The following is a 144179-nucleotide window of genomic DNA, read 5'->3' as shown; positions in this document are numbered from 1 at the left end:
CCCCGGCCTGGTGCTCGGCTCTTTGGGGTGAAATACTAGGTTCCAAATCATAGGTTACAAATAGTTGCACAGATGGGGCAATGATCCGTTCCGCCATCGGACCACAATAAGATCGCCTCGGGCGGCAGAAGCCCATTATGTGGCCCCCTTTTTTTTTAGATGTATTTGTTCCATGGTCCCTTTTTTTTCAAGCATTTCACCCCAAAAGAACCGTGCACCAGGCCGGGAGAAATTTTGTACCGATTCTAAACCAGTGGGTACCTGGCGGCACCGAGGATTCGAGCCTGGTACCTCCCTAATGCGAGTTAGACGCGTTCTATTACGGGAGCGTGTAGACGTCTACGAAGCCGTCTTGCTAGACGTCTAAGGAATTGGAACTCGCCCTAAACAGACAAGTGGCACCCCCTCGGGCTCCCAGCTTCAACGATCTCTGCGGCTCCGGAAGCCTGTGAACTCCTACAGACTTTAGAAACGGAAGCAAGACATTACTGTGCCCTTCTACCGTTCTGCAGGCTTCATAAGGGAGGAAGGAGTGTAGAGATTCTTCAAAGCAGCATCCCGCGTGTTTCCCGTTACCACGAGCGTATTCTCTACGGCACCCGAACCGGTATGCGTGGGGAAGTAGCGGGAAGAGAAAGAGCGAAATAAACCCTCTCCCCGCGAACAGCGAGGAGGGCCAGTTTGTCTCCCGCTGGCGGTGTGTGCAGTCTGCTTTCTTGGGGCCTCTTCTCAGGGCACATTATGTGAGCCGCCTATAGGCGTCTTGAGTATCGGCTCTTCACCGTCTATAACATGCAGTGTTGCCTGTATTTGCTAGGCTTACAGAATAGCGAACTATATGCATTTTAAAAGCAGAGTATTATTTCCAAGAGCAAAGATCCTGCCTTTAAAGGCTACAACTCCATACGTCCCATAGGATAAGTTGCTTACGATTGCATTTCATGTGGCTACTCAACAATGAAACTACAAGACTCTCGAAAGTATGTCTGTGCGTGAAAGTAACAGAATGTAATGTTCTATTTTTATAGTATCACTTTCATTATATAATTAGCTAGGAATCTGATTAGATGTTTCTCGCGTGGCGCGGGGAAGAAATAAAAGACGTAAACAACTTTCCGTAGAAAATAAGTCAAGCTTTTAAGCTTCGTTCAATCTTGGTAAGCATGTATGATGCTTTAAACATACGAGGGTCAGAAGCTTAAACATACTCTTCCTTTGGTCTTGCTAACTGCGCAGCTTGTACCATATTATAGCACTCTGTAGAAGACTAGGTGGGGAATGCTACGGAAGGGAAAGGGGGTCACGAACCTATCGCGGTCTTCGCAACCTATGCCGACGAAGAAGATACGAAGGAGCAGCATCATGGGCGCCGAGGATAGTGCTGTTGAGCCGATTCATTAGCCATACTTATCTAACCTGAGTCAGGAAAAATAAGCCGAGATTGTGACAAAAAAAAAAAAAAGAAAAGAGGGTGCAGTTCTGACTACGGCGATTTAGAATAAAAGCTCATCTAACACATAACTGCAGCTTTACAGAAAATCGGCTGAGATAGATAGGGAGGCTAAAGGAATCAAAATCAGATGCACGCACCTAATGATAGGCTGTCGGCCTTGCTTGGACCCAACAAGCAATCGTGTCGTGCTCCTAGAAGCATCCAGAAACGCCAGAATGTAAGGAGATGACGAAACAAGGCCATGTTATTTCTGTCCACGCTGATCACGCTACTCGACCTGCGATCCATACACTACGCACAGGATCCTCTAACACGTCCAGAGAGGAAAAAAAGAACATTCGATACGCATTCGATTAATATACCTATCACGGGCGGCTATTTATACAATGAAAATTTGTTTATTCGGTGCAGGCGTACGTGACATCATCAATAGTATAGCGGCTGGCAGTCTTCAAGGCCGCTGCCAGAGTAATATCCCGGATAAGTTGCACAGGTTTGTGCGACTCGCCGTGCACGAAACGACCGTCTAAAGAGCTCAATAATAATATTAATATTAATATTAATAATAATAATAATAATAATAATAATAATAATAATAATAATAATAATAATAATAATAATAATAATAATAATAATAATAATATTAATAATAATAATAATAATAATAATAATAATAATAATAATAATAATAATAATAATAATAATAATAATAATAATAATAATAATGATAATAATAATAATAATAATAATAATAATAATAATAATAATAATCAATCTTTATTTAATGTGCGAAGGAACAACCATGTGGTCTTCGTGCTGCAGCACAAATAAAAAAAAAGAAACAAAATATAAATTGCACAAACATGTTTACACACACAGAGAGAACACAAAAAATTAAATAAATAATACATGAAATGAAACTGAGACGAAAAGTATCACGGAAAGTAAGCAATCAATGAGTAGCATCACTTATATACACAGTGAGAGAATTTTTGAGCACACCAGAAAAGAAAAAAAAAGAACGGTAGATAGAAGAGAAAAAAAACAACAAATAACTGACATTGATTATAGTAATATAGAAATATACATAAAATAAACAACCATTCCAGGCGCAACAAGTGCGTGGTACTTAAATCACAGGCTAGAAATACAGGAAAATACAATAAAGAAATAGATTTGAACGCGGGGCAGTAAGATTCGATTATAAAGTTTAAAGTTGAAATATAAGTAAGAAACGGATAAAAAGTAGTTCAAGATACAGACAGCATTGAACAGGTGAAAAAGCAAAAAGTGCAGTAAATACAATATTAAGGCTAGAAAGTGGGAGTTATATGTGATAAAGCACTATTTAGAATACAACGCTACGAATATCCAATGTAAATGAACAGAGCGAGTTTTGGAAGATGTCAAGGTGAGGACAAAAAGAGTTAAATAACCACTGCATCCTGTCCAGAGGGGAGTGGGAATAAAGAGGAGAAACCTGAAATGGTCTGAATTCCCTCATGCTCTTTCGCGGAACGCGCAGTAGGATATACTCTCAGAGCCGAGGGCACATAATGTGGCCATGAAGGAGTTTGTACAGAAATATGATATTAAGTCTGATACGACGGCAGTGAAGAGAAGGAAGATTCAGTTTGGCGCTCCTGGTGGAGGAGCGAGAGGGGGAAGTTGCGCAAGGAAAGCGATAATGAAATATCCGTAAAAAATATTTGTACTTTGTCAACCTTGTCCAAGTTCGATTTGCAAGGGCCACTCCAAACAACCGACGCATACTCCAAGAGCGGCAAGCATATGGACAGGTACAGTTTTAGGAACGGAAGTGGAGTATAGAACTCTAATAAGGGAGTAATTACTCATTGCATCCACCCAAGCGCAGCCATACGGCTACAAAGGAAAGCTACACAGCTTTCTCAGAAACTTCGTAGTTAAAGAAAAATTCGTCCTTATCCGGGAATCCAACCCGGCACCACCGCCTTTCCGGGGCAGTCGCTCTACCGACTGAGCTAACCAGGACGGCCAGCAGAGCAGACGGTAGGGCGAGAGCGAATTGATCTATAACTCGAAGTGGGAATGGTGTTGGTCAAATATTTAGGGGAATCCCCCAAAGTGGAGTAGATTTGTAATAAGGGAGTAATTACTCATTGCATCCACCCAAGCGCAGCCATACGGCTACAAAGGAAAGCTACACAGCTTTCTCAGAAACTTCGTAGTTAAAGAAAAATTCGTCCTGGTCCGGGAATCAGGACGAATTTTTCTTTAACTACGAAGTTTCTGAGAAAGCTGTGTAGCTTTCCTTTGGAGCCGTATGGCTGCGCTTGGGTGGATGCAATGAGTAATTACTCCCTTATTACAAATATACTCCACCTTGGGGGATTCCCCTAAATATTTGACCAGTATAGAACTCTCTCGAAAGTCTGCAAACGAATCCGAGTGTGCGCATAGCCCGCTGAGCAATGCGTTTAGTGTGAGAGGAGAAGCTGAGGGTGCGGTCAAAAAGTACACCAAGGTCATTAATTTTATCAGCCCTGTCCAACAGCACAGAATTCACAGAATAATGGTAGAGAAAGCTATGTGTTTTACTAGTAAAGGACACAACTTTATTTTTGGAAGAATTGAGGGTAAGTCGATTCTTCGTACACCAATCAGAAAAAGGAGATATGTCCGATTGCAACAACAAGCAATCTTTAAAAGAATGTATTAATTCGAATATTTTTATATCATCAGCATAAAGAAGAAACGAGGAGTTCTTTATCGCCGAGGAAACATCATTAATAAAAACGGAGAAGAGAAGCGGGTCTAGTACTGAACCTTGAGGAACTCCACTCGTTGCAGGGTAAACGAAAGAAGTCTGTCCATTGACACTGACAAAGCAGAAGCGATCAAGGAGATAGTTGCGTAGGAGGGCTACGAGTGAGACTTCAACGCCAGAGAGTCGAAGTTTTTCAAGAAGTAGTGAGTGAGTAACAACGTCGAAAGCTTTGCTCATATTACAGTACACAGTGTCAACTTGACCCCTCTGAAGGACTGCTGCAGAGGCATATGTCATAAACGTGACTAGGTTGGTAGAAGTAGAGCGACCCGACATGAAGCCATGTTGATGCGGTACTATGATATGTTTGAGATGGAAGGAAAGTACGTTGTGCAAAGCTAATTTGAAAAGCTTAGAGGTTGCACATAGAAGAGAAATCGGACGATAATTGGAAACATCAGATTTGTTTCCAGACTTGAAGACAGGAAACACGCGTGCCATTTTCCACACGCGAGGAAAGGCAGCATTTTAAACAGTTATTAAATATGGCAGTCAGTACTGGTACAAAGATATAACTGAAGGCTTTTATTATGGCGACTGGAATGCCATCAGGTCCAGGAGACAAATATGGTTTCAGACGCTTAAGACTCTCAGTTATCAACTCCTCGTCAAAGAGAATGGAATTAGATAGTGCACCAGATGGGAGGCAAACGGAATCACAATGTGGATGTTTGTAAACGGAGGAAAAATGTTGGGCAAAACTGTCGGCAACATCCCGAATATCCGAACCATGAGAGTCAACTAAACTGATACTTAAATCTGATTTAATGGAACGCTTGAAAACGTAACGCCAGAACTGACTAGGACAATTTGAGGCACTCCTCTCTAAAGACTCAAGATAGGAGTCGTAGTCCCGCTTCTATAAGCGTTTGCAAAGAGAACGCACACGACGAAACTCATCTGCCCAATGGTGAAACCCAGGGCGTTTCGCTTTACGATGGGCCCGTTCCTTGAGTTTTAACGCCGTTATTAGTTCCCTTGACAACCAGGAAGGGAACTTCCTACGCATAGGAGTATGCAAAGGTATGTACCGACGCATACCATCAAGAACTATTTCTGTAAAGCGACTGACTTGTCCATCTGAATCATTAATGTCATTTAAAAGGGACCAGACGACGGAAGAGAAGAAATTGAAAAGACCGACATAATCACCACGTGCATACGCGAAACGGGGCGAATTCCTCACCCGATCTGAATTAGTAGAAGGTGAGGCAGAGACAGCAGTAGTAACTAGAAGCGAAGGGTGAAATTTGTCACAGCGAGTCAGCGGTATGTCTGAACTCGAGACTCGAACACTTTCAAAATTCGATAGACAGATGTCAAGAATATTACCAGAGCAGTTTTCAATGAAATTGTGTTGCGGCAAAAGAGTTAAAGGCTATAAAATCAAGTAGAGCGTTACACTTACTTAATATGTAATAATGTTGTGAGAAGAAATAAATGAGTTCCAGTTGATACCAGGAGTATTAAAATCGCCTAAAATAAGAAGTTTGTGTTTGTTATGACGGGTTATAACATGTTCGATTGAGAGCAGAACATCATCATAGGCTGGAGGAGGAAGATTCGGAGGAATGTAGAAAGCTGCAAGTAAAAGTTTTTCATGTCGATTTGAAGTGAGCTCGAGCCACACACATTCTTCAAGTTTCCAGATCGGAACGTCGAACACACTTCACAAAACTGTCAATAGCAATGAGCACTCCACCTCCTCTTGATTTGGGACCTGTTTCAGGGCGGTCGCTACGAAAACCAGAGTAATTATTTGGAAAGAAATCGTTGGAAGGAATATCACTTGACAGCCAGGTTTCGGTAACCACAACAGCGGTATAACAAGAGGACAAGACGCTAGAAAAAAATTCAGATCCCTTAGTGCGAAGACCTCGGGCGTTTTGATAATAGATATCCAAATTAGGGGCCACTGCAATTTTTCGTCAGTTCTGAGGGATGAAGCATATCGTCCTAAAGCTTCCCACGAAACTCCTTGTATATGCAACCCATCGGCCACATCGAAGGCTCAACAAGCTTAATGTAGGATTCTTCATCAACTTCAATATGGAAGGACGAGTATAGGAGTCGTACCTTGTTTTCAGCTGCCGGCAGGAAATGGGGGTAATTTCACAGATTTTAGATGGTTGGTAAGGTCTACCGATGTTGTATCGGGACTGAGTTTAGAGACAAAAATAGTCTTCGGACGCTTCTTTTGGTAAATGGCAACGTTCAGGACAGATGAGCTCGATGCGCCAGTAATGGCTCGACTTCGGTGCTTCATCGCACTGGGTGAGTTAACCGCATGGGGAGGAGCAGAGGCAGAAGATGAACAGGTAATATCGCCGGGAGTCATCCCTCGATGAAGAGCGGCGGAGTAGTCCACAGACGGCTGCTCCTCACGGGTAGGATTGCCCACGGAGACGAGAGGACGCTCGACGAGAGGACGCTCACACTGCGATGCAGCGCACCGCACAAGCTCCTGGCGTAGGCCGCGAACATCGGCACGTAGAGAGGCAATGCCCTCGGCTTGTTGTACGAAAGCCCGCGAGTTCTCTCCACGAAGGCGCTCGTTCTCCTCTCGTAGCTGGGCAACCTCATCGCTCAGAAAAGAGATTCCCTCAAGCGCGTCGAGGATGAGAGCCCGTAGCGGGGCAAACTCACCGCCATGTTCGCCGGTCGCGGTTGGAGGGGGAAAACCGGTCGGGTGGCTGGGCAGGAGCGGGGCACCAGGGGCTCTAGCACCACCGTCGCTAAGCCTAACACCGTCAGACGACGACGAAGCACACAAATTACACACGAATGGCTGAGAGCCGGACTTCAGGAGTTGCAGCTCGTCATCCGCCCAAGTGACGCACTTCGTGTGAACACGTTTCGCACAGTCGGCTCATCGTAAAAACTGCTGCTTGCCAAAAAACGGGCGAGAGCACATCGCACATGCGTCCTTACTGGGCGCCATCTTGGGGAAGAAAAAAGAAAAAAAATAATAATAATAACAATAACCTATTTGCTGCCAGATTTTTTTAAAGGCTGTGGCGAACAGTATTCGTGCTTAAGAAGGTATGTTCGCTTGGAATAATATCATTACCTTTTTATAGTGAGCACACCTCGGCACTCCCTCTAGAAAACCGCAATTTTCGAAGTCCGCTTTAGAGGCCCATTAGGAGAAGTCGTCCTTGTTACATCACTTCAAGAAGTTGCTCTAAACAGATAAGGGTTAAGAAGAGGCGGTGGGTCAGCCATTATGTCGCATTCTTTGGACGGTATAGATTTCTGTTACGATGCCCCACGCGGATGTAGCATGTCACGTTCGAGAAGCATCCTCGGGTAAACCGAGACATCATTCCTAAGAAATTAAGAGTGGAATTCTGTGGTGCTAACAGTAATCGTGAATTGAAAAGGCTTTTGTCAGTGCAAATACTGGTACCAGTGTCTCGGCATCCACAAATAGTGTTGGGACGTTCATGACGCTATCACTGACGATTATGGCTCTTTTATTATTCGCATGCAAAACAGGGATGTGAGTCCGCTCAGGCTACCGTCATTCCCGGCCGCGGGACGCGTAACTTAGTTAACTTAAGAGTTTTACTCCTGCTTTGTGCACTATCGAAAGAAGAGCTCTGTAGTAACTGTTGCGTTCTACCGGCCAAAGGCCGGCAGCTACGCGATGAAAACCAGGCAGATTCGCAGAGCGAAACACCGACGCTTTATTTCCGGCTCGGAAATATATAGAGAAGGAAAGAAAAGAGGGGAAGAAGGAAAGAGGGACTATCTACGCATGCGCTGGTTATCTGCAGCATTGTTCTCAGCAGCATTTCCTTCCCCTAATAGCCATAGCGCTCCACTGGCTTTCTAGTTCTTGTGGACCGGCGTAGCTCAGGAACAGGCCCTTCGGGAAGGTCGTGAGCCTCGTCTGTCGGGGCCCCTAAGGTCGCAGGAGGCGATTCTGCAGGACTTGATACTTCTCTGCTTCCGTCGGTGTCTGATGAGCGTTTTCGGATCTGGTCGACATGACGTCGAACGACTCCGTCCTCAGTAGCCACAGTGACTAGACGGGCACCACTCGTCGATTTCACTTTGCCTGGCGTCCACTTTTCTCCTACGCCGTAGTTGCGCACGTAGACTGCGTCTCCCGGGGTGAAGTACCAACTGGCGGAATCAGTCTCTGAATGCTTGGGCATTTCGTAGTTCCTGGGAGAAAAACACATATCTAATTTTGTACGCAAACGGTATCCCAGAAGAAGTTCGGACGGAGTAGAGCCTGAAGCTTGTGGCGAATTTCTGTAGTTACAAAGAATTCTCGCCAGAGCAGTTGTCAACTCCACGCCCGGCATTTTCTTCAAGCCCTCCTTGACTGTTCTTAAGGGCCGTTCCGCAAGACCATTGCTCTGGGGGTGATAAGGCGGGGTACGAATATGCTCGATTCCATTTTTCTGTAGGAATACCGCAAACTCTAACCCAGTAAAGGGTGTACCGTTGTCGGTAACTATGGTGCGGGGCAATCCAAACCTGCTAAACAAGGTTCTCATGCAATCGGCAGTGGCTTTAGCGGTTGCTCGAGATACTGGAATGGCTTCTACCTAATTGGTGTGTGCATCGACAATTACCAACAACATTTTGTTTCAAATAGGCCCTGCATAGTCTGCATGCAGCCGTGACCACTTCTCTCTTGAAATCGGCCAGCTGACAGGATTCCTAGGGGGCATGGGCAAAGCCTGCACACAGCTTCGACAATTCGAGACCAATCTACAAATATCTTGATCTAAACCGGGCTGCGGGAGGTGGTTCGTTCGAAACCCGCCGCCGGACACCCACCGGTAAAAATGGGTACAAGCGTCCCCCGGCCTGGCGCCCGGCTCTCACAGGGGTGTACGCTTGGAAGAGGCTCCGCAAACCCCGCTGCGCTCCTTCTGGGGCAAAATAGTTTCGAACACTTCAGCCTGCAAAGGTGGTTCGAGTTACCGTGTTTCACGGGGTTCAAAACTGAAAACGAGTCGTGTCCTGCACACGCGAAAACTCAGAAAAGCCTTGTTTCAAGTGCGAAACGCTTTAAGCCAGCGTGTCGAAAGACGTAAAGGTTTCACTGTCACTGATGAAGTTCACTTCTCAGAGATCACTGCAGTCCCACGGCAAGTCCGGATTTCAGGCCTGTCTGACTTTGCGAGAACAGTGCGAGTAACCCCGCAATAACGAAATTACCGGGGGCGAGAAAATTTTTCGTTCTCGCGAGAATTTTGTTATCGCGAAAACGGGACTGTACAGATGAATAAGTACGAACCAGAACCTGCGGAAGCGCAACTTTATTTAAAAAAGTCCGTAATTGACGTTTGCCTCTTCTTGCTTTGCAGCAGCGTCAAAACTCTGCTCTCGCAACTGAGCAGGCTTTCCATTGCAATATCGTCATCGTGAGCACCGATGAACGAACGTAAGGTGTCGCGAGCATCGAGCACATCCCGCGGACTTGCCTCCTTTTTCTCGAGCTGATCGTCGTCGCCTTCGTCGTCACTCTCCTCAGTCACGCTGCACACATTCTTGATGATGGTGTCATCTGTCAATTCCTCATGGACAATTACATTTTCATCCACAAAGAGGAAGTCGTCCAACGCCTCCGGCACAGTCTCGTCGACACCGCGCAGCTCCTGCCATGCGCTAACCAGTGCGGCCCTTTCTTCTGGCAGCTGCGACCCTGGCGATGCGGCGGGTGCGAGCTGCTCAGTAGCGAACCCCGCGTGCTGGAACGAGTTTTGAACAACAGTTGCTCTTGTTGCCGTCCACGCCGCGGCCACCATTTCCAGGGCCATGAACAAATCAACTTCCAACGGGCGCTTCATCTCAATGTTCAAGAGCAGCCGTTGAAGAAGCCTCCTGTATTCGGCTTCGATGCCTTCGTACGTCTTTCGCATCCAAGTTGATGCCGATTCCGCATCGACGCTTGCAGATTCACCCGAAAGCACTTTAGCAACAATATTATGCCTCGCCTTAAAACGGCTCAGCCAACCGGCACTCGCCTTCAAATTGTCATGCCCTAATAGGCAAGCGAAGCCGAGGGCTTTTTGCTGCACTAAGGCCCCGAACAGCGGCACCTTGTTGGCTCTCTGTTCTAAAAACCAGGCATACATAGCGTTGTCATCTTCAAAAGTCGCTGTTGTTACCGTCTTGTGCTGCGCACGTGCTCCATTCATCAGGGCAGCCAAGATGCTGTCTTTGCACTTCAGTATTGTTGACAGCGAACTGCACGGAATTCCAAACTCTTCCACAATATCCATCTTCTTCCTTCCTTTGGCAGCTTGTGCGATGAGTTCAGCCTTCTCCTGAAGCGTCAAGAAATTCCGCTTTTGGTCGGAGGAGGCATCTTGTCAGCACGTCGGTACGGCAACGTCGGCTCGCCAGACAAAGAAACAGTGAATGCGTGGCCTGCTGGCATGGAGAAAACAACAAACATCCATGATGGCGATACGATGATGGTGATGGTGGCGCTGCCCTCTGGCGCGGCAAAGCCACAAGTTAAACATAAGAGAATAAAAAAATTAAAGAAACAAAAACCATTGCCCGTCATCGCACTGTACAGAAAAATTTTGGCAACAAAAAAATAACTCACCACGGACATGCCCATTTGAACTGGTTGCCAACAAATCATAGCCCGCCAAATTAGTTTCTTTGTTTTTCAAACGACAAGCGCGCTGTCGTCATCATGAGCAACTTGTAAAAAAACATGGCCGCGTGCGTAAATGTGCTTGTTGGTAGCGTGGAAGCCCAAAAATGTTAAAACTGGTGTACTAAAACGCATTCCAGTGATTTAATTTCCTGCAATGGCTTACGCACGAAAAAAATGTGTGGACTGCTACTTGAGAAACCTTCGTTGTTGCGGGATTGAAGTCTGAAAGCGTTTCGTTGTTGAGAGAGATGAAATGCATTGAATCTTATGAACGTTGGCCGGGGCCACTATTTCCCTCAGGTTCATACGAACAGAAGCTGCAGAAAGATATATATAATATTACGCAAACACAGCGTAGTCCAGAACTCCAACTTGTCTGCACTTTCACTTCACAGTGCTTTAGATTTCAATCCGAGGATGGGTGTTAATTCCGGTAGATTGGATGTTCATGACTGCGAAAAGTTAATCTTTGCATGTTTTGTAAATAAGACAACATTGTCCGTGCGCCTACTTTCGTACTCTCTCTTGCAGCATATACTTGAACGGTATTTGAGCTATGCATATGTTCTCCATTCATGCGAAGTTTACTGCGCTTAACTAGTTCAGTGCCACATCAACCATTCTCCCAGACTGCGGGCTTCGTCAAAAATAACTACTGGAAGATATTTTGTTCTTCCTAATATAATTCACAGCAATAAACATCGGTGGAAAATGCCTCTGTTCCCTAAATATTTAGCTTAGATTGCGCAGATGTTTTTATATCCAGTGTTATATAGTGTTCGCAGCAGGATTAAGTGTTTTGTTCTTTGCAGTTCTCTTTGCGCTTCCTACCTGAGCCCCCTTAAAGCCTTACTGTACTGACATACTTTCTAAAACTTTCACTTAGCTTCCTTTTTAATTTGTAGCCATGTACGAATTACACATTTGGTCTAATGTTCAGGTTAGTCCCCAGAGGCGGAGTAGACTTTTAATAAGGGAGCAATTACTCATTGACGCCTACCCAGACGCAACCAACGGCTACAAAGAAAAGCTATAAAGCTTTCTGAGAACCTTCGTAGTAAAAGAAAATTCGCCGTGGCCCAGGGATCGTAACCGGGGCCATCGCCTTTCCGGGCAATCCCCCTACTGACCGAGCTAACCAAGAGTGGACCTGCCAATTACAAATCTGCTCCACTTGGGGGATTCCCCAAAATAATCTACCAACGCCGTTCCTACATAGAGTGTTTGATCTATTCGCTCTCGCCCTATAATCTGATCTGCCGATATTCCTGGTTAGGTCAGTTGGTAGACTGCCCCGGAGAAGCGGTGGTCTCGAATTCGATCCCCTGGGCAGGACGAATTTCATTTAATTACGATGTTTCTGAGATAGCTGTTTAGCTTTCCTTTGTAGTCTTATGTCGGCGCCTTGGTGGATATCAATGAGTGGATTTCTCCCTTATTGTGAATAAAACATTTTGTGAAGAGGAACTTTCAAGTCACGGGGGCGTCCGTGCGGTCGATGCTCCAACTATACCGTGCATTATTTATGGGATTTCTTCGGTACAGCTTACTTGCCCTTGGAAATATCCAGAAAACAAACTTAGGAATTCTACAGAGCGTTCACGCTCAAGCTCTGTGAACCTGCCTGGGATTGCCGAAATGTGCCTCTACGGCTGCTATCATTTTATACGCACAGGAGCATCCCATATCTACCTACCTAACGGTTGACTCCCTAAGGGCACATTTCCGACATATCTCTCGGGTTCCCTGTCTTCATTTGGCCAGTCTTCCTATTACCAGGCTGCGTACATCGTTGGATTAGGCAGCGGTGGCGTAGCGGTAGAACATCCGCCTCGCATGCAAGAGGACCGGGGCTCAAATCCCGGTGCCGCGCAATTCTCAACCGGATTAAAGAAAAAACAAACAAAAAAACCGCGTGTCGATGGATTTGCATAAACAGGTTTGGGGCGCGACCTGATACCGGTGAACACCTCCGGCAACGCACTCCCTCACCAGAACAGGAGTTGGCCACCCTGGTGCAGTAATTGGCCGCCACCTCCTATGATAAGCTCCAAAAAATCCCGGCCCTCAGTCACCAGCGGCTGCGGAACAACTGACCACGGCGGCGGTCAGACCTGTGACGCAGCATGGGTGCTAAGAATACCTGGCTCCGCTGGACAGGCCGCCATTGGAAACTGACCCTGGCAACGTTTAACGCTAGAACCCTAGCTAGTGAAGCTAGTTTAGCAGTGCTGTTAGAGGAACTAGAGGGTATGAAATGGGACATCATAGGGCTTAGTAAGGCTAGGAGGCTGAATGAGGCGTATACTGTACCCTGTACTGAAGGATGGGCATGTACTGTGTTATCGAGGTTTACCAGAGAGGCGACAACTAGGAGTAGGTTTCCTTGTCAATAAGTATATAGCGGATAATATAGATGAATTCCATAGTATTAATGAGAGGGTGGCAGGCATCGTTATTAGGCTTAACAAGCGATATAAACTGAATGTTGTACAGGCCTATGCACCTACATATAGTTATGATGACCAGGCAGTTGAAAGCTTCTACGAAGATGTAGCATCGGCAATGCGAAAAGTAAAGACGCAGTATACTGTACTAATGGGCGACTTCAATGCCAAGGTAGGGAAAAAGCAGGCAGGAGACTACGCAGTAGGTAACTATGGCATTGGTTCTAGGAATAGCAGGGGGGGAGTTACTAGTTGAGTTTGCAGAGCGCAATAACTTAAGAATCATGAATACCTTCTTCAGCAAACGGAAGAACCGGAAATGGACATGAAAAAGTCCTAACGCGGAGACTAAAAATGAAATTGACTTCATAATGTGTTCAACCCACGCCATTATGCAAGATGTAGAGGTAATCGGGAAAGTGCGATGCAGTGACCACAGGATGGTGAGGTCCCGAATTAGCCTAAATCTGAAGAAGGAACGCAACAAATTAGTAAGGAAGAAACCCATCAACGAATTAGCGGTGAGGTGGAGGGCAGAAGAGCTCAGGATCTCGCTACAGAATAGATATTCAGCTCTAAACGAAGATGGCGACATTACCCTAGAAGCAATGAACAATAATTTCAATGATATCATTACTGAATGTGCGGTAGAAGTAGGCAGTAGGATAGTTAGAGAGGATACCGGTAAGCTGTCTAAGGAGACGAAAGATTATTCAGAAACGCCAGAGTATGAAAGCTTCCAATCCAACAGACCAGATTACATTGGCCGAGACATCAAAGGTAATCAATAAGCGCAAGGTGGTCGATATAAGGAAGTATAATATGGAGAAAATTGAGCATGCTGTAAAGAATGGGAGAAGCCCTAAAGCGGTTAAGAAGAAATTGGGCATAGGCAACAACCAGATGTAAGCGATAAGGGACAAGGAAGGCAACGTCATCACGAATATGGACAAGATGGTCAAAGTAGCCGAGGAGTTCTGTACAGATCTCTACAGTAGCCAAAGTAGTCAGGACCGTAAGGAGATTGGCGATAGGGAAAAACAGTCAGACGTTCCACCAGTTACGAAGGACGAGGTCAAGAAAGCATTAGAAACTATGAAAAGGGGGAAATAAGCTGGAGAGGATCAGATAACTACAGATTTGCTGAATGACGGGGGGGATATCGTGTTAGAAAAGCTGGCCACCCTGTATACGCAGTGCCTGGTGTCATCGACTGTACCGGAACCATGGAAGAATGCAAACATTATCCTCATTCATAAGAAAGGGGACTCTAAGACCTTAAAAATTACAGACCAATCAGCTTACTTTCTGTTATGTATAAGGTATACTAAGGTAATCGCTAATAGAATCAGGACAACCTTAGACTGCAATCAAGCAAAGGATCAAGCAGGCTTTCGGAAACGGTACTCTACTATCGATCATATCCATACCATCAAGCAGGTGATAGAAAAATGCTCCGAATATAACCAGCCCTTATACATAGCATTCATTGATTACGAAAAAGCATTTGACTCAGTTGAAACCTCGGCGGTGATGCAGGCATTGCGAAATCAGGGGGTAGACGAGCCGAACGTGAAAGTGCTGGAAGATATATATAGTGGCTGCACAACAACCATAGTTCTGCATAAAGAAAGTACTAAAATTCCCATAAAGAAAGGTGTTAGGCAAGGAGACACAATCTCCCCAGTACTATTCACAGCTTGCTTAGAGGAAGTATTCAGAGACTTGGAATGGGAGCAGTTAGGGATAAGTGTAGATGGAGAATACCTCAGTAATCTGCGATTTGCTGATGACATTCCCTTGCTAAGCAACTCGGGGGATGAACTGCAAATAATGATTGGTGACCTAGACAGGAAAAGTAGAAAGGTAGGCTTGAAAATCAATGTGCAGAAGACTAAGGTAATGTTCAACAGCCTCGGAAAGGAACAGCAGTTTACATTAGGTAGTGAAGTACTGGAAGTAGTAGGCGAATATGTCTACTTAGGACAGGTAGTAACCGCAGATCCGGACCATGAAAAGGAAATAACAAGAAGAATAAGATTGGGATGAAGCGCATTTGGCAAGCACTCACAGATTATGACTAGCAGCTTACCGGTATCGCTAAAGAGGAAAGTACATAACAGTGCCTCTTACCTGTACTCACCTATGGAGCTGAAACGTGGAGACTAACCAAGAGAGTTCTACTTAAGTTGAGGACAACCCAGAGGGCTATGGAACGAAAAATAGTTGGGGTATACATTAGGAGATAGGAAGCGTGCAGAGTGGGTCAGAGAAATAACTCAGGTCACCGACATTATAGTGGAAATCAAGAAGAAATGGGCATGGGCAGAACATGTCGTGCGAAGAGAGGATAACCGATGGTCGCTTAGGGTAACAAACTTGATTCCAAAGGAAGGAAAGCATAGCAGGGGGCGGCAGAAAGTTAGGTGGGCGGATGAGGTTAAGAAGTTCGCAGGAGTCAAGTGGATGCAGCTAGCAGAGAACCGGGTTAAGTGGAGAAATATGGGAAAGTCATTCGCCTTGCAGTGGGTATAGTCAGGCTGATGATGATGATGATGTACATCGTTTACAAAGACAGTTGATGCGCATCGCGCTATATTGCCGTCCCAGTTTACACCCGCATCTAGACTGTCCTCTCAACTATGAAGCCTGCATAAACCACACGTGCTTCTTTCAATATCCGGCATCAGGAAGAAGGTCGAGCTATCGACGACAGAACTAAAACAAATCACTCTTGAATACTTCCATGAGTACCATGCAAATCGTTTGCACGTCTACACCGATGGTTCAATGAATGCCGTGAGTTCTTCAGGCTCCATGGTCATATCCTCAATTAATACAGAAGTAACGTTAGGACAATTCACCAGAATTCTTCAACAGCTGCAGAGCTAACCGCTCTTCGTGTCGCAATTAGGCATATCAGTCAGCAGAGCCCCTAGCGGTGGTCTATTTTCACAGATTCAAAAGCAGCCCTGCAAGCCTAAAAGCGTCTCTGTGGCGTGGAGCTCATGAACAACTCGTTGGGGAAATACGACAATTCATCACGGTGCAGTTAACGAACAGCCCACCAAGGCGGCGATTGTGTGTTGATTCTATTTTCCAAGACAGTCGCAGCGGGCAGGCTTCGCGCACTTGCGCGGGAACACGCAGTCTCTTTGTGAAATTCTGGCCAGTTTGCGAACTGCTGCCTAAGATCCCTAGACCCTGACCTGAAGCTCCGCCTTCCACCTGGCCTACCCCGATGCGAAGAAATTTTGCAGTGCCGCCTGTGGGTTGGTGTAGCATTCACAAACTCGTATTCGTTTATGATAGGCATGGCAAACAGCCCTACATGTACAAACTGTGGATGCTACGAGTCTATAGGCCACATTCTTTGTGAGTGCCCGATATACAGTGAGGAAAGGCAGTGTCTGTGCCGTACGCTGGGGCATCTAGATAGACGTCATTGAGTCAAATTAAGATTTTAGGTCCCTGGCGACGGCGATCGTCTGCGGTGAAGGCCTCCCAGGCACTGCTCCGCTTTATGAGAAGCACAGGCCTAATCGAAAGACTATGAGTGTGCTATGACATGACTGTGACGTGATGTGATGTGGCGTGTCTACTATGTGACTGTACTAACTTCGACTATCCCTCTCTCACAACTTTTATATCCACACATCCCCTTCCCCTAGTGCAGGGTAGCAAACCTGTTGCTTTTACTGGGTAACCTCCCTGCCTTTCCTCCTCATCTTCCTCCTCCTCCTTGTGAAGAGGAAAAAAGGAATAGATTCTTACGAAGCAAGCGCTAGAAGAGATCGTCCGCAGAAGCAGGACTGTCAACTCACCATGCCAAGCATCGTTTTCCTACGTACGCTTTCTAGGTACGAGCTTTTAGGAGAGGCCGTTGCGCGCAGAGCTCTCGATAAGTTTTCTTAACGTTTTGCTGCCTTCGACCACAAGTGTTGTACTTGGCTTCTACTCTTTTCATCTTTCCTTCTTGTGCGCGTTTTACCGTAGCGGGATGTCATGTATCCAGGACTTTTTCATCAACTCATTATTCTGCTAATCCATTTTACTTCTGTTAGCGTTTTCATAAAAGAAGTAAAAAATGCTATAAAAACAACATAACATTCATAAACGTTAGAGTCTTCACCAAAAGTTATAGAGGATATTTCACCAAAACAAGCAAAAAGCAGTTTTCTGCGGATAATGCCATCAAGAAGTCCTCGGAAAAAGCTTGAGAGTGGAAGGAACCGGGACAGCAAAGTTCCCGTGGTCGCCGAGACCGGAAATTCAAGTCATGCGAGGAAATTCGCTGTTGCTTCTGCCTGCTATGGTCGCTGAGACCGAGCTGATGGCGCTCTAAGGCGGCGACAGCTTGTCTGGGGTCTGCCCTCCGGAAATTAACCCTCGGCCGGACTCGCAGACAGGGCTTCTGATGTATCAACAGGGATTGCTAGCGTTCACCTACTTTCATGAAGGATCACACGTTATCGCATGCACGTACAAGTGCACGCAAGTACAGAGAGGCAGCATGTTGGCGCTGCGCGCTTTATGTAATAATACCCGTGTATAATCGCATCTTGGCCTTTTGCCTGAATTTTCAGGTCTCGGCAACAGTTCCCCCACTTGCTCTTTCTTTAAACAGCTATCCGGCATGCTTCCTCCAAAAAAAAAAAAAGTTTTTACTTCGTTTCGTTGCTTTTTCCTTAGTATTCTATGAGTGTGCTTAAGCACAAGCATTTATATATGTGTATGTATAGAAATGGACTTTCGCATTTTATTTCCAACAAGACTGGAAGACATTATGATATTTATTCCAAAATTCTAATCCTCGCTTTTTTTTGCTAGTAATATACCCGAAGGAAGAGTTGTGTGTGTGTTTTTTTTTTTCGGGGATATAGGCCGCATTGCTGTTTGATAAAGTTTGCGTAAGACAGTCAACCTAGCACTAAGTAATGCACATGCGAGCAGTATAGAACGCAGCTTCCGAGTTGAAATTCTACGGCCAGAAGAAAAGGAGCAGCGTGAGAGGTAAGTGGTTATAGGATATGGGAAAAGAGGACTAGATGAAAGTTTGTTTGCAGTATAAGCTGTAAATACCCCAAATAAGTGAGACTCCCGGCCGCCACAAACACTTTCCACGATTACAAGAGTGAAAAGAAGGCTCTCTGTTAGGTTGCCTGCAAATCACAGTACTGCGTACTAATAACTGCGCCTTGGTGTTGTTCTGTTGCACGCAGCTTCAGACCCGTTTCCATTTCCGAAAGCAACAACGTTCTTCGTGAGAAATTCCGCCTGCAATCACGTTAACGTATTTAAATTCAGAGGCAGCCAGAAGGCCGCACGTACTACGTAGATCTTGGTTGAACAACCAATGTCAGGAATTTCAATTCAATTCTATTATTTCCTTTGAGAGGAGGAGGCTGGACTAAAAGCGATGAGAACGGCTTGACATTGGCCCAGCCTTATTACAAGTTGGCGTCTAACAGGTACGGCTACGTTCTGAAGATTACAAAAACACAAATATTACAATGCGAATTCATTGAGTGTACAGCAGGTACAGATTTAACTACAGGGAAGAAAAATACACAAACAAAAACATACAGTCGAATGACAGTAAACAGCACATGGCTATTAAAGCAAATTACCCACATCAAGTGACGTTTATTCGTGGTTCTTGCTCATAATCTCAAATTCATAGCGGATTGTTGGTGTTGCAAGCATTTACTTGCGTGTTTAAACGCAATGGATAAACTTCATTAACCAATCACTGCCTTAAATGGTGTGATGACCGAGTACGAGAGCATGATTAGGCAGTCAGACGAAGATTTATGACATGAATAAGCCACTCGGTATGCATTGATTAAAGAGAAATGCCTCAAGACGTACAACCGTGATAGTTAATCATAGTTTCTCGTTTGTCTTCACCGCGCCTCTGACTCCCGTATTTTGTTCATATCGTGTTAATACTGGCTGTAACTCGTATGCAATAGCAAGCAAGATGAGGCGTATTTTTACATTGCAATTTTGCAAATAAAGTTAATTCGAGATTAAAAATTAATTTCGATGTAAAGTTACCGGTTGCTTTCGGCTGTAGCAAAAACATCGACCCTTTGAGTAAACTTTACGCACGCAGCTGGTAAACGTCAGGAGACGAGAAGGTGTTTCGCAAAACTCAAGTTTCCTGGTTTTCATGATGCCAGCTATTTGCTGCCTAATGTACTTCAGCCTCCTGACTACTACTATTTGTCATGTTTTACTTGGCGTTTACAAAGTAGGAAAAAACTTGTGCCTGATGAGTGATGTGGATATGCAGGACATGCAAAGCGAAGTCACGACAGCCAATACGTGTTAAAGGCCCACTGTCCAGGGAAGGACCTTTTAAGCAAAGAAGCCCAGTGTTTCGATCAGGTACTGGAGATAGTCTGTCAAAAATGCTACAGCGATACGCGCGCCGCAAAGGCGTGAAAATACAAATCAAAACTCTCTCATCCTCCCCGTTCTCTACGAGCCGCAAGGATGACGTCGTAGTCGAAAACGACATCCATTGGTCCATCTCTCTGTCTGAGGGTGAAGGATGGGTGTCTACCGCTCGCTGCGCGCTTTTCCCTCGTAACGGACGGACTGAATCCAGCGGCGCACGCTCCCTCGCCCGTTTTTTTTTTTTTTTTTTTTTTTTTTTTTTTTTTTTTTTTCGCGCACGCGGAGTGCCACGTCCCATCTCTCGCCAAACGCTGAGGAGGAAGGGGAATTTGTCTTCCGGAGGCTAGACGACCGGGCATTAGAGTGAAAAATCTTTGCCAGAGAACGGGAGGAGAGAAACAGAAGAGAATCGGGTGATTGCGGTGGCTGTAACTGCGTTATTAGTTACTCTTTTGAAAAACATTTTGCGGCCTTGCGTGCTGGGGGAGAAGTCTCACAGTCACCGGAAAAGAAAATATTTTTTACCGGAGGGTGGACAGTGGGCCTTTAAGGAGGACGACAGTGGATTTTGAAGAGTAGGCTAACGCAACAAGAGGCGGCAATGAGTCTAATGGCCGAATAATAACGTATCGAAGTAGTCCTATAGAGATTTTTTTTAAAAATAGGTTACTAAAAAAGTTGGACGTGCGAAAAAAGGTCACAGAAGAAGCAGGCACAAGAAAGCACCATCTGGAGGCAGCACCTAATGATTTTTACTAGGCCGATTAGGAGGCTGTTGCCGTGAGAACAATTGGCATATAACAAATTTATTACTTCATTTTCGTCACAGCTCTTGAAGTCACACTTCACCGATGTCCCCATGAGTGCTTTAAGGTCATACACACATGTTTTCTTCTGAAGACCGGGTAGGTGCTCTAACGAGCCTATTAGATATTTGCATTTAAAACACGCTAACCAGTGTACGGCATTACCAAAACAGGATACCGCAGCAGAAGCAACAGGACTGAAAGCGCCAAGCAATCCAATCTGGTCTTGCGTGGCTACGTCTATCCCCTCCCCCTTCCTCTTGCCCGTTGACACAGTTTGTGCCCAGGAAGCCACTCAAGGAACTTCACTGGCCTACAGTCCGTACTGTGAAGAGCATGTCCCAGTTACGCGCATTCAGGACTCGAAGCCAAACAAAGTCCCCAGCGGGCAACGACACCGGGCGTGACTGCATCAATGATTCGTACCGCCTAGGCATTCGGCGGCACTATGGCGAGGGTATACAAGAGAAAACGACATTTGCGAGACTGGCTGTAATGTACTGTTCGTAGCGTACAGCCATCTTGCTCCATTTCAAACACCCTTTGTAGAGAAGCAGACCTTTTGTGTGAACTCGGAGTCTCCACTGGTATGCCGTTGTGCTCCGAGCTTAATGTGATTGGAGGGCACGTGTGCGTGAGGACAATGACGATTCGAGACAGCGCTTTCGCTGTGGCCCTCACTGGGGGAACTCGAACCATCGCTCTAACCAACGTGAAAGCGCTGGATCTTTTTATTCTGTCCTCAATTTTTCCTTGCGGAGGTGGCCTAGGCATAGTGTATTATTTTCCTGGAAAGATTATCCCAACGTGATTACGACCGAGCAAAGTATCTTGAATGCGTTCAGTGTTGCATTCAGGTGCTCAACGCTAGAATTTGAAGCTGTTAAGTAGATAAGTGTTTAATAAGCCAGTGAAGCACAGAGACCCTTTTTCTATTTTGTTTTTGCCAAAGTAAAAAAAAAAACTTACTCTTCATTAATTTGCAAAATTAATGAATGCACTTACATGCACTTACAGCAAGAACATACACTTTAAAAATTACTGCTTTCCAACTCTAAGCAAAATACTCCGCGGAACACCAGAACACTGCCTTGTTGGTAACAGTTATATGTTGTTTCAGACTAGCAGAAACCAACGTGGGAGCATCATTTCGGTAAGCGAAAACTGACAACATTACCAGACACAGAACTTTCGAAAGTGCAGTTAAACTGGCTTGACAAGTGCGACATCGTCCCACAGAAATATTGCGGGGTTTAATCAGGGTTTGTACCTATAATGATAGAGGTAAAGGCGTGTTACAACCATAGTCTTGTAACCCAGCCTTTCAATCCGCTGTTCTTTTCATAATTTAACAACCGCATCAATCAATCAATCAATCTTCATTTTTAATGTGCGCAGAACAACCATATGGTCTTGGTGCTGCAGAACGTAGAATAAAAATGCACATGCAATATTTACAGACTCATATAGAAGAGAAAAGAAGAAAAAAAACACTATAAATGGAATCTTGGTTGGTTGGTTTGTCGGGTTTAACGTCCCAAAGCAACTCAGGCTATGAGAGACGCCGTAGTGGAGGACTCCGGAAATTTCGACCACCTGGGGTTCTTTAATCTTAAAAAATGAGTCACGCAAACGAAGTGGCGTCCGTGTGCTGTGCGATGTCAGCGCACGTTAAAGATCCCCAGGTGGTCGAAATTACTCCGTAGCCCTCCACTACGGCTCCTCTTTCTCTCTTTCCACTTTCATTCCCACCTTCCTCCCCTTACGGCGCGGTTCGGGTGTCCACAGAGCAAGTGTGACAGTTACTGCGCCTTTCCCTTCCTGTGAACCAATTTAACTTTATTTAAGAGGGTGAAAACAAGCAGGAAATAAGGTGCCAAGAAAAACATAACACAGTCAAGCACCTAAAAGAAAGAAAAACAAAATATAGCTAAATGAAAAACATACACCCATTGAAAGCTGTAAAAAGGATCAGAGAAATAAACAGTGCTAAAGCGAAATTATCAATAAAAACAAATAAAAACAATTTTGAGAACGCAGACAATAGTATTTGTCTGCGTTCTCAAAATTGTTTTTATTTGTTTTTATTGATAATTTCGCTTTAGCACTGTGTATTTGTCTCTGATCCTTTTTACAGCTTTTAATGGGTGTCAATGCCCAGCTTTGTGGGACATGTACTACTCACTCCACCTACCGGCAGGTGGCGGCGACAGGGTGCGTTACTTAATGGGAACGGGTACAAAAAAATACGTAAAACGTGAACAAAAGCACGTACGCAAAATGATTCCGGGATTTGTATCATATATAGTTAGCCGAAGATTGTGCCGAAGTTTCAGCTCTGTGCTCTTATTACACGAGCTTCCCACCGCGTCTGAATATTATGCATTGCTTCCTATGACAAGGCACCAAAATTTACCTCTTTTTCAGACTTTGAAACTGTATAGCGTCGTAACGCGGATGAATATCGAAAATGATTCCCGGTTTTAGGTAACCTAACATATGCTGATTAAAATGGTTTGCGTCGATCTGGCATAGAGTTAATCATGCAGCATCCTGGGGCCGTTTTACGTACAACCTGATGTCACCTGGCGTATGAAACACGGCGCCTGCAGTGGGCAGTTACGCAGAAGAGATGGTTGGGTGATTCCACATAAGATGGATGAAAGCGTGGCTTGTCGAAATTTTCATGTAATATTTCATGATGTTTAAATAAAAGAATACCTGCAACTGGTTTTAATCCATTTTTGTTTTCTAGAAGCACCGGGTATATTTAATCGCTAAGAGGTCTAGCGCCGCGAATAAATGCCCTGCTGTTTGGCTAAGTTTTTATGAATGACATAAAATGTTAAAGTTATGAAAATAAAAATCGTTCGACTACATATCAAAATGCTCTTATTTCCGCTCAGTTATTTCTTTTATAGCGAAATTTTTAACGAACGCTAGCCCAAGGAAACGACTTTTTTTGCTATTTTGCGTATCTAAATAAAAAAAAAGGTTACTACAAAGCAGCAGTAATGCGCATTATGTTTCATGGAAACTTATCTATCAAACTGCCAGCGCTCCAAACTAACGTTTCCGATTAAGCGTTATGATCGGGCTAACTTCTACAAACGCTGCGCAATGGAAAATTCGGACAACAATGAAAATACTTTGTATTTTTGAAAATTTGTCTACATATTATCCTCTACATCAGCTTTCATAATCACTAAAAACTTATTGCCTAATTTCATTGCACTGATAGTTACGGCTTCTTTAATGAGGTCCCTGCGCAACGCTCAGTGCGCAATGCGGGTTGTAGAGTCCTCGAGGTCATTCCAAGCCAACTCATCCAGACTTTGCACTCGACCATCTTCGATTTCTTAAAAAAAAAATTATGGCCTGTTGTATTACTGTGATGAATATTATCCTGGCCTTGTTTTAGCGGAAAAACATTTTCCAACGGGGGGAGGGGGGGGGGGGGCGTCGTTTGCAAACGTAGCGAAACCTAGCCGCACAATCAAATTTGTAAAAATTAAAGTTCTTGACGCACAACTTTTAAACTTTTTCATGCAAATAAAACAAACATGTTTAAAATGAGTGCACATATAGATTATTTATTATAAGTAAATCGCGCATAATTCTGATTTACAAACATTTCAAGCTTTGAAAGTTACATTACATTAAGTTACTGCCACTGGGCATGGCAGCATCGACAGAATGCGGAGCACTAATCCGTTTGTCTACCTTGTGCAGCTATGTGGCCTTCTCGGGTGTTTCAACGTTGGCTGTCCGGACATCAGCGAGCTGAACCTCTCTGCGCATGTCCATCTTTCAACGCATCAAGACATCGATCAAGAAATACGCCCCCCAGCATCTGAACCTTGGCATCTGTATCATCGTTTTTCGGCAACACGTGCTGATTGCCAGGAACCTGGACTGCAGGGGGCATCCCAGTGCACTCAAGCTATAAATGGGACTCACGCTTGTTTCGCAGCCACTGGGCATGGCAACATCGACAAAATGCGGAGCACTAATCCGTTTGTCTACCTTGTGCAGCTATGTGGCGTTCTCGGGTGTTTCAACGTTGGCTGTCCGGACATCAGCGAGCTAAACCTCTCTGCGCATGTCCATCTTTCAACGCATCAAGACATCGATCAAGAAATACGCCCACCAGCATCTGAACCTTGGCATCTGTATCATCGTTTTTCGGCAACACGTGCCGATTGCCAGGAACCTGGACTGCAGGGGGCATCACAGTGCACTCAAGCTATAAACGGGACTCACGCTTGTTTCGCAGCCACTGGGCATGGCAACAACGACAAAATGCGGAGCACTAATCCGTTTGTCTACCTTGTGCAGCTATGTGGCCTTCTCGGGTGTTTCAACGTTGGCTGTCCGGACATCAGCGAGCTGAACCTCTCTGCGCATGTCCATCTTTCAACGCATCAAGACATCGATCAAGAAATACGACCACCAGCATTGGAATCTTGGCATCTGTATCATCGTTTTTCGGCAACACGTGCTGATTGCTAGGAACCTGGACTGCAGAGGGCATCACAGTGCACTCAAGCTATAAATGGCACTCACGCTTGTTTCGCAGCCACTGGGCATGGCAACATCGACAAAATGCGGAGCACTAATCCGTTTGTCTACCTTGTGCAGCTATGTGGCCTTCTCGGGTTTTTTAACGTTGGCTGTCCGCACATCAGCAAGCTGAACCTCTCTGCGCATGTCCATCTTTCAACGCATCAAGACATCGATCAAGAAATACGACCACCAGCATTGGAATCTTGGCATCTGTATCATCGTTTTTCGGCAACACGTGCTGATTTCTAGGAACCTGGACTGCAGAGGGCATCACAGTGCACTCAAGCTATAAATGGGACTCATGCTTGTTTCGCAGCCACTGGGCATGGCAGCATCGACAGAATGCGGAGCACTAATCCGTTTGTCTTCCTTGTGCAGGTGAGCAAAAAGTACGGAAAATGCTTCCGTTCTAATGACCTATTCCTATTGGTGCTGCCGTGCCCTTGGCTTGGCTGCTTGCTAGAGGTTTTTACATTTTGTCTGAGGAAATTATTATTGTGAGCAGGTGACATTGAATCGAACCCCGGCTCTGACATGACCCTAATTTTGCAACAACTTAATGAAATCGCAGTTGACATAAAGGATATAAAAGAGAACAGATTACTGAATATAGAGAACAAATTAGGTGCCCTGTCCAGACTTGAAAGCCAAGTAAAGTTCTGCCAAGAACAGGTTAGTTGTATGAGTACGACGATTGAAAGGTTTGAAGCAAGGGTTGAGCAGCTTGAGAATTATAGTAGGAGGTCAAATTTGATCATTTATGGCATCCCGGAAACTGAAGAGGAAACAAATAAATCGCTTGAAGAAACCGTAAACAAAGATATTTTTCATGATATTTTAGGACTCAGCCTTGTCCCTATTGAGCGGATACATAGGTTAGGTAAGCCGGCAAATGACAAAACACGTCCTGTAATCATAAAGCTTTTAGACATTAGACATAAAACTGCGATACTCAAGAACAGAAAGAAACTAAAGGAAAAAGATTATTCAATTGGCGAAGACTTTTCAAAGTTCGTGAACTAAGAAACTATGGGACAGCGCGAAGCTGAATCGAGATAAAAAAGAACGAGTTTCCTTCGTTTTTGATAGGTTATATATCAATAATATCCCTTACGTATGGGACTGCGGAATAAAATGATAAACTGAGGGTTCAAAAAAATGACGAGGTCGCCGCAAATCGGCCCGTGACGCGAAGTTGCTCGCAACTGCGAAACCGCTCACCGAAAAAGTGAGCAGTTCATTTAACTCAGCTTCTTTCTTCACTAACACAGATAGCTTGTTTTGTCATAGTAATACGGGCCAATTTAGTAAAAAATGCTTGAGAATAGTTAACATTAACGCACGCAGCGTTGCAAACAAGAAAGACTCGCTTGAAATTAAACTGCTGCAGTTCGACCCATACATATCAGTCCTGACGGAAACTTGGTTACGTGACGACTTAGCAGATGACCTGGTATTTCCTCCTCATTATAAAGTCGTTCGCAAGGATAGGACCTCAAGGGGTGGCGGCGTAGCCGTTCTCTTAAAAGCTGTAGAATGCGACCTCGTATATGACGTTCCTGACCTTGAATGCCTTTGCATGAAAATTTCTTGCAGGGGTCATTCTTTTATCCTGTACGCTTGCTACAGGCCACCAGATGCCACACCCGACTATCTGATTAAGCTACAGCATCACCTGTATTTCCGAAATAAGAAAATACTGCTAATAGGTGACTTCAATCTGCCAGATGTGTGCTGGGACCGCTTCCAGGGCGGTGCTAAATCTGGGAGCAGTGCAGACGTTATGTTTGATATCATGCTTACTCATGATTTAGCTCAAATTGTAAATCAACCTACTCGTGTACAAGGTACATCTTCCTCTATACTAGACCTAGTCTTTACTAGCCTTCAATATTCTATGCATACTGTGTCAGTTGAAACAGGCATTTCAGACCATCACCTGGTAAGTGTGTCGATAGATTTAGTTAAGTTCCCTTCCCTCAACAAAAAAATTTGGAGGACGCTTAAGCTTCACCTTCAAGAGTGGAACGCGATAGCGTTATTGCACCTCGTCGAGAAAACTTATTAAACGCAAGGGTATTGGGGCATCCTCGCACCGGTACCCGCGCGGCCCGAAGGGGAGAAGCGGGTGAGCGAAGATAGTGATCTAAAGAAAGGAAAGACGCTTGATTCTGCAACCCGTGAGGGTGCACGGCGAAACGTCAGGGGCGAGTGGCGCGCCACGTGTCGGGGAAGCGCCGCACATTGCGAGGAGGGGTTCTTCTGTGTTTGCCGCAAGATGGCTCTGCATGTGCGCAGAGCGCCGAAGAAATGGAGCGGAAACGTACTTCGCTACTCGTGTAACTGCGACTTGTGTAAGTAACATGCTCATAATTACCGATATAGACCGCAGTATAACGTTCTACGGCACGTTTCTAAGGCAACACCGCATTCACTAGAAGCGCTTTTGTACCGCTTTCAAGCATCGAACTCGTGGCTGAGTGGTAGCCCCTCCGTCTCACACTCCGGAGAACCTGGTTCCATTCCCACCCAGCCCATCTTGGAAGCTGCTTTTTATTTATGAAGTGCATGCCGGGATTTATCGCTCACGGCCAACGCCGCCGACGCCGACGACACCAGCTTTTCTGCGACACGAGCTTCTTAACGCTACCGCGTTAAAAGTCAGTCACGTACGATCTTTCAAGGATTATTCTAGGGCTGATGATGCCGCAGTGATTGAAAATATGGAAACTTGTTTATCCAGTTTCGATGAAAATGATGATGTCTGCAAGCTGTGGGAGCGATTCGTCGAAATGCGTCAATACTGTCTAAATACCTTAGTTCCAAATAAATGCAAAAAAGTTCACAGACGCACACCTTGGATAACGCGGAAGATTATTCAACTGAAGCGAAAACTAAAACGATCTAAGAAAAAGAACCGCCAGTTAAGTCATATTGAAACGCTTAAAAATTATCTTGAACGTGCGGTTCGTGAGTCAAAGGACATGTACTTTAACACAACGTTGCCCAATTTTGTTAAAAATGACCCAAGTAAATTTTGGAACTTCCTGAGTGATAGCAAGAAACATATCTCAAAAATAACATTGGAGGGAGATACACTGACTGATCCGATTGACATTGCACGTAATTTTAATTCTTTTTTTCACAGCGTATTCTCTGAAGCAGGTACGCAATGTGTACAAAGAGCGTCATATTTTCCTGTATCGGAGGTGGACTTTGTTAGCCTCCCTGGTGTATTTGCTTTGCTTTTAGAATTTAAGCCTAAAACTTCTTCTGGTCCTGATAATTTACCTAATGTATTTTTGCGACGCTATGCCGAAATAATTGCGAAGTTGCTTTTTGTGTTGTTTAAAAAATCTCTGTTGTTATCCAAACTTCCGATTGAATGGAAGACTGCTCGAGTTGTTCCGATCTTTAAAAAAGGCGACTGCACATTATTACAAAATTACCGTCCTATTTCTTTAACTTCTGCATGCTGTAAAATGCTCGAACACATTATTGCTAAACATATTAACAAATTTCTTGAAGAACACTCCGTATTAAGCGACTGTCAGCATGGGTTTAGAAAGGGCTATTCTACAATAACACAATTAGTTACAATAGTACATACTTTTGCTAAAACACTGGATATGAATGGTCAAATAGACACCATATTTATGGACTTTAGCAAAGCATTTGATAAAGTTCACCACGGAAAGCTCATTCAAAAACTAAAAAACATTAATCTGGCAGACATTTTAATATCATGAATTGCAGATTACCTCACGAATAGAGTGCAATTTGTTTCAGTCGATGGGTGCAGCTCCAGTTGTCTCCCAGTCACCTCTGGGGTGCCCCAGAGAAGCGTCTTGGGACCTTTGCTTTTTCAGATTTATATAAATGATATTGTCAATGTGGTTACTCCAGGAACGCATATTCACTTGTTTGCAGATGATTGTGTTGTATTCCGTCAAATTACGTGTACTAACGATCAAAATGAACTTGATTGGTGTCTAGAAAATGTTCTTGATTGGTGCAGTGAGTTTCCCATGGTTCTTAACACTGAAAAAACAGTTTTTATGCAAATAATACATAAAAAAAAAACGATTAACCACGCGTGTACCCTTGGATCATCATCACTAAAGCAGGTTAATAGTTACAAATATCTAGGTGTAACAATAACAAGCAATCTTTCCTGGAACTCACATATAGATAACATATGCTCCTCTGCATTTAAAAAGCTATGTTTTCTGAGGCATAAACTAAGAAATTCTTTTTCTCACGTAAAACTGCTAACGTATAACGCTTACATCGAGCCAAAGCTTGAGTATGCTTCGGTTGTATGGGACCCATTTACTAAGCTTAACATCTATAAATTAGAAAGGGTTCAAAGAAAAGCTGTTAGGTTTATCTATTCAAAATTTAAAATCACCGACTACCCCACTGATATCATGGCGACTAACAATATTGAATCACTTGAAACGCGAAGAGGAAAATATCGCCTTGAGTTTCTTTATTCTTTACTTAACCATAAGTTACCTTTGGATCCTTCACAGTACATATCCCCTTTATCCACACGGCATACCCGACATCATCACATTCACTCATTGACGCCGTATTTTGCGAAGACTGATTGTTTTAAATATTCATTTTTTCCGCGGGCAATATCCGATTGAAACCATGTTATGGCACTGTCATAGTTTCGCAAAATTTGCCTGTTCATTTTTATGCATGTTTCTTTTGATTGTGTTCAGTATCTTCTCAGTTTTGTTAATGTATGCCTGTCCTGCTTGGACCCTGAAAAGGGTCTGCAGTAGGTACTAAATAAATAAATAAATAAAATTAGTTCTACTGTATACCCTTTACAGGAGGCACTCGAAGCAGTGGAATAGGTCTCTGTCCATGCCGTCGCAGTCAACCGCATCGCCCCTGTTACGCTAGCTGCTAGTTTTACTAAAAAAAGGAAGTTTGTTTTGAAAAGGGCAATATAGTGCGAACATAAAATATTTTATTACACACTGTCCTACGCAACAATCGGAAACAAAATTTGTACAGTCAGAATCACCGCGTCATTACAATGTATTGCAGTTACATATACAGCCTAAACAGTCCACTACAGATGTCGCTATAATATGAATGTAGCTAAAACATTTCACAACAGACAGGACACATAAAAGAAGCAATGCTTTAGGAAAAAAAAAGGAAGGCAAACTTCTCGTCGGTTAGCAAAGAATATCAGTCAGCAAACGTTGGCGTAATTTGAACATAAATATGCTCACGGTTTATACAGACAATGCAGCTTATGTCAGGCAGTGTAGCAATATCCTTGAGAGTTTCAAATGCTGTGGCTCGAGCTCCCCAGATGGTGCAGAAACAACGGCACAGAACGACAGACTATCACATGCAGGAATAAGCGGACAAAGGAGCCATGACCTTCTGGCCGTCGTTTAGGCGAGGGGCGAATATGCCCTTCAGACTGTTGGCAATAAACGTTTTACAATCCAAAAAAATCTCCTGCCCGCAGTGGCCCAAGTGTCCGAACCCCACTTTGCGGAGACAGACATCTCCGTTTTTTTTTTATCTTTTTTTAATATAGCCTTCGTGAAGTTAAGTAAATGTACGCGACCTCTTTCTGCAGCTGGTCGCGTGCTCGAATTCTTGGTAGCTGCAAGGAGGAAGTTTGTACACCAGTTCTATAGCTTCAGGTCAAGCGCAGACGTTTCGGCCCCACATTCTTTACTTGGGCTTCCGATGTTTCAGACTCGTCAGGCGAGCAATAAGCTGGGCTTTATATCAAGAGATGTCAGTTTTATTGCCTGTATCGGCTGCAAATGCTTTCTTCCTTTGTAGGACACACGTGGGCGCAGCGGAAAGGAGTCAGTGGCGAAAGCTTGGTCCCGCACAGAGTCAACGGGCACAAAAAATACAGGCAGCTAAGCTTCTTTAGTAAGAAGACTCTCCATTTCTTTCTCTTTCTGTCCCCCTCTTCACACTAAGCGGGCGACTGGGGTCCCACAAGAGCAAAGAATAGTCAGGCAGAAAGAGGGTACGACAGTTGGGGAGAGCGGCCGGCCTGCATCTTTGCTCTAGTGCTGAACAATGGGAGAATTTGTTTGTTCAGTAGCAGTCGCGACAACCCAAAGAGGACCGGTCCAAACGTTCGCTTTTTACAAGCGGAAAGCAGAGTACATTTTCAGTGGAAAGCTTTGCTTAGAACAGGAGCTTAATTGGTAACTGACAGTCATTGCGCCGGCAATTCATTCATGTCACTGAAAGCCTACAAAGGAGCCACTGCAGGTTTCTGAAGCGGCTGTTACACAGAAGGATAAACACGAAAAAAAAAATGTTTGTCGACCGTAGAAGCTGCTGTTTTAGTCTGTAAGCACCTGAGCTGCGGTCAATGATAAATAAAAGGGACTGAAGAGGTTAGTAGGAGAATAACACGAAGAAAAGCAAGCGCAGAACTATATGCACTAATTACGTTATTCAAAACTATGTGCAAGAAACAAGAACAAGCGAAGAATGCCACCCGCACACTGTGTTCGCATCCTTGATCCACGCGGATGGGGGGTTTCGAGCGCTGGACATGCTCGGACTTACCCGAAAGCCAGAGCCCGGCCAGGCCCGCATATTCAGGTAACAGCGCAAAAAACATGAACGGAACACAAGAGCAAGAACACACAACGAGAGCTGTTGTGTATTCTTGCTCTTGTGCCCCATCCATGTTTTTTGCACTGTTACCTGATTCTATAGCAAGTACAAAATTTTTTTGCCGTAAGAACTTTCGCCTTGAGTGGAGCGCGTGCATGTTGTTGGACGCCGTCAGAGAAGATATGGAATCTGTACGACGGTACACAGAGTGCATAAATGTCGATTTTCCAAGAATTCGTCTACTTTCTACTTCGAACGAGAAATTCAGAGCTCACTCAGAGCTCATTCATACCCTTAAAGAATGAGCTTAAGCGTCCCCAATAATGTAGCACCTTACGCTTACAGATCGTGATAGGCAAATAATGTAGCTGGCAAAAGAAGCTTCCGCCGCTGCTTTCGCAGTTCAATTAGGGTTAACTAGAGCTAAACCGCAATTTTTTTTTTTTTTATAGGAGCTGCCTATTAGGTCGTACCGTAGATGTTGTGTCCGCTAGGTAGAAGAACAAATACAGCGGGAATGGTCAATTACGTTGCATATCATTATAAACTACAATCCTCCGGTAAATGCGAAGAAAGCGATCAGCTGGTGCTGCTGACGTAAACAAACCATTCTGACCAGAAAGCAAGACATAGCAAAGCCAAGACCAAAGCAAACAACATATCAGAAGTGGTTCTGTTCTAGCCAAGACAAATAAACTTCTCTGTTTACTATACAACCATGGTTTGAACTTCACTCAGAAATGCCCTGTTGGCTTTTTAGTTATTTTTCGTCTCAGTAGCGACATTCACAAGTTTGTTACTCAAAGCCGATGTTACCTTTTGACGAAAATGCAAAACTTTCCGAGTGATATTTCTGCTGGCGATGTTTTATAGTTCTGGCTGCTTCTAGCACCTTCGCGGTAAGCTGGCTACATTCACAATATCGTGGGCCTTTTTTTTTTTTTTTTACTTGAGTTCGTGTAGTGTTACGAGACACATAACATTTTCTGTAGTTGGGAATCGCTAGCTGCAGTGCCACGTTACATCGCGAAGGCACTTTGCAATCGCTGCAAACGCAGTTCGCAAATAATATAAGAAAGTTGCGAAGTGTGTTCAGCGTGCGGTGGTCCATTAAGGAAATGCAGTATGTAAATGAAAGCGATAATAACGCTTATGCTAAAGGATATACATTTCCTTTTTGCGCATTTTACCCGTAGGATGCCTAGGTCAAATAAGGTCTGGTTAGAAAATGGGATTGTATATCCTGCTTATAAGGGACCTCTGATATAGGAGATAAAAAACTGCTCCTCAGTGCACGTATCTTATAAAAGGGTTCAACTGTAGTCGTAAGATTTACAAAAGGTGTCTCCAGGAGGTTGAGAAGTGATGCACCCTGGGAAAGAAGGGCGCAGTGACACACCGTGTGCCATGTCTCTCCACGCAGGACCGTATATTTTCGTTGTGTAATACCAACTAGCCCAAAGCGCCACCTTAGTAAACTACGATTTACTACCGTGATCAGCAGCCAAAATAAAGTTTATAAAAATATTTACGTACTAACTGATGCTGAAAGCAGGGATACCGAGTGTTTGGAGAAGCATCTTTTCGTGAAGGCAATTAAAGCGTCTAACGGGCCAGTGTCAAAATTCATTCAGGGGAGCTGCAGGCTGCCGCTAAGTTTTATAACTGCTTTCGGCTGCCTTTGCTGCGGCTGAGTGACCCAGCTGTTTCATCGACGTAATGCTAGTACGAGGTTTGTGTCCGGAACTATACCTTTTCTTTATGAGCCAACCATCACGGATAGCTGCGCTCTTCGCGAATTTTGTGGCGGGAGTGAGACACTCCGCTACAATCTGAGGAAACAACGTTTTGATAAACGACGTCTCTCGCTTCGTGCATGCTGAGCGTTCGTGAAATGAGCTCAGCAGTGACAAAAAACACTCTCGAAGTTTTTCCGAAACTTTGGCTTTAGCGGACTGTGGTAGAAACACGATCTTCAAGTTTAAGTACTCAGGTCGCGGAATAACCGACAATCCAGAGTAAGGATAATCCCCCCCCCCCCCCCCCCATAGACACCACCACCACTGCTTTCGCAAAAAGCTGCGCAGAGCACGAGTAGGATTATTCCTTAGTTCTTTTGCATAGTTGTCAAACAGATGCACGTACCCTTGCTTGCGTTTAATTGTTCAATTTTAATTTAACGGTTCCAACGACAACATAAGCACGTAAACTTAATTCAGTGTTCCTCTACGACATTACGTCATTACTATGTTCCGCTGAATCAAAGCATGTCGCTTGTATAAATGTAGGCTACACTTTTCATGACTCCGGTGGTATGTAGTCCTAAATTTACAATACAAGGTTACAGTGAAGTTAATCCCAAAGCTGCGTGAGGCTAAAGAAGTAATTTTCCCTCTCTTCAAGTGTCGTCCGGGGGTGCCTTGTTTCTGGGAAAAGTAGGGGGAGCTACTGGGGTCGGAGTACAAAGCCCTTTTCTTCCGAGCGCGCTGTCATTCTTGGCTTGCTAGCGCCTTGTTTCTGCCGGGTCGGTCTACAGATGCTCACGCTTTGTGCGCGAGAGGCATCCCCCAGAGGGGGCGAAAAAAAAAGGAGAGGGAAACCTGCGAGCAGCGTTTCCGAATATGCGCATGTAGGGAAGGGCACGTTTGTTTTCAAGCGAATCCTACTGTTGGGCGTAAACATGTTGGGCGAGGGTCGGTGTTTTCGTTATTTTACTTTTGTTCTTTTTTGTAGAGTCTTGCTCTTCAGTAAGCGCACAGTAGGCGTTCAGTTGGCTGCTACTTTCAATATCTAGAGTACTGTTCGAATTTTGTTTGTGATGGCTGTCGCTGGTCTCACCTTCTTGCCCCAGGGCTTGCGCACGTACTCCTTGCATAGTGTGTAGCGCGTGCTGGACGAGGTTGGTGCAATGGCTGTACTGCGTGGCTGAGAGCGATTCCATCATATATGTAACGTAGCCCCGACGGACTTTTCTTGAAGTTTGACGCTGGTCACCTCTCATGAGCTTCTGGTCGTGCGCGAGTCCGACACTGTTAAGGCTTGACTTCGGCTTTGCATATACAGTTAGAATGTTTAGTTCTCGTTTTCGATCCACGCGGTTCTATTTTGAATATTCATCTCATGTTATCAACATGTTGGCAGCGTTGTAAGGCCTGAGGTGCTGGTTATGTAGTGTTTTGCAAATGTTAGCACTAAGTCGAAATAAGTGCCAAGAGGGTGTGATTGAGAACGGGTAATAGGCTAGGCGGCAAGACTCATTGCTGCATCCATGTGCAGCGAGTGCAGCGACGGTTGTGCTATCTTTAAGGACCGTCGCTGTGCTTTCTACCTCGCAGAGAATTTAAAACATAGAACATGCGGACATCGTCCGCTTGATTGAGAGCGTAAGTGCGTGGAGAATTCTGACTGTGTGCCTTGGGCATGCTCCACCCCGAACCTGCGCTGCGTGAGTAAAAAGCACTTACACCTGCGAGGCGCTCATCATCAACATCAAGACGGTGTATTCTCAATATAATAGTATCTTGTTCTTGACCAGTGAGGTTCATGAGGTAAGAAAGTGTCCGATGGCTGTGTACTTTCCTAGCAAGAAACGGAAAAAATAATGGCGAAAAAAGGAAGAAGCAAACTTTTCTAGTACAGTGTGGTGGGCAGTCGGGCCGCACAGAAGAGGCGAACTGAGGACTTGAGGACTGCATGCCGACCTATCTTTGGTATCCAAGTGGATATTGGCTCTGTACGGGGATTTGTTGGCGCGGCGCCCAGAGACATCTTCAGTGGGAAGCTTTGTTTCATTTTTTTTTCATTATTACGCACAGCCTGCTCTGCGTGACTCGCTTAAACGGTGGTCCCAGCGCGTCATTTCCACAGTTGTCTTTCGTGACAATTACCACCATGAAAAACCACGCCATTTTCAAGCGTAAGCAACGTAAGCTGAAAACAAATGCCTTCATAATACAACTCATCAGAGTGCTATTGCTATTTACTGAGCTCTACCGATCTATACAATCTAGAAAGCATCACCAATGACGCATCACGGAGAAATGCACGCTCAATTTAAATGAATGCAAATTTGCTCCACTGACTAAAAAAACGTAATCCAAGAAGCTCGGCATACTGTTTAAATTCCAATTTTCTGGAACAATCTTTCGAATTTAAATGCCCTAGAGTGTATATTAGAGAGTACATTTCATGGAGAAATCGTATAGAATATGCAACTAGCAAAGCACACATGGTATTGAATATCTTGGCGAAAATTTCACGCAGCCTCACATGTAAAATATCTGCTGCACCTCACACATATATTACATCGATTGTTGAATATGTCAGCGCCGTGTGGGATTCGCGTATGGCTACATTATCAGATATCTTAGAACGCGTAAACCGCGTAACCCGCTTTGGTTTACAATTTTCAGCAAAGCGTTTCAGAAGTTCCGCTGGGAGTTTCTTATTAGATCTAGTAGCAGCCTACACAGCTTTATCAATCCCAGTTTTATCAAAACAGAGCAGATCCGCCTATTAATAGTAGTACTATAAAATTCCCAGCCAAAAGATTCCATCACTGCTGAAACGTGTTGAAAATTGTAGCCATTAACAAAAAAAAAAACGGCTACACGGTTTTGTGTGCGTTCTAAGAGTCTGATAATGTTACCATACGTGGATCTTACCCTGTGCTGACACTATTAAGAATTGGTGTAATAAGTGGGAGGTACAGCATCTCTTTTACATCTCAGGCTGTGTGAAATTTTTTGCCGAGAAATTCAATATCCTGTATGCTTTGCTAGTTAAATATTCGGCATGAGTTCTTCATGAAATGTCATATTTTAGTATGCACGCCCATTAATTTAGATTCGGAACCTTTTTCCAAAGGATTGGAATTTAAATCGTATGTTGAGCTTCTTGATATATGTTTTCTAGTCAATTGAGTATATCTGCATTTATTTCAATTGAACGTTCATTTCCCCGAGACGCGTAAATTGGTGGAAGCTGTTTAGATCGTTTACTCTATGGAGCAAATGTTGTATTCGTTGAGTGTCGGGCTGCACATGATGCAGTCTTGTGCGTACAAGCGGATTTTACGTAAAACTTTATGAACAATAGTGTTGCTATGTATTAATAACAATAAAGATGCCAGAAAAGACCTCTGAGGTAGACTGTATGTAGCATCTTTTAAGACGTAATGAGATCTACTAGACCGGTGGAGCTCACTAAGTAATAACAGCACTCTGACGAGCTGTATTATGGAGGTATTTGCGTTCAGATTATGTTGCTTACGTTTGAAAATGGCTGGGTTTTCGCCGTGGTAATTGTCAGGAAAGACAGCCCTGAAAAATTACGCGCGATAACCATCGTATATTGGAGTCTCGCAGGGCAGGCTGTAACGAATAATGAACAGAATGGAAGAAAGCTTCCCGCTGAATCGATCCCTGGGCGCCACACCGAAAAATCCACGTAGACGGCCACATCCACTTGGCGGCTAAAATAGGCCGGCAGTCCTCAGTTTGCCTTTCCTGTGCCTGCCGAGTTCACAGCACCGCACTAGAAAGCTTTACTTTTTCCTTTTTCAGTTTAGTTCTCGGGAAGCAGCATGGGCATCCGCCACTTTGCGACTACATGAATCTCGTTGGTCAAGACCCTTTAGATTGGGAATGCAACGGCCTGATGGCAATTATGAGCGCGCACGCAGATGTAAGGGCTTTTTACCCACACCGCCAGAGTTGAGGGTGGAGAGCAAGCTCAAGGCACATATTCAGAATTCACCACGCACTTACGCTCTCAATCAAGCAGAATATGATCTCCTGCTCCACTTCCTAAATTATTCGTGTGTTAATAAGCACAGCAATGGTCTTTAAAGACAGCACAACACTCACTGCACTAGATGCAGCAATCAGCCATGCCGCCTTGCCTCCGCTCTCAATGACACTCGCATGACAGTTACTTCGACTAACATTCACAAAACACTACGCAACCATCCCTTCAAGCTGTACAACATTGCCAACATAACTATAACATGACAGGAATTACTCAAAATAGGACCATGGGCAACTAAACATTCTAACTCGTGCATGCAAAGCCGAATTCAAGCTTGTATACTGTCAGACTCGCGCAAAACCAGAAGCTCATGTAAAGTGACCAACGTCAAAGCTCAAGAAAAGCCCGTCGGGGCTACGTTATATATTTGACGGAATCGTTCTCGGCCACGCAGTACAGCCATTGCACCAACCTCGTCCAGAACGCAATACACACCCCGGAGAACGTGCGCAAACCCTGAGGCAAACAGGCACTGAGACCAGCGACAGCCATAACAAAGAATATTCGAACAAGATTCTAAATATTGAAAATAGAAGTCAATTCACCGCCCACTGTGAACCCGCTGAAATGTGAGACTCCACTTTACAAAAAAGGACAAAAATAAAACTACGAAAACACTAACCCTCCTCCCACCAGGCTTACGCCCAACAGTTAGGATCCGCGAGAAAACAAACTAGCACTTGCCAGCGAGCGTACATTTCGAAACCCTGCTCGCAGGTTTCCGTCTATGTTTTTTTTTTATGTTCGCCCCCTTTGTTGGATGCTTCTCGCGCGGAATATCTGCAGACCGACTCGGCAGGTATGAGGCGCTCATAAACACAGAGAAGGGGAAGAAAGACGGCGCGCTCGGAAGGAAAGACATTTGTACCCCGGCCCCATTAGTTTCCCCTCCTTTTCCCTCAACCGAGGGACCCGCGGACGACACTTGGCGACACACTGCCAAAATTACTTCTAGCACCACGCAGCATTGCGGTTAACTTCAGAAAACATTGTATTGTAAATTTAAGACTGCACAGCACTGGAGTTATGAAAAGTGCAGCTTATATTTTAAACAGAGGACATGTTTTGTTTCAGCGGAACAGAGTAATGACGTAATGTATTTCGTACGGGAATGGAGAATTACGTTTACATGCTTATGTTGTCGTTGGAGCAATTAAATTAAAATTGAGCAATCGAACTCAAGCAATGGTGCATGTGTCTGTTTGACAACTATGTGAAAGAACCAAGAAATAATCCTACTCGTGCTCTGTGCAGCTTTTTGCGAGAGCAGTGGTGGTGGTGTCTATGGGGGGATTATCCTTACTCTAGTCTGTCGGCAATTCCGCGACCTGAGTTCTTAAACTTGAAGATCGTGTTTCTACCGCAGTCCGCTGAAGCCAAAGTTCACGAAAAACTTCGGGAGTGTTTTTTGTCACTGCTGGCCGCTCATTTCACTAACGCTCAATGTGCACAAAGCGAGAAACATCGTCTAACAAAACGTTGTTTCTTCAGCTTGTACCGGAGTGTCTCACCCCCGTCACAAAATTCGTGAAGAGCGCAGCTATCCGTGATGGTTGGTTCATATCAGATAAGTTCCAGACACGAAACGCGTGCTAGCATTACGTCGATAAAACAGCTAGTTTACTCAGCCACAGCAAAGGCAAGTGAAAACAATTATAGAATATTAGCGGCAGCTCCCCTGAATGACTTTTGAGATTGGTCCGTTAGACGCCCTCATTTCCCTCACCCAAAGATGCTTCCCCAAACACTCAGTATCCCTGCTTTCAGCATCATTGACTGCATGATTCTTTTTATAAACTTTAATTTGGCTTCTGATCACGAGTGTTAATCAGAGTTTACTAAAGTGGCGCTTTTGGGCTAGTTGGTATTACACAACGAAAATATACGCATTCAGATATGTGGCGCAAACAAAGACAAACACAGGAGAAGATCCACAACACACGTGTTTGTCTTTGTTTGCGCCACATATCTGAATACGATGATGCACCAACTAGCCTCTCAAGCCGTTATTTTGAAAATATACGCCCCTGCGTGAATAGACATGGCACGCTGTTTGTCACTATGCGCTTCTTTCCCAGGGTGCATCACTTCTCAACCTCCTGGAGACTCCTTTTGCAAATCTTACAACTACAGTTGAACCCCTTTATAAGATACGTGCACTGGGGAGCAGTTTTTTTTATCTCCATGCAATATAACTCCATGCAATAACTCAAGTTACCGACATTCTAGCGGAAATTAAGAAGAACAAATGGACATGGACAGGACATGTAGTGCGAACAGAGGATAACCGATGGTCGCTGAGGGTAACAAACTGGATTCCAAGGGAAGGAAAGCATAGCAGGGGGCGGCAGAAAGTTAGGTGGGCGGATGAGATTAAGAAGTTCGCAGGGGTTAAGTGGATGCAGCTAGCACAGAACCGGGTTAAGTGGAGAAATATGGGAGAGGCCTTCGCCCTGCAGTGGGTATAATCAGGCTGATGATGATGATGAATATCAGAGGTCCCTTATAAGCAGGGTATACAATCATATTTTCTAACCAGACCTTATTCGACCTAGGCATCCTACGGGTAAAATGCGCAAAAAGGAAATGTATATCCTTTAGCATAAGCGTTATTATCGCTTTCATTTACATACTGCATTTCCTTAATGGACCACCGCAGGCTGAACACACTTCGCAACTTTCTTATATTATTTGCGAACTGCGTTTGCAGCGATTGCAAAGTGCCTTCGCGATGTGACGTGGCACTGCAGCTAGCGATTCCCAACTTCGGAAAAAGTTCTGTGTCTCGTAACACTACACGAACTCAAGTAAAAAAAAAAAAGCGCCACGTTATTGTGAATGTAGCCAGCTTACCACCAAGGTGCTAGAAGCAGCCAGAACTATAAAACATCGCGAGCAGAAATATCACTCGGAAAGTTTTGCTTGTTTGTCAACGGGTAACATCGGCTGTGAGTAACAAACTTGTGAATGTCGCTACTGAGATGAAAAATAAATCAAAAGCCAACAGGGCATTTCTGAGTGAAGTTGAGACCATGGTGGAATAGCAACCAGAGCAGTGTACTTGTCTTGTTTATTTATTGTTTATTTGGCTTGGCTATGTCTTGCTTTCTAGTCACAATGGTGTGTCTACGTCAGCAGCACCAGCTAATCGCTTTCTTCGCATTTACCGGATAGATTGTTCGTATTCGAAAGGTACAGCGCTAAAAGACACAAGACGAACTGTCGCAACTGTGTAAAAGATAAAAAGAGAAAGAAAACAAAAAAAACCGCCGCCCTTTAGTTGCGAATACGAAGATTTTATTTCGACACCGAGATAAAACATCAAGAGAGCTGATAGAAGCCTACTTGATTCGAAAAAAGACAGTCGCAATGTTCAAGCCCGCCTTCGGTTATATTAGTAGATAAAGAGGTGTCATTCCTGGATAATTCATAATCTTGGCTTTAGTTTTCACGGGAGATGGGAGGAAAACATCTCCCAAAAATCTATCATCCGGTGTTTATGACGTATGATATGTTTTGACCCCTTGCAATGGGCTTCGCGCAAGTGCTATAGGCTTCTTGCAATCGCTTGAAAGACGTATAAAAATGTGTTTCTTTAAAATAAATTTACTTGCGAGTCAGCGTACGTCTATCCGTCTTCTTTTCGCCTTGTGTCTTTATGCGCTGTACCTTTCTAATGTGAACCAATACCCAATTGTCTCTCCTTCTTCGGATAGACTGTTGTTTATACTGAAAGTCAACGTAATTGACAATTCCCGCTGTTCTCTTCTAACTAGCGGACACAACATCTACGGTATATCCCTGATAGGAAGCTCCAATAATTGGAGAACCCAACGGCACTCCCGGTAAGCTTGTGCAGAAGCTCGCATGTGCATGTCGCGCTTGTGCTCCTCGCGGCAAGCCTGAGGAGCTCATCTACGTTGCATTCCCCCTGCATGTGCTTCTTTTAGTCATTTGATAGGCGACTGACTTGCTTTTCTTTTTTTAATGAAGTTGTAATTAATCGTGATGACGCAAGCGTGTCTCTCTTTTTCGTTTTCACTATAGCTGTAAATGAACCTGGTGATCGATGGTGCCGCACCTAATGTAAAAATGTCTGTTACAAGCGAGACTGAGTATACCAAAATTCAAGGCTAACTTGACTTTATAGCCGACTGTCTTCTACATCGAAGGTCTGTTAAAGCAAAGGTGCAATTAATAAATTTCATATGCAGCCATTCATTTGGGTGAACGGTGTTTCTTATATCCGACTACCTGTTATATCCATGCCTTTTATGATGGGGTTGGACTTTATAAAATTAACATTATGTGAACGATGACGTCAACAATTATCTGCCTCTCCCATAATCGACAGTAAATATAAGCATGAAATGATTAGGGGCTCCGGGATGGGCTCGGTGCCTTCTTGAGACTATCAGTTTGGGCTTGCTTGTAATACATGACATAATCATAAGCACACATCCAGGTGAGGGCCAGGAAGGACAAGATACACACGAGCGCTAACTCGCAACAATTTGTTTCAAGTCACAGAGGCATATAGCATACCGATATATTGTGGAAAAAGTGTGTAGAGCAAATTGAAAGGTGTCCTGATGATCGCCTCCCTGAACACCTCAGGAATGTGTGTGCACACACATCCGCCGCGCGCCCTTCGTGTGTTGATGGCCGCCTAAACAGTTTCGTTTCTTCTGTACTTTTTTCTTTTTTTTCCCACGCGCACTCCGCATGCGTGGCGTCCGCTTCTCTTCCTTCCTTACTTATTTGTTCGTTCGCTTACGTTCTCTACCCCCCACCCCCCTCCCGCCCCTTTTTGCTTTGCGGTGATCTTCGCGGGACGTGCTGACAAGGAGTTCTGCGTACGCGACTCAACTTGTTTCGTTTTTTTTTTGTTGGTTCGCTAGGTTGTGCTCCAAACAGGCACCCTATGTGCTCGGCCTGGTCCGCAGCACTCTAGGCCTATGGCTCAAAGTTGGCAAAAAAAAAAAGTAGCGCGCAGCGCTCAGATACCAGCGGTTCACGATAAAGGGCAACAAAATTAAACGAGAACCCACTGCTCATATAGTATCCCAACAAAAAGTGTCATGGCAGTTCGGTTCCAGGTGGAGCTCCAGACAGAGCCGGTTTGTTTGTATGCAATGGTGCGCCGATGAAAATGAAAATTAAAGCACAACGAGGGGCTCGCAATGAGATACATAAAAGGGGAGCCAACAGCCACTACCCACACAAATGAAAACAAGGTGTTTGTGTGTGTGTGTGTGTGTGTGTGTGTGTGTGTGTGTGTGTGTGTGTGTGTGTGTGTGTGTGTGTGTGTGTGTGTGTGTGTGTGTGTGTGTGTGTGTGTGTGTGTGTGTGTGTGTGTGTGTGTGTGTGTGTGTGTGTGTGTGTGTGTGTGTGTGTGTGTGTGTGTGTGTGTGTGTGTGTGTGTGTGTGTGTGTGTGTGTGTGTGTGTGTGTGTGTGTGTGTGTGTGTGTGTGTGTGTGTGTGTGTGTGTGTGTGTGTGTGTGTGTGTGTGTGTGTGTGTGTGTGTGTGTGTGTGTGTGTGTGTGTGTGTGTGTGTGTGTGTGTGTGTGTGTGTGTGTGTGTGTGTGTGTGTGTGTGTGTGTGTGTGTGTGTGTGTGTGTGTGTGTGTGTGTGTGTGTGTGTGTGTGTGTGTGTGTGTGTGTGTGTGTGTGTGTGTGTGTGTGTGTGTGTGTGTGTGTGTGTGTGTGTGTGTGTGTGTGTGTGTGTGTGTGTGTGTGTGTGTGTGTGTGTGTGTGTGTGTGTGTGTGTGTGTGTGTGTGTGTGTGTGTGTGTGTGTGTGTGTGTGTGTGTGTGTGTGTGTGTGTGTGTGTGTGTGTGTGTGTGTGTGTGTGTGTGTGTGTGTGTGTGTGTGTGTGTGTGTGTGTGTGTGTGTGTGTGTGTGTGTGTGTGTGTGTGTGTGTGTGTGTGTGTGTGTGTGTGTGTGTGTGTGTGTGTGTGTGTGTGTGTGTGTGTGTGTGTGTGTGTGTGTGTGTGTGTGTGTGTGTGTGTGTGTGTGTGTGTGTGTGTGTGTGTGTGTGTGTGTGTGTGTGTGTGTGTGTGTGTGTGTGTGTGTGTGTGTGTGTGTGTGTGTGTGTGTGTGTGTGTGTGTGTGTGTGTGTGTGTGTGTGTGTGTGTGTGTGTGTGTGTGTGTGTGTGTGTGTGTGTGTGTGTGTGTGTGTGTGTGTGTGTGTGTGTGTGTGTGTGTGTGTGTGTGTGTGTGTGTGTGTGTGTGTGTGTGTGTGTGTGTGTGTGTGTGTGTGTGTGTGTGTGTGTGTGTGTGTGTGTGTGTGTGTGTGTGTGTGTGTGTGTGTGTGTGTGTGTGTGTGTGTGTGTGTGTGTGTGTGTGTGTGTGTGTGTGTGTGTGTGTGTGTGTGTGTGTGTGTGTGTGTGTGTGTGTGTGTGTGTGTGTGTGTGTGTGTGTGTGTGTGTGTGTGTGTGTGTGTGTGTGTGTGTGTGTGTGTGTGTGTGTGTGTGTGTGTGTGTGTGTGTGTGTGTGTGTGTGTGTGTGTGTGTGTGTGTGTGTGTGTGTGTGTGTGTGTGTGTGTGTGTGTGTGTGTGTGTGTGTGTGTGTGTGTGTGTGTGTGTGTGTGTGTGTGTGTGTGTGTGTGTGTGTGTGTGTGTGTGTGTGTGTGTGTGTGTGTGTGTGTGTGTGTGTGTGTGTGTGTGTGTGTGTGTGTGTGTGTGTGTGTGTGTGTGTGTGTGTGTGTGTGTGTGTGTGTGTGTGTGTGTGTGTGTGTGTGTGTGTGTGTGTGTGTGTGTGTGTGTGTGTGTGTGTGTGTGTGTGTGTGTGTGTGTGTGTGTGTGTGAGAGAGAGTGTGCGCGCGCACACTCTCTCTCCAGAAGAAAAAAAGAAAAAAACGTATGCAAGCTGTGGAATTCGAAATAGTGAGCTGTAAATTTCAAGCTATAAGTAGAAATTAGACGAATTCTTGGGACATCGAGCGGCATTATTGAATTAGCATTACATTTTTAATATTGCGGCGCAGTATGGATTCGGCGGCTCGTTGCCGTTACGGAAAATACCTTACTGCGGTTTTCCACACCTCACGCACGTTTTAAAAGCCTCTACAGTGCTTTTCTTAAATAAAGTGGTAATAAATGCGATCTGGAGAGTGGTTGCAATTTCGTTCACTTAGTTTTCGTTTTGATTTTTTATGTTTAACTGGAAAGTAATCTCAGACTAAATGAATTACATATCGGAAGTAATTGTAATTTAATGTGAATAACTTTCGGAGCCGCAATTGGCATTGTTTTTTTGTATTCCTTTTGAAACGCAATTTTCCCGTGTATACATCGGCGGCATGTACAATATATGCAATTATATACCTCCTAATATTTGCTAGGTTACGCGTGGCGAGAGTTTTTACCACCGAGGCATGCTTCATATTATTATGGCTGGAACTGCACATACAACGCGCCAGTGCAGCGCTGACGCGATCGTCGTTGTGCCAGCCTTCTTGCCGACTCGACTTCCTCGCTGCTGCGCTCGGACAGTGGAGACTGCTGCGGCGAGCAACCGCGCGACGATGCGAGTGGCGAGAAAGCGAGGGACTGGTGCCCGCGCGTGAGCTTCATCTCCCCGTGTCCGTGCATCCCCACCCCCTGTGGTGGTGGTGGTCGGTGGTCGAGCAACCAAAACAAAAAAAAAGAGGGCGTGAAAAAAAATAATAAGTGCGTGGTGCAGAGTATCCTTCTATTCTCCCCACCCTCCCGTTTGGGAAGCGACGTAAAAAAGCCACACCGCTGAGCCCGGCAGCTCTGGCCGGTACTCGTGCCCTCCCTTAGGCAAGAGAGGGAAGCGCAGAAGAAAAGGGAAAGGAGGAGTTCGCGGTGGTACGCCGCGTGGTGCCAGTTTGCCGAACTAAAGACCCCTGTCCCGGAAAGTTGGGCATAGTAAGCAGGAGGAAAAGCACAAGTGAAGCAAATACAAATGACTTCAAAGAGGAATTAATATATGATAAAAGGACCATACAGAATATGTCACTACAAACTTCTAATATAAAGGAAGAAAGCGAGCTGCCGAAGATATCTGCATGAGGACAAAGAGAATTAAACAGCCTCTGCATTCTCTCCAGAAGAAAGTGAGAATGCAGAAGTGGAAAAACTTGAAATGGTCCGAATTCCCTCATGATCTTCCGTGAAATTTGCAGAAGGATGCACTCCAGGATATCAGAGCACATAATGTAGCCAAAAGAGGAGTCTGTACAAGTAAATCATATCTGCCCTGACACGACGGCGAAAAAAGATATGGTGAGTTACTCCGTGTGGAGCGAGAGCTAGAAATTGTGCAGGAAAAATGATGTAGAAATATGCTAAAAACTTTTGCTGTACTCAGTCGATTTTGTCGCAGTTTGATCTGCAAGTGCCGTTCCAAACAACAGACGCATATTCCAAGAGTGCAAGCATACGGACAAGTACAGCTTTAAGAAATGGAGTGGAGTGCGGAACTTTAGCGAGAGCCGGCAGATGAATCCGAGTGTATGCACAGCTCAAGAGGAGAAGTTGAGCGTCGAAAGGTGCACCGAGGTCATTAATTTCGTCAACTCTATACAACACCATAAAATTCACGGAATAATGATAAAGAAAGTTATGTGTTTACGAGTAAATGAGACAACCTTAGTTTTGGAAGCACTGAAAGTAAGCCCGTTCTTCAAGCACCAATTAGAGAAAGTAGACATATTCGATTGCAAAGACAAGCAATCTTGAAAAGAATGTATTGCCTTGAATATTTTTATATCATCAGCATAAAGAAGTAAAGAGAAATCGTTGACCATGGACGCAACGTAATTAGTAAAAACAGATAAGAGAAGCGGGCCTATATACTCAGCCTTGAGATACTCCGCTGGTTGCAGGGTAAACGAAAGAGGTCTGTCCATCGATGCTCACAACCCAGGGTCGATCAAGAATGCAGCTACGCGCGAGGGTTACGAATGAAACTTCGATTTCAGAAAGCAGGAGCTTTTGGGAAGTAATGGCTGAGTGACAACGTCGTAAGCTTTGCTCAAATCAAAGTACACAGCATCAACCTGTCGGCTCTGAAAGACTGCAGCAGAGGTATACGTCTTTAGCGTGACAATGGTAGTTGTAAAACGACCCGATATGAAGCCAGGCTGATTGGAGATGATCACATGTTTGAAATGAAAGGAAAGTGCTTTGTGCAAGGCTAATTCAAAAAGCTTAGTGAGCCCGCTCCTTAAGTTTCAGTGCTGTTCTTAGTTCCCCGAATAACCAGAAAGAAAACTTGCTGCGAGTAGGAGTATGCAGTGGTATGTACTGACGCATGCCAATAAGAACATTTTCAGTGAACCGACAGACTTGTTCGTCAGCAACACTAGTTTCGTTTATAACGACCAATGAGAATGAGGAAATGATCCGGAAGAGACCAAAATAGTCCCCTCGCACATATGCGAACGGGTTGGAGTCCCCACAGGATCTGAATTAGTAAAAAGTAGTGTAAGTAAAAAGTAGTGTAAAGACTGAAGTCGCAATTAAAAGTGGAAGATGAAGTTTGTTACATCGAGTCAGTGATATGTCAGAGCTCGAGACTCCAACTTTCAATATTAGCAAAACAAATTTCAAGAACGCCGCAAAAGGTTTCAGTTAGATTTTGTGGCTGCAAAGAGTAAAGGCTATAAAATCTAGGAACATGCTGCACTGGCTTGCTACATGATGATTGTAGTGAGAATATGTAAAGGTATTGTAGTTAATGCCGGGAGTATTGAAATCTCAAACAATGAGTATTTTGTGTTTGCTCTGAGAAATGATAACATGTTCGATATATTGAAGTACATCATCGCAGCAGGAAGAAGCAGATTAGGAGGAATGTAGAAATCTGGCAACAAAATGTTTTCATGACAATTTAAAATGAGCTCAAGCCAGGCAGATTCATCGACAGTTTTCAGGTCAGAATATCGAACACAATGAACAGAACTCTAATACCAATTAGCGCTCCCCTCTTTTTTTGCATAATTCCTGTTGCGTGGCGGTCACTTAGAAAAACATAATAATTATTGGGAAAGAAATCACTGGATAGAATAGCACTTGAGAGTCCGGTTTCGATGACTACAACAGCAGGATAACAAGCAGGGTAACAAAAAATCACAACCCTTGGTCCGAAGACCTCGGCGTTTTGCTAAAAGATATCGAATTTAGGAGCCACTGCACTTTAGCGCAAGCTCAGAGGAATACAACATATCATCCTGGAGCTTTCCTCGAAAATCCATGAAAATTCAGCCCATCGGCCACATCGAAGGCTCAGCAAGCTTAATGTACGATCCCTCATCAGCTGAAAAGTGGATAGACGAGCATGAAACATGTCGAGTTTTCAGCTGTCGGCAGGAAAGTAGGGTCACGTGTACTGACCTAAGATGCTTAGTAAAACCGGCTGACGTTGTTTAGCGGCACAGCTTGGACAGAAAAATAGTCTTCGGATGCTTCGTTTGTTGGGCGACATTGAGGGCGGAGGCACTTGACGCGCCAGAGGTGGCTGGGTTTCGATACATTTTTGTCCTACTGAGTTGGTTGACCCCAAGAGAAGGGACAGAGGCCATCAAGGAGCAGGTAGCCGAATACGCTGGAGCCATGTCTCGGTGAAAAACAGCAGAGTAGTTCCCGGCAGATTGCTCCACACAAGTCGGATTTGCCACGGACACGGGCTCGACGAGAAGATGCTGCTTCTGAAAAAAAGCAGGGCGCCGCACATGCTATCTCGTCTTGCGCAAGGGCCCGCGAGTTGTCCCCAGAAGGCGCTCGTTCTCTTCTCGCAGCTGGGCGAATTCGTCGCTCAGAAACGAGACTCCCTCGAGCCCGTCGAGGAGGAGAGCCCATATTGAGGCAAGCTCACCACCAGGGTCACCAGACGGGGTTGAATAGGGTTCGATAGTTGGGCAGCAGTGGGTTTACTGGAGAGAGCAGCGCCCCAGCCGCCGGCACACCACCATTGCTAGGCCTTGCATCCCCAGAAGATGTCGTACACAGATTGCACACGAATGGTCGCGAGCCAGACTAGACTGATAAAGTTGCAGGTGGTCGAGAACCTAAGTTACACACTTCGCGTGCACACGTCGCTCGCAGTCGGCATATCGAAAAATCCTGCTGTTTACCGAAGAAAGGGCGGGAGCACAGCGCACATGCTTCCTTAGTGGGCGCCATCTTGAAAATAGTAAGAGTAATAGAATAAATTCCAGGAGGCAATTTGGATCACTAAACTACGATGAGGCGAAAACCTCTATCGCGAGTTGGTGCGAAGCCCTCCACTACGGCACCTCTTACTCTTTGTTTTCACTCTCACTTTCGTGATGACGCAATACCGTAAACTACCAGCAAAATAACGCATAAACGCGGAGTCAAAGTAAGACGAGAAAGATAATCAGCGCAATCGAATGGGAGAAATTGAGATAAATTAGGGAACCCTCAAACATCGAAGAATATATTCAAAACATCGACGATTGGGCAGAAACCCTCATGCACCACGTTAAATCCGCTAACATTACTCTAGAGGGGGACGATTCACCGAAAACAGTCGACAGGAATCTCCTACACATGTGGGAAGCAACAAAAGGTATGGAAAGACGCCTCCGGTGTCAGAGATGGAACCGAAATCTAAGGCGAAACATAGCCAGGCCTAATAAAGAATTATAGCATTATGCAATTACACTATGCGAGCAAAACTGGTGTAACAGGTGCGATGCAACATGATGTGGAGGGCAACATGAGCTTTTCGAAGACGTGGACCCTGCTACGATATCTTCTTGGTCCCGACAGTTCGAAAACACAATCGAACACAACAATAGCAAAGGGAAGACACGCGTTCGAGGGGACGGACGGGGAACTAATAAATAAACTAGTAGATACATCTGTCAGCGATACAACATCCCTCCCTCTTACGCAATACGCGGGTCCTCCGAACGAGGCTCTCGACGCGCCCATCCCAGAAGCGGAAGTTAGAGCCGAAATCGTGAGCTTAAAGATGCAATCAGCCCCCGACCCCGACGAGATAACAAACAAAATGCCAAGAAACCTAGACGACGCCTCTTTAACGGCACTCACCAACTACATGCAAGAAGTATGGAGTAGCGGTCGTCTTCCCCAGCAGTGGCAAACTGCAAACGTTGTGCTAATTCTAAAACCTGGCCAACCACCGAAATTGGAAAACCTCAGACCTATTTCTCTAACTTCATGCACTGGAAAGCTTATGGAAAGCGTAATTCAAACAAGGCTAACAAATGTAATAAAGAAAAACGACCTGTGGCCGCATGAGATATGTCGGGTTCCAACCTGGCCTGTGCACGCAGGACGTGAAGCTCCGTTTACAACACATCATTGACTCGAAATTCATAGACGCGAAAGTAATTCTACCACTAGATCTAATAAAAGCATTTCACAACGTAAAGCACCAGGCAATCTTCGCGGGACTACAGGAATTAGGAGTCAGCGAGAGGACATATATATACTTAATAAATTTCCGGACAAACAGGACGTAGAAACTAACGTTTCAAGACCTGGAATCGCCCCTGTCCACCTGGGAAGTAAAGGAACGCCGCAAGGCTCTGTGCTCTTCCCCTTCCCCTTTAACGTGGTGATGAGAGGCCCTCCAGCCGCTCTTAAGGACATAAAAGATCTAAAGTTTAGCATGTATGCAGACGACGTTAATCTATGGATGAACAATGGCACAATGGCAGCGACGGTAGCACAGAGGAACGCCTACGGGTGGCTTCGGACACCGTTGTGTCCTACGCGGCCAAAAGGGGTCTCGCGTGCTCTTCGCAAAAATCCAAACGTTTAGTATATAACCCAAAATCAATGCGTTGTAGGGGCGACTTTAATATCAAAATTGCGATCAACGGCAAACCTGTACCAAAAATCCGGAATCAGAATCCTCGGACTTTTTATTCAAGTGGACGGGTATAACGACGGAACGATAAAAAAAAAAAACTCACTACCTACGCGACACAGGTAACAGGGATATTTAGGAGGACTGCACTCAATGCCAGAGGTCTCAAAGAGAGAAGCCTCTTGAGACTGATGCAGGCGTACATAATAAGCCGAATATGCTATATGCCACACCGTTCCTCAACATCAGGACCAATTAAAAAGATAAGCTAGACGCGCTCATCAGGCGTTAGGTCAAGAGGGCGCTGGGTCTACCCATCTCCTCCTGTACGGAACGCCTGCTAGAAATGGGAGTGCATCATAGCTGGATGGAACTTGCTGAAGCGATGAGAATCGCCCAACATCAGAGATTAAGTAGGTCAAGCACGGGTCGAACCATCTTAGAATGGGTGATCGAAAAACAGTTAGGGGCACAGCTGACAAGGTTGCCCTACCGCCACAATGTCGCGAGAATATCATTGTCCATCCTCTCCCCTGCAGCATGCACCCAGAATACCACGAGAAGAGACGGGAAAAAAGAGCAGAAGCACTGGTTAAAAGAGCAAAAGAATTCATAGTAAAAGAAGTTGCCTACGTTGACGCTGCAAGCGGCCGATCGGGGGCGGCAGCCTCGCCGCGGTTGTCGGTGGTAGCGGTACACTAGTCGTCTCCGCCACCATCCGAAGCAGTAACATAGACACTGCTGAAGAGGTCACAATAGCGCTTGCTTGCGTCGGAACGAAGGCTAGATTGATATTTAGCGACAGTAAAACTATTTGGAATACCGGAAAACGCAGTCTCGCAAGAATCCGCCCGAATTCTATCAGCTGCAGCTAAAATCGATCGCAAAATCACCCTAATTTGTCTCCCAGCACACACGTCCGCCCCGGCAACGAGGCGGCCCATAATTTAGCCCGAGATCTGTACTTCCGGGCAAATGCGGAGCCGTCCGACTGCCAGGAGATGGACGAACGTTTACAAACTTATAAAGAAATCATCGAAAATTATAGATGAGAAAGACATCTCATGCCGCCACCGCATCCTAGCTTAAATAATAGAGGCCATAGCCTGGCGGCGGTTACAAGCCGGAAATTTCTCAAACCCTGTCTAGTTGTTTCACACCCTGATAGATGAGAGAAAAAAATGATAAATGTAAAGGTTGCGAAGCGAGGAATACCCTGGACCATATAGTTTGGGAATGCCCTAAGTCTCCGGGCGCTAAGGTCAACATTAAAAGTAGAGAAGAAGGAGCCCTCCGCCTGGCGGCTGAGGCCGCGAAAACCAATGTATATTCGCCAGTCCTCAGTCGCGGAGGTTCCAGCCCCCGTTCCTCCGGCCTGCGTGCCAGGAGCGGGAAGTAGGGGCCTCCTAGATCAGTGGAAAATAAAGTTTTATTCAATCAATCAATCAAACTTCTAAAGAACCGCTTTAACCGAGCCGTATGAACATGAAAAATAACGTGAATGCAAAGGTTTCGGCAGGCTGATTCTGATGTCACCCTCCCATACGAAAGGAGAGACCCTAGTTGGCAGCTCGACGTAATGGCAGGAAGCCCTACGTCCAGTTAGTGCTCGGCCATGTCAGCTGCCAGCGACCGCCTCCCACAACGTTCTTCTTTTTATTCTTTTCATCTTCTTCTTCTTTCGGCCTTTGAATATAACGGACGGGCGGCCACCGCGAGTATGAGTGCTTAAAGGCTTTTGCCTTAATAATAATAATGATAATAATAATAATAATAATAATAATAATAATAATAATAATAATAATAATAATAATAATAATAATAATAATAATAATAATAATAATAATAATAATAATAATAATAATATTTATTGCTTCAAGAAACTGAAAGGTGCAGTATCTGCCACACATTTCTACGATACCTTAACCATGCCGCAGGCGAAGGGAGAATGGTGGATGAGAAAGCGGAAAAAGAGAAATAGGAGCCGTAGAGGAGTAATTTGAACCACCTGGGGATATTTAACGTGCCGTGCCAACTCACAGAATACGGACGCCTCCATTTCGTCTCCACCGAAACATAGCTGCCAGTGGTGGGGCCCTGATACTCCAGCACAGCCCTATCGCAAAAACCAGCGTGTCCAGTGCGAAACCAGCAAGATTTTCGCGCTGGTTTTGCACTGGATCTGCTGGGCACGCTGGAGGTCTGCGATATTCACTGGAGCAGTAGCGGGAAGATACTGGCTGCACTGGTGCGATGGGAGAAAAACGCTGGGATTAGACTTTTGACGCTGGGTGTGTCGCTGGCATCCGCGATGCACTGGGAGAAGCGCTGTATGTGCACTGGGGCCGCACTGGTCCCAGTGCCCCAGTATAGCCGGTGCGGCCTGCGGCGTCAGCCGGAGTAGCATCCCTCAGGGGCCAACAGGGCAACAGCGTACTTTCAATCGACCATCGAGGGGCATATGAAAAATATGGTTCAAGCAAGCGCTTTTTGCTGCGAAGTCGTTGCGCATTTGTAAGAAAACAAAGGCAGTATCTTTTTTCTAGAGTTTCCATGTTTCGATAGGTCGTTTCGAGCGTTTCGAGAGCGACAACGATCGCCGCGCCTCGATCTCATGACAGACTGACGATTAACGCATTACCAAAGCTGGAATTGAATAATGTGGGCTACCATGCATAACCAACTTCACAGCTGATCTTAAGGGCACTCTAACACAATGATTACTGCTAAAATGTTCAATGCGGGCTCAATCGCAGGCGAGCGTAGCCTGCACCACGGCCCAGTATCAACAGCAGAAAGAAAAACTAAAACGAGGAAGAGAGTAGTTTACCGAGCGATGGGTCCCTGAGAGAAAAAGCAACAACATACAGCGCTTGTAATACATAATATTTGGCGTGTTTCTCAAGCTTTTGCGCTCCTTCTTACTCTGCGTATCAAGCAGCCGAGCCCTCGGTCATCGCAACGCTTCCCGCAGTGTTTACATACAAATAAGGTTTAGTTACACGCAATTAGGGTCATCGCTGCGGCGCTTGCCGGTATTGAAGCTTGGTCGGGCGTTTTTCTTGAAGGCTTCTACTAAAGCTCCGTGTTCAGCAAAAATTACGCCCACGGTAGCAGAGCACCACCGAAGAGCCGGCGTTGGTAAATTTGCCAGCGATGTCAAACTCCACATGTTAAAATGATTCCAGTGCACAAAATAGCGCGCATAGGCACCCAGAACATTAGTTGCAAGTCGTGAGAGCAGACAGCAAGCTAAAATGATCAAGAAGTTGCAATTGTTAGAGCGGTAGCAATGGCCTGTAAACTGCGAAACAAAGTCCCAACCTTATAAATGCGGGTCATGACATAAAATTCAAAAATGTTTATAAAAAAACCAGTTGTCGGCGTGGCCGAATGGTTAGCGTGCTGAGGTAGTGATTGGTGGTATGTGCCTAGGGGCTTTGTTCGAGGCACGCTTGGTGGACTAATTTTTTTTTACTTTTTTTAGGTCTTTTTATGTACCTGACTTGTTTCGTTATTTTTTACTTTTTAATTTTTATCCCACGCCTTTTTTTTTTTTTCGGGCGAACAGTGCCGCCAGCGCGGAGCGTCCTAGTATGCCACGTCCCAGTGCGCCCACTGTCCAGCGTCATACTGGGACCATAATCAGGTATGGCGCCGGGGCGCTGGCTCCCAGTGGCACTGGTTTTTGCAATAGGGAGTAGTTGGGCATCTTAACCACTGCGCCACCACGGCGGTTTAAGTTAGTTTTTAGAGAAAAGAAATCGCATTATACTTTTGAGTGGACACCACGGAATTGCAGACTCCTGCACCTCACCAGGTAAAGGTCGTGTTTTCATATTTTTAAAGATCCTCACCTGGTCGAAATTACTGCGCAGCCAATCACCCTACGGTCCTCTTTCTCTCTTTCCGTTTTCACTCCCATCTTCTTTCTTATTTGTAAGGCGTAGTTCAGGTGTCTGCGAAATGGCGGACGCCTGCACATCACCAAGTACAATTAGTGTTTGCATATTTTTAAAGATCCTCACGTGGTCCAAATGATTCCGCAGCCCTTCACTACGGTCCTCTTTCTCGCTTTCCATTTTCCCTCCCATCTTCTAATTTTTAAGGCGCGGTTCAACTATTGTTTGACATTTTAGACAATGTGAATGTCGGTTCTGTTATCCGCGAGGGCGTGGCCTTAGCGTACCGGAACTGTACGACGAGATTGTATATTAACAAATGTTTCGGGGCCCCCATCAGCGTACAGCGCTCCGTACGCCAGGGCTGTCCCCTCAGCCCTCTTTTATTTTGTATCTACATAGAGACGATTTCTTTGAAAATACAGAAAAATACTAGCATTCAGGGATTCAAGGTACAAGCAGCCGATGTAAATCTGTTAGCATATGCAGACGACAACGCTGTTTTTACTGATGACGAAGGGGGCATTGCAAAGCTGTGAAGTGTGTGCGCGAATTCAGTCACGTCACTGGTAGTGTAGTTAACTGGTCGAAATGCCTCGGACTTTGGTATGGAAGGTGGCCATCTGTGCCTGAACGGATTTCCAGTCTGCCTTGGACGAAGACACCAAATAGGTAATTGGGAGTTCCGCTTATGGCTTATCGTGAAAGGGAATAGTATCGGAGAGGGCAGTCTAAAGAGATAAAGGACAAAGCTGAAAAGTGGAGAGGAACCAACTTATCTATTTTTGATAGGGCCATACTTTGCAACTTGTTCTTTATAAGCAAGCTTTGGTACGTTATGCAGGTGTTGCACTGTTCACAGTTAAATATTCAGAAACTACACATAACTTTCGCCGTATTTGTCTGGGCGTCTGAATCGGAGCGCTGCAGCCACACCAACTTTTCCCGTCGAGTAAAAGACGGGGGGCTAGGAATAGGCCACCTGTTTTTACGGCAGCTGGTCAGGCGTTTGTTTGTTATTTAGAGACACCACTGACCCTTTCTTACGCACCGCATATGCCAAGTCAGGCTGAGGCGGCTGCTGTCGGAGTACGCGATGTTTCAATTGAAGATTTTTCCGCAGGGATTAAGGGCTTTTATAGAGAAGTCGCAACAAATGTGCAGTTTCTTTCAGCACGGTTTTCAATTGGATTGGATTGGTAAAACGTTTATTTGTGGCCGGCAGTAGAACGCGCGCTCGCGCGCGCGCGCTCCAGACGGGGCCTACATCCTCCTCTGGGCACATGCCGCGCAGCCTGGGTCCCCGCTCGCCGTGGCCGGCTCGCTGGTTCCCTGCCGGGCCAGCGCCATGATTACCTGCCGGACGGCCCAGAGTTGTTCCTCTTGATTGTAGCTCCCTACGGCTGTTTCCAATCGCGGCGGGATCCTCCCATACTTAGCTTCTTCGTGGTACTTGTTACAATTCCACAGAATGTGTGCGAAGCCGGCCGTCTCCGTTCGGTAGACTCTGCATTTGTCTGTCGGGTGCGTCTCGGGATACATTCTGTGCATCAGCGACGGGTTGGGGAGTGAGCCCGTCTGTAGCTGTCTGAATAAAACGGCTTGCTCTCGACTGAGCCCCGAGCAAGGGGTTAAAGAGTTCTGCGAGTTCAATCAATCAATCAATCAATCAATCAATTTATTTCAATAAATATGGAAATTGCAAAAAAATGTTGGGCCAATAGCCGAAGCTAGTTTAGGCCCGTACATACATACATACATACATACATACATACATACATACATACATACATACATACATACATACATACATACATACATACATACATACATACATACATACATACATACATACATACATACATACATACATACATACATGTATGTATGTATGTATGTATGTCGAGCGCCGTAACCACTGCGCCACCCCGCCGGGGTGGCGCAGTGGTTACGGCGCTCGACTACTGTTCCCAAGGACGCGGGATCGAATCCCGGCCTCGGCGGCAGCTTTTCGATGGAGGCGAAAAGCAAGGCTCCCGTGTGCTGTGCGATGTCAGTGCACGTTAAAGAACCCCAGGTGGTCGAAATTTCCGGAGTCCTCCACTACGGCGTCTCTCATAGCCTGAGTTGCTTTGGGACGTTAAACCCCAGAAACCAAACCAAACATACATACATACATACATACATACATACATACATACATACATACATACATAGATACATACATACATATAAACAGCAGTGGAGACACGCTAAAGGACATTTAACAAATGTTTTCAGGCTTATACACAAACAAACGTAACAATCAATGAGCACATAACAGCAAAGAAATGAAAAGCTGGCATGCACATACACAAATTATTTTAGGCCACTTGCATAATTGAGAGATCACGGAATACAGTTGCGTATGTGAAGAAAATGAATAAAACCAAGACATACACATTTGGTAGCGCCAGAAATGTAAGCATTTCTTATCTCTTTTATTTAGTGTTATAATAATATAATTCTGTCAAAATAAAATCTGATGGAAAATAAAAAGTTATTTCCCATTTTAATTTCAAGTGGAATATTGTTCCATATTTTTACACCGACATATTGTATTAGGCGCTGGTCGTAAAAGTTTCTTGTGATAAGAAGGAACGCCTTGGTTTTTTCGCTGTAGTCGGTCATTCGGTCTTTGGTGCTGAACCACAGCGGCCAGTCGACCGAGGCGCGGTCCGTTAGCGCGCGCGCCTCGGCGTGTGCCGTCTCGTTGTGGTTGGCGTTGCGGTCTGAAGCCTCGTCCGCGTGCGCCGGGAACCACTTGATACTCACTTGTCTGCTGCCATCGTCGTCCTTGGTTGCCTGCAGTATGCGCACGGCTTCCTTCGCTATCCTGCCTTTGGCGTAATTTCTCACCGCCTGCCTCGAGTCGCATAGCACTGTGTGGCAGTCGCGGTCGGCGATGGCCAGGGCGATGGCCACCTCCTCCGCTTGCTCTGCCTTGGTGCATCTCGTGCTGGCGGTCGTGCGAATGGTGCCGGTCGCGTCGACGACGACCGTCGTGAAGCCGTGTATCTTCGCGTGCTCAGCCGTGTCAACGTAGCGTGCGCGTGTGTCGGCCGCGTGCTGGTCTATCAGCGCCTTGGCTCTCGCTGCTCTCCTCCCTTTGTTATACTCCGGGTGCATGTTCTTCGGTACCGAGTCCACTCTGATATTGCGCCTGATCTCATCGGGGACGGGGAGCTGCGTCTGCTCCCTGCCTTGATATCCAATTCCCAGGTTGTCCAGGATTTTCCGGCCGGCCTTGGTCGTAGACAGTCTTTCGAGTTGTGCGCGTTGGGCCTCCGCTATTTCCTCCAGCGTGGTGTGCACCCCCAGCTGCAGGAGGCGTTTGTTGCTCGTTGTTTCGAACAGTCCCAGTGCCGTCTTGTAGGCTCTGCGAATGAGTATACCTATCTTGTTTCTCTCGCTCTTCTTCCACTTGTGGTAGACCGCCACGTACGCTACGTGACATATGACGAACGAGTGGATCAGTCTGATCAGGCTCCCTTCCCTCATTCCACTTTTCTTGTTCGTGACTCGTTTGAGTAGTCTCGTGGCGTTTGCCGCTTTCGCAATGAGCCGGGTGACGGTCTCGCCGTTTCTGCCGTGCGTCTCGATCGTCATTCCCAATACTCTGATCTTGTTGACTCTTGGGATCGCGTTTCCCTCTCTGGTCTTGACTTTGATTGCCTCGTACTCCCTCGGGCTGCTGTTGGGTTTACGGTGCTTGACGGGCGGGTAGACGAGGAGCTCTAACTTGTTCGGAGAGCATCTGAGCCCCGTTCCGTCGAGTTGGTCTTCAATCGCATCAACGGCCGCCTGTAGGGTGGATTCGATGTGGGCATCGCTGCCCCCTTCCATCCACAGCGTTATGTCGTCCGCGTATATCGTATGTCGGACTTCCTTGATGTTTCTGAGTCTTTCGGCCCCTCTTATCATCACGAGATTAAAAAACACCGGCGTGATGACCGATCCCTGAGGTGTGCCTGTGCTTCCCAGCTTCTTCTCCTGCAAGCGAATTTTTGTCAACAGTAAAACGAAAGAAGTTGTACTGTGCATTGTGAGACATTATGTTCCTAGTGCCTTTGTACAGGACCTTGTACAGTGGAGGCAAAGGTGGAGATGTGTTAAAAATGGTAAAAAGAATGCAGGTGACACCAGGACCAAAAAGCTTCTTTTTAAATTTGACACCGGGACCTTGCTGGTAAAAACGTTTTTGGAGGAATATGGATTGTTTATACTCTGGGGATCACACCGTTTAATATGGAAGAAGCCAGAAACAATAGACCATATTTTTTTACACAATTCGTACGAGGTTTATGTTTGGGATGTATTGCAAAGAATGGTAATGAAAAATTTTCCGCTAGACCCGCATGGTGTCCGGTACTTATGCGCAGAAAGTGAGGATGGAGCGCCATTTAATTTAGTTATGGTCATGAGCCTCCATTGTATATGGCGCTCAAAATTGCTGGTCACCATTGGGATGAAGGCACACGGCCTGCTTGAATTTATTTTCCGGAAAGTGTGGACAGGTTATGGCAATCCAGAAAGCTGCTGCAGAACCTCCCGAGTGGCTCCAAGACTAGACCCTTTGTGGTGTATGCGTGGATTTTAGTTTGTCATATGTAAACAGGGTATTATCTTGCACCTTGCCGAAAAAATTTCCGCCATTCGCCAAGCATTCGAACTCATGCATAGCCTCCTCAGCAATCTCGTTCAGGATGACGAACACATGGAATCCCTAACTCATTCTCTCATACAGCCCCATCCATCTACATCCACTGAAGCAACTGCTGCATCCTCTTCCGTCCCTCCCGAGAAGCGTGCTAACGTAGCTTAAGAATGGCTGTGGACAATAACATACGCATTGTACAGTGAAACAGCAGAAACCTGAGTACCAGTCGAACACTCTTTATACGATGGCTCCTGACTTTACCCTCGCAGCCTCAAGCCATTCTCATTCAAGAGTCGCGTGCTCTTAAAGGTATTCCGGGCTACTGTTCCCTGCATGCAGCGCGAGTGTGCCCCATTAGTGAATACGTATATTCGTCGGGACCTCCGATTCGAGGCCATTGACGTCCTCTCTCGTCTTGATTGTCACCTCACGGCATTTACTCTGTATTCTGATCCCTCCATCTCGCCTTTTATCCATTCTCAATATTTATAACCCACCATACACACGCTTTTCCATACACCTTACACGCTTTTCAAATCGCTGATGCACTTTACTTCAACGTTGTTTCGAGACTCCGACTTCTTGATAGGTGGGACTTTAACGCCCCGGACGTTATCTGGGGTTACCCACACACCTTCCGAACTGGTCGCATACTTAACGACGCATTAAACGGAGCTCAATTAACTGGTTATAATACCCCAAACTCCATTACACGGGAATGTTACAGGCACCAACAATCCACCATGCTAGACCTCACAGTGGGCCTCGGACGGCGAGATGTCACCTGGCAGGCTACAGATGAAAAACTGCTCCGCGACCATTACATTATTCAAATCACTGTCCCTAGCCGTACCCGTCCGCGTAAACATACATTTTCTCAAACAAACTGGAATACCTTTCACACTCTTCGCGACACCTTTCATACTACTGGCAGTCTTCAGAGCTTGACAAAAGCACTCAGGCATGCCCAGAAACAAGCTACGCAGGAGAGTTCCACTTCAACCCCATCAGATAATCCGGACCCTTACCTTGTACGCATCTGGAAGAAGCGGACACGACTCTTGCGCACCCTTCGCACTCAGCCCAACATTTCTCGCCCGTCTGGGCGTGTCACCGAATTGACGCAATAGGTTAAAGAACACTGCGTTACACTTGACAGGAATCAATGGAACAAAGTTTGCAACACCATCAACGGCCCACTAAATCAAAACAGAACCTGGCACTTACTCAGATAACTCCTCGGGCTTCAACCGGGTCCTGTTCCCACTTTCGAGAAGCACTATTCGCAACTAGGCGCGGATGCTTTCACAGCCCAACTCCGCGATCTCTACATTTCTCCTCCCCAACCTAGTATTTATCCTCGGTACACTGGTGCTTCCAATAGAGAACTCGATGACTCGTTTACCCTCTGGGATCTTGACTGGGCACTAGAACAGCTAAAGCGGAAGTCAGTCTCAGGTGAAGACCAGATTACGTACTCACTCATTCGAAATCTCTCTGACAAGGACAAAGAACATTTTCTGAACAATATAACCTTACAATGGGAAGAAAGCACACTCCCAGCATCTTGGAAACAATCACTTATAACCCTACTTCCAAAGCCAGAGAAAAAAACTGCGCTTCAAAACCTCCGCCCAGTTTCTTTAACATTATGTCTGGGAAAGACCATGGAACAGATGGTGCTCAATCGGATCGAGGCTCATCTTGATACCACAGATTTCTTTCCCCCTGAACAAATTGGCTTCCGAAAAGAAGTGTCTACTCAGGACCTCTTTTTTCTTCTTATGCGTGATTTTTACCCTCCGCCCTCTTCCCAAATCCAAGCCATAGTGGCCCTTGATGTGCGTAAGTCTTTTGATAACCTTGCCCACGATCCTCTATTAAACTGCCTTGCCTCTACTGGCTGTGTTCCAAAGTTGTACGGCTACCTCACGGCATTTCTCCGCGACCGCACGGCCAAGTTCCGTCTCCCCGATTCTATATCTGATTCTTTCCCCCTCACATGTGGTACTCCTCAGGGCGCTATTCTGTCACCCACCCTTTTTAACCTTGGAATGGCTCCCCTATCTCGTATTCTAGCATCTATCCCAAACCTAAAACATACATTCTATGCAGACCACCTTATTCTCGGGTGCCCTTCTGGGACTCCTGGAGCAGTAGAGGAGACCCTACAGTGAGGTATCGATGCGGTTGTCAGCTATCTAGAAAAAGTAGGGTTATTTCCAGCACCTGAAAAATCTAAATTGCTGCTGATTGCAAAAACTCGCTATAAATGCCAACGTAACCAGCTAATCAATCTCACACTGGCAGGGCAGCCCATTCCTCGTGTATCGTCCTGCCGGATCCTTGGACTTCATATCCATGAGTCAACTAATCAGGCCAATGTATCTACAACCGTTAAAGTCTGCAATCAGCTTACGCATCTAGTTCGCCGCATCGTCAATAATTACGCAAGGCTACGTGAGGGCCAAGTCAGGCAGCTTGTCCACGCATTAGCAGTTAGCAAAATTTTGTATACTATTCCTTACCTTACTCTAACCTGTCGCCAACGACATAAGATTGAGATTGCGCTTCATATATTGTACAGGGCTGCACTTAACGTCCTTGTACATACGTCTACGGAGCGCCTATAATCTACGGGGCTGTTCTCGCCCCTGGGAGACCTCATACAACCTCGAGACCGGCAAATGGCACGTATTTCTAGCACCAAACAAGGAAATTGGATACTACAGCAGGTTGCACTCAAACCTATCGACCTCTCTATAATTACTCCTCCTTCTTCGCTCCCGGACAACCTCAAAATAACCCCTATTCCAAAAAACGTTGCACCCGATACTAACCCAGGCAGACGATCCGCTCGCGTTGCCAGTCATGTTCACCCTACAGACGCCACGATCGTATACACAGATGCATACCGAACTAACGTCGGTGCGGCTAGTTCTTCAATTGAGAGCTGTAGCTATGTAGTGACGCATACCCTCGGTCCTTACATAGATCCTACTCCTACAGCGACTCTCGAGACCCTGCCAATAGTCGCTAGTATTCAAGACCTCGAACAAGCACTCCCTAACCCTTCAGGATATACCATATACACTGATTCAATACAGGCTATATGCGCCATTCATACGGGTCGCATTCCTGAAGAACTGCAGGATAATCTGCACAAAGCTCCCCCCAAACTATGTCCCAACACTGTCCCACTGAGGTGGATTCGTGTCCACGCTGGAATCCCAGGCAATGAGGTAGTGCATCGCCTCGCCCGCGAACTTCAACCCCGGGCGCCTGGGATTCCCTGGCCTTATCCACCCACGTGAGACACTACTCTTCACTACAAAAAAGAAATCAACATTCACTATGACAACATTGAAAAAACTCTTCGTACACTTCCTCTTCCTCATAATTCACTCACTACCACGCAAATACGCATTCTTAGTCGCATACAACTAAATACACTGCTTACTCCTGCCAGATCGCTTCTATACCGATTCAGGCATTCCCCCGCATGCCCAAATTGTTCCGAGCACTACCCAAACTTGGAACATTGCATGTTTTCATGCCCTGTCGCAATTCAATCACCCCGCTTTCCACACCCTCCTCCTCCAAATTGGCGGGCTTGATTAGCATCTGACGCGCTGAATGATCAGTTGGCCTTGGTGACCCTGGCCCAGGACATTCTTTACAATTAGTAATGCGTTGAATAAAGTTGTTTCCTCCTCCTATAAATAGCGTTTTGGGTCATTTCTGTTTATTTTGTTTTCGTGAAAGGCAATTTGTCAAGACCAGGCATTGAAGAAAAAAAAGGTGTCCACAGAAAAAAAGTGCGACAGAAACTGTGCCTTTTCTTTCCTGTGAATCAATTATTATTATTACTTCTTGTAAATTGTAAATTCGTTTATAAGAAAGGAAAGGTGCGCATCTGTCACATTGAGGCAAGGAAGGAAAGTGGGAATAGAAGGGTGTAAATGAAAGAGGTCGCGTCCACGGAGTAATTTCATCCGACGTGCGCTGTCATCGCTCAAGGAGACAGATGGGTGGCTGCTCCTGGCCCTACGGGGCTGGGACTGATATGTCGCCGCCGTTTAATTGAGGCGGAGGCTGGCCTGCCGCCGGACTTGTATCTGTTGTAGGCTGTCATTGCACACGTCATCGCTTCGGTGGTGGAGGACGGTTGTTGCGACACGCGTTTTTCTCGCCCTCTTTTTCTTTCTTTCTCCTCTATTATCCTTTCTGCCGCACGAGCTGCAAAGCCAGTAGCAGACCCGTGCATTTTATTTTCCTTCTTCCTACAGTCGCAACAACAAATTCGCACAACGCAGGGCCGCCTCTCCATTCAATTATAAATTATAATTGGTTCACAGAAAATTAAAGGCGCTGTATTTGACATACGTGTTTTGTGGTCAACTAAACTGAGCCGGAAAGGAAAGGAGGAAGGTGGGAGTGAAAGCAAATAGATAGAAAGGGGTGCCGTAGTGGAGGGTTGCTGAGTAATTTAGACAACCTGGAGATCTTTAACGTTGCACTGACATCGCACAGCACACTTTAAGTTAGGTTTTGGGGAAGGAAGGTACAGTATACTTTTCGGTGGATGCCACAGAATCGGGAACACCTACACTTAATTAGGTCAAGGTTCCTTTGAGGTCAAATTTAGTGTCCCGTGATGACCGGCTTTAGCTTGCGTAGTGAAGCTTTCGCGTCAATCGTAAATTCGTTTATAAAAAAGCAAGAGCTGAGTGTCTCTCAAGATCACTTGAAAGTAAGATTATCAGATGCGAACCGCCACTCCACCTAGCCTAATGAAGCTTTTGCTTCAGCAATCTAGGTTTCGTTTCAGTAACCAAACAGAACAAATGACCAACGTGCGTTTCCAGAACCCCCTTGTGAAGTTCGCTGAATTTCGGATCTGGTATTTGGTCTCTCGCACAGAGTGGTTGGCGTGGGTGGCGGTGGTGGCGGTGGTAAAATATTTATTGTAAATTTTAAAGGAGTTTGTTTGGCGGGGAGCCTTAAGGGCCTCGGCCTTAGAATACTGGGTGGAGTCCCTAGTCAGGGACCCCATTGGCGGTTGCAGCCGCCCGCGCACGCCTCGTTAAGCCCCTTTGGGCCTGTAGGTCGCAGCAGCTGAGCAGGGTCGCCTCCGAGTACTCCCGGGAAGGGTTAGGGATGGGGAAAGGGATGAGTTCTGTTGGCAGGCCCATACCACGTAGTAGGTGTCAGCCACCTCCTCACAGTACTGGCACTGGCCATTGAATTGGGAGTCAAAATTTTGAAGTTCTGCCGGGCATAGCATCGTGTTGGTGAAGAGGCGCAGGAGCAGCCTTTCGTTCACTTTTCCCAACTCTTTGCAGGGGTTAGGGTATTTTCGATGCGAGTTTTGATAGAAAATTACAATGTCTTTGAATGTGTAGGCCGGATTGGAATCGAGGTCCTCAGCCGCTTCGAGTCCCGAGGAAACTGCCCGGAGAGAAAGCGCGCGGGCGGCTGCGTCAGCTGCCTCGTTCCCTACAAGACCCTGGTGGCTAGGAGCCCAGACGAGATATCGGCACATGGGGTCCGCGCCCCGACTGCAATTTTGATAAATTGTATAGGCTAAAGAGGTGGTCCACCCTTGTGCGATGTTCCGGCAAGCTCCTCGTTAGTCGGTGATGATATATTTAGAGGTGTGGTCTGAGGCGGCGAGTGCAATGGCTACCTTTTCAGTGTGTGTTATAGATTTGGCCTTGAAGGGAAGGCCATCGACTATGTTCCTGTTGTGAACGACTGCGGCGGTATACCAGCCCCCCGGGTGAGGGCCCGAGGCATCCACGTAGAACACACCAGATTTGTGGCAGCTATCAGTGTACTCTTGGCCCCGGTTACGGCAAAAAACAAAGTGGAGGAACCGCGGTCGCACGAGAGAGGCTCGTGGCTGCTCTATTGTTGCCGGCGTCACCGGCCGCTGCAGAGCGCGCGTTCCCTTCTCGTTCTGCCTTCCTACCATAGCTGTCACTCCAGCGCGCAGCTTTGTGCGGTGTTCAGTGCTGAATGTCATTTCTTTGATCAGTGGACGTTTTTTTATGCATTCTAGTTTCGCTACGTTGCGTCATTCCCTCTACTCATGTTCAGTTCAGTTCAGTTGTTCAGTCGTGTCCGACTCTTCGTGACCCTATACACCATGTCACGCCACTCTTTCCGGTCTCTCACTATCTTCCTAACATCACATAACTTCATCTGCAGTGCCTCGAGGATGCCATCTAACCATCGCGTTCGCTGCCTACCCCTTCTCCGGCGACCCTCAACCTTTCCCAACATCAAATCTTTCTCCAGCGACTCCTCTCTTCTCATCAGATGACCAATGTAGCTGAGCTTCAACTTAGGATTTGACCCTCCAATGAGCAGTCAGGGTTTATGGTCAACAATATCGACTGATTTGATCTTCTGGCAGTCCAAGGAACTCTCAAGAGTCTTCGCCAGCACCACAATTCAAACGCGTAAATTCTTCGGCGGTCAGCCTTTTTCACAGTCCAACTCTCGCATCCATATATCACAGCTGGAAAGGCCATATCACGAGTTATACGGATCTTGGTTGGCAGACTAATGTCTCTGCTCTTTACTAGGCGGTCAAGGCTAACCATTGCTCTCTTTCCCAGAAGCAGGCGTCTCCTAATTTCATGGCTGCAGTCTCCTTCCGAGGTAATCTTGGAGCCCAAGAAGAGAAAATCTGTCACAGCTTCCACTTCTCGTCCATTGATGCTCCAGGATTTGATAGGGCAAGACGCCATGATCTTTGTCTTTTTAATGTTCAGTTTAAGTCCAAACTTCTCACTCTCTTCTTGTACGCGCATCAGAAGTCTCTTGAGTTCCACTTCACTTTCTGCCATTAAAGTGGTATCATCCGCATATCTAAGGTTGTTGATATGTTTTCCAGCAATCTTCACTCCAGCTGAAGACTCGTCCAGACCGGCCTTCCTCATGATGCACTCTGCATATAGGTTAAATAGGCAGGGCGAAAGTATGCAGCCTTTCCTCACTCCTTTCTCAATCGGAAACCAATCAGTAAGACCATGCCCAGTTCTGACTGTGGCCTCTTGCCCTTCATACAGGTTCGTGAGGAGACAGATGAGGTGAATTGGAATACCCATCTCTTGGAGAGTTTGCCACAATCTGCTGTGATCTACGCAGTCAAACGCTTTCGCATAATCAATAAAGCAGAAATAGATGGGTTTCTGGAACTCTCTTGCTTTTTCCATGATCCAGCGAAGGTTGGCAATTTGGTCTCTAGTTCCTCTGCCCTTGCGAATCCCAGCTTGCACGTCCGGAAGCTCCCAATCCACATACTGCTGCAGCCTACCTTGGAGGATTTTCAACATCACCTTGCTAGCATGCGAAATAAGCGCGATCGTGTGGTAGTTGTAACAATCTTTGGCACTGCCTTTCTTTGGAATGGGAATGTAATCTGTCCATTTCTCGACTGACAACATCCAGTTTACCTTGCGTCATAGATCTTACATTCCATGTTGCTATGTGATATATCTCCTTGCAACATCGGACTTTCCGGTCGCTTCCCGACACATCCAAAACTGAGCGTCCTTTTGGCTTTAGCCCAGCCGCTTCATTCGTCCTGGAGCTGCTAGGAATCGCCCTTTGTTCATCCCCAGTAACATGTGGGACGCCTTCCAACCTTGGGGGCTCATCTTCCGGCGCCATATCATTATTAATATTGTGATCCATGAAGGGGTCTACTCATGTGCATATAGCCTATTGGGGCGAAGCAGGTGTACGGTGTCTGACTAGCGAGCGATGAGGCGCCAGTGGGTCGTTTGAGCTGCAGGTTCTCAGAAGAAGCTCTTGGTTAAGCTGGAGTTGGCACTGAGCATTTGAACCCTCAGCGACAGCTTTCTTCTTCTTTTGTTTTGTTATAAAGAACCTTCAGCGGATGTTCCTGCGGCATACTTTGGTCCCCTGTGCACGTGTGCGGAGAACGTAGGGGAAAGCATAGGTTCGGAACGCAGGGACGTCAATGCTGTTCGTATGCTTGCTCGGGACCTCTCCTTTCCCAAGTTTTTGATTATTATTATTTCCCTAGTCTTTGAACAGTTGACGGAAACTTTTTTTTCCTTTCCTTAGTCGTCGACTGGTGAGAAGTGTCGCCTTATTGCTTATTGGTTGCCGTCCCTGCCAAGGGCGGAGACAGAGCAGACACGTTCTAGCGCATATGAACAAGGACGAGAGAGATGTAGACAACACGAGCGCTCGTGTTGTCTACACTGATTACAAAAAAGCATTTGACTCAGTTGAAACCTCGGCGGTGATGCAGGCATTGCGAAATCAGGGGGTAGACGAGCCGTACGTTGAAGTGCTGGAAGATATATATAGTGGCTGCAGAGCAACCATAGTTCTGCATAAAGAAAGTAACAAAATTCCGATAAAGAAAGGTGTTAGGCAAGGAGACACAATCTCCCCAGTACTATTCACAGCTTGCTTAGAGGAAGTATTCAGAGACTTGGAATGGGAGCAGTGAGGGATAAGGGTAGATGGAGAATACCTCAGTAATCTGCGATTTGCTGATGACATTGCCTTGCTAAGCAACTCGGGGGATGAACTGCAAATAATGATTGATGACCTAGACAGCAAAAGTAGAAAGGTAGGCTTGAAAATCAATATGCAGAAGACTAAGGTAATGTTCAACAGCCTCAGAAAGGAACAGCAGTTTACATTAGGTAGCGAAGTACTGGAAGTAGTAGGCAAATATGTCTACTTAGGACAGGTAGTACCCGCAGATCCAGACCATGAAAAGGAAATAACAAGAAGAACAAGATTGGGATGAAGCGCATTTGGTAAGCACTCGCAGATTTTGTCTAGCAGCTTACCGGCATCGCTAAAGAGGAAAGTATATAACAGTTGAATCTTACCTGTACTCACCTATGGCGCTCAAACGTGGAGGCTAACCAAGAGAGTTCTATTTAAGTTGAGGACAACCCAGAGGGCTATGGAACGAAAAATGGTAGGGGTAACATTAAGAGATAGGAAGCGTGCATAGAACGTGTATGCAATGCACCAACTCGCCCAACGATCTGTGCGGAGGCAGATGGCTTAAAAGTAAGTGTTCCGGGTTAAACCAGGGATGATTTTCTGATCAACGGATCAGTCATGTAAATAGTTTTATATCTGATACAGTTAATCCTATCAGGGATTCTAACAGGAAGGGTGTGAGCATATGTACACTAAAGCTTATGTGTACTTGTGTCTTGATTTATTTAAGTGTAAATAAATAGTTGATCGTTCTGTCGTGCCATCAAGTAATGTGAATATTTACGAGTCGGGATCATCATTATATCAAGAACAACAATGATGATGATGATCATCATCAAGTGTTTCCTATCAAGTGGCCACCTGAAGGGGAAACTAATTAGCGCAGTCGACAGGATCGCAATGTCTTTCTACTCGAGGCATTGGACGGATGGTGAGAAAGACAAGTCGGTGGACAAGCTACAGATTAGTTTGCCCTAACGGAGAAAACGTGAAGTGCGTCTAGAAACTCACGTTGAGCAGCTTCAAGATCCTTGGCCGAGTTTGAGAGGACGTCGGAGGCTCAAGTCAGCGAGAAGCTGAAGGAGCCGGGCAACAATCTATCGAGGGTTCGTGACAGCAATCTGCTGAAAGAAATCAGGCGTCCACATTGAAAGGTTCAAAGCAAGAACCAGGCTACCAAGTCAAGCAAGGTTGAAGGCGATGAGCTGCTGAGGGACCAGGATCAACTCTTGGGCATGTACCTTCCCGGGAGTTCGCTGTCATCACGCAAAGTGCGACAGCAGTGCGGTCGACGGAGAAACAAGAGGTAAGACACCTTTTTGCTTTCTTCGAAATTTCCGTGTCTGTGTAGTGATCGTACACTATAGGTAGCTACAATGCTTTATAAAGAAATGGACACCGCAGGGAATGGTATAGAGCCTATCGCGCAACCTGTGTCAACAGAGCCGATGCTAACAAAAGGAAACGCAGTAAAAATGACGCGAGCGTTGTTGGCAGAAAAGGACCATAAGGCTCAATTATTTGAAATTGAAAAGTTGAAGCTCCAAATTTAGCTAGACAAGACCAAATTCGCGCAAATGCAACTTCATACATTCAAAGGTTCTGAACCACCTCAGCAAGAAGGGGGAGAACGAGAAGAGTTGACGTCAATCCAAAGTCCCAATACTGGAAGCAAACATAGGCGTGCAGGAATGGAGAGCTTTCGTTGCGAGAATTATGGGCACATATCCATTCACCGCCAAATTCACAGCAAAGACAAGATGCAGCAGATTTCAAACAGAACGTGAGCAATCTTGTAGGTCGAGTTGAATTCCTCGTCCTTTATGAGCTAGGATACAAACTGCAGAGGAAGGGTAAGCCCGATCATCTGGTGAAGTCTGACTCCCTTACCCGCGTAGCGCTGCAAATCAGGGATAACCTGGCAGAAGCTTGTGTTGATTCAGGAGCACAGATGAGTAGGGCAAAGTCGGTACCGGTATCATGTCGACATGAATGCTCGGGTAAAATCAAACTGAGTGCTGCTTTTGGACAGATCGTGGATGCGGAATTGACTGTGCGTATTTCTGTCGTACAGAAAGGATAAACAGTTGGCAAGCCGATGCCAATACTGTGCGCTGTCAGTACAGAGCTAGCCAAAAGTGTAGGTGCGTTGCTCACGCCTGAAGCACATTCATTGCCCCAACAAATCGAAGGGCAGCAGATGACAGATGCAGAAGAGAGGGCTGTTCTAGAAGTGAACAGTGCAGACGAGTTAGGTGAAAACAAAACAGAGACTACACTCAAGTTCAAGTTGAACAAGAATGCGGAGTCAGTAGTCGACCTAACTGGTGCAGTAGGTCAGGAACAAGTAGCGTCAAAAACTACGTTGAGGGCGTAAGATTTAAAGGTGGAGCAGTGAGACGATGTCTCGTTAGAAGTTTTGAAGTGGGCGAGAGAAAGTAGCCATGGGAGGATTGTAGATGACGAGGTAAACTTTCGTGAAGAAAATGATAGTGCTAAGCCATACAAACAGCTCATGCTGTCAGAGTCTCAAAGTTGTGAAGGTCACGCGAAAGGGATACGACCCTATCTTTCACAAACAAAGAATGCGGGAGTTGCCTCCAATAGGAAAGGTGGGTTCAGTGAGGTGCAGGGAACCTCGCATTTTGGAAGGCAGAACCAACTTTTAAAGTCCGAGACCTCTGAGGAGGCGTTAACGCAGCAGCAAACACTCGAGGTTTCGTAAGTCACAAGTGGTACAACAGAGGCTCTTCCTAAGAACCCAGGTGGATGCTAACTTAGCCGAAACAAAGTAACACTGATCCCCAACGCTAAGCATGAAAAGGCTGAGCTGGTCGCACCGGATCAAGAGGTGCTTCCTCTCACAACAGTAGCCTCGGTGGTAGTGATAGGAGCATATCTGTCAAAGTCCTTCGAAGGAGGGCTGAAACCAATAGCGCTTTTGAGCAAGGAATTGATGCCTGCGCAAACTAAATTGGGTCCAATCGAAAGGAGACCTTTTGCAGTCATGTGAGCATTTGGGAAACTGGATACGGGACAATTCGGGGCTAATCTGAAGGTCGCGACAGACCACAATCAGCCTACTTACTTGACCCGTTCAGAGCCCACCAGTGCGCAGTTGAGGCAGTGGTTGTGTGTATAGTAGAAATGTCACCTAGATGTTCCGGAGTACCCGGGATTTGATCTCGACCGCGGCGGCTTCATTTCGATGGAGGCGAAACGAAGAGGCGTCTGTGTGCTCTGCGATGTCAGCGCACGTTAAAGATCCCCCGGGTTGTGCCTCTCCCTCGTCTTGAATGAGACGAACGGCGGCCCTAAGCGATTATGATTTTGTTTGTTTGCGTGTTTGCTCTTGTAGCAAATGCAAACGAGTGATGTGATGTTAAATTTTGCTTTCTATCAGTATGTGTATAGGCTGTGTTTACATCAGTATGTATATGGGCTACACTAGCTCCCTGCGGTAGTCACTGTGGGAAGTGGAGGTTAGGGGCTAGCCTGACAGTTGGCATGCAGAGACCAGCTAGGACGGGTTCTGGAATGCGCTGACTGCGGTCCTAATCTTGTGAGGGCTGAACGAACGAATTCTGTGTGTTCGCGCAGTGATCCTTGAAACTTTGCGGCTGAATGGAAATCTCACGCTGACAGCACGTGTCCGTGTGACATTCTTGGTTGGGAGGTGTGAAGTTCGCTGAATTTCGGATGCGGTATTTGGTCTCCCGCACAGAATGGTATTTGGTGTCCCGCACAGAAGAATAAAATTGGGATGGAGCGCATTTGGCAAGCACTCGCAGATTATGACTAGCAGCTTACCGGTGTCGCTCAAGAGGAAAGTATGCAACAGTTGCCTCTTGCCTGTACTCACCTATGGGGCTGAAACGTGGAGGCTAACCAAGAAAGTTCTACTTAAATTGAGGAAAACCCAGAGGGCTGTGGAACGAAAAATGGTAGGGGTAACATTAAGAGATAGAAAGCGTGCAGAGTGGGCCAGAGAAATAACTAAAGTTACCGACATTCCAGTGGAAATTAAGAAGAAATGGACATGGGCAGGACATGTAGTGCGAAGAGAAGATAACCGATGGTCGCTGAGGGTAACAAACTGGATTCCAAGGGAAGGAAAGCATAGCAGGGGGCGGCAGAAAGTTAGCTGGGCGGATGAGATTAAGAAGTTCGCAGGGGTCAAGTGGATGCAGCTAGCACAGAACCGGGTTAAGTGGAGAAATACGGGAGAGGCCTTCGCCCTGCAGCGGGTATAATCAGGCTGATGATGATGATGATGATGACAGAGTGGTTGGCGCGAGGTAGGTATCAGTTTGCACCTCTCATTAATCACGGTAATTACTAAAGTGATGGAACCGCGGACGCACGACGGAGGCTCCTGGCTTGCCGGCGTCACCCGCCGCTACAGAGCACGCGTTCCCTTCTCGTCCTGCCTTCCTAACATAGCTGTCGGTCCAGCGCGCTGCGTTGAGCAGTGTTCAGTGTTGAATGTCATTTCTGTAATCAGCGTACGGTTTATTATGCATTCTCGTTTCGCTACGTGCGCGTCATTCCCTCTACTCATGTGTATATATAGCCTATTATGGCGAAGCAAGTGTACGGTGGCTGACCAGTGCGCGATGAGGTGCCAATGGGCTGGTCAGCGGCGGGCTCTCCTTCTTCCTATTTGGTAGACTTTGGCCGGGCGCTCCTAGTAATATATATACAGCACCCACAGCTCTTCTCCGGCCCCGGCGAAGCGCGCGGCGTAGCGCGGCCGCGACGGCAGGTCCGACACGCCAGCTGCTGCCTCTGACATCTCGCGGCTCCTCGCGCATGCGTAGCTGGCCTTTGCTTTGCCACGCGAAGTGGCTCGACGACTAGTTTAGTGTTGCTTTCGCAACAATAAACAACACCACAAGACTAAAACACGTCTTAAGATAACACTAGAACAGTCGCTAAAAACATCAATATACAAGACCACATAAGTAAAACAAGTCTTAGAACTGAAACGGCACTAAAAAGGGGGCAAATAAAAACAACACATTAATAATGGGAGCCAGTCAGGTTGATAGCCACGAGTATATACTTGCTAGCGCACAGTTCGACTGCTTCATATATCCGTGGTAATTATGAAACAACGCGCATTCCACATATGCAGGAACGTTTTAACGTATATGTATGGTTGCATGCGTATTTAGCGCGTAGACATGCTCCAACATGGCCATTCTGGTTGAGCTTCACCGATTGACCCAGCTTCAGTTGAGAAGTGGATTACTCTGTCCGGAATCAGTTTCATACATGTTGGGGTTGTCCGGTTTCAGTTAAACCGGACTTGGGCTATCCTGTATATCAACTCCATACAGTACTGGTGCACCAGGTTTCGCATCCATACCGAATTGGGATGTCCGGTTTAAGTTGCATTACGGAAATGGTCTGTCTGGTATTAGCTCCACACCAGTAATGGCCTGTCCGCTATAAACCTGTTTAAGCTTCATACAGGACTGGTCATATCAGCATGAGATTTATACAGAATAATACAAGACTGATAAAACTGCTTTGGCACGATACGGCATTTTTCACTAGGGACGCCTTTTCGTTTCGCCTCCATCGATACTTATATAAAACAAGTTAAGTAGCTTACAGGAAAGGAAATGCCCGATATCTATCAGTCGCGGAATACCGCTGACACATCTAGCGGACAACACAGAAACGCTTAGGCTTACGCATTTCTCTAGTACTGATTCTGCAGTGATCTCGGAAATCTTTTTAGTTCTCTCTTGACTTCCACCGGGACACCCGTTTTCTGGTCCGCTTGGCTTTCATATCGAATGCCTATTCTTAGCAGTGTGCTTCTTCCCGTCCGGGCCTTTACCAGTCTTTCGCATTGGGAGATATTGTTGGCCTGTATCCCTTCTGCCAGCGTACTGTGCACCCACAGCTTATTAACCGGTCCATAAACGTACTGACGGGGAGACCAATGGCTATTTTTATGCTGCAAGCTTAGCCTCCTGGCTAAGCTTGAAGGTGGAAGTATGAGAAAGCGTAGACGATCCTGATGATGACAAAAGCCTGTACGAGTCTTAGGAGCTAGGCTTCTATCAATCTCGACTTGCGATTAGCGATGAGTCTAATTAGACGTATCGTTTGTTGGGCGCAGCCTTCGAGGTTCTTTGCAGTTTTTTCACGACGAACATTTTCCTGCAGCCACAAACATAGGATCTTAACCTTGTTCTTGCAAAACACACTTTAATAATATTTCCTCTTCAGCCTTTCGCCAACTGCGTATTACGCCACAAGCTTAAAGACGCAACGCTACAGGTCAAATACCTATCATTTACCTCTCTCGTTCGTCCGAAACTAGAATATCCTTGCATCATTTGAGACACATTCATTAAAAACATCGACGCATTAGAAAGAATTCAGCACCGAGTTGACCAATCTATTCACACTGTGTGCGGTCTTAAGGATTCCATATCTGCTCTGATGGCGTCCAACAACGTTCCCGCACTCCACTTAAGGCGGAAGTTCTTACGTCTAATATTTTGTACTTGTTATTGAATCGCAAACGTGCCTTAAACTCCAAACAATATTTAACTTCGCTCAGTACGCGGCAGACCAGTCATACGCATTTCCTTCCATTACCACCTTACTTCTCGAGGACTGCTTCATTTCAGAACTCGTTTTTCCACCCACAAATATGTCGGATTGGAACAAGCTACCAAATAACTGCATTCAGTCTTTGATCATGACTGAAGAACATATCCTGAACAGCATAGAGTTGCCATGTGAAGACTTTTTTTTTTTTTTTTATCCTGCTTGTAAATTGCATTTTCTTTCACAGCGCTTTGCTCCCCGTCCTGTGTACTTCCCTATGTCATAACTATACTGCATAAGTTCTGCCTGTTGCATATATCATTCGAAAGCGGCAGTTTTTTGTGTGTTTGTAAATGATCGCTGTCAACTTATTTTTGTCTTGCATTCCCCTCGTGCTTGGGCTCAGGACTGCGGTATTGAGTAAATAAATAAATAATATCTCGTGGGTGAGTACTCCGTCTGCATTTAGTTCCAGTCTGCTGCGTGGACATTTCGAGAGTATTTGAGGCATCTAGGGGTTACGCATTCTTCAATCATTTTCCGAGCAGCCTGAAGGGGGCCTTCATTTTGTCCATCACTACCGCCCGCGGTCCGGAGTGTGATGTCATCCACGTGTATGCGCTTCGATGATTTCGCGTTAGATTTGCAGCATAATATCCGGAGTCGACGGGACAGATTTAAAGCCAGCCAATCATAGATTTGGGTAGAGCCGGTTGTCTTCCTTGTATCTGTTTAGTCCTGTCTGAATCACGTCTTCCATGATTTTCCCCACCCATAATTTCAAATAAATTGGTCTAGATCTTCAATTTGTAGCTTTTTGCCAGGTTTGGGGATAAAGACGATATGGGTTGTCTTCCAGATGATCGGAAGTCGTCCTCGTTGCCAAGCAATCTTGCTTCTATATTGCGAGGGTAGCGAGCACCTGAATACATCTGCGCCGACAGAATAAACACACCCCTACAGTATATATATATATATATATATATATATATATATATATATATATATATATATATTATATATATGATATTATATATTATATATTATATTATATATATATACATATATATATATATATATATATATATATATATTGTAAGTAAGAAGATGATACAGCGCTGACACAAACGATGATGAAGACTGCTGGGTTCCTGGCCGATCAGCTGGCGCGCGCACTGAAAGCTCGAATGGTCTTGTTTGGACGAGATTGTGCTTCGCTCCACGATCGTCTTGCGTCACCGGTCGCCGTCTCCAGTTCTCCGGACAACCCCCAATAAACCCCTCTTCATTTGGTGGAACGTGCCGGGGTAAGACTTACACGATCACCGTGGAGCACCGCAGCTGTATGATACCTATGGCAACAGACGAGGTAGGCCAACAGCCAGTGGCAGCCACTTCGCAGTCCATCTCATGCTCCGGTGCCATTCGGCAGCGAGACCCCGCAGTTTTCAGCGGGCAGGGTGACCAGGACGTTGAAGATTGGTCGGCCTCGTACGAGCGGGTGAGTCGTCATAACAACTGGGATGACCGCATGAAGATCAACAACGTCATCTTCTACCTGAGTGACGTTGCAAACCTATGGTATCGAAGTCGTGGGGCCGACATACAAACTTGGGCTAACTTCAAGGCAACGTTCACAGACGATTTCGGTCGTCGACTCCGCCTTGAGAGCGAGCTGACGCGGTTCACCTCGGCTCCGTGTTTTTCGATTATCGTTCCCTTCTAGAAACTGATGCTAACACATAGATGATATTTGCCAAGTATGGCTCGCTTAGTGGTCTGGTTAGAACAATGTGATTCGAGTGACGACCTAGACAGGGACGATTCTGTCTACTCTCCTTTATCCCCATCCATGGCCATGAGCCTTCCTATTCAATAAAGGACATTCAATAAATCAATTTCGGTCGTCCCACAGTGCGGAAACTACGCGCTGAAGAAGCCTTGTGCGTACGAGTTCAGCATGAAGGTGAAACCTTCACAAGCTACATTGAAGGCGTCGTGGGTTTATGCAATCGTGTCGACCCGTCACTGAATGAGGCTAAAAAGATAAAGCACATAATGAAGGGCATTGATGCCGATGCATTTCATATACTGTGGGCAAAGAGCCCCACCATGGTGGCCTCAGTATACAACCTTTGTCAAAGTTTCGACGAGTGGCTCAAGCAATGCCTCTGCACTCGTTCCCCTCCCGCACCTGCTGCGTCCATCTTTGGCCTGGCTGTGAGCAGCGACCTTTTGGCTCACACCAAAGATTTCGTTCGAGATGAGGTCTCCCGCCAGCTTGGACTTTTGTCTGGCCCACGCCTGTCGCCTAGAGCCCGGCGGCTTACCCCTAAGATCCGATACACCATCACGCAGGAGGTTTCGATGCACTTCCCAGGTTTGGCCAGCCAGCGCCTGTGACACCTCATGTCGACCCTGTTCGACTGCAGCCCACACCTCTTTCTGCACCATTGAGTTACAGCCCCCCTCTTGTCGTGCCGGCTCTACCTGTGCCAGTACAGGTGCCTCCCAGGTAGGCCGAAGTTACCGCCCGCCCTCCGCCGCCACAGTCTTTTGCGTACGTGCCGACTATGGCGCCACCATCTGTCGCTCCACGGATCCGATCAACGACGCCACCCTACAAGCCTTGGCTCACGAATGACGACCGGCCTATCTTTTATGCCTGCGGTATTCCTAGCCACATTGCCCGCCTGTGCCGTCGTACTCTGCGTTCTACCCCTGTACGCACTATGGCTGACTACAATTATCAGTACGACACCTTGCGCCCACCTTCGGCGACATCTCCAGGGCAGCCGCGCAACTCGTCGGGCCTCCAGCACATTCCATTGCACCGCTCAACGCCCCCTCGCCGTCGGTCGTTGTTGCAAATGCGGCGTCGCAGCGTGACACAAGACTAAACAAACTAGCAGCCGCAGTTTCTGGGGCTCGAACTGCGCACATTTCGCCTACCACAACTCGTGCACTTGCACTCGTCGATACAGGGGCCACTCTCTCCGTCAATAGCGAATGTTTTTTGCCGCTCGCTTCATAAAGTCACCACCCCACCTTCTGGACTCTCTCTTCGCACCGCCAGCGCCGATTCCGTTCGTCCATCTGCTGCTTGCACAGCGCGTGTCGTTATCGCGGACGTTTTATACATAATCGAGTTTTTAGTGCTTGCGTCATGCTCGCATGACTTAATTCTTGGCTGGGATTTCCTTTCCCGCCACAATGCTGTTATTAACTGCGCCCGCGCTCACGTCGCCTTCTCTGCGCTCTGTGATGCGGTTCTTGATGATGCGCCGTCTTTTTCTTGCGCCAAACTTGTCGCCGACGACACCGACATTCCGCCCAACTGTGCTGTGATTTTTCCCACGTGTATACCCTTTTTTTAGACGCGACTGTTCTTTTTGCGCCTTCTCCCATGATCGCTTCTCGCCGTCACCTTCTTCTTCCCTTTGCTATCATCAATGTTAACCGCAATGGCGCTGACATTGTTGTTGCGAATGCCTCAACCGCTGTGCTCCCGCTACTTCGTGGCGAATTCCTTGGCCATGTTGAAGTTGCTGACCTCATGTCGCCGTTTGATGTTGATCGGTATTTACCACAGAGTGCCCACGTAGCCTCTATAACGCCGATTACTGCTTCTTCCGATATACCGAGTTGGGACCTTTTTCAATCATCTGTGGCCAGTGACCTCGACCCGACTCACCGCGAGCAACTGTTTGCTCTCCTCGACCAGTTCCATTCTTCGTTTGACGTTCAGACGACTTCCTTGGGCCGTGCGACCGAGGTTGTTCACCGCATCGACACCGGCAGTCATGCCACTCTTCGCCAGCGCCCTTACCGTGTTTCGCCTACGGAGCGCCATGTTATTGCTGAACAGGGTGACGACATGCTACAACGTGGTGTAATTCAGACTTCATCTAGCCCGTGGTCGTCTCGCGTGGTACTTATGAAAAAAAAAAGGATGGCTCCATAAGATGTGTTGACTACCGCGGTCTTAACAAAATTAACCGTAAAGACGAATACCCACTACCCCGCATTGACGACGCCATCGATTGCTTACAAGAAGCCGAGCTATTTTCGTCCCTGGATCTGCGCTCTGACTATTGGCAAGTCCCTATGGCTGAGTCTGACCGACCCAAGACATCTTTTGTTGCCCCTGATGGACTATATGAGTTCACTGTGTTTCTGTTTGGTCTTAGCAACGCTCCTGCTACGTTTGAGCGAAAGGACCATATCTTACGCGATCTCAAGTGGAACATTTGTCTTTGCTACTTGGATGATATCGTCGTTTTCTCTCCCGATTTTCCGACGCTCCTCGTGCGCTTGCACCAAATCCTGAGCTGTCTCACTGGCGCCGGACTCCAACTTAACCTGAAGAAATGTCGTTTTGGCACCTGCAGGCTGACAATACTGGTTCATATCGTGTCCAAAGATGGCGTCCTGTCCGATCCAGACAAGCTACGTGTGGTCGCTAATTCCCGAAACCGACTTCTGAAAGCGCTGCGCAGCTTCGTCGGTCTATGCTCCTATTTTCGCCTTTTTGTCCGCAATTTTGCTACCATCATTGCACCGCTTACAAAATTGCTGAATGGTCCCGCCGACTTGTCTACCTGGACCCCAATCTGCGACGATGCTTTTACTACGCTCCGACGTCTACTCACTTCACCGGACATTCTCCGCCGTTACGACCCATCCGCTCGTACAGAGGTGCACACTGATGCCAGCGGCATCAGCCTCGGTGCGGTCCTCGCCCAGCGCAAACCCTGCTTTTCCGACAATGTAGTTGTTTACGCTAGCCGAGCGCTAACGAAAGCTGAATCTAACTACACCGTCCCGGAAAAGGAGTATCTTGCAATCGTATGGGCCTTAACAAAGTTTCGCCCCTACTTTTATGGCCGTCGCTTCAATGTCATCACCGACCACCATGCTCTCTGCTCGTTGGCTTCCCTGAAAGACCCTTCTAGACGCATCGGCCGCTGGGCTCTTCGCCTTCAAGACTTTGATCTTGACGTGATATATCGATCGGGACGCAAAACATCCGACGCTGACACCTTGTCGCGCTCGCCACTGCCTTCTTCTGCACCCTCGGACTCGATATCCAAATCCTCTGTTGCCGCCCTTACTTCCGACGACCTGACTTTTGAACAACGCCGGGATCCCTGGATATCTTCGGTCCTAGACGTTCTCACCGCTTCCTCGCGTCTTCATTCCCGCAAGCCCTTCGTCGCCAAGCTTGCTATTTTATGATCCGGGGTGGTCTGCTGTATTGCAAAAGCTATCGCCGGGATGGTCGCAAATGGCTCTTGTTCGTTCCTCGCCATCTTCGCACAAACATTTGTGCCCATCACCATGCAGACCCGTAAAGCGCACATGCTGGCTTGTTAAAGACATACGAGCGTCTCCGCCAGCGGTAGTACTGGCGGCAGATGTACAACTTTGTCCGTCGCTATATTAGCTCCTATACTCAGCGGAACTCGTCTCCGCGCCCCTCCGCCGGCCCATTACAGCCATTGTCTTGTCCAGTGCGCCCCTTGGATCGTGTCGGCATCGGCCTCTATGGCCTCTTCCATCTTCGACATGAGGCAACCGCTGGATAATATTCGCCATGGATCACCTCACTCGCTACGCGTAGACTGCAGCCCTGCCTACGGCTAGGGCTAGTTACGTCACCGCCTTCATCCTGCGTCACTTCGTTCTACGTCACGGGGCTCCTCGTGAACTTCTTAGTGACCGCGGCCGCGTCTTCCTATCACAAGTGGTCCACGAGCTGTTGGTAGCTTGCCAAATAATACATCGAACCACCACAGCTTACCATCCCCAAACCAACGGCCTCACAGAAAGGTTTAACCGAACTCTTGGTGACATGCTCGTCATGTATGTTTCTTCTTATGCGTCTAATTGGGATCAGGGGCTTTCGTACGTCACCTATGCCTATAACACAGCGTCTCAGGCAACGACTGGATTTTCCCCATTCTTTCTTCTATACGGTCGTGAGCCTTCCTGTCTACTGTACACCATACTTCCTTACCACCCCGACAGTTCAGAGTACACTTCTCTTTCTGCTGTTGCCCGTAATGCTGAGCAGTGCCGTCAGCTGGCTCGCTCATTCACGTCGGACATTCAAGATCTTCGCCGACATAAAAGCGATCACAGCAAGCCTGCTGCTGACTTTCCTACCAACACCCTTGTTTGGCTGTGTGTTCCGCCACATTTGAAATTATTTACAAAGTATAATGGCTCTTATCGTGTATTAGAGCGTACATCTCCAGTTAACTACGTCGTGGAGCCGGCAACGCCTTCTTCGGACCACCGTCGCCGCTGGCGAGAAGTTGTTCACGTCAGTCGACTTAAGCCATACTACGATCCCTTTGTCGTCCCCTCGCCTCAAGTCGCCAGGATGGCTCCCTCTTTCCGCCGGAACAATTATAAGGAAGAAGATGATACAGCGCCAACACAAACGACGATAAAAACTGTTGGATTCCTGGCCGATCAGCTGGCGCGCTCGGTGAAAGCTCCACTGAAAGCTCGGACGGTGCTTGGACGAGATTGTGCTTCGAGACACGATCGTCTTGCGTCACCGGTCGCCGTCTGCAGTTCTCCGGACAAATCCCAATAAACTCCTCTTCAAAATATATAACGTTACGTGGGGACAAGCAAGAAGACGGCACAACATGGCGACAGAATGAACGATGATTTATTGGCTGGCCTAGCGCGAGGGCTCCTCTCGCGCCACTGCCGATCTTCGCAGCACTTCCCGGGGCCACCGAGCGAGCGTCCCAATCGATTCGTTGAAGTCGATGGTGATGTAACGGTGTAGAGATGTCCAAGAAAAGATTGAAGAGAATGATGCGCTTGCAACCAGGATGGCGATGAACACGATGATGCTTGGGTGATCCGCCTCGCCTGGAGCTGTTCAACCATCCGCTACCAGAGTCCATGGGACAGATGGCTCGAAGTCGCGACGGGCGGCTGGGCGGGTGTTGCGTGTACATGTACGGTTCATTTGGGTCCTTCGGGTCTTTCAGGTCCTTCGTCTCGGTTCAGGTTGGTCTGTCTGTTCTCCTTGTCTTCAGATACGGGCTTGGATCTGGACGGTGGTAGTTGGTCGGGTCAGGGCAGTAAGGTCTGAGGCGAAGCCACTCGGCAATGTCCCAGGGCCCTCGGTCGATGGTCCCGGATTACATATGGCGTTGATGCTCCAAGGCGAGGATGGGGATTATGTACGCCGCACCTCTAACCAAAATGTTCCTGGTGACAAGCAAGAAGATGGCACAACATGGCGACCGGATGAACGATGATTTAATGGCTGGCCTAGCGCGAGGGCTCCTCTCGCGCCACTGACGATCTGCTTCTTCGCAACAATATATATATATATATATATATATATATATATATATATATATATATATATATATTGCAGTGTGGTAATTTTCGTCTTCATAGCCACTGCCATGCATCGCATGCTGGCGCACTGGAGGACGAAGAAGTTGGTCGCTGCCTTGCTAATTCGCCACGCCTGACGCTCCGCTGCGAGTTCCTCCTGAGCGGCTATATCCATCTGAATAAACACACTCCTACAATTGGTGGAGGTGCGGGGTGCGTTCCCATCCACCCTGGAACTTAGAAGCCGCACATTGACCTCTGCTTCCACCATGCCGGACAAGACCACCTCAACATCGGCGCCCATACCAACCACGGTACTGTGTCCTGGCGTTCTACGGCAGCGTGATCCATGCCTCTTCAGTGGCACGGCTGACCAAGACGTCGACGACTGGTTGTCGGCGTATGAATGTGTCAGCAGTTATAACAGGTGGGACGACACTATCAAGCTGAGTAACGTGATCTTTTACCTGACCGACGTGGCGAACCTCTGGTTTTGCAACCATGAGGCAGATCTGCCATCTTGGTCTGCGATTAAGAAGAATTTTGCGGAAGTGTTTGGCCGTCCTGCAGTTCGCAAGCTTCGAGCAGAGCAACGCTTGCGTGAGCGCACTCAGCATGCTGAAGAGTCATTCACAAGTTATATAGAGGACATGTCGACCTGTGCAAACGTGTCGACCCACTAATCTCCGAAGCGGCTAAGATCGGACACATCTTGAAAGGTATCTCCGAGGACGCGTGTCAGATGCTCTGGGTGAAAAATCCTGCCTCCGTCAGTGACGTGATTAAACTTTGCCAGAGCTACGACGAACTTCGAAAGCAGCGCGCTTCTACCCGGCGGTCCGGTGTTAGAGACGACACCATCTCTACACTAGCACTGGGCGGTTCTACTTCATCAGAGGACAGCCCTTTAATTCAACAGATCAAAGCCTTCGTTCGCGAAGAGGTCGCCCGCCAGCTATCCCTGGTCCCTCAATTACAAGACACTGGTCGCCTTGTTCCTGACATGGCTCCATCCGTGGCCCCTACCATACGGCGTGTCGTGCAAGACCATATCGCTGAAGTCCTTCCGCCTAGCCCCGTGCTCCCGCCCAGCCCCGTGCTGCCGCCCAGCCCTGTGCAGGCGCACGTAATGGCACCATTGACGTACGCCCAAGTTACAGCCAGGCCGCTAATGCCAACCCCACCTGTTTCCTACCAGGCCGCCCCTTCCAACCATCCTTCGCATTTGCCTGGGTCGGCGTTCCATGTCCCTATTCCAAGGGTACGCCAACGCCCTACGAACCCTTGGCGCACCGCAGACAACCGGCCAATCTGCTACTCTTGCGGGTTGCCGGGCCATGTAGCCCGTCTTTGCCGCCAACGCCTTCCACAACGCCCTGACCCCTGGAACTACTCGTACGACGCCGACCAGCCCTCGCCGAGAACTTAACCCGGTTCCGACTTCGTTTCTCGGGACAATCAAACGTATACCTCTCGCCGATCATTTTCCCCTCGCCGCCGTTCACCATCACCGCTTCCCCGACGTTCTACCGGCGCTGTTGAGGGAAACTAACAGTCGCAGTTCCCAGGGCAAGAACTGCGCTTGGTTCGAGCTCTTCAAGTCCTCCGTCTTCTCCCGCTAACGTAATACAAGTATTCCTCGTATATATATATATATATATATATATATATATATATATATATATATATATATATATATATATATATATATATATATATATATATATATATATTGTAAGGTAACGCGAAGGTCGGACTTGGGGAATCAGGCTTTATTGCAGACCTGAAGCCTTGGTCGCACACTGCAGCCAAACACACTCCGCGATGACGATGGGTATCTACAAGAGGGAGCAGGATGAAGATGAAGCAGCACTACGGTGGCTGCAGCACGTTCAGCCGTGTGGAAGAAGAAGCGCCACACAGTGCTCACACTATTTCGCCCGCGCAGTTGAAGCGGCCAGCCTGGCCGCAGTTAGTCCGCAGGATTGCGCCGAATAAAAGGTTTCATACGTGAAACGTGGACAACTTCAGTGCCACGGTAACGACTGTCCGGAGGAGGGTGAAGAGGAGAGACGCGATAGTTGACCGGGGAGGTTTTTGCAAGAACTGTGTAAGGACCAATGTAACGGTGCTGTAACTTGTCAGAAAGACCAGGAGTGCGTAATGGGGTCCAAAGTAACACCTCGTCGCCGGGACGGAACGAAACTTGGCGATGGGTTGCATCATAGCGGCATTTGCGGTCTTCCTGGCTGGCTTCCGTGTTGACGCGAGCAAGCCGGCGAGATTTGGCCACTCGGGAAAGGAACTGGTCAGGAAGAGAGGGCGAGGAACTGGCATGTGTAGAAAGGAAAGAGGCGTCAAGAAAGGTAGCAGGAGAACGGCCGTAAACGAGGAAAAACGGGGTGTAACCTGTGGTCCGCTGTACAGCCGTATTGTAGGCGAACGTAACAAAAGGAAGTATTACGTCCCAGTTTCGGTGGTCCTGGTCGACGTACATAGACAACATGTCAGAAAGCGTGCGGTGGAACCGCTCAGTCAACCCATTGGTCTGCGGGTGATAGCTGGAGGTCAATTTGTGATGTGTGGTTGAGGCCTCAATAACTTCGGCTACAATCGTCGACAGAAATGTCCGACCACGATCGCTGAGAAGCACTTGAGGGGCCCCATGACGCAGTACGAGCGATTCCAAAAAGAAGGTCGCGACCTCATGTGCTGAGCCATTAGGCAGGGCAGCGGTCTCAGCGTAGCGTGTTAGGTGGTCGACGGCGGTGACGATCCAGCGATTACCTCGTGCGGACAATGGAAGTGGCCCGTATAAGTCTATGCCAACAACGGCAAAAGGAGTAGCTGGGCAAGGTAGCGGCTGTAGTAGGCCAGCAGGAGGAGAAGTTGGCCGTTTGCGGCTCTGACATGGCAGACAAGAGGCGACGTATTTTGCCACACTTGAGGCGAGGCCTGGCCAGAAGAAACGGGTTTTCACGCGGTGGTAAGTTTTATGAAAGCCTAAGTGACCGGCTGTAGCATCATCGTGGAAAGCCGCCAGGATACGGGTGCGAAGCGCTTTCGGAATAACGGGGACCCAACGGGTGCCTTCAGAGCAATAAATATAACGGGACAGCACGCCGTTGTCAAGTTTGAAATTTTGGAGTTGTCTGCGCATCCTAGCGGTAGGAGGGTGAGAAGCACCGGTGAGAAGGTTGATTAGGGAAAGACAGTAGGGATCGGCTTGCTGGTGTGAAATAATGGCGTACCGATCTGGAGCAGCGGCAGGAGTAGCACAGGGGATGTTTGGAGCTCTGGACGACATTGCGACGCCGAGGGTGCACGCAGGAAGGCGCGAAGAAGCACTAGGTGGTGATTCTGGGAGCGGGCAGCGGGAAAGAGCATCGGCATCTCGATGTTTGCGACCTGATTTGAATATGACATCGAAGTGGTATTCCTGCAAACGCAGAATCCAACGGCCAAGGCGTCCAGTCAAATTTTTGAGGGTTGATAACCAGCACAGAGCGTGGTGATCGGTAACGATCGTGAAATGGCGGCCGTAGAGGTAGGGGCGGAATTTCTGAACTGCCCAAACGACGGCGAGGCACTCTTGCTCTGTTATAGTGTAGTTGCGTTCCGCTGGTGTTAGAGTTCGACTGGCAAACGCAATTACTTTTTCCCGAGAAGCGGTGTCACGTTGCAGAAGTACGGCGCCGATACCGAGGCCGCTGGCATCGGTGTGGAGAATGGTAGCAGCAGTGTCGTCGAAGTGAGCGAGAACAGGGTCCGAAGTGAGGGCATTCTTTAGGGTTTGGAAAGCTTTTTCGCATTCTTCGGACCAATTGAAAGTAGTACTGTCGGTAAGGAGGCGGTGGAGCGGTGCAGCAATGGTAGCGAAATTGCGAATGAAACGGCGAAAGTACGAAGACAGGCCAAGGAAACTGCGTAGTTCCTTAGTCCGTTGAGGGCGTGCAAAGTTCAAAACTGCAGCAAGCTTGTCAGGGTCGGGTCGAATGCCATCGCGGCTGACGAGGTGGCCCAGGATCTTGATTTCTTTCTTGGCGAAATTACACTTTTTTGTGTTCAGCTGGAGACCGGCGGATGCTAGGCACGTTAATACTTGATCAAGGCGGCATAAATGATCAGAAAAAGTCGCAGAGAAGATAACTATGTCGTCCAGGTAGCACAAGCATGTTTTCCACTTAAGTACTCTAAGAACAGTGTCAATCATGCGCTCAAACGTAGCGGGGGCATTACAAAGTCCAAAAGGCATGACATTGAATTCGTAAAGCCCATCGGGAGTAGCGAATGCGGTTTTTTCTTTGTCGGCTTCGTGCATCGGTATCTGCCAGTAACCGGAACGCAATTCCAAAGTGGAGAAATATTCGGCGCCCTGAAGACAGTCGAGGGAGTCGTCAATTCGTGGCATAGGGTAAACGTCTTTGCGAGTGACTTTGTTAAGTGCGCGGTAATCAACGCAAAAACGCACGGAGCCATCCTTTTTTTTGACCAAGACGACCGGAGATGACCAGGGGCTAGCTGATGGCCGAATAATGTCTCGTCGGAGCATATCATTCACATTATCTTCTATGATTTTACGTTCTGATAAGGAAACACGATAAGGGCGGCGGCTAACAATAGAAGTACCTTCTGTAATAATGCGGTGCTGTGCAGAAGACGTTCGGCCCAAGGTCGGAGAAGTGACATCAAAGGAGGCTTGGTGTTTTCGAAGTAATTCCTGCAAAGCTTGGCGGTGAGTCGCAGGAAGGTCGGGATTGATGGTGCCAAAGAGAACACAGAGAGAAGCATCAGAAGAAGCTGCTGGTGAGGAAGAGGGGGCGGTAAGGGTGGTGAGGGACACCGGGTGAATGTCCAGGGCACAAGGAAAACATGTCCCTTTAGTCAGCACAATGGGCTCTGGCGAAGTGTTCGAAGCAGCGACAAGCGCTGTGCCATGCTCAAACCGAACAAGACTTGGTGGTAGCGCGATTCCACGGGTCAGATGGCGATCAGAAGGCACGATTAGCACATCTCCGTTATCAATGTCAGTAGCAGTAAGCGCAACAAGTTGTTCGCATCCAGGGGGCAACACTGAGTCAGTAGCGGCAAGTAGGCGATAACGGGGCTCGGGAGGTTCAGAAGACGGATCGCTCTCGGTCACGTAAATGACCCTGTCGCGACACGAAATGCTGGCTGATGCGGCAGACAGAAAATCCCAGCCTAAAATAATTGGGTGAGCGCAGGGTGACATCACGGCAAATTGTACATGGTGGCGGACACCATCAACAAAAACTCGCACAGTACACTTAGCAGAAGGCCGAATTATTGCACCATTAGCTCCACGGAGTTCAGGTCCATCATAAGGCGTTTTCACTTTTCGCAAGCGGGAGCACAAGTCAGTGTGTATCACAGAAACAGCGGCGCCCGTGTCAACCAAAGCCTCAACAGACAAACCTTCAACCCGCACTAAAATAATATTCCAGGGACGTTCCGGAGGATTTTTGGGATGGTCGAAGAGTGCAGTTTTCCCTCCTAAAACTGCAGTGGTCAGTTTTCCGACAAGCGGGGGGTCGTCAGAGAAGCTTGACGGAGAGGCGAGGTTGAGCGGCGAAAAGGCGAAGTAGAACGGCGTCTTGAAGGCCTGTAACCAGCAGGCGGAGCGGGGCTTTCTGGCGGGGGTGATGAACGTCGGGGATAATCAGGGAATGAACGGTGGTTAGAGCCGGAAAAGCGAGGAGGGTAGTCTGCTTCAAATGATTCGTAGCCGCGGCGTTCATTCTGGAGCCTGCGACGACAGAAGCGGGAAATATGGCCTCGGTACCCGCAGTAATAACAAACAGGGCGGGCTGGGCGCCAGTTAGGGTAGTATGTCGGCGCCGCGGCAGGTGGTGCCAATGCAGCGACATGAGCAGTGGTAGGCGCCGGTGGCGTAGGCGCTCCAACTGCAGGCGGCAAGGATGTGACCAGGGCGTACGTTGGCGCCTGACAGATGGTAGGAGCGACCGATGTTGGCGGGCAATAGGTCATTGAGGCCAGCTCTTCTTTGACAATGCTACGCAGGCCGGCACTTGAAGGATGTGGCTCAGATGCAGGGCGGCACAAATTACCTTGAGCCGAGAGCTCTTCACGAATTAATCCGCGAATAAAAGCACGGAGGTCAGCTTCGGCAGTGAAACCAAATGAAGTGGGATCAGGCTGCAGGCGTATTGACTGTAGTTCGTCAAGGCGTTGACAGGTCGATATGATGGCGTCAATTGTGGTAGGGTTCTGCACGGCCAGGGCGTTATAGGCGAGTGGCCCAATACCTTTAAGGACGTGCCGAACCCGCTCGGCCTCTGGCATGGTGTCATTTATGCGCCGACAAAGTGCTAGAACATCTTCGATATAAGAGGTATAGGTCTCATTGGACCGCTGAAGTCGGGCTTCTAGCTTCTTCTTGGCGGACTCCGTGCGAACAGTAGGAGCGCAGAAAATCTGGCGTAACTTTTGTTTAAAGGTAGCCCAGTCAGGAATCGTCGATTCATGATTTAGGAACCACGTTTTGGCCACATCCGTCAAATAAAAGGACACATTAATTAGTTTAAGCGAATCGTCCCACCGGTTGAAAGCACTGACCCGGTCGTAGCTGTCGAGCCAGTCATCAGCGTCGTCGCCTCGGAGACCGGCGAACATTTGCGGGTCGCGCTGACGGCTGCTGACAGTCCAAGTGGCAAGGGGAGCTGGAGTCGAGTTGGTAGAAGCCGAAGTAGCGGAGTGGCCCTCTTGAGTCATGACGATGGTGGTCGGGGTCAAACGGCGGCCAGAACGAAGCTCCAGGTGGATGCAGGTGACGAAGCAGCGGGGAAATCAAGGCGCACCTCCACCACGTGTAAGGTAACGCGAAGGTCGGACTTGGGGAATCAGGCTTTATTGCAGACCTGAAGCCTTGGTCGCACACTGCAGCCAAACACACTCCGCGATGACGATGGGTATCTACAAGAGGGAGCAGGATGAAGATGAAGCAGCACTACGGTGGCTGCAGCACGTTCAGCCGTGTGGAAGAAGAAGCGCCACACAGTGCTCACAATATATATATATATATATATATATATATATATATATATATATATATATATATATATATATATATATATATATATATATATTGTAGGGGTGTGATTATTCAGTGACGCAGATGGATTCAGGTGCTCAGGATGAATTTGCAGCGGAGCGTCAGGCGTACCGAATCGCAAAGACGACCAACTTCTTCGTTCTTGAGAGCGCCAGCACGCGACGCATGTTAGTGGCTATAACGATGAAGATAACCACACTACAATATATATATATATATATATATATATATATATATATATATATATATATATATATATATATATATATATATATATATACACACATTCAGCCTTTGCTTTTCTGACGAGGGTCAGTCCCGTGGCCGAAACGTCCTTACACTGTTCAAAGCCGCAAACGTCTTCATAGATGTTTATGCGTTTATTTCTAGCCGTGTATATTTCCAACGCGAAGTCGGGTGGCAACGCAATATTTTGCTTAAAGAATAAATAAATATTAGCTGCATTCAAGGCCTTTGGAATGGCTTGTCAGCTCACATTCGATCAATCGTATTTAGGCACATTTTATGCTTCACTTATTTAAGTCGTTTACGCAAAACGTCCAGCGGAGCTTATCAGGCAAACAAAGGCCTCTGTCTCCGTCCCGATTCACTGCAACAGTTTCCTACAACGGGAATCTCCAGTGCGAACTTAACTCCAGAGACGACTAGGGACCTCGTCCTTAGTATGAGAACCATTGTTTTTTGTTTTTTTTTTTCAATTGTAAAGAAGACCATAAATCCTTCCGTATAGACAAAAAAGAACAGGCCGGGAGCTGCGTACCACCAATTGCCTTAATTAGGTATATGCAACGACGCCTTAGCAAATTCACAGCTTGTTACAGAACAATAAACAAAAGAACAGCAAAACGTCATTGCTGTGTAAGTGTACGACTCAGCATGTCTGAAAAGTTATTGCTATTAGCAGGAGATTAATCAAACCTTTGAATTTAACAGGGAAATGCTTTCAAGTATAAACGCAAAGCGGAAAGGCTTACCTACGTGATTAAGCAATGGGTCTAATAATTAGACAGGTAACTGCAAAAGGGTCAATGCATAAAAAAAAAAAACAAATTCTGTAGGATGCTTTAGCCCTGGTTATATTAGGAAACAAAAGACTGATCTTCTTCATCGTTTAGCCTGTAAAAGTAGCAGAGCTGTCGAGGCTTAATTATATATACCACTCCATCCTATATGATATCAGGAGAAGTCAACCATGTCTGAAGGTGAAAGAAAAAGCGTGAAAGTTTTTTATTTTGACCCTTCAACCTATGTGGCTGCACATGCATGCGATTCTCATGAGTAGACAAGTGCAGATACACTTGCCGTTAGCTTTGCTTTTTCATCGAAGGCTGCTCAAAAATTATTTCTGATGAAATAGGGTCTGACCAACTTATAATCCTCGAATTTAATTGCATTATGCGATTTATTTTCGCACACACCACGTTGGCCTGGGGGTTTCTTGATTTTGGAGTTTTTCTTTAACAATCACGCTTCCTGAAGCGGTATAAAACATGATTTACAACGTGAAAAGCATCTTCCTTTGAGAAGTGGCCTAAAACAGCCTGCCTTCGGCCCAGATATCTCATTTTACATTTAAATGAAAGCACCTACAATGAATATTGTCTTCATTTTACACTATGTGCGCTAATACTGGCTTCTAATTGCACGTTCGCAGGTGAGTAACTAATAAAAGCATATTCCAAACTATCAAATATGCACTGAGACTGATTACTTTCTTACAATTTAGGAGCATTTTGCCTCCAGCTCTTTTCCTTTCCCCTCTTTACCTTTCTTTATCCGTTCCCTAAATGCCGTGACTAAAATAAATTCCATGAGGAATGCACTTACCTGGTCATTTTTCAGAGCAGTGACTCATATCACTGAAAATTTTGAGCACTGGGGGAATTCGCCTGTTTGACCTTCAGACCTGCCTCAATGTCAAACTGTCGAATCAAGCCATAGCAATACAAGTGTGATATTGTTGTCTAGCTTTGTGCGAGTTAAATACAATACAACTGGTAGATACGTTACCTAATACTTCCGTTAGATACACTAATTACCAGCTATCTACCTATAATCTGACATTAAATTACCCAAAATTGTTACATGCCTTATCTCGAGTATAATTGGCCTTTATAAAAAGGTGACTTGATACTCAGTGTTCACTATTTATTCATGCTTAAAACGTAAACTCTATTCTGCAAAATTGGGCCATAATCTCTTGAAAAGCTTATGCTGAGCATTACTGCACCAGACTCTAAGCCCTAAGTAACTACCGTTAATTTGTTATATGTGACTGAATATTGCACTTTCCTCTACAGCATCAATTTGTATATATTTCATTCCATAATTTATATAAAGTAATATTCTACTGAACTAAATACAGGCCTTTATTGATTAGTTTTATTTAGAAAAAGGAAAAAGAAAAGCTACAACGTCAAGTAATATATCGTTGAAAAGGTCCCGACGAGTGCAATCTAAAAACGATAGAAAAATGCCGAACCGCGTAAAACCATGAAGGTCTCCGGTATCGCTCGTCTAGCTCGGTTAAACTATATGGTTAAAACGCAAACAATTTTCCCACACATCACAACTCAGTCATGTTGTCCAGTTTATGTGCTGTGGTGGCCTACTGAGTGGTGCGGGCTTTCGGCTGAGCCTCAAGATACGGGATCAAACCAAGCTAGCGATAACGCATGATTTTGGGAAAGCAAAATACAAATACGCCCTTGTTGTGCGTGATGTCAACACAAGTTTGGAAACTCGAGGTAGTAGAAGTTTCAAGGAGCTTTGCATTGAGGAGTCTCTCTCTTTTTTTTTTTTTTTTTTTTTGCTTTTCCTACTTTCACTATCCTCTCCACATCTTCCTTCGTGAAGCGGTTAAGGTATCGTCAAGAATGAGACGGTTGCCGCGCCATTCCTTTCCTAAAAGTCTATTTATTTTCATCTTTTTCGCTCCAGCTTGACAGGAAGTGACAACTCCACAAGGTGGAAGGAACCCCCTGAACACGTGAGAATCTTCACACCTGCTTTTACGTCGACAGGTCTGCTGGGTCTCAGTGGTCTATACGCAGTCTGATATCAGTCTTTCCAGTGCCCACTTTCTTAGCCAGCGAAGGATAAATGCAGTAAATCTGGTCGCTTTCTTAAGGCTTCCGTATTGTAACGTGAAGTGGTTTCTGGGCCAGATGCTCGCAGGGGAAAGAAATTCGGCGAAGCGCAAAGCCTTTTTTTTTTTTCCTTACGAAGGATGGCGAGCGGAAGTGGAACTGTCCCGGTAGTGCATCCCGGGCTTTATCGATCGCCCCGGCCGGCCAGGTGCTAGTGGAGAAAACGCACTCGTTGCGACGGCGGAGGGCACAGCATTGCAGGTCACTAGCACACGTGCGCCCGGCGCCCGCGCCCTGAGCAAACAGCCAAAGCTGCGCCCACAAACGCAACACGCAGCCGACGACGACCTGCTTATGTACGCTAGGCACCCGCCGTATTGATGCGCCTTTTCTTTCCTCGGTGCACTTGTTGCGTTTTGCGATACAACCTTATTCGCAAGGTGCACTTTCTATACAAAGCAGGGGGCACATACGATAGGAGCAAGCATTTTGTTTTCTGTCTATTTTTATCCTAAGCATCCCTGAGATAACACTGCAGCTTCACTCTTCGCTGATGAGTACAATGGCTGTAATAATGAATATGGAGTAAACATCTGACACACTTAAAAATTTGCTTTTGGGCGATGCTGGTGCCAAAGTAAAACTTAGTTTCAGGTTCCTAAGGATGCCATGTCGTATGAGGGGCTCTTAGCGAACCTGCTTTCACATCGCTGTCATAGCGCCAATGGCGTAATGGTCTCTGAACGAGAATAGCGAGTTTGATCCGCTGGCACAGATCCATAGCAAAGATCAAAGTAGTGCGAACGGGACTGGAACGCCCAAAAAAAAAAAGAGCGCGCGTGACAAGCGCTAACAGAATCAACTTTAAACGACACGTGCGCACCCGAAAGAGTAACAAAACAGAACTGATGTTCGCCGTCGACGGGGTGTGTATCAGCCAGTTATACCGGGACGAGTTGATGCTGCAGTATGCCTATAGCTAGCGTGTTCCTTGATTAAAATGGGCAGTACAACGCTCCTGGTTTTGAACAGCGGTGCACATTTTCTTAATTTTCCTCCCTGTATTCACGAAAATAGAGTAATAAGTAGGTAGTATAGAACCGCTAACCGCTGGTAATTACATCTCGTATTTCCCAGCCACGTTTTTATGCAGTGGCAAGACTGGTCGGTATATCTCCACCATCGTATTCAGATATTTTGAGATATCTCCACCAGTTCACGCTAGCCTTCGTGCACTAATACAAGACAGCACTGGCCGTTTTTTAAAGGTCCCCTGAAAGGGGTCACAAAGAAGGATAAACAACGCCATAACAATGATAGTTATTGAACCACCCATCATTCTCCCGCAAAAAATTTCGATCTAGCTTCTGCAACACCAGATATATCGGCGAATAAATATGACCCTTTGAATTTTCCCTCTCAACTCCTACTCCGAAGGGAGCCATAAAAAAAACAAAGAATACAAGCAAGTTCAAAGCTCCGCCCAGATATACGTCACTTCGACGAACTTCCGGCTGCCGCGCGCTCGCTCGCTGGCTCGCTGGCGTACTCGAGCCAACCCGTCCTCGCTCGCACACGCCTGAGGAGTTCGCCAGTTCGCGCAGCGACGGTTAGTGTAACCGACAGTGAACTAGAAGTATTACTTCTAGTTCACGTGTAACCTAAAGTGTAACCGCGAACCCGTGGTTATCCTATGTTACACGGCGGACCAAACCATGATTGCACCACTAACCGCGGTTACCGCAAACCGAACTTGACGACCTCGGTCTGCGGCGTTAACCGAGGTTATGACGGCGTCTGTTGACGGAAGCTACTCGTCGGCGCCCGAGTGTGCGAAACGTACGAGCGGGTCTGCTTCACAAAGTTATTCATTTGCCCACTGTATCACGTTTAAAGATCGATGTATAGATTATGGTGCCGCCCGACGTCTTCGATTACGGCCGACAGCGCAGCGACTGCGTACTGAAGCCTTGTCTTGCCTACAGTATCTTTTGAACGGCTTGTTGCTGAGCATAACGTCAAAACATACGCGGCCTTATCTATGAAAGTACACGAGTTTGCAACGCTTGCAGCACGGGATGCCGCGAGCAGGCTGAGGTACGTTACACAATTACCGCGGGGGTGGAACGTGCGAGCGCGGCGAACGCCGGCGCCGTGCGTGACCGTCCCTAGTCGTCGCTAGGCCTACATTGCTTCGCTTCGAAGCCGCGGCGGTCGACGCTTTGGAACATGATCAACGCTGTCGTAAATCGTCTACTTATGAAACTGCCTTATAGTGATTCCTATCCTGCCATAGTAAAATAATTATGGGATTAACTCTGCCGACGCATTAATCGCAGAGCTAGTACGAGCAGATCGGATCAGCCGAAATGCACCAGCGGCAGCTGGCTTGAGCAGAAACTAGCTTGTATCACGGCTATCGCTCTTACCAGCAATTTGCTGCTGGTCAGCGATCTTCACGAGGGCTTCATACTTGATATTCGGCTCAATATTCCAGACGCCAACAAATTTTAGCACGCTTTATTTCGGACATCGGTACTAACGATCCGCCGTGTCGTTCGCGAACGGTATGCGGGAGGAGGGGCCACAGCGGCGGTGTTTACGGCGGTCGAGGAGGTGCTGCCATCGTGCGGTGCTTGACCGTGCTGTTGACGCCTCGTCGGAGGACACTCCGATACTCCTGAAACCACGTCATATAAATAAGATATTTGTAAATGCAGCTTCGTTCTGCCGATCCCTGCGTCGCTTCGGTTGTTGCACTTAATGGGCAATGGCCACCTAACCGATAAGGGCGGCGAGCTGCGTAACAGCCCGCACAGAGTTCGAGCAGCGCACGAGCAGACGACTTTCGCAGCAGCTACCGAAAGTGTGTCCGTGACGTCATGGTTGCAGTGACCGCAGCGAATGGCAGCTTCTAGCAAGCCTTGCCAGTCAACCGACCCGTGACGTCACGGGACTAAGAAATAGCTCCATGCGACACCGCCAAGCGACATTCTCTCTGCCCGCGAATTTCAAAAAACGCAGTTTTTAAGAATTAATAATAAATCGCTGGCTTTGTTCCAAGGAGTTATACTTTGCGTTAATGCTAAAAAGGATGTGTTCTACACACTGAAAACGTTTATCAGTGGTTTCTTGGGGGCCGTTTCCGTGGACCTTTAAGTTCATGCTCGTATTTTGTTTAATATACTAGATGTAGGCGTTTTGATACTTAATAGCATCAGCATACGCTGCCTTGTGTCATTATGTATAAAACAATTATGGTGGCTCGTATTCACCCCACGCATGCCTGACATCGCCCTTTGTTTTTATCGGATACATCCTGGTGCACCACCGCCTATGCAGGAATACTGTTTCGGAGCACCTAAGTTACGCTAATGACTGAATAAATCAATAAACAGTTTCCGTTCACTTCTACATTGCTGTGATATAATGCTAGGTTTCAGTAAGACATAAAGCTATGTGAGCGCAATCACCGTTGCCTACTCAGAATTGTCACTAGTCCGAAAGATTGCAAATTCTCGTAGCTACATCGGCAGTGTGGCGCCAGAATCACTATTATTTCAAATGTTATTTCTACCTATAAATATTCCTTCTTCATCTTTTAAAAACGTACCACATCACACGGCTCAAACAAAAGCCACGAGAGGACCCCTACTGCGGGAAATAAAATTTTAGCAAACCAAACCAAACAGCCTGACGGCGGCCGTTCTCTCTGAAGCCGTTTCCGAGCGGACAAAATTATATTAAAACAAAGAAAAAAAAGTTCAGAAAACCGCAACCACTTCACAAATATGCCATATAAAGGACGCAGGCAAAACGGCGTTATCTCACAATTAACAATGCAGAGTATACTGTTATGGTTGGTTCAGGAGGCACAAAGCTCGCAGTCCTTGATCAAGTCAAAATGAGAGCACGTAAGGTCAACCCATTTTTATTCATGCAGCATGCTGTTGCATGGTATTTTTAGATTATGCAAGCTATTTTGTCTAATAAAAATGGCTACACTCATCAAAAGCACCTGGGTTAGAGAACTTTCATGCTGTCCCATGAACTTTTCATTTCACATGGACTGGAATGTTTAATATGATAGTTAAAAATGTAAATAACCAATAGTTAGTTAAAGTATGCAGAAGGAAAAAATACCAGCTGGATTTTATCACTCCTAACAGCATTCGCACGATTTCAACCGGAAAACATTGTTTCAAAAAGGGTAACAAATTAAATTATTCTAAACTGGCAATGCAGGCCAAAAGGCAAAAATACTGTCTTGTATTTTACATGATGGTTTAACAGCATTTGTAAATTGAACTACCTTATTACAAAAACCAGCACCTTCCAGTGCAAAACCAATTCTTTTTTACACAATTCTGTTGGGTGCGCTGGCGGTCTGCGATATTCAGCGAAGCTGTGACGCGACGACACTAGTTGCACTTGTATGATGGGAGAAAGTACTGTCATTTTCTTTACAACGATGCAGGTGCATTGCTGGTATCCCACAATGCACTGAAACAAAACAAGTGCTGAATGTATGCGTGGGCTGCACTGGTCCTAGTATCATTTTAGAAATAGGCAGAGAAATGGGGCAAATGAATAACAGTGCCCCAGTAAGCACTGTTTTCTTGAAACTCAATGTACACTTGAATATAAAATTAAGACAGTTTCTTTTTTCCAGCATTAATGCGAGAGCATCTTTCTTAAGCAACCACGATCGGCGCTGTTCTGATCCTCACATTACCCACTGCTGAATATCTTGCAACTGGAAATGAAATTAGTTATAGGATGCCTTCAAAATTTGTAATGATTAGTTGACAGCACTGGAACACAGTGTTTACTACTAAAATATTAACAGCTGGCTAATTTGAAGGCTTCACACAAGGCCTACAGCATGCCCTGCATTTGCCAAGTAGATACTGCAGAACCAAACAAAAAATGTGGAAACAGTACTTAGCGATGGGGCACTACAAAAAAAAAAAAAAAACTAAGTGCATGTAATATATAAAACAAAATGCGTTTCTGAACTTTTGCACTCCTTCTTGTGCTAAGTATGAACCAACCGAGCCCTAGGTCATCCCAATGCTTCCTGAAGTGTTTACATTTAAGTTTTAGTTATAAGGAAAAAGTGTTCTCGCTGCTCCATGGGGAAGGGGGGGGGGGGGCAGTTCTGAAACTTCATCACACATTATTTATTGAAAGTGTACACTGGAGCTTTGAGTTGAGCGACAATTATGTGTGCAACAGCAGAGCATTACCAAACAACCAAACAGCAGAAGCTCCAAAAAATGCCAACACTGAAGCACGGCTTGTTAAAATATTTTCCGCGCATAGCCCATTGTATGCGCAGACATCCAGAACATCAGTGGTGAGCCTCAAGAGGCGGCAGAAAGCTCAAGTGTTCAAGAGGTTGTAATCGTTATAGCGGCAGGCAGTCTGAGCACTTTGAAATGCTAAAGGTCCGAATACTAAAAATATGTTGACTAATTTGAAATGAAAAAATACCAATTTTGATTTATTGAGAATGTCTACTATAAATAAGAATGTCTATTGACAGTGCCACATGGTAATGCATGAAATATTAGCATCTGTAGTTGAAGGCATTACATTTATACAGTATGAACCTTGAAACACAGCAGTATTTTCGCTCAACCAACGCGGTAAACCTAATCTCAGAAGCATTAAAATTATTACATCATTTCAAATTTGGCTAGCAAATTACAGCATTTTTTTAAAGCACTACTAAACTGCATTACCCACATTTAGAAGCCTGTAGGATAAAACAATATGACAAATTTTTCTTTTGAAGCAGTCTCAGATTTATATATTCCAGAGATTAAGAACTGTTACGTACTAGCATGCATGAGCAGGTTGAGAGACCCCTTTCCAGCACATGCTGAACCCCACAAAGCTGCCTGCAAGAGCCATCTGATAAAGCACTGCTGGTCCACTCAAGCAGAGTGCTTAGTCAAATGGCACACTGCACCAATCTTGATATTACCAGTGCTTCATCAGGTGACTCTTGTATGCAATACGACGTGGTAAGCATGTGATGACAGGGGTCTCTTACAAGTGCTTTTGATTGTACTTACAATGCAAATAATCCTTTCACAGGAAAGAATTCACAGTTGTGATGAAAACCTGTGTATTATTTCTATTTCAATTATGAATCCGTAATACATATTACAAGTTAGACTATAATCCATTTTAGAAACAAATAAAATTCGCTAATAATGTTGGTTTCAAGTAGGCTTCCTGAATATTCAAATAACAAAGAGAAAACTTACAAATGGTACAAACATAATGTCCAGAGCTCCTAGCTGGTTCCCAATGTTTGCCAAGAGTTGCAGAATGCATACTGCCTCTACATCTACAATAGAAATAAGCAACACAACAATGGTGTACCTCCTTGCATATAGAAAGAGACAGCTGAGTTTCGAGGCGATAATTTAATTTCTAATTTAGGAAGGCAAATAAACAAAATTGAAAGCATGTAGAGGCACACAAATTGAAAGCCAAACTTCTTACAGCAGAAATTAGCAAAGCTTGTGAAGATTTGAATTAGGTATCACCTAATTCTCTACTACTAGTTGAACAGATTCGAAAAGGCTGCACCATTACAATGGAGAAGAACAATAGGTAATTTAAATTTAGCTAATGCAAAAACTGTTACATATGAAGAAATGCACAGGCTAGTTATGGTTTTATTATCCTTTCTGATGCTTAGCCATGTTTTTAGTTTACCTATAAGGCAATGCAAAATGGCAAAAAATGTAGGCTATTAGCCAAAAACTGCCAACTAGATAGCACATGCAGGAAACAGAAGGAAACAGCTTAACACTTACGCTTCTTTCTCCTTTAACTTATTCCCTCAGAACATACTTCGAGCACCCAGGCAATGTCCTTTTTTCTTGCACGAATGGTGTCCTTCAAAACCAAGCCAAGTGTCTTGTTAAGGCCAATTTCTACTGCCTCTTTGCCATCCTTCTTGATCAGCATGTTGAAGTCATGTAAGAACTGCAAGTTTGTGTGAATGGTAGCCATAAAGAATTCATTTTGCTCAATATTTTAAGTAACTGAATTTTAAAAATCACTGTACAAAAGCTAAGGCAATTGATGCCTTTGTATATATCTGAAAACAAACTGGCATTACCTTACAGCAAATACAAATATTTAATAAGGTTAGAAAACTGCAGAAACCATCAGTATTTTGCCACTCATCCCCAGACTGCAAGCAATATTAAGGAAGGTAAAATAACAAAACAAAAATGATCCTCCTCCCCTCAACTCGGCACACAGCTGAATGGCAATAAAATATGTAATATATCTCTAAACTAAGGGTCCACGCTCAGCTTTAAAAAATCGGCTTCAATACTTAGAGACAATTTCTACAGACATGCATCGTTAGCATATGAAAGTCAAATTTTTTTCTGTGCCTTTTAGGTCAATAAACTGCTTTAAACACAACACATACATTACAGATAGCATTAGGATGGCTTTTCTGCAAGAAATGCAAAGAGGAATAACCATTTCCCTTCATGAAGTACAACAAAATATCAAACTAATATTTTCAAAGTGGCTATATGTCAGTAGCACAAGCATTCAGTTGCATCTACCTTCTCTATTTGCAGATTATGAAAAAACTGAACAAGGGTTGAAAGGAACCTCAGTTTGCAAGCCGAGCCAACATTTTGAAACGGGGTCTTTCTGGACAGTGCAATCATTACTGGTGGGGTTTAAACTCCCTTTTACTTTCGAAGAAGAAAAGGTAGGTGGGGGAGAAGGAAACAGGGCAAGGAGTGAAAGGATGTTTCCTTTCCTTCGGTATAAATGTCTATGAACCTGGAACCAGTGATTCTTTGGCCGGAAAAAAAAATAAAAGGAAGCAGCAGCAGAAAATGTGCAATGCAGGGTGGATGATGAGTGAGCACCCAAAGCAGGTTTCATGCTGATGCACAGTACTTGAAAGGGGACAGGCAATCCAAAAGGTACTGATAAGCAACACTGCTACAAAGGAATAGTTATCAAGAGCTTTTCAGAAGGAGGAGAAAATGACAGAGAAACAGAATAATAACAACACAGTGAACCATTACTGCAAAGTAGGACATTATCTGAAGGAAAGGATTCAAGGAGAAACTAAAGTAAGTAAGAAGTGATAAGATGTAAAGATGTTTGGAAAAACACATGCAGCTTATCTTATTTCTGAGGCGTAGGGAGGGGGAGTGTGCATGTGATGTGCTGTTTTTTCCCTACTATTTATGGTACAGAGGGAATATGTTTCAGAGATTCGAATGTATCTTTTGAGCTATTTATTCCTTTTGGTCCTAGTGTTCTAAATTCATGGATTATATGCCTCCGTATATTTTCTGTCCATTAAAGATTTAAAGCCTGTCTGGAGAATAAATTTATTTTCATCAAACTTATGGTAGCGAATTAATTACCTAGATTCATTACAAATTCTTTAAGCCATCAAACAAAAAATCAAGTCGATTTTACCTGCTTCCCGAGATTCAAAAGGTTTCAATCCACAGAGGCATTGTTTACTAGAGCCACCCCGGGAAGGCCCATTGTTTCTAACAATAATACGGCCACAGAATACCTGTCAGTATACCTAAATAAAACGCATTAGAACTCCTACCAGCTTTCTGCATTCGTGCAGGACAAACTTCACATCCTATAAATAATTGAGCTTATTAATAACACGTCCAACCTTTCATATGTATGTATACTTGACACGCTGTCATGGCACTCTCTACACTTTCTATCTTATTTCTATCGAAAGTATTGATGCATTTCTCAAATATTAATCAACATCCCCCAAACTCATGAGTTGGAAGTTTGTCTATTGCTCCTTAAACAAGTGCCCACTTTAAATTATTTCGAGTGTGATGGATGTTACTACCTGCAGATATTTAGAACCTGCATGAGCCCTCTATTGACACAGACGTATGCGAATATATTCACAGGAGTTTTGAAATCTAAAATACTAGATTAATTCCCGAAAAAACCACCAATATACCTTTGCTAGATTGACTACATCTTCATGTATGGCAGTACGGATTAGAAGCATTCCAATTGCGTCCTCTCATCAAATAATCAACACAGCAGCATTACATTTACTTGTTAGTCTTCGCAATTAGGTCAATTTTCCCAACACAACGGTCTCTGTGAAATATGGAAAACTTAAAACTTCCTTTTGCAGAAACCCAACGAATGCAATAATACCTAGATTTTACCAGTCGTCATCCAAGACATTGTAAGCAAGGAATATAAGCAAGGAAGAGAAATTGAATCGCATTACTGAAATACCGCAGCAACATTCTTCACAGTATTACTTCATCTGCTGAATTCTTAAAAGAGGTAGCTATTTGTTACTCAAGAAAAAATTTCAGAAATGGTGCTGGCCAAATATCCTAAGCGTAGCCTTTAAGCAGGCACTTTGCTGCTGCCAGTACAGATGAACCAGCATTTTTGCAGGTAAGAAACATGCACATCTTTGTGTATTGGCACACAGAATAATTGCAAAATGCATATTGGAGAAATATTGTGTATAAGATAGCAAGTGTTTTAAACGATATTGGGAGAGACCTTGCAAGGAGAACAACCTATCAATGTCATTCTTTGACTTAAAAAGAAAAAAAGAAAAAAAAAAGAAACAGCAGAAAATTTAAATGTGAACAAGTCCTTGAAAGCCACTGGAAGACATCTAGTAGGCTGCACTTCTTGTATCCAGAGGAGTGGTGAAGCTTATATAGCATATGTTGGCGAGCTATAATTCATTACGTTTTGGAGGGCTGCATAAAGAGCTCTCACACAATACATGGTACGACCGAGTGCTCGTCTTGTATAATCCATGTCCTGTGTCTTTCACACACCTTCACTTTTCCCTTGTATGAAGAGTGGTGAATCCTGTGAGTGGTACAGAACATACATTTTTGTACACTAATGTAGTGCCCCAACTCAGAACATTTATATAAAGAAAAATGACCTTGTCAAGTCTCGTTTAGCAATACAAAGATCAGAGAAAGAAACAAGTAGCAAACGAAAAGACAACTGCGTAAGTTTCAGGATACATACGTTAGCATTTTTTTAAAGGCCCCAATAAACAAGGATCTATAATATGTTCAATCTATTATCTCCTTTTCATGAGGCACGTAATGATTTTCTCTTCTCATATTTCAGCATGTATGTGAACAACATTGATTACTGGCAAACTAACCTTGCAAACAATTATAAAGCTCTATTTAAGCCTTATGCTCCTTCCTGTGCAACACCATGGTCCTGTAATTATGAATTGCTAAGTGGGCAGTGATATCATTTAGCCTCAACATTCTGCAGCAATTGTCAAAGATAATAATCTTACAGATTGGACCAGATATTACTTTAACACGACACTGAAAAGTAACACATGGTCCAAAGAAACATGCACTGCCTATCAATTAATTCAATAAATAACAATCTGGCTATATGCGTTTAGAAAATCAGAATACACGGCAAGGTAAGGTTGGCTTCACAAAGAGAAAACTCAAGCATCTCGCCTGTGTTTCAGGGTCAGTTTCTTACTAATATTAATTGGTTTGCTGCTATAAATCTGCATGTGTTCAACTGCATTAAAACCTAAAACTTAATTTTATTTATCAATGCTGCATAAATCACAAAGAAAAAGCAGAATGCAATATTGCATTTTCCTTGTCGGCCCCTTGCACTGTATAATGAAATAAAGCCAAATTTTCCAGTACACCTTTGCGATGAACAAAGCAACATTGTCGCTTTTGAAAAACTGATACAGCTTAAAACAGTTCATCAGTCTCTTCTCAACAATGCAGATGTAAATCTCAGTGCAAGAGCAGACATTCTGTTTCGCTATAATCATGCAATGACACAAAGACAAAGACAGCAAAGACCTTCTACTTCACTAAACATGGGGACTGCGTTAAAAAAATCCTTCCCTAAGCTGTAATGTCTGGCATCACATCCTAGCTTTCAGTGTTTGAAGGAAACGACGTAACACACCATATACAACAGTCTCAATATATTTAGCTGAAGCAGTGTCACACAAGATGACTCAAACCTTGTACAAGTATGGTGCTTCATTCATGCAATGCAAATTTTTTCAGAAATTTGACTGCAATATGTGTACTGTGATGAGCAAAGCAGGTAAACATATGCGACTAAGGCTATGATAACCGCTTCATATGTACATTTAAGCAAAAGACAAAAAAAAGTAAACATCTGGTCAGAACCAAACTCTGTAACAGCAACATCTGGTACAATATTTGGCCACAGAATTCAGGCTGTCGACCTCTATTTGAATGCTGATGCATCAGTAGCAAATATCCATTTATTCTAGTCTAAAGACACTACAAAAATCAAGTAATGCGGTCAAACAGTTATGTTGAAATTTGACCACAACAATAATGAAAACTGAATGGTTTGAACCACATCAGCTGACTTAGCACGTGTACAAGTGCCTTAATGGAAGTCTTGCTGAAAATAAAATACACAGCTAAACGATTCTTCGAGAGCTAAAGTAAACACCATAACAAAAACAGCATAATAAAAATGCAACTTCACACTCCATGCAACCGCAAAATATGGTCCCCGTAAAATGAAAAATGCTCTCATTGTGATTAAAAACACAAATCCTGACGCAGGGAAGGTAACATAGGTTGATGATAGCGGCATATAGTTTACGCAGTTTGGAATAAACTATTATGCAACTAGGCCGACCGACCGGCGCCCTTCGAGGCAGAGAGCACGAGCGCAGAGGCATGCCGCGTTGAACGGCCGCCGAGAACAAACATAGCCTCCTCGAACAAAAAGTGTAAACAGAGGGGCTGCGGGAGGACCCTCCCCGAACAGCAGGACGGGAGGCGGAGGCGTGCGCCTATGCTCCGAGTACAAAAAAAAAAAAAAAGTAGAAGAAGAGGGGGTGGGGGGGGGGGGGGGGGGGGGGGGGCGCTCCGAGTGCAAGGAGATGAAGCATGAAGGAAGTTTTAGGTGAGCGAGCGCGAAGTGCGAGAGATAAGGGAGGAGGGGGGAGTCGAGGGTGCCAGGAGCATTAAGGTAGTACGCCAATATGACCCTGCCGCACGAACGGAACTGATAAAACAAAACCCAGCCATTGCGAATTGAGCGCAAGTATCAAACTGTCAAGAAACGAAAATCGTTTCGTGAACCTCCTGCGCGTACAAAATGCAAGGAAACGTAGCACATACATTATTTCTGTTCAAGAAAGTTGAGACTGGTGTTCTTGCGCGAAATCTGCGTAACTCGGCGCGACATCTAACCACATGTGCGATGTCATTTTGGCAGCCATGTGAAAACAAGCGTGTTTCCCACGTTTTTATTTCAGCACAATCTGGAGCGTTCCGGCAAAAAAAAAAAAAAAAAAAAAAAGACGCAGAATGCAGCAATCCGGTAGGAAACTGTTCTCACAAAGCGCAATATGCATAAGGATATGCTTGCCTTTACAGGCGATTGCGTCAGCCGTGCAGTACGCTGTCCGCCTTCGTATCACCAGTACCGAACCAACCAGTGCTATTTCAGCGCGGGTGCAATGTAGTCGGCGCATATACCTCTTAGTCACGCAGAAAAAAAAATCGTCCATGCCTTCTTTCGAACATTTCAAACATAACACGGTGCAGCAGTCCTTCCGCCTGAGCAAAGCAAAAAGACGCCCGGACACTTTCCGACACGATAAATGTCCGTTTGAGTTAAACACCACATCTAGAAGGCACTTCACAAGCGTACACACTTGCATAATTCCTTCCTCTCAACGGTAGGGTCCCGCAACTTCTTTCTCGTCACTGGTTGCCTCTGAGCGGGTTAAACGGCGATTATTACTGAGAGGTGTGTCTGCACGCAACCTAAAGGTAACATACACTCACTAAAGGCAGGAAATGATTACGTTGAAAATTATTAAATAGTGTAAGCGTTGTCATTCTGTTGTCTCGCGGCTGTGTTCATGGCAGGTTTTGCGGCCATTAAGAATTAAAAACATCACATGATGCAACCTAAAGGGGAACATTCTCTAGAAAGATATTAGTAGCTTATTTTATTGTTGCAATTTAAAAAAGAAAATTGAAAAAAAAAAATTGCAATTGTAGGATTCGCACATACATTTTATTCGCCAAGTGCTCAGGTAAGTAATGTTAATCCATTGCGCCACTGAGGCTTTCTTTTTTTTCTTTATTGCCGACTTTGACATTTGAAAGTGAAATCAGAAATACAGTGCATACAACGCGTAAGCCAGGCTTCGGCAAACACGGATTAAAATTCTCTCAGCGACACCAAAACATCAAGCAAGGTAATCCATTCTGGTGGATCAGGGAGTGCTCGGTAACACTCTTAGTGAAACGACACTTTCAACAAAATGCTCGCGAACAGGACGCACGACAAGATCAGCATGTTCAAATTGCATCCTCGTTTTCCATATTGAGTGCAGGAACAGAAGCACAATCAAATCATATGGTATATCAAACAATCATATCAAACAACTGCTTTCCTTGCCACGCGTCAGCCTTTTCTTTTGCAGCCAACGCTTGGTTAGCCCAATATGGCTCTGGGTCGCGATAGGCATCAAGCGGTACACCAAGAAGACGTTTTGGAACTGATGCCCAATTGAGCCGACAAAAATTGTCCGGCCTGTCTTCCCAGTCTCCGTGCCAAAAGCCATGACTCTTTTCCCAGTTTATCTGGGCCCCGGTGCACTCACAAAATTGTTGTACAACATTTGTGGCATGCTGAATACTGTCTCTGTCGGAACAAAAAATGGCGATATCATCGGCGTAAGCCAAGATGTTAACATGGGCCGCCTGCAGTCTATAACCTGTTATAAGTTGGCTATTTGCAATGGCCAAACAGAGTGGCTCGAGGTAAACAGCGAACAGCAATGGTGACAGCGGACATCCTTGCCTTACGGACGACAAAACTGGCAGGCTGCCAGTGAGTTTTCTGTTTACTATGACTCGCGTTGAGCAGTTCGTGTAGGCCATTTTCACTCCCTCGGTTATATCAGTACCGACGTTCGAATGCTCCAAAACGCATAGCAGAACCTCGTGCGATACACGGTCGAACGCCTTAGCCAGGTTGAGCTGCATCATAGCCACTCGGTCACCAAATGCATCGCAACACTCAAGAATATTCCGAGCGACATGGACATTAGTTGCTATACTTCTGCCTTCTATTCCACAAGTCTGGTGCGGTCCAACTAAAGTTTTTATCACTGACTGCAAGCGTTTGGCCAGAGCTTTCATAAAAATCTTGTAGTCTAAGTTGGTAAGAGTGATCGGACGATAGGACCCTACCAACAAACGTTTATCCGCATCATCACTCTTTGGTATGAGCACAATGTGCGAAGTTGCAAAAGACAAGGGCACTCTTTTTATTTCGTAAGCTTCATCCAGAACCTTATGCAACATGCGGGCTGCCTTCGTTCTGAAAACTTTGTAAAAAGCCGCTCCTAGACCGTCAGGCCCGGATGTTTTACCTAGGGCGAGGGCGTCGATTGCGCATTCTATTTCACCCTCAGTAATTGGCTGCTCCAGTTGCTTCTTGACCGTTTCATCGAGACGCGGCATAAGCGAAAAGAATTTCTGGAATCCGTCTTTTGCCTCGCGTGAGCAACTAAACAGATCCTTAAAATGATCGGCTACCACTTTCTTGATAACGGTGTTATCCGATGTGATTGCGTTCCCGGTTGATAACTGGCGTATTTCTTTCTGACATGCATATCTTTTTTCGTCAGATAGCGCTCGCTTAGTTGGCGTTTCTCCTGCCCAGAGCTTCTCTGATCTAGCGCGTACAATCGCCGCTTTGTATTTTTTCGCATCCACACCTTCCAGCTGGCTTTTAACTTCCCTTATTTCTTTCGTGTAATTACCTGGCTGAATGTTTTCCATGCTTATCAAGAACTCCAGTTCTTGCTGGAGTTTTGTTTCGTTCTCTCTTTGCTGGTATGCTATGAGGCTGCTTCTTTCGATGGCTTTCATTTTAACTCACTGGTTAAATTCCTTCATGTATTCATGGGCTCCCACGGAGCGGTGTCAGCTGCCCAGCAGGGCCGCGGTAACAGGTTTTTGTCCTCTGACAGTGATTACCAGGTTGTTTTGCCCAGTCTTCCCACAGGTCGGTTCGTTTTAAATACCGTATTTTTGCACGCTGACATAACTGCCCGGCCGTATAGGGTTGATGATTTTCGAGACGCCCTCGCTCAGCTTTCGGTGCTCCCCGAAGTTATCGCTTTGGGGGCGTATCGAATGAGCCATGTGTGGGCCGTTACACTCAAGGATGACGAAGCAGTCAAGAAGGTGATTAGCATTGGCGAACTGCATGTGAAGAAGAAGCGATGCCTCGTCATTGACCCGGCCAACAGGGATATACGCATGAAGGTGCACTGGCTCCTGCACAGTGTACCAGACGAGGACGTGCGTCTCGCCTTCCCTCCTTTCGGCAAGGTCAGTGACATCTCTCGAGAGCGGTGGCGTGCTCAAGGAGTGACAGACAAAGGCTCTACCACAAGAAACGTGACCTTGAAGCTGAACGTCGGTGTGAAGGTTGACGATCTACCTCATCAGCTGAGCGTGTCCGGTGAGCTAGCTCTTGTTGTTGTGCCGGGCAGGGCCCCACTCTGCCTTCGCTGCCGAGCCACAGGCCATATTCGCCGTGAGTGCCGTATTCCGCGGTGCGGTGTCTGTCGTCGCTTCGGCCACGACGAGAGCCAATGTTCGCGGACCTATGCCAGTGTAACCGGACCCGTGGGCAGTGAGGATGTGTCTGACCTGCTCATGGACGAGGCAGACGCGGAGGAAGCTTCAGCTGCAGCAAGTGCGCGAGCCACTGAGGCGACGTCGAATAAACCTGAACTGCAAGTGGGGGACAGCACTTTACAAGAAGCAGTGGTTGAAGAACCGCTACAAATGCTTTCACGAGACATCGTGGAGACGCCGAAGGGCATGGACGAAAAGCCTGTACACACCGCCGTGGCCGTCAGCCAAGCAGACGCCGACAGCATGGCACTGCGTTCGGAGCGGCTAACCTCCCGGCAGGGAAACGGCCGCACGATGACACCGACAGCAAGCAATTGCATCAGGAAGGAATTGGTGGAGACGAACCACCAGCGAAAACGCCAGGACCAGGTATGCGGCGATCATCCTTCAAGCCGCGTCCGAGAATGCCGCCGATGCTCGGCAGGCGGGCAAGCCGCCACCGTAGTTTTTTTTGCTGTCAGGATCGTAAAAGGGTTGGGGGGGATATTGGTGACAACAATGGCTGAAACACTGTATAAATTAGTATTTGAACGGATGCCGGAAAAAGGCGTTTATGTTCCTTTTAAATCCAAGGCAGAATTTTGTTTGGGAAGCATGTGGTTCCCATGGTATCGCAAATGTATCAAACGAGAAGCATGTTTCATTGTGATGGGCACCATTCGTTCGTGTAGCCATGGCAAGCATTCTTGAAACAGCGTTACGGGTAGCCGCTCTAAACGTAAGAGGGCTTTGTGCAAGGAGACGGCAGTGCCAACTTAGTCGCGTTCTTCTTGACAATGACCTACATGTAGTTGCCGTCCAGGAGACAAAAATTGAAAACGAAGAAGCGACTGATCGAATGGTGTCCAATTTCCGTACGCAGTTTCATGTATGTGTATGTCATGCAGATGGTCGATCAGGTGGTTGTGCCCTATTCATACGCAATAACATTGGGATTTCTGTGGAATCAGTGCTTTCTTGTCAAAGTGGGCGCATTTTAGTCGTTGATTTCACCTATTCTGGTCTGTATTTCCGTGTCATTTGTGCCTATGCACCGAATGTTGAAACAGAGCGTCGATACTTCTTTGAGCGCTTTGATGCTTACATACACTGTGACAAAGTGATAGTACTGTTGGGAGATTTCAACTGCGTGTGCTCAGCTTGGGATCGCGCTAAGCGTGCACGTGTCCGAGACAAAAGTGCAGAGGTGCTAAAGGCAATGGTACATGAATGCAATCTCGAAGACATAGGAAGCGTGCTGACCGGTGAAAATCGTCCGCAGTACACTCATTTCCAACGTGAAAGTCACGCGAGACTAGACAGAATATATGCATCACATGAGTTGGTGTCCTTATGTACTGCCTACGAAGTCAAGCCCGTCAAGTTTAGTGATCATTGCTTGGTGATGGCAACGTTTGGGGAAAGACAGAGGAATATTCAATTCAACTTTGACCTATGGAAAGTAAGTGTGTGTGTGTGTGTGTGTGTGTGTGTGTGTGTGTGTGTGCGTGTGTGCGTGTGTGCGTGTGCGTGTGTGTGTGTGTGTGTGTGTGTGTGTGTGTGTGTGTGTGTGTGTGTGTGTGTGTGTGTGTGTGTGTGTGTGTGTGTGTGTGTGTGTGTGTGTGTGTGTGTGTGTGTGTGTGTGTGTGTGTGTGTGTGTGTGTGTGTGTGTGTGTGTGTGTGTGTGTGTGTGTGTGTGTGTGTGTGTGTGTGTGTGTGTGTGTGTGTGTGTGTGTGTGTGTGTGTGTGTGTGTGTGTGTGTGTGTGTGTGTGTGTGTGTGTGTGTGTGTGTGTGTGTGTGTGTGTGTGTGTGTGTGTGTGTGTGTGTGTGTGTGTGTGTGTGTGTGTGTGTGTGTGTGTGTGTGTGTGTGTGTGTGTGTGTGTGTGTGTGTGTGTGTGTGTGTGTGTGTGTGTGTGTGTGTGTGTGTGTGTGTGTGTGTGTGTGTGTGTGTGTGTGTGTGTGTGTGTGTGTGTGTGTGTGTGTGTGTGTGTGTGTGTGTGTGTGTGTGTGTGTGTGTGTGTGTGTGTGTGTGTGTGTGTGTGTGTGTGTGTGTGTGTGTGTGTGTGTGTGTGTGTGTGTGTGTGTGTGTGTGTGTGTGTGTGTGTGTGTGTGTGTGTGTGTGTGTGTGTGTGTGTGTGTGTGTGTGTGTGTGTGTGTGTGTGTGTGTGTGTGTGTGTGTGTGTGTGTGTGTGTGTGTGTGTGTGTGTGTGTGTGTGTGTGTGTGTGTGTGTGTGTGTGTGTGTGTGTGTGTGTGTGTGTGTGTGTGTGTGTGTGTGTGTGTGTGTGTGTGTGTGTGTGTGTGTGTGTGTGTGTGTGTGTGTGTGTGTGTGTGTGTGTGTGTGTGTGTGTGTGTGTGTGTGTGTGTGTGTGTGTGTGTGTGTGTGTGTGTGTGTGTGTGTGTGTGTGTGTGTGTGTGTGTGTGTGTGTGTGTGTGTGTGTGTGTAAAACCTTTATTCGGAGGAAGCTTGAGGTAGCCGGAGCAACTTCACGCAAACACTAGGTGGGCTCCTCATTACAGGAGCCCATTGGCGACCGCCGCGGCTCGGGCTCGGTGAACCAGGGCCTTCTGGCTTGCCAGATCGGAGCAGCCGAGCAGGGCTGCCTCCTAGTCCTCCCGGGTGGGGCTGGGTTTGGGGGTGAGGTTCGGGGTTGACTGACATGCCCACACCATGTGGAAGATGTCCGAAGACTTCTCCTCACAGTGCGGGCACTTTCCTGTACAGGCAGGATCAAATTGTTTTAAAACTGCCGGGCACAGCAGCGTTTTGGTGTAAAGGCAGAGGAGTGTGCGTTCCTCCACCTTTGTAAGGCCCTAACAAGGCTTAGGATAAATTGCATGGCCGAATTGAAATAATTCAATAATTTCTCGAAAAGTGAGAGCCGGATTGGGTTCGAGATCCGTATCATAAGGGTCTGAAGGCGTTGCCCGGAGAGTGAGCGCGCGGGCGGCGGCGTCGGCCGTTTCATTGCCTTCGAGGCCCATGTGAGCGGGAGCCCATACAATCGTTCGAGACGCGGGGGCCCCGAGGTAGTCACTGTTTTGAAGGATGCGGTGCGCAAAGAGAGGAATGTACCCCTGTTTAATATTTCTGCAGACCCCTCTCGAGTCGGTGGTGATGACTCGTGAGTTCTTGTCTGCGGCGGCTAACGCGATGGCAACTTCTTCCGCATGTGTTATGTCTTGAGCTGGGAACGTTAGGCCATTCACCGTGATTTTTTGATGGACGACTGCGGCTGTGTACCACCCCCGATAGTGAGGGCCGGAGTCGTCCACGTAGAAAATTCCGTGTTTGTTCCCATAGTGACGGGCCAGTGCCTCCGCCCGCGCAAGGCGCCTGCCACTGTGGTCGTCACGTGTCATGTTGGCCGGAAGAGGGCGTACGTGCAGGGCGTATCTCCAGATTTCAGGAATGCGTACGCGCTCTTCCGTAAATGTTGGGTGGTGGATGTGTAGTCGGGCTAATAGGCGGTGTCCCGACGGCGTTTTTAAAAGTCTTGTGTATTGATTAGTCAAGTGCGCCTCTCGGAGCTCCGCGAATGTGTTTAACAAAGACGCTGGTTGGATGTGTTGATCGGGAGATCAAGGGCACGCTTGTACATCTTCTGAGAATGACTTCGAGGGCGTTCTCATCAAACCTGCGCAGGTGGAGGTAAGGAGTCGAGTAGAGTACTCGACTCTTCACGAATGCATGCGCAAGCCGCAAAGCGTCTGTGCACCGTAACCCTCCGCGTTTATTGGAAACCCGGCGCACCATCCGGCCCATCTGGTCCCCCACCTTGCGCAGTTTTGCTAGTGTTGTATCAGCCCGTCGATGTTTGTGGATAAGGAGACCAAGTACTCTAATCTCATCGTGTTCGGGTATCGGACCGCTGGCCAGGGATAGTTCCATTTTTGTGGTGCACTTAGGCGACGGGCGAATGTGCACAAATTCGGATTTGGACGGTGAGCATTGAAGGCCGCAGTGGCGGGCGTAAGCGTCTACGATCTGCGCCGCTTGCTGCAGGTTGGCCTCAATGTCTCCAACCGATCCGAGTTTGGCCCAGATGGTTATGTCGTCGGAGTACAGCGTGCTGGATGCCTTCGACCGTCGCCAACTGAGCCGGGAGTTTCATCATGGCCAGATTGAAAAGTAATGGCGAGAGGACCGCGCCCTGTGGGGTGCCTCTCATTCCCAGTTTATATGGGCCGTGTTCTTCGTCTTGTATTCGGATGAAAGATTGCCGATCTGAGAGAAATCTCTTGATGTACTGAAATGTGTTGTGTCCACAGCTCGTCTGGGAGAGATGTTGCAGTATTATTTCGTGTGTGACATTGTCGAAAGCCCCCTTCAAGTCAAGGGCGAGTACTGCCTTATCGTTGAAAGGGTATTCGACAGGGTTGAGAATTTCTCGGTCGAGTTGAAGCAGAACATCCTGAGCGGACCTTTGCGGGCGGAAACCGAACATGGTTTCTGCGAATGTATTTTTATTTTCCAGAAACCCAGACAGCCTGTCCCGCACCATGGTCTCCATCAGCTTTCCTGCACAAGACGTGAGGGAGATGGGGCGGAGGTTGTCTGTGTTTATGGCTTTGCCAGCTTTCGGAATGAAAGTTACCAGGGCAGTCTTCCATTCAATTGGTAGAGGTGCCTCACCAAGCCAGATCGAGTTGATGAAAGCGAGGAGGGTTTCGTAGGCGGGGTCGGGAAGATTGGCAAGCAGTTTCACAGTTATCTTGTTCCGGCCCGGTGCCGTTCCTCGTTCCATTTTAGCCAGGGCCGCCTTCAGGTCGTGCAACTGGAACGGTTGATCCAGATCCGCGTTCTCTGAACCTGCAAACGAGTACGCGGGTCCTCCGGGGTCCTGCTTAGTGCAAAGATACTGGTCGCGCAGTTTGCATGCTAATTTTGATGTATTTCCATCGAAGCTATGAATAGCTCGTTGGAGATGTTTTTGTGTCTCGGCGCGGGTTTGAGTCGGGTCAATTAGGGCACGGAAAAGGCGCCACGTGCTCCGGCTCGAAATTTGTCAGGCCGCCGTGTTGCAGCGGTCTACCCAGTTTGAGTCGGCGAGTTGGGCCGCGTACTCTGCCGCTCGCTGAGTGAGCTCGGCGATACGAATTTTGAGCTTTCTGTTATGTTTTTGGCGGCGCCATCTGCGGACGAGGCTGTGCCGCGCTTCCCAAAGGTGCAGAAGGTGGTTGTCCACCTCTGGAGTGGCCTCCGAGAGCTGAATTTGTGTTTCCACCGAACGAAAAAGTGTAACCAATTCTTGTGCCCACGCGGGGTATCCTTGTTCGTGGATAGAGGCCGAATTGATGTAGCTCTGCCGAAACTTATTCCAGTCGGGTAGCCGAGCTTGTGCGTGGGGTCTTGCCAATGGTTTAGGTCTTGCAGTGGTATCGATAAGGCAATGGTCACTACCGAGGGTTTCCTCGGTGTTGATCCATTCTGCGTGTACAATGTTTTTGGTAAAGGTGAGATCCGGGCATGTATCCCGGGTCACTGAATTACCCATCCACGTTGGATATGCAGGGTCAGTGTGAAGAGTCAGGGCCAGCGTGGACGCGAGTTCCGCTAGCTTGCGTCCCCGCTTCTCTTCACGCACGTATCCCCAGAGTGTACTGTGGGCGTTGAAATCACCCACAATCACCAGGGAGTCCCTGCCCGCAGCCTTTAGAGCGCGGCTAAAGAGTGCTGCGAACGTTACATTTTTGAGTCTGGGGGAGCAGTAGATGTTGAGTACGTGGAGTGGTGCATCTTGTTTCTTGAGCGGAAGAAGTGTCACCATCACGTAGGAATATTCAGTGTCAAGTTCTAAGTCAACTAGAGTAGCCGTATAATTTTTATGCACGCAGACGCAGGAAGAGGGGTCCTGCTGAAAGGTGATGTAATTTGTGAGGGTGACGCCACTCCCTGGCTCCTGGAGGGCAACCATCGCTGGAAGAGAGTCGAAAGTTTAAAGGTAAAGTCGGAGATCCGCCCTCTTTGCGCGGGAACAAAAGCCCCGACAGTTCCATTGGACAATTTGGACGGGGGTGGCCGAATTGGTTCTTGGGGAGCGCCTGATCTTAGGGCTGCTTGCCATGGTCATTTAGGCTGAGGAGGGGTTGTATTAGGCGCTCTTAGGGCTGCTCGCCATGGTCATTTAGGCTGAGGAGGGGTTGTATTGACGCTGCTCCTGAGCCAACACTCGCGGGAAGGGGGGGCATCCTCCATACCGGAGAGCGAGCAGTTGTCGTCATAGTCTACCTCAGGGGTGCGTCTAGAAGTTTTGTTAGGACGGCCGGGTAAGGGACCGCCGGGCCTGCGCGAGGAGCATAAGGAATGCGCAATTTGTTTGGCAATCATCGCGGGGATTGTCTCTTGCAATTTCGAAATGGCGTTGACCATCATTGAAATTTGATTTTCTATGGCAATGAATCGTGCCTTCGTGGCCCCGAATCGGGCCTCGAATGCTGCCTCCAAGCTTGTTACCGCCTTTGGCACCACGAGCTTACTCCATTACCTCAGCCGCGGGAGGGGAGGGCGGAGAAGACTGGGTAAATTTGGATTCCAATTCGTTAATTTTCTTAAACAGCATCTCGTTTTGGGCCCTGAGTGCTGCTATTTGATCTTGCTCGCCGCTACGCGCCCTTGGGAAGGGAGTGGAAATGGGGGAGAGAGAAGCAGCCCCACCCGAACCGCTCACCTGGTGTCCGTTTTTGACTGCGTTGACCCAGGCCCTGGTATCACCGCGCGTTTCCGTCGTTTGTTTCGCCGGTCCGCCATGTGGGGGCGACACCTTCGATGGTCGTTTTTCAGCACCTCCTGTAGGTGGGTTCTCGATGTTGGTGATTTCCTGGCGAGGCTGATCGCCGGGAGGCCCAACATGGCGGCGTTTCTTCTTGGGCGCCATTTTTTTTCTTTTTTATCTTGGGTGTGCGGAATTTTGCCGCACAGTCGCGAGAGTTGGTGACATGGGAGCCACCGCACACAGAACACCGCGGAACACAGTTGTGAGGAGCCCGCACCCCCTCCGCTAGCAGAGCTTGGAATCCGCAGAGTCCACAGGTGTTAGACTGCAAGTTTGGACATACATCCGCGCGATGCCCGACGGCCCCACACTGGCCGCACGCAGGAATAGTTTTGTAATAGTTTCGCACAGAGACGACCATATTGTCATAGTGCACGTAACTGGGCTTCTCTTTACCCGCGAAAGTGATGCGCGCCTTGTTGGATGTTCCGAATTTCCGGATTTCCAGGATGGTGCCAGCGCGCCAGCACACTCTGTCTTGGAGAGTTTCTGTGGTGTCCGAGTTACGGACCACGATCACGCCGTGGCATATGTTGCCGCCGTCTTGTCTCAGGTAACCCCGAAGCGGGATCGACCCCTTCTCGGTGCGAAGTCCCCGATGAGCTGGTCGGCCGCCTCGATGTCCGGGGTATGCACAATGATGATGTTTTGTTCTCGTGAGGGTAGAACGGAGACGGCGCTGGCCCGTTTCAGCCCGAGGTACGCCGAAATGGCAGTGCCGTAGCCAGTTTCCGTGAACGCCTCGTGAAGAGAAACACTTTCTCTGGGCTTTATGACTATAACGTAGTCTTCGGGAGTCGGTTTGGGCATTGGACGCGGCTTCCACTTCGAGAACGCCTTGTCCTTGCTTCCCGTGGCGCGCGTCGTGGGAGCGTTCATGTTTCCGACCGACGAAATGGCGGCCGAGGCGGCGCCGAACGCCGCCATCCGGGCTTTGTCTTGGGAGCGGCCTGCAGCCGCTTGAAGTAAAGCTTGACTCCGAGTGTTCGGGATAACCGTCGAATTTGTATCTCCGGTGGCGGATATCGAGGTCCACAACATTGCCTCAGGGTCGTAACCGCGTATTTGATCCGCGGAAGTCGCTATTTTTTCCTCGGAGGGCCGATTCCGCCAGGCCAGGCGTCGGCGACGCCGTTAGGCTTAACGACGGCGCCAACGTGGTCGGTCAAAAAATGGCCGTAGATTTGAAGAAAATCGGCCTACCTGGACGACTTTTGTATCCAGTTGTTCCACTTGGTTTTTCGGATCGATCGATGCCAGTTTTGCCGGGGTAGGATGATTTGGGACGCGGCCCCAGCCACAAATTAGCGGAGCCGAAACACACGCGTCTGCTCTCGTCGCGCGCTCGCAGCGCCCCCCAATTAAATGTGAGGCTGTTGGAGGATGAGGTCTTCGTTAACGCAGTAACGGAAGAATTCGAAAAGTTACTCGAAATGCAGCCCCCCTGTTTTGCAGGCGCCACTGAGGCAACAATACAGCAGGCTTTTAAATGGGCTGTTATACATATTTACAATGTTTTCATTATCTGTCGCCAGGTGACGCTGCTCAGAGGACCCGTTGGACGATTAGCACTAGGTGCCCACGGCAAAACTACAAATGAGGCGGTACAGGGAGATATGGGCTGGGCATCTTTCGAAGTACGGGAAGCTCAGAGTAAAATATTATATGAGGAACGCCTGACGAAATTGGACAGTAACAGATGGGCAGCTAAAGTATTTAAATACCTGTACCTAAAAAGCGTTGACTCACAATGAAGGAAAAGAACTAGGAAACTAACTAGTAAGTATGCTAGTAACAAGGACGGAGAAATAAAGAGCATTAAGCGACAGGTGGAAAACACAGAATGTAAAATAGGATAAATTCGATGGAAAAGAAACAGAGCGTGGAATTATACCGAAAGTGGAAAATGCAGATCAGAAGGAAGATTTCTTTGATAACTCAAGAGGCAGTGCCCTACTTTTTGAAGCTAGATCAGGGTGCCTTAGAGCACGCAGCTACAAAACGAAATTTAACAATGGAGATGACGCGTGTGCTGTATGTGGAAACTCCAGTGAAACAATTGCCCATATTATACTTGAATGTAATGGTATCCATCCGGAAGCAGGTGCAGGCGCAATCACTGTTCCTGAAGCTCTGGGGTTTAGAGATAACAGTGGCTGGGTGAATAAACCGGCGGTGGAAACTAGCAAAAAACGACTGGAAGATTGGTGGCTTAAAAGCAGAGAAGTGACATAATGTTAGTAATGTAGGAACAAAACTTAATAATTAGAATGATGGTTTAGTTAACCATTCTAAATCAATAATTAAGATATAGGGAGAAAAATGAGCGTGATAGCTACTGCTACCACCCCGTTTCAAAGGGGACGCTCCTATATTCCATCCATCCATCCATCCATCCATCCATCCATCCATCCATCCATCCATCCATCCATCCATCCATCCGTCCATCCATCCATCCATCCATCCATCCATCCATCCATCCATCCATCCATCCATCCATCCATCCTTCCTTCCTTCCAACCGTTGAGAGAACGGAATCATGCTACACACTTCTGTAACAAATATGCACGCGAAACGCGGCACATTTCACGAGGGTAAGCAATCGAAGAAGCACATTCAGCATTCGCCGAAACGTGGTCGAAACGCACCCCACAATGCTAACGGCCATATTGTGAAATTTGAAAAGAGCGTACGTTGTTACCGGCGGCCTCCTGGCGGTGAAATTTTGTTTCAGTTTCAATTTTAGAAAGCACTGGTGTGTAATTTTAATTTTAGAGTTATTTTTGGTGCTTTATTTAGGTGTTTGGTTATATTAGCAGCGCCGCTTGTGTATAAAAGGCTACGAATTTACGCAGCCATTTACCCCCAGCATGTTAGGTGATATTGCTTGCCCGCAACACCCTAAGACATATTCTCCAACCAAAACACCCCTTTGGTATGCAAGAGGTGATTTCCAATGGCATGAATACCCTATACTCAGGGTGTAAGGGTGTTTTGACTGAGACAAATGCCCAAAAAGGTGTTTTTGTTTTTACAGTGTAGGCCTACACTGCTTTCGGTGTTGTCAATTTCGGTCTCAGCGTTTTCATCAAAATGGCCCAGGACAGGAGAGGACTGTTGGGGGCGCCTAAGTTCTACTTACGGCGCCTGCCGTTTAAAGGGTACATCAGTCTTTGTAAGGTGTGTCAAGGTTCGGCGACGCGCGAAAAGTTCCTGAGAAATCGTCGATAGTAAGCGCACAGGCCAAGGAATCTGCGCACAGCTTTCTTGTCAGCGTGTGGTGGAAACTGCGACAGCAGGTGTTTTCTTAGGGTCTGGGCGAACACCATCCTAGCTAATGATGTGACCTAGAAACCGCAGTTTCTCGTAAGCGAAGTGGCGTTTCTCTGGTTTCAATGTTAGCCCTGACGACTTGATTGTGTCGAGAACTGCCCGAAGTCTCTTCAGGTAGTCTTCAAAGGTCTTCAAAGTTGGAAGAAAAGGTACCGACGTCGTCTAAGTATCAGGCCAGATAGTACTGTATCCGTTTCTCGCTGGAATGAGGCTGGTACGGAGTAGAGGCCCAAAGGCATTCATCACCTTAAACTCGAAGAGGGCAATTGGTGCTATGAATGCTGTCTTCCCGTGGTCTCTTTCGTTGACTTCTAATTGCTAGTACCACTCTTTTGGTACATCGAAGAAAAGGGCTTAGCGTTGCAAAGCCGATCAAGTGCGTCGTCGAAGCGGGGTAGCAGATAGACATCGTTCTTTGTTACGCTATTCAAGAGGCGATAATCAACACAGAAACGAAGTGTTGCGTCTTGCTTCTTCACTAGAACAACCGGCGCCGTCCAGGAACTCTTCAATGGCTGGATGACGTCATCGCGAAGCATTTCCTCAACTTGATCGTGGATCGCCTGTCGTTCCACCGGTGATGAACGGTAGGGGCTTTGGAGCAGAGGTCGGGTGTGTTCGTTGGTGACAATGCGGTGCTTGGTCAGTCGAGTTTGACGCACCTTCGATGCTGACGAAAAGCATGCGCTGTAGCTTTGAAGAAGGATGCGTATCTGGTCTTGCTTGGTTCAGGGTATAGCGCTGGACTGACGTCAAACGTGGGCTGGTAGCCTCGGTTAGTAGCATCATCTTCGGGTTGTTAGGGGAGGGCGAATACGTCCCGGATGTCTGCTAGGTCGTCGATAAAAGCAATCTTCGCGCCCTTGTTGAGATGCCGGTATTTTTCGGTAAAGTTTGTAACCAGCAAGTCAGCTTGTCCATGCCGGAAATGGGCGATACTTCTTGCGATGCTGAGCCCTCGTTCCAAGAGTAACTAAGCGTTCCCTTCGACGACGCCTTCAGCGGTTTCGATGTCTGCATTGCCGACGGAAGCGACGACATCTGATTGGGGTGGCACGATTAAGTCTCAGTCGAGGACGTTTAGAGCGATGTGATATGTCGATATCGTATTAGGTATGGCCTTGTCCGTCGAGAGCTTGATGAGCTTTGAGTGAAGGTCGATATCGTATTAGGTATGGCCTTGTCCGTCGAGAGCTTGATGAGCTTTGAGTGAAGGTCGATGATTGCTCGATGCTCATTCAAAAACTCCATACCCAAAATCACGTCAACGAAGCACACGAAGCTCGTAGGGTAATCGCGTCCATTTACTTTACCTCTAGCGGTGCATCGCACGGACGGCGTAATAAGGTTACTACCAGCGGTGCGGATTAGGGCGCCATCCAAAGTGTGTAACTACAGCCTAACATGTTTGGCGGCATTTGGGAGGAAAGTGGAGAGCACACTTTGTGCCAGAGGTGTGCAAGCTATCTTCAGATACATAGACGACTTCCTCATTTTCTGCAATGAGCATGTCGCACATGAATCGAGCCATTGCAAGGACGCCATTTCGGAATCGTTTCATGCCAGTTGTTCTGACCTCACATTCATGACGGAGCTTCCACAGAAAAACAGTAATCATTTCCTCGACCTCGTTTTGAAGTTTTCTGATAAGCACATATCTGCTGGAGGTATGAAGCTCATGCTAGGAATCAGTTCTTGCCATTTGATTCTAGTCACTCGAAAATTGTCAAGGGGGGGGGGTAGCATCGGCGGCGTTGTCCTCGGCCTTTGAGCTTCATATGAGCACCAAATAGCACAAAGCTTCGCAACTCGGATCACCAGGTTCCAAGACGCCGGTTTCCCTGCATCGCTTTTCTCTGCTGAATGTGAAACGCTGCTGTGGAAGTTCAGGGCCATCAAGTTCCCTTCGAAGGCAGCGTGCTCAAGCAAACCTGTTGTGGTGATACCATATATACATGGGCTTTCCCACAATCTCAAGAATGTAGCCGCAAGAGGTAGGGGAAGGTGGTATTCTCCGCACCTAAGAAAGCTGCGTCTGTGTGCTCGGAATTGAACAACGCCGAAAAGAAGCCCAGGTGTGATACGCGTCATCAGAAGCCGTTTACGGAAGGTGTTGTGGGTGTTGTGCGCAGGTTTCCCGTCTCGCATGGTAAGGTGCATGTAGGACAGACTGGTAGATGCTACAATGAAAGAGCGATGGAGCACGAAAGATATGCCAGCAATGCTTCGGGAGGGCATTTATCTCAGCGCTGCAGGCATTGCGAGGCCAATGCATGTGCCCCACTGCCTCATGAGGCATAACCCTATTGGCCAGAAAAAGCACGCAGTTAACACGTGAAGTGCTGGAAGCAGTGGAAATTAATGATTATGGGGAATCCTGCATCAGCACCGCCTCTGTGGCGCTCACCGAAAAAAGAGATAATGTTTCTCGGACAGTTCTATAAGTTTTCAGTGCCCTATTTTTTTCTTCCAGATTCAGATCATCCTGCAGCATCCAAAGTAGTCGTCACTTTCTTGAGCTGGGCGGCGAACTTTCCACTGATGACAGAATAGTCGGCTGCATTGTCCACTAAGGTAGTAACAGTGCGGTTATCGATAGCAACTTCGAAGACACTTGTTCGCGTTCTCGTATTACATGTTGGCTTCGATGTTCAACCTTTACTTCCTCGTGTGCTGAGCTCACGATCGCGGCCGGCGCTCACCATTGCCTCTTTGCTGGACGGTGGCGTCAAATTGGAGTCTGGTCCTCTTGGCGTCAATGTTGCCGTCGTGCGTAGCTTCGGAGTCACTTTTAAGCGCAGGCGCGTGATCGTCGAGGGCGTCTTCTTGAGGAGCGTCGCCGTTACTCGTCGTCGGCGGTGGAGGTTCTTCTTTAGTTCGCCGTATAGCAGCCTTTAGTTTCCTCTGCGGGGGCTAGGGGACTTTTCTTTGACATAACTGCGGCTCGGCAACGCAAATCGGGCGCTGTACGGCGTTGGGAATGGCACCGACGGCTTGGTAGTAGTTCTTGATTTCATCCGGTCGGGCGTTCGCCCGGACGTGTTGATGGGGCGTCGACGGTGAAGCAGCGCAGGCAGGTGCGTCTGTACGGGTATGGCGTAAAATTTGCTGGACGTCCTAAGATTGCTGGACGTCCTACAGGCGTTGCATTTCCTGGGGCTGGAAGGTCGTTCGTAGGCTTTGCGGGCGGGGGCCTAGGAGCGGCGTTAATAAGAAGCTTGTTCGCGTCGAGGGGGTGTTGTAGGTCGCGTCGGGATGCAGGACAGTGTGCGGTAACGGCGTAGTTCATATATTGGGATTGTTGCATTGTATCCATCATGGTTGGATCCCCCAAGTGCCAGGTGTACTTCATCACGGACAATTTCCGTGAGCGTCGCTAACTGGAGCTCTTTTGACGACGGCAGCAATCGGCGCAGTTCTTATCGAACGATTTCACGTATAATCTCAGGAAGGTTATCTCCCCCTGTGGTGGTGGCGTCGCGGCTGCATGCAGAGAACACTTGAAGAGGCCGGTTGTACTGCAGGGTATGGGCGTCTAGGGTCCGTTCTATTGAGGACGCTTCCTTTTCAAATTCGGTCACGGTTTGGAGTGGGTTTCTCACGAGGCATGAAAAAGATTCTTCGACGCCTACCACACCGCCGGACTCGAGGGAGAGCGCTCTTCTACCCTCCCTGAGACTGGCCGTGCCTCGCATTAAAATATCCGCTTTATTTTCCTGAGTCATTTCAAGGTCTGCGCGGAGAAATAGCCGTTTCATTTATTTTACATAAACGAGGACTTACTCATTAGTTAACTGAGTTTTTGAGTTGACTTAAGGAGTGATTGGGCTCTTTCTTTCCTGAAAGCATTCAATGGCTCTTTTTTGTACGTGGTCCAATTCTTCAAAAGAGCCTCGTGATTCTCAAACCACGTTCGGGCGGACCCCTTAAGAGCAAAGTACACTTGCCCGAGCTTCGTTTCGTAATCCGAGGTATTGTACGTTGACGCGAGTTCGAACAGCTCTATCCAGTTTTCTGCATCTTCATCCGGTCGCTCTTCGAAGCAGGGGGCTCACGGGGCTGGTCGAAAATCACATGTGTTTTTTGTACTACAGGTACCATATTCAGGCCCAGGGTACGTCATGGTGTCGGGATTCAGCACCTCTATCAGATGTCACGTAGAGGTGACAATGCCGCTGGTAACAAACGAGGAAGCTTGAAGTTGACTGAAATAAACGCTTTATTGGGCTCCCCCTTACGGAAATTACATATCTGCTCCAGATATGGAACGTATGCTGCCAGATACAAATATTGTAAGGTGTTTATTGGAGCACCAAGACCGTAGGCAACGTCCGCAAACCAAAGCGACGGGGGTAGCGTTCGAATCAACAGTGCAGTGCCAACAAGGCTCCGGCTCCACTTCGTCTACCTCTTCGGGTTGGCGCGCGAGCTGATGGCGATCGGGATTACTACAATACTCCCTCGGCGGAAAAGGAGCCATCCTGGCGACTCACGGTGAGGAAAGGATAGGGGGATCATAATACGGCTTGAGGCGGTCGACATGTAAAGTTTCTCGGTCGCGGCGGCGGTGATTTGGAGATGGGTTCAAGGGCTCTACTACGTAATTGACGGGAGAATATTGTTCGAGAATGCGGTAAGGTCCATGATAGCGCGATAGGAGTTTGGATGAGAGGCCGGGTGCAGAGGAAGGCATCCAGGGCCAAACGAGGGCACCTGAGGGATATGAAGGCGCTGGATTTGTAGGGTCCTGGTTATGCTTTTGTTGAGCCTGGTTCTGCGTTGTGAAGGAGCGCGCCAATTGTCGGCATTCTTCGGCAAATGTGTGCGCTTCAGACAGTAGAGTGGTCTCTGAAGCGTCGGGGTGGTAGGGCAGGATAGTATCCATTGCGGACGTGGGTCACGACCATATAAAAGAAAGAAGGGGGAGAATCCAGTCGTAGTCTGCGTAGCCGTATTGTAGGCGTACGTTACCAAAGGCAGCACTTGGTCCCAATTAGTGTGAGCACTATCAACGTACATGGCTAGCATGTCGCTAAGAGTGCGATTAATTCGCTCAGTCATGCCGTTCGTTTGGGGGTGATACGCTGTGGTTCTCCGGTGAATGATCTGGCACTGTTTGAAAAGGGCTTCGACAGTGTCGGAAAGAAACGCACGTCCGCGGTCACTGATCAATTCTTTCGGTGCGCCGTGACGAAGAACGAGGCGATGCAGAATGAACGAAGCAACATCCCGTGCGGTGGCAGACTGCAAGGCCGATGTTTACACGTAACGGGTTAGGTAGTCAATGACTACGATGACCCAGCGGTTGTTAGCCGAAGTGGTCGGAAGCGGGCCATACAGACCGATACCGACACGGTCAAAAGGGCGGCTGGGGCAAGGCAATGGCTGCAACGGAGCGGCTGGCTGAGGGGGTGGATTCTTGCGACGTTGGCAGGCGGTACAGGATCGGATGTATTGACGAGTGAAGCGGTACATGCCGCGCCAGTAATATCTCATACGCAGTCGAGAATAGGTTTTCATGAAACCTGCATGGCCGCTTTGGGGATCGGCGTGGAAAGAGGAGCAGATTTCAGCACGGAGATGCCGCGGAACCACGAGAAGCCACTTTCGCCCTGTAGGATGGTAATTACGGCGGTATAAAAGTCCATCACGAGTGGCGAAGTGGTGGGCCTGACGACGAAGTGCACGTGACGGAGACAGCTGTGCGGGCGTAGACAGGAATGTTAAGAGGGAGGATATCCATAGATCCTTCTGCTGCTCAGATTTCATGTTGGTAATGTTGAGCGGCGACATATCGTAGGCACAAACGAAGCCAGCCGTCGAGTCGTTAGAAAGCGGTGAACGGGAAAGGGCATCAGCGTCGGTGTGCTTGCGTCCAGATCGATAGATGACGTGGATATCGTACTCCTGAAGACGTAACGCCCAGCGGGCGAGGCGGTCGGAGGGGTCTTTGAGGGAGGATAGCCAACAGAGTGCCTGGTGGTCGGTAACAACGTAGAATGGGCGACCGTAAATATAAGGACGAAACTTGGTAATGGCCCATATGATGGCCAGACACTCCTTTTCGGTCACAGAATAGTTCGATTCCGCTTTCGTGAGGGTACGACTAGCGTACGCGACGACATACTCGGAAAATCCAGGTTTCCGTTGAGCAAGAACAGCGCCCAGACCTACGCCGCTTGCATCAGTGTGTATTTCGGTCGAGCAGGCAGGGTCAAAATGGCGGAGTATAGGGGGAGAGACCTGTAGACGGCGTAGTGTACTGAACGCAGCATCACAGGCTGGTGACCAAGAGGAGAGGTTCGGGCCTCCGGAGAGAAGTTGCGTTAAAGGGGCGAAGATACTGGCGAAGTTGCGGATAAAACGGCGGAAATACGAACGTAGACCGACAAAACTGCGATGTTCTTTCAAGGTTGTGGGCTTGGGGAAGTCTGCGACGGCACGAAGTTTGGTAGGATCCGGTAGAACGCCATCCTTGGATATGACATGACGAAGTATTGTGAGATTGGTAGCGGCAAAGTGACATTTCTTCAAGTTGAGCTGTAGGCCGGCTTCAGTAAGGCACGTAAGGACACGCTGAAGGCGCAGAAGGTGGGAAGGGAAATCTTTCGAGAAAACGACAATGTCATCTAGATAACAAAGACACGTTTCCCATTTGAGCCCACTGAGAATGTTATCCATCATTCTCTCGAAGGTGGCGGGGGCGTTGCACAGTCCGAACGGCATCACATTGAATTCATACAAGCCATCGGGAGTGATGAAGGTTGTTTTCGGGCGGTCAGCGGAAGCCATCAGTACTTGCCAATAGCCAGAGCGCAAATCTAGCGACGAAAAGAACTCCGCTCTTTGCAAACAATCTAGCGCGTCGTCAATTCGTGGTAGTGGGTAAACATCTTTGCGGGTTATCTTATTCAGACGCCGGTAGTCCACTCAAAAGCGGATTGTGCCATCTTTCTTCGTCACCAACACTACGGAGGAGGCCCAAGGGCTATGAGATGGTCGTATGATAACGGCGACATTGTCACGAATGACGCGGCGTTCTGTGGGCGACACGCGATATGGTCGCTGCCGCAGGGGAGCATGAGGACCAGTGTCGATTGCATGAGAAACGGTCAAGGCGCGGCCCAAGGAAGGCTGGGACACGTCAAAAGATGCACTGAAGCGCTGAAGGAGGGCGACTATTTGGTCCCGTTGGGCGGACGGAAGGTCGGTCGCGATAGCTCGATGATGGGCTTCGACAGGAAGCTCATCACTCGTAGCAGCAGAGGACGTCAGGGCAGCGACGTGAGGAAAAACTTCAGGTTCGGAGAACAGGTAAGTGCGATCAGGGTCCAGCTCTTCAATGTAACCGAGGCACTCCCCGCGAAGAACAACCGTCGGGCAGGGAAAAGGGTTGGAAGCATAGATGACACAGCTGCATCAAAAATCGTTAAAACGGCGAAAGGAAGAAGGAGGCGGTTATGGTGGGCGGAGGCGAGTTCGAGCGTAAAGAGAACAGGACTAGGGAGGGCAGATGTGGAAGTAAGGGGAACGAGAACAGAATAAAAGGGAGGAATGTCGGTGTCTGCAGCTACAAGGAGTTTAGTAGGGCGCACAGGCGGATCACACAGGGAAACATTACACACAGGGGAAAGCTCAACTTCAGCACGGGCACAATCAATCACAGCACTGTGAGTCGACAGAAAGTCGTAGCCGAGGATGATGTCGTGGGAGCAGGCGTAAAGCACCACCATCTCGACGAGATACGTAATGTCTTTGATGGAAACTCGTACCGTGCACGCTGCCACAGAGTGATGCGCTCTGAACTAACCGTATGAAGCGAAAAGGCAGAAAGCTGCGTCGTGACCTTGCGAATTTTGCGGCGAAGGGCATCACTAACTACGGAAACGGCAGCACCTGTATCCACCAGCGCAAGAACGGGAAAACCTTCCACGAACACTTCAATGACGTTGGCGGGAGAAGGCGGAGGACTTAACGAGTTCGTCAAACGCGCAGTTCTTGCCTCCGGAACTGCGGCATTTAGTTTTCCTCTTGCGTAGGGCCCTGTCGCCGGAGCATCGGCGAAATGGAACGTCGGTGAGGCTATCGAAGGCCAACGGCGTGTCGAGTACTGAGCCCGAGGTGGAGACGATCCAGAAGAGACGTTGCTTAAGGGCGGCTCGGGATCGTAGTGGTACTGACGGACTGCGTTCTCAGGATGAAGCGGGCGCTGACGGCAAAGGCGAGCGACGTGACCCGGGAGCCCGCAAGAATAGCAAATTGGGCGATTGTCGGCGGTTCGCCATGAGTTCGTAATGCGGCGTCGTGGTCGAGGGATCGGAGACTGAGGGGCCATGAAACGAGGTAGAAGCGCGTTGCTTTCGTAGCTCGTCAAACCTCTGGCACAGGGTTATAATGTCGGGTACGGAAGTAGGGTCCCTGGCCGACATCATATAGTACGCATCATCAGTGAGCCCTTTTAGAACATGTGTGACTCTTTCGGGCTCGGGCATGGACGGATTGTTGACCCGCTTGCAGAGGTCAACCACGTCCTCAATGTAGCTGGTAAACGTTTCCTCGGGAAGTTGAAGCCGTGCATGGAGGCGTTGTTCGGCGCTGAGTTTGCGTACCGCAGGACGGCCGAAGACATCCGCGAAGTTCTTCTTGAATACAGACCACGTCGAAAGATCGGCTTCGTGGCTTCGAAACCACAGATTTGCCACGTCCGTGAGGTAGAAGAGGACGTTGCACAGTTTTATAGAATCGTCCCAGTGGTTGTTAGTGCTGACGCACTCGAAAGAGGCCAGCCAGTCGTCAACGTTGTGGTCGTCGGTACCACTGAAGAAAGGTGGGTCATGGAGGCGTTGCGCCCCGGGACAGAAGGTGGTGGCAGGAGTGCAGGGATGGGCGCCGATGGTCGTCTGGGAGGGTCCTGCATGATTGTGACCGAAGGTGGTAGCGTGCGGTTCCGAAGTTCCAGGGTGAAATTTGCGAGGAGGACTAGGGCGACGACCGAGCCACCTCCACCATGTTTAAGGTGTTTATTGGAGCACCAATACCGTAGGCAACTTCCGCAAACCAAAGCGACGGGGGTAGCGTTCGAATCAACAGTGCAGTGCCAACAAGGCTCCGGCTCCACTTCGTCTACCTCTTCGGGTTGGCGCGCGAGCTGATGGCGATCGGGATTACTACAATATATAAGGCAGCAAATAAGACTTTATGGGCCATATAAGGTCATATATGTGCAAAGTGTTGCCCTTATATGGCTCAGATTTGGCCATATCACGCAACATATAATCCATATCTGAACGGGTAACGGGACCTTATATGGCTTGATCAGGGGTATATATGGTGTCCTCGTGACCTTATGTCGCCTGATAAGGGGCATATATGGCATCGTCATGACCTTATATAGACAGACCAGAGCCATATGCCTGGTGTCAACAGGATATATATAACCTGATCGGGGCCTTAATTATGTAGACGCCACAGTGACTGTATATTAGCAATATATGGCCTTCGTCTACCTTCTGCAAATATCCAATATTGGCATCATGTGGTCGAGCTTCAATTTTTCTACTCAGCATGGCCTGCATGCTTAGTGTTAATTGTATCCAATTTAAAAAATAGCTACGACTCCTAATATTTCAAGTATTCTGCAGATTTCGCTGCACTATAATTATTATTCCATATGTTCCTTAATCCAGGAGGGCGCTGGGTTATGGCTACATGCTCCTCTTTCCGCCTACTAACTCGCATTTTCATTTAAAATGCGGCGGCAGTTCGGTGCACAAAAGCATGGTCGGTTAAGTTGAGCGATTCAAAATATCAAGAAAATGATGGCAGTTCAGTATACGGCCCCCTCCGCGCTGTCCAGACGGTGACTCACCCTCAGAGACAGCTGGCGGTTGCTGCGCCGAGGGCCGCACTGGCTAGACAGTGACTCCTCCTCTCCCGCGTTCCACTCTTCCCTCTCAGACAGCGGCGGCCCCTGCGTCGCAGGCTCGCATTTCATCTCTCCTCCTCGCTGCCATGCTCTATACAGCGTAGGCCGCGAGCTCTCCGTTTTGTGTGTGTTTGCTTCTTTCCCCTCCCCCTTTCAACTCCGTGCGCCTAAGCACTTGACGTCTCTCGTTCCTTTTCGGTGGCAGACATCGGAGTTCGGTGCGGCTGGCGAGCGTGCTGCATGTTGTGTATGCTGGCGTGTGTGTGTGTGCCAGCGCCTGTCCGCTATTAGCTGTGTGCATGTAACAAAAATGCAACAGCAAACCTACAAGAGCTTGAGTCTGACCGTCGGCACAGAGGAAATTACTGTGTCCCACTGCGGGTGGAAGCTGCCTCCCCAGCCTTGGCAGCGAACCTGATGGTCGATTGAGCTTTTCAGGGCTTCTGCCCTGGGTGGCCCCGGCCAAATCTTCATCATTGTGTCGGATCGCACCCTCATCGTGCCGCCTCATCTTCATGCCCGATCCCCAAAACCGTTTGCGTGAGATTTCTAGTCGGGAACTAGCACTTACCAGCCTACGGATATTGTTCACTTTATTATTTTGAGAGAAAATTAATTTTCCAATCATTAAATTGGATGGTAATTGCCAGTATGTGATATCTTGCTGCACGTTTCGTTGCTAATTTATCTTTCGCTCCAGCAATTTTAACAAATTTCAGTGGGTGGATAGGGTCCTGCGTTGTTTATTATTATTATTTGCACAACCTAAGTACCTTCATGCTTTATTTGGTTTAGGGGCAGAGCTGTCGCTGTCATGACAAATGCCACCGGACATGCTTTTTTTCTTTGTTTTCTCTCTTAATTTCAAAAGCAACCACGAGTTAGGCGCGTTCTCTCATTTTGCACTGCAGTCTCTGCTTAAGGTAACACCAGTACTTCCTGACAGCCTATATGTACTTTGCTAAGGTTTAGGTATTATCAGCAGTCCCAGCAGTGTGTGTTTTATCGCCCTACGGTTTAGCGGTACCTTTTCCGGGTAAATTGACAAACCTTTAAATCCCATTTCAATAGTCTAGTTCGATTAATAGCCGTTTATTTTATTTAGCTTCGCAAGTAAACCAGCTCATACTAAAAGCATTTACTGTTTAAAGCTCTGCGTGTAAAAGAGTAGAATAAAAATGTAATATCTAATTTAATAGGTTAATGTCTTTCACTTTAGCTTCTCGTGTAGACATTATTCTGTTCAGATATCTCATTAGTTTATTATAGTATCGCGCGTAAATGTGTAGAATCTCAATATCTACTAACGGTTGAGCATGTCTTTGACCCTCGGTATACCCACGTAATTCAGGCCCGTCTTTGAGTGATTCCACATAGGCCGGGAAAAAAAGAAAACCTGTGGTTTCAAAGCTGTTTTCCTGTTAGGTTTGAAATAAAAGGGGAAATTCAGGTTTCCCTTGGCAAACATGATTGAGTGTGCGTTTAGCTGGAATACTGAAATTGTATTGTGTGTTGTAATAAAGTGTTATGTTCATATGCAGATATATAAACTATAGTTCAAAACCTACATGCCATGCGGGCTAGATCTTTAAATCAGGAATTGGGTAGATAAGGCGTATCTGACCAGATATGCCATATCTGGTACTCGAATGCAGGAGTTGGGCAGATCAGGCATATACAACCAGATTTGCCTTATCTGGTATTCGAAATCAGGAATAGGGCAGATATGCCTTACCTGGCCTTGATCTGTCCTAATATACCATATCTGCCCAATTCCTGATATACCTGATCTGGATTTTTTATAAGTCCAGATATGGCTGTAAGGGCCGACACTGGATTGGGCTGACATTCGCCCGCAAGAGGACTAAGCAATCGACGGCGGCAATAGCAAAAACCGTGCTGGGCGGTCGTCGTTCTACGAATGCCCGTCGTACGTGCCAACGCTCAATTTAAAGGCGGCGATAGGACAGGATAGGATAGGAAATACGTTAGTTTTTCTAGGAAGGTCAATTGTGCTAGTAGCAGAAGAGGTCCATCTTCCGTCTTCTCACAGCGTCGGTGCCCCTATTCCAGGGCTCCGCTGAGCTTCGCGGCTCGCTGGACGTGCTGGATCAGATCTAGTTGACAATCCAAATCGCCGCTGGAGAGCCGGCTCTCCCACTGTTTCGCACTCGGGTCTTTACGAAAGCTATCGTTATTTCTACTTTGCCACGTGATGTGGTATAACGAAGGTTTGCTACCGCACCATGAGCAGGTGTCCCGATATTGTGACGGGTAAATTTTGCTTAGGATATGCAGGTTAGGGAATGTTCCTGTCTGCAGTCTTCGCCAGTACACTGCCTCTTGTTGTTTTTGATCCCGATGAGGCGGCGGATAGCGGATCCGTACCCCCTTATAGTAGTTCAGAATGTCTGAGTACGTAGGGCCGACCCGCTCGGGTAGATCGTCCGACTGGCAGGAAGCTCGGCTCGTGTACCCTCTAGCTTCTTCATCGGCGCGTTCGTTCCCCGCTATGTCAGCGAACGGCGGCGAAGAAACATCTAGATAAAACCCCAGACTCTGATTAGCATAACCATGCAACATTGCAGAAACACGTGTGAGTTGTCTGAACCTTCTAGATGCATCGCGACGCATGTTGTGCGAAAAAAACGATAAGGAAGCATCTTGCGACCACGAGCATGAACTGAATCGATACGTGCGCTGAATCGATACGTGCGCTGAATCACAGTGATAAGGTCGCATGGCGGCGGTAGCCGGAAAACGACGAATAAAATTCTCAATCGTTCGCGGCAATATGTGGAAGCCCACTGTGCATATTCCCAGTTAGCCGAGACGAAAAATCATGCCTGCGTGGTCTGTAGTAGCGTGTCTGCCTCAGAACGTAAGGGTCCTATAGAGGGCTCATTATGATCTCAACCTCCTGTCTGATAAGAGAGACCTGACTTGTTAGCGCTTGCCAAATCAGCCATGTCATTCGATCACGTGACGTGAGGTGACCTCCCCTACTATTCTGTGCCCGGCCACGCCAGGCCACAGCCTACTGCCAGAGCAACGCTTATGATCATTTGCTCAGAACACCGACGCCGCCGGAGCCGATAGCTCGACACTGGATTTTTGGAAGGTGGTTTCGTTTACGGTTTCGTCAGTGAGGTGTAACCTTCCAAAGCAACTCAGGCTGTGAGCGGCACCGTAGTAGAGGGCACCAGAAATTTCGACCACTTGGAGTTCTTTAACATGCAGTGACATTGCTCTTCCATCTACGAGCGTCCGTCGCAGCAGTGATTCCATTGGACATACTTGGGTTCAGCAGCGACCTAACCGCTGGGCTATCTCTGCGTAGCAATTTTATCAAGCAATGTAACCCGGCAAGCAAATGGCGACGTCCACCACTGTGGAGCTCTTATGAGATCTGGTTACTAATGGAACTTAAAATTAGGAGACCCGTTGCTCACGATGTCTTCCGTCCGCGCAAGTTCTTATAGATACTGTGATTCATGGTGTTCGCTTTGAGCGCATGCTTCAACTAACAAGAAAGCTACAGCGAAGCGCTATACCATAAGTGATGCATGTTAGCACATGCCTGCGAGGTCGCTGCTTCCTCAAACAACTGGGACGTGAGCGTTTTGTGTGAGCAGCCCCGTACGTGCAAGAGACGATGCCTTCATCCAACCGTCCTTCGTTCTTGGGGTCTGAGCAGATTACACATTGCCAAGTACTCGAAGGTGACTCTGCTTCGACGATGGAGTGAACTATTTGTTTACGATAATGCACTTTCGCCTGCTTTCATGTTTTGGCTGTCCACTCGAGAAATTCGTCTCAACTTTTGACTTCACCCGAACGACATTTGGGTCCGCGCTCTCTCTATCGCATGTATCTTTGTATTTCATTGGTTGCAACTGCGATGAGAGCATAAGTAATCCTAATGAGCGCTAAAGAAAGCGACATTTTTTGTGAGCCTTGAAGCTGTTAAATTTATATCCATCAGCTACATTTGGTCAAGCTGCACTGAAAACCCTACCATTATCAGTTTTACAAACATCCGAAGAGCATTAGAGCAGCGGGGGGATTGTGTTAATCAGCAGTATTGTTTCCCCACATACCTAAAACCCTACGAAAAAAAGCTAATATCAGCATTCCCTATAGCAAAGTCGTCATCAAGAATTACCGATGCTGGGCGGAAATCAGTTATTGTAACAGTATACGGTGCTGTGTATGCAACAGAAGATATTAACACTTCGTATTCAGATATGTGGCGCAAACAAACACAAAGACAGGAGAAGATACACTACACACGCACACACTACCAACTGTAAGAAGAACCGGAAAACACTTCCTCTTCTACTCTCAGGCACGTCTCAACTTCCTCTTCTTCTCATCTTCCTCTTCTTTGCCAAGGGGAAAATGGCACTCTCTTCCTCTCAGACCAACACCTTGTCCAAACATGGCGGTGACCAATCTCTTCTTCCTCTTCTTCTATTCTTCCTCTTCTTTACCAAGGGGATAGTGACACTTTCTTCCTCTCAGCCCAAAAACATCGACCAAACATGACAGTCACAAATTCTATACTGTCTTGTAAATCCACACCTCTGCTTTGCCCAGTAACTCCTACCACGCTGGACAGGCAAAGGGCTTACGTTTACTCATGAGCTACCGGTGGACAACAAATTGCAGTTTCTTGATTTAAATATGAAAATTTGTAATGGGGAAGTGTGTTGGAAATATTTTCCCAGGGCTAAAAAAGAGCTACTCCCATATGGATCAGCCCATTCAAAGACTATAAAAAGAGGGATAGCTTCCCTTTGTTTGGAGTCGGCCTTGTTAAAATCATGTGTACATGTGGCAGAGGAAAGCTTTATTAATCAATTACAAAGACTTGATGCGGCTGGTTTCCCGGGTATGATTATATGTGGGGTGGCAGAGTCTTTGCTTCAAAAAATGAAAGGGAAAAAAAGATCGCCAGATATGTTGAGGAATAAACGACCACAAGTGATCCCCTATATACATAGAGTTGCACACTGCCTGAAAAAGGTGGCTAGTAGGTTTGAGGTGCCAGTTGTGTTTTCTGCCCCCAATAAACCGGGTGGGTTATGTGCAATAATAGGGAGAAAAACAAAGGGCAATGCGATAAGAAGCATGTTAACAGTTTTATTGGATGTCGGGTGGGGGTGATTTCTGAGGTTCCTCTGACGTGCGGTAATCTATATATTGGGCAAACAGGAAGATGTATTAATGATAGAATGAGGGAACATGAGAAGTCCATAGAAAATGGCAAAGGGTCAAATTTAGCCTTGCACTGCCAAAAGTGCAAGTGTGAGCCGTTGTTTAGCAGGCTAAACATATTAGGCAAGAGTCGGGATAAGATGGCACGCGAAATTTTAGAGGCGTATTGGATACAGAAGAAAGATGAGAGATGCATTAGTGAAGCTTCGTTGAGTTTACGTAGAAAAGAATTTAATTTTATTGAGAAATCTTCCTGAGTTATGCAAAGAACGAGATCATTATCGGGCCTCAAGCTGTTATTCTTGGCCTAAAGTTGTTATTCTTGGACTCATCTTACGTTTTGGGGCCATGGGAGTTTACAGAATTTTTTCCCCTCAAGTACATGGGCCTCGTGGATTCTTAGATGTTGGCAAGATAAAGTTTCTCAATACATAGGGACTACTTAAGTTATGGGGTGTAGATGGACATGTCCTACTGTATATGTGTGGTGGTGTTTTTAGTGTATGACTTGTGACTATGTGGTGATATTTGCCTGTCCAGCGTGGTAGGAGTCACTGGGCAAAGCAGAGGTGTGGATTTACAAGACAGTATAGAATTTGTGACTGTCATGTTTGGTCGATGTTTTTGGGCTGAGAGGAAGAAAGTGTCACTATCCCCTTGGTAAAGAAGAGGAAGAATAAAAGAAGAGGAAGAAGAGATTGGTCACCGCCATGTTTGGACAAGGTTTTGGTCTGCGAGGAAGAGAGTGCCATTTTCCCCTTGGCAAAGAAGAGGAAGATGAGAAGAAGAGGAAGTTGAGACGTGCCTGAGAGTAGAAGAGGAAGTGTTTTCCGGTTCTTCTTACAGTTGGTAGTGTGCGCGTGTGTAGTGTATCTTCTCCTGTGTTTGTGTTTGTTTGCGCCACATATCTGAATACGATGATGCACCAACTCGCCCCTCAAGCCGTTATTTTTGATATTAACACTTGCCTACGTGAAGCTTCAAACTAGTCGTTACGATATGATATTGACACCAACTCGGTTGTTTACCGGATTAAGCATGTATGGATGTCAGGCTCTGAACTAAAAACCGAAGAAGGGATGCACAATGAAGCCTGTGTAGTTTTTAAAGTGCGAAATTCCGCCATTACCGATAATGCATGATATGCAGGAAGTTACAAATAAAGCCGGGAGGTGTCAACTCGACATAGGGGAAAACCATGAAAGATTCTTTTTCTACACTGCCTTTAGAGTAACCGGCAGTTGTTGAAAAATCAGAGGGAGAATTATGGGTAGTGCTCTTGCGGCAAAAACATTTCCTGGTATTTCCTAAAGGGGAAATACACATTTTCATTGATAACTAAGCCAAAGGCACGCCGTCGACCTTTGAAATTACGCAAAAACATTGTATCGCTCGGCGCAGCATTGCTTTATTGAAGGATATGAGGCTAAGACTGCTATTGTCCTCGATTTTCTACGTATTCACGCTTTTTTGGTTAGTTCTTTTTGTCAGTGTTCCGATGGGGCTAGAGAAGCCCCCTTCTTGCCGCGATAAAGAGCTTTTGTTAACTTAATACTAAATTGTAGCGCATGGGATAGCAGAGAGGGGGACGATTACCACCGTATCACCCCTTAGAATTAAAAAAAAAAGGTATTTATGCCGCTGTTAGTCTATGAAACTAGCAAGAACATTTGCCAAGGAATACTTTTTGTCCACATCTGGGCTGCGGCCTTGTTTGATACGACTTCTAATTTATAGATCATTACTTTCATCACACTTTTTATCAGCTTTGGTTTGGCTGCCTACCGGAGTATAAGATTATTCAAGTGATGCGATGGGCGCCATTTTGAAGGACAGAGTACAGAGCACAGCTCCAGCAGTGCAAGCCGAAACAGATAAAGATAGGCCGATTTGATATGTGTTCGGCCTATACGTATAACTGGCTCCATCTATTTAAAGACGCTGCACTTTCGATTATGAATATTTTCTTTTTTATGAAAAAACTCGCTTTTTCAAGTTACAAAGACTGTAATGAAGGAAGAAATATTCAGAAGTTGATTTCGCACAACTGGATTCAGCTCATCATGTATATATTGCTTTGGACGAGAGACTTGCACTCTGTAGGTTCATATACTGAGAGCTACGTATCCGCTACTTTTTTTGAGCTTGTCTTGAGCGTCTGGCTTCACGTACTACCGCCTACTCCCTAACAAACTGTTAGTAAGGGGTAGAACCATTTGTGTTTTTGCCACACTGCAGAAGCTAGGCAACAACGATGCGGTCACAACTAATGCCTCGTCTGCGCTTTCGCCAGGCTTTCATCGCCTGTCATTTATGGCCCCCATATAGCCGGCTGTGCGTGTGTGTGCTTTGCAAAGCCTTGCAGACAGATGCTTACTCAATGAGTCCGTTTTCTTTGCTCCAGACATCGCTGCTCGAAAAACGTTCCTGCCAACAAAGAGTGAGTGGAAAAGCCCAGAGCGGGGGATTACGCGGTCGAGAAGGAAAGGGGTTGGAGGAGAGCGGAAATTGCGCTGAGTGTCTTGATCATCCTCCCCCCCATCCTCCGAAAGCCCTGTTTGCGGACCCTGCTGCGTGTCAAGCCCTAATTAGAAGAGTCTGGGTACAGACTTTGGAGGGCCCGACAACTTGTCAGCTAACAATGTGGGTTCGAAGCCAGCCCTGCTCGACCCGCGTTTTTCTGCGCCGCCGATTTCCTGCATTTTTAGAACTAAGGCAGGAGCGGCGTTCTCTGGTTGCCCGATTGTCACTGATCTTCCCTGTGTGTTGGTGCCGTGATCATAAGCGCAGCTTTCCTCTGTGGATATAGCATTTCCTAAAACATTTACCCTGAACTTCGCCAAACTATTAAAGCAAGGGTAACGAAAGCTTAGTGGTCGAAAATATGATCTGATTTCTGTCAGCTGAGATTGCAGCATTATTTGTCCGTTAGAGTGATATTACACAAGCTTATATTAAAGACGTCTTAATAAAACATGGTCTGCGGGAGAATGTCTGACCCTCCTTGCGCGTACGACGTCTCTTGATAGCTCTCGTAGCTAATGTGCTTCCTTTTGAATGCGAAATTTTGCCGCCCCGTATAAGCTCAAAAATTTACAAAAAAATGGGTAAGTTCAGGGGAACAGAGGAAACCAGGTGATTTGACTTTCACATCTAAACTTTGCGCATCTCACAGTGCACGCCAAATGCAGATAGGTAGTCAGTTAGTGACGCATAACCGATCGATCACATAACCAAATATTTCGCATTCAACAAATTTGTTTTGGATGTCAGCCACGCTATACGCACAGAAAGGTGTGTAAGGATCATTCTAGGACGTTAATGGCTTCGCTGCATGCCACCAGCGATGAAGAGCGTTGGTAATCCGAAATGCTTAGCCGGCTGGGATATGAGACAGTGACGTTTTCACTCATTTGTTTTGGACGTTCATTAGGTGCAGGTGATAAATATCTGAGCAGAAACGGCAGTGGTCAGCTTGGTGATGTTCCAGGAAGAATAAATATGGCAAATAATCCACCCGTAGGGGCATAGCCAAAGAATAATAGAGTTTATTCGCTTTGGCTTCGGTCAAATGTGTATTAATACCGAGGAAGATGACTCTCCGTTCGGAAGCGATGCATCGCCGCAAGACAACTAACTACGAGAGAAAGTTATTGCCGGTTTTTAAAAGCCGCATGTCCTAACTCCGTGTGCGTATATTGCGGATAAGAAGGCATTACTGAAATTAGGAGCGTGTGGAACGGTTTGTGATACCAGTATTCTTGATTAAACTTCAGTAGGTCTGGTCGCTTATCGCGCTTTGCTTATAGCATATGACAATTATGCCTCGTTTGATTTGCACAGGAAGAGAGGTTATATAGAGTCTATCATGTACACCATCGAAGCGAAAAGCTAACGGGAAAAGCACGAGGGGAAACAACGTATGGTTTAATGCAGGGAGCGAAAGTAACCGCATGAGACACGTTTCAACCCAATAGTAGAAAAAAATTGTGTTACATGCGACTGCCTGTTAGGAGACATGTCAGCGGAAAAATGAAAAAAAAAATGGATTTACGTTTGATCGTGATACGCGCCGCGAACAGCATTACGCCTTCTTTAGATCCTGCAACGGTAGTCTGAACAGTTTAACCTAAAAAATCTTATGCCTAACCTTTTACCACTGTGTTCTGGGGAAGGAGGGGAAAAGAAGGCCGGAGGTTGAGAGCGTTATTTTGCCTACCTATGCGTACTCATTTAAGCTGCTATTCACCGTTATTTTTATTCATCTATCATTCCAACCAGACATGCTTCATTGATATTCTCTAAACTACCAGGTTTTGAACGGACGAAACAACCCTTTCATAGAAAGAATTTAAAAGCGCACTTGTAAACAAGCATAACTTTTTGAATAGTACTGAAGGACACCCACAGAAGCTTTGTCCCTTGCTTCCGCTATCGACATGCAAAGATAACGCAGCTAGACTCGGAGCAGATGCTGAAATCGTCTTGTAGAAATGATGTTCGCCGTTTCCTTTTAATTTTCCTCCAGAACCCGGAGCTGAACTCCAGATGATGACAGCAGGATCGGATGTTAGGTATCACGGGTTATTGTGTGTACATAGGTGACTTGGCGACCATATTTAAAATTTTAGTGTCGCCGCTCATGGACCATTTGCTTACAAGATCCTCAAGGCTAACTCACCTCTAGCTAGGCTCAACATCTCAGTACTAGCAATACTTACCTAAAAATCAGCACACGAAAATTGAGCACTACTTTTCATTATCTGTAAGCCAACGTGCTGCTGTAATTACTTCAAAAGAAATATTCATTGCCGCCTCCTGGCTTCGCTTTTCTAACGGCCTGTTCTGCAGCAGAGACAATAACTCCCACTATTTTCACTTCCACAAAATTGAAAATAAATTTGTCTAGCCGCTTCCCCTGTCTTTTAATTTTTATATGTAAACAAACCTTCCACACGGATTGTCTTACATGCTCAAAAAGTAAAAACAATCTGCTCTCTGGCGCCTCTAGCAAAGTCTCTATCGGTCTTTCGAAAAGCCCGGCCAACTCAATGTAAAGAAAAGAAAACTTAGTCTAATGTAAGGCAATACAGACTTGAAAATAGGTTCGAGTAATCCTAATGGTGAGGTGCTTTTGTCAGCAGAAAGGTACGTAGCTGGTGTTTCTTTTCGTTTCTGCAAACTCGTGTAAGCCAATGTCTATCGCTTTGTGCTGACGGTGCAGAGAAAAGCTGCTTGCAGGCCAGAGGAACATCCTTCGAAACAATACAGCTGTCTCCGCTCATGCAATGCATTTTTAATGTAGGGTCGTCATCATCATCATCATCATCATCAGCCTGACTATACCCACAGCAGGGCCAAGGCCTCTCCCATATTTCTCCACTTAACCCGGTTCTGTGCTAGCTGCATCCACTTGACCCCCGCGAGCTTCTTAACCTCATCCGCCCACTTAACTTTCTGCCGCCCCCTGCTACGCTTTCCTTCTCTTGAAATCCAGTTTGTTAGCCTAAGCGACCATCGGTTATCCTCTCTTCGCATTACATGTCCTGCCCATGCCCATTTCTTCTTCTTAATTTCCACTAGAATGTCGGTAACTTGAGTTATTTCTCTGACCCACTCTGCCCGCTTCCTATCTCTTAATGTTACCCCTACCATTTTTTGTTCCATAGCCCTCTGGGTTGTCCTCAACTTAAGTAGAACTCTCTTGGTTAGCCTCCACGTTTCAGCCCCATAGGTGAGTACAGGTAATATGCAACTGTTGTATACTTTCCTCTTGAGCGATACCGGTAAGCTGCTAGTCATAATCTGCGAGTGCTTGCCAAATGCGCTCCATCCCAATCTTATTCTTCTTGTTATTTCCTTTTCATGGTCCGGATCTGCGGTTACTACCTGTCCTAAGTAGACATAATCGCCTACTACTTCCAGTACTTCGCTACGTAATGTAAACTGCTGTTCCTTCCCGAGGCTGTTGAACATTACCTTAGTCTTGTGTATATTGATTTTCAAGCCTACCTTTCTACTTTTCCTGTCTAGGTCATCAATCATTATTTGCAGTCGATCCCCCGAGTTGCTTAGCAAGGTAATGTCATCAGCAAATCGCAGATTACTGAGGTATTTTCCATCTACCCTTATCCCTAACTGCTCCCATTCCAAGTCTCTGAATACTTCCTCTAAGCAAGCTGTGAATAGTACTGGGGAGATTGTGTCTCCTTGCCTAACACATTTCTTTATGGGAATTTTGTTACTTCCATTATGCAGAACTATGGTTGCTGTGCAGCCACTGTATATATCTTCCAGCACTTTCACGTACGGCTCGTCTACCCCCTGATTTCGCAATGCCTGCATCACCGCCGAGGTTTCAACTGAGTAAAATGCTTTTTCGTAATCAATGAACGCTATGTATATGGGCTGGTTATATTCCGAACATTTTTCTATCACCTGATAGATGGTATGGATATGATCGATAGTATAGTACTGTTTCCAAAAACCTGCTTGATCCTTTGCTTGATCGCAGTCTAAGGTTGTCCGGATTCTATTAGCGATTACCATAGCAAATACCTTATACGTAACAGACAGTAAGCTGATTGGTGTGTAATTGTTAAGGTCCTTAGAGTCCCCTTTCTTATGAATGAGTATAATGTTTGCATTCTTCCATGGTTCCGGTACCATCGATGAAGTTTCTGAGAAACCTGCATAGTTTTCCTTTGTAGCCATTTGGCTGCTCTTGGGTAGATGTCAATGAGTAATTACTCCATTGTAACAAATTTACTCTACCCTGAGGGATTTCCCTAAATATTTAACCAACACTTATTAGTTCATGTATGTTATATAGCAAACCTTTTAAAATATTATTCACACCCTTTGCATGCAGCTTAAAAACGTTATAAAATGCTTGTACGTTTTTTGGAAACTAGCAGCAAAGAGTAAGGCAGTGTGAAATATGCATTTGTTCTTCATTCCTCTTTGTGGGCTCCAGCTATAGAAGAGTGTTATCCCTAGAAGTGCACAAGACAAAATTTTGAACATCACAAATTCGAGATACATTTAGCCAGAACAATGATACAATAAGCAGAGTAAAAAATAAAAAGTCAAGCAAAGGACAAGAGTAACAGTACCATGTAATATATAAAAAAACCATTACAGGAGTTGGCAACTAATACTTCCCGAAATGCTTTTGGAAGGTATGCTGAAAGTACTCGTCATTGAAAAGTTTGTCATAATATGCACAGTCATGGTGTGCCCCCCCCCCTCCCAGTACCACCTCCACAGTAAAACGATTACACGGTATGATTACTGCGCTCATCAAGTGTGATTGTCTCAATAGATCTCTACTGTTCTGTACAAAGGTAAATAGTTAGCTGCGTGTTTGCTTTAAGTATTTTGATTATATCCCGTTCACCAGAAACTGTTGTGAGAAAGAAAATAGGAAAAGCGTCATGCCAAAAGTTCAGAGCAGAGCGTGTTCAGCCTTCTTCCGTTAGCCGCCTCTGGTTGCGCTATTTTTAAATAATCATGAGTAAAATATACGTATATATTGTAAGGCTACAACCGCTCTTTTTTCTCAGGCTAGTGTCATACCCAGAGTAAATGTGCTGCGACGAAATGACCAATTGTATTCGAAAGGACATTTACCATCAACGTCACGCATGGCGGTTTAAAGACACCTCCACTCTTTCTATATACATAGAATACATCAGGGAGGTTAACAAAACCAAAACAGGAGACACAAAATCCAATCTATGAATGACTCCGGTACCACCCGCCTCGAACCTATATTCGGGAAAGGCCGCACGCAATGTAAGTACGTAATCCAATCTATGAATGGCTCAGGTACCACTCGCCTCGAACCTATATTCGGGAAAGGCCGCATGCATTGTAAGTACGTAATCCAATCTATGAATGGCTCAGGTACCACTCGCCTCGAACCTATATTCGGGAAAGGCCGCACGCAATGTAAGTACGTAATCCAATCTATGAATGACTCCGGTACCACCCGCCTCGAACCTATATTCGGGAAAGGCCGCACGCAATGTAAGTACGTAATCCAATCTATGAATGGCTCAGATACCACTCGCCTCGAACCTATATTCGGGAAAGGCCGCACACAATGTAAGTACGTAATCCAATCTATGAATGACTCCGGTACCACCCACCTCGAACCTATATTCGGGAAAGGCCGCACGCAATGTAAGTACGTAATCCAATCTATGAATGGCTCAGGTACCACCCGCCTCGAACCTATATTCGGGAAAGGCCGCACGCAATGTAAGTACGTAATCCAATCTATGAATGACTCCGGTACCACCCGCCTCGAACCTATATTCGGGAAAGGCCGCACGCAATGTAAGTACGTAATCCAATCTATGAATGACTCCGGTACCACCCGCCTTGAACCTATATTCGGGAAAGGCCGCACGCAATGTAAGTACGTAATCCAATCTATGAATGACTCCGGTACCACCCGCCTCGAACCTATATTCGGGAAAGGCCGCACGCAATGTAAGTACGTAATCCAATCTATGAATGGCTCAGGTACCACTCGCCTCGAACCTATATTCGGGAAAGGCCGCACACAATGTAAGTACGTAATCCAATCTATGAATGACTCCGGTACCACCCGCCTCGAACCTATATTCGGGAAAGGCCGCACGCAATGTAAGTACGTAATCCAATCTATGAATGGCTCAGGTACCACCCGCCTCGAACCTATATTCGGGAAAGGCCGCACGCAATGTATGTACGTAATCCAATCTATGAATGACTCCGGTACCACTCGCCTCGAACCTATATTCGGGAAAGGCCGCACACAATGTAAGTACGTAATCCAATCTATGAATGACTCCGGTACCACCCACCTCGAACCTATATTCGGGAAAGGCCGCACGCAATGTAAGTACGTAATCCAATCTATGAATGACTCCGGTACCACCCGCCTCGAACCTATATTCGGGAAAGGCCGCACGCAATGTAAGTACATAATCCAATCTATGAATGACTCCGATACCACCCGCCTCGAACCTATATTCGGGAAAGGCCGCACGCAATGTAAGTACGTAATCCAATCTATGAATGGCTCAGGTACCACTCGCCTCGAACCTATATTCGGGAAAGGCCGCACGCAATGTAAGTACGTAATCTAATCTATGAATGACTCCGGTACCACCCGCCTCGAACCTATATTCGGGAAAGGCCGCACGCAATGTAAGTACGTAATCCAATCTATGAATGGCTCAGGTACCACTCGCCTCGAACCTATATTCGGGAAAGGCCGCACGCAATGTAAGTACGTAATCCAATCTATGAATGGCTCAGGTACCACCCGCCTCGAACCTATATTCGGGAAATGCCGCACGCAATGTAAGTACGTAATCCAATCTATGAATGACTCCGGTACCACCCGCCTCGAACCTATATTCGGGAAAGGCCGCACGCATTGTAAGTACGTAATCCAATCTATGAATGGCTCAGGTACCACTCGCCTCGAACCTATATTCGGGAAAGGCCGCACGCAATGTAAGTACGTTATCCAATCTATGAATGACTCCGGTACCACCCGCCTCGAACCTATATTCGGGAAAGGCCGCACGCATTGTAAGTACGTAATCCAATCTATGAATGGCTCAGGTACCACTCGCCTCGAACCTATATTCGGGAAAGGCCGGACGCAATGTAAGTACGTAATCCAATCTGAATGACTCCGGTACCACCCGCCTCGAACCTATATTCGGGAAAGGACGCACGCAATGTAAGTACGTAATCCAATCTATGAATGGCTCAGGTACCACTCGCCTCGAACCTATATTCGGGAAAGGCCGCACGTATTGTAAGTACGTATAGCGCCTGGAACGAGCGAACGCTGTGAAGCGCCTCGAGAGAGTGACAGCCCATCTAAGATCAAGCGAACAGGCGACAGTGCACAGGCGAATCGTTGGTTGGCAGTGTGGGCGGGTAAACGATGCCGAGTGGGAGGCTGATGGCAGAGAGAGAGAGAGAGATGTTAAAGCGCGAAAAAACATGGACCGAACCTCCGGGTTCAGAGACCGAAGCTGCACTTGAGCAGACTTCCGCGTTCCCGGCGCCTGTCTGATTGGGGTGAAAGGGGCATCCAGTCCTGCTTACGCCTTGTCGTACCCTGTTGGTCCATTTATTGGCGTACTTTATTTGCCGGCTGAGACTAGTGCTCAGAAGCGTAACATCGCTCCAACGCCTCATATGCTTTTTGGTTTGAGTTCGGGGATAGGGCACCTCAAGAGTTTCGAAAGCACTAGCTCAAAAACTTACGTTTTTGTCTGCGTCGTACCACGATTACAGTGGCTTGACTGTTGAAGACAGAGAGTATAGACGCAAAGAAAATAAGAAACGTAGCCTGCCTTCGAAGACAACTGTGCCATCGCTGTCAGATTATTGAAGCCGGTTTTGTTTGAAGGAGGGCCACATGAACACAGGAGGATATGGAACCGTTTGCTCTTCCCCTGTCCTCAAAATGTGCCAAGCTTTAGAAATGCATGGGCGCAACAATACGAAGCGAATAATTTATTTCCCCTTGCATTAAACACGAAGCATTATAAACGTAAACTTTAGCACGTACATTGAAAATACACTGAGGGCGTATAGCAGTCGATTTGTAAACATAACTTACCGGCTCCTAATCACAAATGCTCCGCTGACTGAAAGCAAAGGCTTTGAAAGGCACAAAAACAAAAGAAAATCAAAATAGTGATGCCTCCATTGACGGCCAATGTTTAAAGAGTAAAAAAAAAAATGTCAACAGAGCTATAAACAGTAAACCAGCGACACAATTTCTACCGAGAATAATAACTGGATATAAATGACCTCAGTGTCCATGCCGAGAACTGCTAACGTAACGTAGGGGGTTCGAAAAGGTCACCGTTTACGATAACAATATTAAATATAGAGGGAGCACACTGCCATGTATTGTATTTTTAGATCTATACTCGAGCTACTATGCAGGGCCACATTTACATGCTTGTGAATGCATTAATTATCTGATTTCTAGCGCACTGAAGAGCCTTAAATAGGCCTAACCAATGCGTAGCGCTCCACCATAAGCTCTTTTCTTCTAGCTGCGTTGGCTTCCGCACTTAAAATCTCATTAGTGAAATAAAGGCGAACTGTGTTTAGTTATCATCGTACGGTAGCGACAGTGAGCACGTGGTATCGAGATTAAAATATAAGCGCATATTTAAATTAACTCCTCAATGGGGACCACTTGTTGTCCTAAACAAGGATCAGCTCGATGGCTCTCCATTTCTTTGTGCCAAACTATGACTGGAAAGTTTCCTCGTCGCACGCACAGAAACATCAAATCTGATACCGGGCCCTGTAGAAGACTTTCGGGCTTGATCGTCACAGTGGCAGAAAGATATGATCCCATTTCGCAGACAAAACACAAAGTGGTAAAGTCACGCGCGAGCGACGATGAACTAAGAGCAGTAAAAACGAGCATAACAAATTTTCGTACCAGTGCGATAGCTGTAAGTGATCTGCGCAAGACGCAGACTCCGATGAGGCAA

General features: G+C 46.7%; 1 protein-coding gene and 1 pseudogene across 1 annotated transcript; both read right to left on the bottom strand.

The window, feature by feature from the left end:
• Positions 1-55558: 55558 nt before the first annotated feature.
• LOC146197776 (uncharacterized) lies at positions 55559-113465 on the bottom strand. The gene is made up of 4 exons (XM_084597240.1): positions 113457-113465; positions 111591-111668; positions 56927-58339; positions 55559-55942 (listed from the first exon to the last, which is right to left on the bottom strand). The coding sequence occupies exons 1-4, from the start codon at positions 113463-113465 to the stop codon at positions 55559-55561; spliced, it is 1884 nt and encodes a 627-aa protein (XP_084453366.1).
• Positions 113466-114169: 704 nt separating this feature from the next.
• Positions 114170-115094, bottom strand: LOC146197775 (uncharacterized; annotated as a pseudogene).
• Between the last annotated feature and the right edge of the window lie 29085 nt (positions 115095-144179).

Source organism: Amblyomma maculatum, chromosome 3 (assembly GCF_055883805.1).
Source record: "Amblyomma maculatum isolate TAMU_Amacu chromosome 3, ASM5588380v1, whole genome shotgun sequence".
Classification (NCBI taxonomy): domain Eukaryota; kingdom Metazoa; phylum Arthropoda; class Arachnida; order Ixodida; family Ixodidae; genus Amblyomma; species Amblyomma maculatum.
This window is presented reverse-complemented; position numbering and strand designations above follow the sequence as displayed.

Coding starts and splice junctions, on each gene's coding strand:
- LOC146197776 (XM_084597240.1), bottom strand. Junction 58,340..111,590: donor CTTTCATCCGAATACAAGAC/GAAGAACACGGC, acceptor CTGTTGACAAAA/ATTCGCTTGCAGGAGAAGAA. Junction 55,943..56,926: donor AAACCAAGGCGTTCCTTCTT/ATCACAAGAAAC, acceptor GATTGATTGAAC/TCGCAGAACTCTTTAACCCC.